General features: G+C 42.3%; 1 protein-coding gene across 1 annotated transcript; it reads left to right on the forward strand.

Annotated features, from left to right (window-relative positions):
* Positions 1-20,447: 20,447 nt before the first annotated feature.
* On the forward strand, positions 20,448-121,304 carry LOC148501081 (leukocyte antigen CD37-like). Its single transcript, XM_088451000.1, has 9 exons — positions 20,448-20,572; positions 80,309-80,387; positions 85,305-85,380; positions 88,859-88,983; positions 97,210-97,284; positions 106,343-106,447; positions 108,191-108,394; positions 109,034-109,117; positions 118,700-121,304. The coding sequence occupies exons 2-9, from the start codon at positions 80,322-80,324 to the stop codon at positions 118,775-118,777; spliced, it is 813 nt and encodes a 270-aa protein (XP_088307126.1). The 5' UTR covers positions 20,448-20,572; positions 80,309-80,321; the 3' UTR covers positions 118,778-121,304.
* Positions 121,305-121,896: the final 592 nt, after the last annotated feature.

Genomic DNA, 121,896 nt, shown 5'->3' on the forward strand with positions numbered 1-121,896 from the left:
TGTTCCTTAAAGACTTTGGCCCTCATTCAGAGCCACTCGCTAGCGGCAGTACGCTCGTTCCGAGTGATGTTCACACATCTGCGCATGCGTACGGATCGTTATACGCATGCGCGAACCAGTCAGTGCGGCCGAAATTCATGTGCTCGCAATATAGCGAATGCCTGCTATTTTGAGTGACAGAATGAGGCGTATGTGGGTGGTAACAGGGGAAGGTGCTTGAAAATGGGGAGTGGAGATCCGAACGCAGGCGTGCTTAAAGGTCAAAACGGGCGTTTTATGGGTGTGCATAATTAATACAGCAGCGTCATTGACCACGTCACTGGGTTATTTTATAGCCAGAACTGCTCGCAACATTGTGGTAGCAAAAACCAACCACAAGAATAGCGAGCAGTTCATACGCTGGTCGATGTACTCGATTAATCTAATAAATAGCGGACATGACGTATGGTGCGAGCGGCCAGGGGGCGTTTTTAACAAATAAACGAGCGTATGTTTTGCTCGCTCGTTCAGACTTAGAGGTGTGAACAGACTGCAATTTGCGAACGGATCATTTGAATAGCCACCCCTTGTTTTTGAACGAACGACCGCAAATAGCGAACGGCTCTGAATCAGGCCCTTTATTCTCTGTACAATTTCTTCTGAGTCTCTGCAGTTGGCTGTTTGGAATATAATCTAGCCAAGTAGCATGATGGCAGCTATTAGCGTCTAAAAAGGTTCCTGAATCTGTGGGTTTTGTATAATTGCGCGTCATTATTTGACCTCCTTGCACATAAATTGTTAAATCTAAAAAATGAATCATAGAATTACTGAAGTTGAAAGTTAATTTAATATTAAAACTATTGTCATTCAGATATTCACAAAATTCTTCCAGTGCTTGACGGCCTCCCTCCAAATAAAAACAATATAATTTATATATCTAGCCCATGTCACCAGATTCACCCTATATTTGATGTTATTCCACACATGACGCGTTTCCCACATGCCCATGAAAATATTTGCATAACTTGGGGCGAATCTGGTGCCTATGGCTGTCCCATCTTTTTGGAGGTAAAAACAGTCCTTAAAATGAAAATAATTATTTTCTAAAATGAAAGCAATCCCCTTCAATAAAAATTATTTTAAAACTGTCATATACTCACTGTCCTCTAAAAACATAGAAACTACTTCTAAACCCAATTCATGTTGGATGATAGTATAAAGTGAACAAACATCGGCAGTAATTAATAGTCTTCCTCCCATTTAGTTGTTTTTAATAACTTTAAAACATCACTGATACGTAAAAAAATTAAGTATCAATTGATTTTATATTTTGAGCGGGTGCTAAGGTAGGATACCTTATTATATTTCTCTATGTATTTATATTGGAGAAGATATATACCTTCTCCTTAGGATATCCAACCCAAGCTGCTAGTTTGGCACATATATTTAACCATTCCTTTTGTTTGCATTGTTATTAGTATCTTAGTGTTAATCTTTTGTGGCCAGAATGTTCTCTATAAGAGAAAATAGCAAAATAGCATTTGATAATGCATTCAATGACAATCAAGAGAAAATTGTATTGGAAGATGATGATTTAGAGGGATCAATGAAGAAATTAGAACATAAATTAATGAAAGAAAGCCTCATCTGGTGGATGGTGAGCACCCTGGAAAGATATGTAACTCACCATTTAATCCCCAGAGGACTCAAACTTAATAAAATATCCTCATTCCATATGGCATCGTAGAATTTTAAAAATAAATGGGAATTATTGAAGGGTGCTTATTCCAGTTAATGAATTTAATAATTAAGAAACGACGACTAGAATTATCAGAATTAGAGGAAGAAATCTCCATACTTAAAACTCTAGTTGCACCATTCTCTAAGTCAGAAGATTTTCAAGAGATGGAAAAGGCTATTGAATTTAGATTAATAAAAAAATAAAGAGAATTGATGAATAAAAAGATTAAAAAATGTAATAGACATAAATATGAAGTTTTAAGGGTTAATGTCCCCAGAGAAATTGATGGAGCATTGAGAGATACTAGATTAACTCACAATACATCAGAGAGTCAATTAGAAGAGATAAAAGATTATGGAGATTGGATTGAAAAAAGATGGGGGAAGAATCCCAGAAACAGAAGTCCCAGAAAAAAAATTCTAGAAATAAATCTAACCAATATAATAATAAATCAAAAATAAAACATTGGGATTATAATGATAGTAGATTAATGTATGAGAATTCAACACCCTATAGAGAAGATGACAATTATAAAGTTAAAAGAAGATGGGAAAATGAGAGACCAGAAGAAAGATTCTCCTTCATTACATCAAATAGGTTCCAACCCCTAGAAATGGAAAGAAGTGGTCATTTTTTAGGAAGAGACAGAAGAGGTTTCAGAAAGAAATAATTAACAAAAAAAACACATAGGGGTAAGAGGGCAGGGAACAATCAAAATAAAAAACGTAATTTAAAGAAGAAACAAAAGTTACACCATAGGAATCCGGACAATGATGTTCAGGTAGAGGGAAATGAAAGAAGTAGAGTTAAGATTTTTAATCTTGGCAAACATGTATTAAACCTCTATAAAATTTCAGTTTTGGAGAAAGGCCTGAAATTTGCACCCACTAGCCTTATTAATAAATTTAAGGAGCATTAGGATTTAAAAAAATATGTATGCAAACTTTCATTAAAAAGGTTCTTCGCCCTCAAAACAGATATGGACCCCACTATAATTGATGAATCTAGCACTTCCGCTTCGCTTCGACCAAGATCGGTCTTTTGTCCCACGTATATGAGAGGCAATTTTGTCGAAACCTTTAGTGAATTAGTACAAAAGGATTTGGAAGAATTACCTAGAAGTAAAGTCAAATATAATTTAACCAAGAAAGAAAATGAAGCACTTAAACAATTGAAGGAGAATACAAATGTGATAGTGAAACCAGAAGATAAGGGGGGAGGGGTGTTGTTCTAATGGACCGGGAGAATTATGAAAATGAGGTACTTAGACAATTGATGGATACAACTACCTATAAAAAACTAAGGAGAAATCCCACAAAAAGAATCTCAACCAACTTGATAGAGCTTGTTAAATAATATGTGGAAAAATCAGCTATAACAGAAACAGAATCCAAGTTCATTATTAATGATGAACCAGTGATACCAGTATTGTACATTTTACCGAAAGTCCATAAGGATGTAAATAATCCTCCCGGTAGACCTATTGTTTCAGGCATAAATTCGGTTACAGCCAACCTTTTGGAATTCATAGATTATTTTTTACAACCCCTTGTTTTTAAGAACAGATCTCACCTTAAAGATACCCTTGATGTTTTTAAGATATTAAAAACAACTAAATGGGAGGAAGACTATTTATTCATTACTGCCGATGTTTGTTCACTTTATACTATCATCCAACATGAATTGGGTTTAGAAGCAGTTTCTATGTTTTTAGAGGACAGTGAGTATACAATAGTTTTAAAATAATTTTTATTGAAGGGGATTGCTTTCATTTTAGAAAATAATTATTTTCATCTTAAGGACTGTTTTTACCTCCAAAAAGACAGGACAGCCATGGGCACCAGATTCGCCCCAAGTTATGCAAATATTTTCATGGGCATGTGGGAAACGTGACATGTGTGGAATAACATCAAATATGGGGTGAATCTGGTGACATGGGCTAGATATATAGATGAAATTGTTTTTATTTGGAGGGGAGGCCGTCAAACACTGGAAGAATTTTGTGAATATCTGAATGACAATAGTTTCAATATTAAATTAACTTTTGACATCAGTAATTCTATGAATAATTTTTTAGAATTAACAATCTATGTGCAAGAAGGTCAAATAATGATGCGCAATTATACAAAACCCACAAATTCAGGATCCTTTTTAGATGCTAATAGCTGCCATCATGCTAATTGGCTAGATTATATTCCAAACAGCCAACTGCAGAGACTCAGAAGAAATTGTACAGAAAATAAAGTCTTTAAGGAACAAGCAAGCAGTATGATCAAAAAATTTGAGAATAGCAGATATAAGAAAGATATAGCCATGGAAAAATGTATAAAGCTTGATAGGGATACATTTTTAATCCAGGAGAAGAAAATTCAAAATCCTGAAGAAGGCTTTAAATTGGCGTTCATTACAAATTATAATTCACAATATAAGCAGATAGAACGCATTGTAAAAACCCATTGGTCCATTTTAAGAGCAGATCAGATTATAAAACCACTTCTCCCAGAAAGACCTACATTTATTTACAGGAGAGCTAAAAGCATCAAGGGTAAAATTACTAAAAGTGCTCTTTCACTTCCCAATATCAATGGAAGAATTATGACTAAAGGCTTCCAGAGATGTGGGATGTTTATGATATGTAAATCAATTAAGGGGGAGAGGAGATGTGTGGGCGTAAAAATAAATGGTATTGAGAAAAAAATAGAGGATTTTGCCACATGTAATTCTAAAAATGTTGTTTATTATATAGGATGTAATTGCAATAAACATTATATTGGGAGAACTTCTAGACCATTGAAAATTAGACTCGCGGAGCACCTCCGTAATATTAAAAAAGGCTTAGAAAACCACGCCTTGTCATCCCATTTTAAAGATGTACATAATAAGAACATTGGGGAGATTAAAGAATTTGGGGTGTTGAAACAAGTCAAAGTCAATTGGAGAAACAATAACCTCATTCAAGAATTAGCTAAAGCAGAGATGAATCTTATATATTCTTTAAAAACTTTGCAACCAATGGGCATTAACAAGGATTTTGAGATCAAATGGTTTTTAGACTAATTTTTTTTTTTAAATATATTCAAAAATATTTTATTTACATAATTTATTAATTCCTTCCTATGTCATATGTTTAAATTTTTTATATTTCCTAACAGTACTTATGTAAATTTAAAAACATTATCCTTGGATCTTTTAGTGGCCTTTAAGAAGGATAAGATATGCAGACATTGTATTAAGAACTATATCCGAACGTTAAAACTACAAGTTCCAGGCTCCTTTGGACTGAATGATGTGAATTTCCGTTTTTTGGATCACAGCAGCCGATATGTCATTTCCGGCTATAATGGGACATTCTAACTACAAGGTCCAGACACCCTTGCGCTGTGTGTTGCGAATTTCCAGTTTTCTGAGTTTCAGGAGCGTTACATCACGTCCGGCATCACGGCATGGTGTCCGATTGTTTACTCCATGGGTCTCTACGTCCGGGGAGTAAGTTCCCTATCCGGAGAGCCTCCTATTGGATGTAATGACCAGGAAGAAGCGTTCTAGGCAGAACATGTGGACTTGTTTACATATATGACCGGAAGTCAGACGCGCGGCGACTTCCGGTTTTAAAATATGTGATTTATTTTGTTTGAGATTAAAAAGACCAATTTTACATATTTATGATTGACTATTTTAGTGATCGATGTTATTTTTTATGGATGGATTTATTTTTGGACATTTTATAATATAAATTGTAATGAAGATGGCTCCTCCCAGTAATCCAGGTCTTGACTGCTAGGGGTGTTTAGGTAGCCCAGAGTTAGCACACCCTCATTGCCTTGACAAAGACCATAATGGTAGAAATGCATTGGCAGCAAAGGGACAACACAGAACCTATCCAGAACCATTGCGGGACAGATGAGGACTGATAGCTGAGGATCAACCCGGGTCAGAAACATCTCTCCAGTTATTACATGGATCTGTTTCTCTGGATTCTGGTAGGAGGCCAACTTCACCTGTGACAACGTTATATTTGTTCTACGTTTAAAGAAAGCTCATTATACTCTGAGCATTTTTCCTTGTTGTATTGGATTTGTGTTTATGTTGTTCTTAATTTTGCTTTAATAAATGTGCCTTATTAATTAAGTGCTTTCTATGAAAGCAGTCCATATTTTCTGGTATGAACAACTTGCCTTTGGAATAAGGCCCACTATATCTTGTTGTAAAGAAATAATTACAAGACTATCTGCACTAGATTTTCCTCCCTTTCTTCTTTTACATGTTACGGTACATACTTGTTATACTTCATCATTTTTTGGAGATGAGAAATCCAAGATAAAGACATCACTAATACGTAAAAGTTAAGTATCGATTGATTTTATATTTTGAGCGGGCGCTAAGGTGGGATACCTTATTATATTACTCTATGTATTGATATTGGAGAAGATAGATACCTTCTCCTTAGGATATCCAGCCCAAGCTGCCAGTTTGGCGCATATATTTAACACCATTCCTTTTGTTTGCATTTTTCCTTTATTGTGTAATATGTACCAGACAGGTAAAAGCTAATAGCTGTGGTTTCAGAGTCTGATTCAGAGATGGATGCAATTGTGATTTTTACGCAGATGGAGTGATTGTTTGCCATTGTGTATAAGCCGCGCTGTGCATGTTCTGTGATTGTCTTGCGATTCTGCGCGCACAGAGAACCCATTCGCAAATTGAGTGAGTGACAGGAAGTCACCGTTTGGGGGAGGTAACGGGGGTGGTTAGAAAAACGCAGGTGTGTCACCGTTTAAATGCCGTTACATGGGCGTGCATAAATTAGCCATTGCGATTACATACGCAGCATGAGAGCCCTGTGCGTGTCAGGAGAGCTGCAGTGGTGGAGGCTGGTCAGACTTGCCACAAGGGCAAGATGGCTGCCCGATGTGCATCGATGTTACCAATATCTACGCAGGTAAGCTCCATCGTACACATATGAGAAGGCAGCGGTGGGCATCCTTGTGCTCTGGTAAGCCTGGGAACTATTACCATATTTTCACCGCTGCGTTCTTATGCAATCGCAGTAGCATCCAGCGCTCAGTGTAGATTTTCACCTCTAAATAATGTAAGTGAAAGTGAGTGAGAGGGGTCATCTGTCTGAGCCGTCACCCATATGATAGAAACTTATAAAGCTGAGAAGATAGAAGCAGAAGCAGTGGGTGGCATGTCTGCTTCAGGGTTTTCTTGGGGAAATTGGCTGCTCCTTTGTAGATATTGTGTAACCTAAATCTCTGACTGTGCAGCTTCTCTATCATCCACCACTCAGCCAATATGAGTAGTGCAGAAATTGCACACAACATATAGGTCACATGTTGCACACCTATACCAGCTTTATCTTTGGTGCAAAAGATCTTTTGGCAATGGTAATTTTCCATGCGCACAACTCTGCATAGCACACAGTGCCATTGACATGCCTCCAATAACCCTAACCAATAGATCTAGCCTTCAGGTGAACCCCTTTACCACCCCTTTACCACCCAGTTACTCCCCTTCAGCCACAAGTAGTGCAATTGAGTTTCATACGACCCAGCACCCCCTGTTATTGTACAAATTCAGCGCGCGCAGTGCAAAAACAAGCAAAATATATCCACATAACTGACTTGTCTTTAGTCTCTACTGGATCACCATGGGGGGGGTATTCAATTAGCCACGGGGTTTACCCCGTGACTAATTGCCGGGCAAAATCCCTGTGGCAGGGGGAATGGCTATTCAATTAAATCGATATCGACCATGTTAGCCTGTTTACTATAGGGACCAGTGATCGTTATAGTAGTAGATGGGGGTTGCTGCTTGTGCTGGATGTTCGATCCTGCACATGCAGGACGATCAGACAACGATCGTCTGATCGTTGTCTGATCGTTAAGTCGCTCCGTGTGTACGGAGCTTTACAGTTTGAAAAGTGAGTGCCGAAATTGTATGATTGTTTTATGTAAATGGTGAGGTCACATACTAAAGGCACCGCAGAGGGCTGAGTGCCGTGGACAGAGCCGGATTAAGGGGGGGCGACACGGGTGGCCGCCCCTGGGCCCCCACACATGGAGGGGCCCCCACTAGCAGCGGTGTATTATCTGCACCCGCCGCTAGTGTCCCCTCCTCTAGTGTAGTGTAGACCGCGCAGTGAGCGGCCACACTACACAGTGACATACACACAGCCGCTGGCGGCAGCTGTGTGTATGTTACTGCAGCCGATGAGAGTCACACAGACTCTCATTGGCTGCTGCACAACGGAGGGAGCCAGCTGGAGCTCACTCATGAGCTCCGCCTTCCGGCTCCCCCCCGCAGCGTCTGATGGGAGAGACGTCATGATGCTGACGTCTCTCCCATACTGAAGGAGAAGAGCCGGGACCCGGAGCTGACTGCGGCGGGCGCGCCAGGAGCGGCGATTCAGGTAAGTTGTGATTTTTTTTTGTGTGTGTAAGGGGGCCGCTACAGAGGGCACTGTATAGGGGGGGCTGCTACAGAGGGCACTGTATAGGGGGGGCCACTACAGAGGGCACTGCATAGGGGGGCCACTACAGAGGGCACTGCATAGAGGGTGGCTGCTACAGAGGGCACTGCATGGGGGCACTGCGGGGGCGCTACTAGGGTTAGTGCATAGGGGGACTACTACTGGGGGCAATGCATAGGGGGGAGTACTACTGGGGGTACTATATAAGGGGCACTGCATTGGGGGGGGACCACTATTGGGTCTGGGGCACTATATAAGGACCACTACTGGGGGCTCTATAGGGGGACCACTACTGGGGGCATTATATAAGGGGCACTGCATTGGGGGGACCACAACTGGGTCTGGGGGCACTATATAAGGGACACTACTGGGGGACTCTATAGGGGGACCACTACTGGGGACATTATATAAGGGGCAATTCATAGGGGGGGACAGCTACTAGGGGTCCCCCTATGCAGGTCTGGGGCACTATATAAGGACCACTACTGGGGGCATTATATAAGGGGCACTGCATAGGGGGACCACTACTGGCTGCACTGCATAAGGGGCATTACTACAGGTGGCACTGCATATGGGGGACTACTACAGTAGGCACTGCATATGGGGACCATTACTGGGGGCACTGCTACTGGGGACATTGCATAAGGGGCACTACTACAGTGGGCATTGCAAGAGGGGCATTACTACGGTAGGTGAATAAAAAGATAAAAAAATTTTCCTAGGGTGACGAGAAACTGTGGTATATAGGGGCCCCCACAAGTTTGTTGCCCAGGGGCCCCCACAGACCTTAATCCGGCCCTGACCGTGGATTAAGCATTTTAAAGAGGACCTCTTTTGGATGTTAGGTTAGTGGTTATGCCCTGCCCCCCCCACCTTTACAAGTTATCTGCTCTACGGACTCGAGTCAAGGGAGGAGTACAGTCAGGGACGGACTGGGGACGCTGAGGCAGTTCCCCTTAATGCATGCCCACAAGTGGGATGTGGCCTCACCTCAAAAGGGGCGTAGGTATGTCTCAGGGGCATGCCGCGAGTCACGGGGGCTTGGCCTTGCGGCACGCCCGTCTTTCAGTATCCTGGCTGAGCAGAGTGCCGGGAGATGGAGCTGCTCGGTCATGGTTTAAAGCCAGGCCGGCCCATCTGGCCATCTGCCTTTTTGGCATTTGCCAGAAGTGCCAGATGGGCAGTACGGCCCTCAGTGCAGTGAGTGACGTGAAGGACACTCAACGGCGCCACAGCAGCTCCCCTGGACCCAGTGGCATCGCTATGGGGGTTTCGGGCCGCACTGAGTATCACCCTCAGAAGGGGTGACACCAAAATGCCGGCTCCTCCTCAATGACAGGAGCCGGGTGCTGAAATGTGACATACTCCTGCAGCACTCGGCTCCTGTCACAAAGGAGGAGCCGACAGTGCAGGAACAACTAGCCTCCGTGGGCAGCCCAGCATCTTCGGGGATTCTGGGCACGCCTATCGGAGGGATTTCCCACAAGACCACATCCCTTAGGGTGACAATTACAAACACACCGCCACCGGCGATGTGTTTGTTTTAGCAACCAATGAGAGTCAGCCAGACTATCATTGGCTGCTGCATCCACGGAGGGAGCCGGGCTGGAGCTCACTCATATGCTCCACCTTCCAGCTCCCAAAGTGGTGATGGGAGAGATGTCATGACGTTTCTCCCATAGTGCCAAGCATGAGGACAGAGGAGCGGACGGTGGGGGATTCTGGTAGTTAAGTAATCTGTGTGTGTGTCTGTCTTGTGTTATATATGCAAGGGGCACTGCATAGGGGGACCACTACTGGGGACACTGTATAGGGGGACCACTACTGGGGGCACTGGACAGGGGGGATCTACTACTGGGGGCACGCCATAGGGGGCAGAGCCAGCCCTAGGCATAGGCAAATTAGGCAAATGCCTAGGGCATTTGGAATGCCTAGGGGCATGCATTCCAAGCCTAGGGCCGATCAGGCAGCAGATCATGCAGCCGGCAGCAGCGGAACCAGGAAGCAGAGACGGTTGGGGCAGCAGGCAGTAACAAAAATGGCCACTGGAGGAGGGGGTGTGCATTGTCCCTATTTAAAATATGGGGAAGGGGGCGCCAATGCTTTTGGTATAGGGCACCAAAATGTCTAGATACAGCTCTGTGGATGAGGATTGCTGTGGGTGAGGAGTGATGGGTGCTGCTGGGTGCTGTGCTGACAGAGGGGTGCTGGGTCGGAGGCAGAACTAGCAGCAGTGCTAGGGGGCACCAGCCAAAATCTTGCCTAAGGTATCAAATTGGTTAGGGCTGGCTCTGATAGGTGAGACCCACTACTGGGGGCACTGTATATGGGGTACTACTGGGGGCACTGCATAGGCGGACCACTATTGGGGAGACTACATAGGGGGGCACTGTATATGGGGCACTACTGGGGGCACTGTATAAGGGGCACTACTGGGGGCACTGTATAAAAGAAACTGCATAGGGGCGGCTGGGGCTGGTGGTAAATTTTAATTTGTTGAGGGGGGAGACACCACCATTTATCTTGCATCCGTTCAACTGGGATGAAGTTACGCCACTGCTTCCCACAATCACAGCCACTTTACATCCGGCTCTGAATCAGGCCCTATGTGTCTTTTTTCACCCAGTGGTCTTCCTGATTTCATTCTCCTGAAAATAAATTATATGATTGTTTTTTTTTAAACCCAATATTTAGTTTTGAAATTGAAATTGCTAAACATTAGGATCACTTTCAATTTCTGTACGGTATGTAGTTTAAAGAATCAAAACCTGGGTAATTAAATTGTTGGTTATTTTGTCATGGTGGATGTTTTACATACACTGATTCAGAGGTGGGCGCTAATGCAAATAACATATAGGTGTAAAATTATATAACAGAGGTTCCCAAACTCCACCTTTATAGTAGGGGTGAGCGGGTTCGGATTTCTGAAATCCGAACCCCCACGAGCCCCCCCGATCCGAGGCCGATCCGAGTCAGGCTCGACTTTTCCCGCCTGACTCGGATCTGAAATCGAGGCAAAACGTCATCATCCCGCCTTCCGGGTCTCGCGGGTTTTGGATCCTATATAAGGAACCCGCGTCGGCGCCATTTTCTCACTCGGCTGTGGATAGTGAAGAGGGAGGGTGGGAGTTAGGGCTGGCTGGGCTGTGTAGTGTAGTGTAGTGCAGAGTAGTGTTGTGCTGTGCTGTGCTGCGCTGTGCTGCTGTTGTCCACTACTTCAAAGTCCATAGGGGCTGGCTGTGTTGTGCTGTGCTGCTGTTGTTAATAGGGGCTGTGTCCACTACTTCAAAGTCCATAGGGGCTGGCTGGACTGTGTTGTGCAGTCAGTTCTCCATAGGGGCTGTGTCCACTCCAAAGTCCTGTGCAGTGTCCCAGTCCTAAAGGGGTGCTGTAGTGTTGTTCAGGGGGTGCTCTGTCCATCAGCGGTGCTCCCCCCAAGTGCTAAAAAAATAATATTTTTTCTGTGTTTGTGAATTGTGTGCGCAGTAGCCGCACGTGCATCAACAAAGTAGTGCCAAGCGTGCGCCTGTGTCATAAGTAAAGGGCCGGCTGGCTTCACCGTTAAAGGGTGCTGTAACCCCCAAAGTACACTCCAGTCCAAACCAAATAAAAAAATATTTTCTGTGTTTGTGAATTGTGTGCGCAGTAGCCGCACGTGCATCAACAAAGTAGTGCCAAGCGTGCGCCTGTGTCATAAGTAAAGGGCCGGCTGGCTTGACCGTTAAAGGGTGCTGTAACCCCCAAAGTACACTCCAGTCCAAACCAAATAAAAAAATATTTTCTGTGTTTGTGAATTGTGTGCGCAGTAGCCGCACGTGCACCAACAAAGGAGCAGCGCCAAGCGTGCGCCTGTGTCCCATAAGTAAAGAGCCGGCTGGCTCATTTCTTAAAGGGTGGTGTAACCCACAAAGTACACTACTCTCCAGCAAAAATAAAAAAATATTTTCTGTGTTTGTGTGCACTTTAGCCGCACGTATATATCAATATAACATAAATGGAGGACCAAACTTTCTCTGATAAAAATAAAATAGGGAAAGATCAAGAACCACTTCCTCCTAGTGCTGTTGCTGCTGCTGGGAGTTGTTCATCATCCCAGAGAGGAAGTAGGAACACCACCACTTTTACTAAACAATTGACCCTCCAACAGTCCCTAGCGATGAGGATGAAGTACGACAGCAGTCATCCTGAAGCAAAACGTATAACTGAGGCCTTGACTGCTATGTTGGTGTTAGACGTGGGTCCGGTATCCGCCATTAGTGCAGTGGGATTTAGACAATTGATGGAGGTAGTGTGTCCCCGGTTCCAAATCCCGTCTATATTCCACCTGCATCCTCAAAGCAGCAGCGACAAGCGTGCGTCTGTCTGTTAAAGGGTGGTGTAACCCTCAAAGTGCGCTCCACAAACAATTAAAAAAATTCTTATTTTTTTTTCTGTCTTTGTGAAATGTGTGGGCTGTAGCCGCACCTGCATCCTCAAAGCAGCAGCGACAAGCGTGCGTCTGTCTGTTAAAGGGTGGTGTAACCCTCAAAGTGCGCTCCACAAACAATAAAAAAATTCTTATTTTTTTTTCTGTCTTTGTGAAATGTGTGGGCTGTAGCCGCACCTGCATCCTCAAAGCAGCAGCGACAAGCGTGCGTCTGTCTGTTAAAGGGTGGTGTAACCCTCAAAGTGTGCTCCACAAACAATTAAAAAATTCTTATTTTTTTTTCTGTCTTTGTGAAATGTGTGGGCTGTAGCCGCACTTGCATCCTCAAAGCAGCAGCGACAAGCGTGCGTCTGTCTGTTAAAGGGTGGTGTAACCCTCAAAGTGCTCCAAAAAATAAAAAATATTTTTTTATGTGTTTGTGACTTGTTGCGATGTAGCCGCACGTGCAGCAACACAGCGTGCGCCTGTGTCATAAGTCAAGGGCCGGTTTGGACATCTGGTCCGGACTGAAGGACGTGCCAACAATTTCTGACAAGTCTACTGTCACTGCATATGATACTGTCCTCAAAGCAGCAGCGACAAGCGTGCATCTGTCTGTTAAAGGGTGGTGTAACCCTCAAAGTGCGGTCCACAAACAATTAAAAAATTCTTATTTTTTTTTCTGTCTTTGTGAAATGTGTGGGCTGTAGCCGCACCTGCATCCTTAAAGCAGCAGCGACAAGCGTGCGTCTGTCTGTTAAAGGGTGGTGTAACCCTCAAAGTGCGCTCCACAAACAATTAAAAAATTCTTATTTTTTTTTCTGTCTTTGTGAAATGTGTGGGCTGTAGCCGCACCTGCATCCTTAAAGCAGCAGCGACAAGCGTGCGTCTGTCTGTTAAAAGGTGGTGTAACCCTCAAAGTGCGCTCCACAAACAATTAAAAAATTCTTATTTTTTTTTCTGTCTTTGTGAAATGTGTGGGCTGTAGCCGCACCTGCATCCTTAAAGCAGCAGCGACAAGCGTGCATCTGTCTGTTAAAGGATTACATCGGTGACAGCATCCAAGTAGGCATGTCAGACAGTCCGTACCTGTACTGGCAGGATAAAGAAGCAATTTGGAGGTCCCTGTACAAACTGGCTCTATTTTACCTGAGTTGCCCCCCCTCCAGTGTGTACTCCGAAAGAGTGTTTAGTGCAGCCGGGAACCTTGTCAGCAAAAGGTGTAGGAGGTTGCTTCCACAAAATGTGGAGAAGATGATGTTCATAAAATGAATTATCAACTCTTCCAGGGAGACCAGCCTCCAGAACGTACAGAGGGACCTGTGGTTGTGGATTCCAGCAGGGACGAATTAATACTCTGTGAGGATGAGGATGTACACAACACTGAAGAGGGTGAGGAATCGGAGGATGAGGACGACATCTTGCCTCCGTAGAGCCAGTTTGTGCAGGGACAGATTAATTGCCAGCTTGTTTTGTGGGGGCCCAAACGAACCAATCATTTCAGCCACAGTCATGTGACAGACCCTGGCGCTGAAATGTTTGGTTTGTTAAAGTGTGCATGTCCTGTTTATACAACATAAGGGTGGGTGGGAGGACAATTCCATCTTGCACCTCTTTTTTTTCTTTGAATTATGTACTGTTTGGGACCTAGTTTTTCAAACTGCCATCCTGTCTGCCACTGCAGTGTCACTCCTAGATGGACCACGTGTTTGTGCCGCCCACTCGTATCTCTTAGCATAGTCATCCAGCTATCTCGGTGCAACCTTTTGGATATAAAAACACTATTGTGAGGTGTGAGGTGTTCAGAATAGACTGGAAATGAGTGAAAATTAAGGTTATTGAGGTTAATAATAGCATAGGAGCAGAAAAACACACAAATTCTGTGATTTTAGCTGTTTTTATGCTTTTTTAAAAAAAAATACAGATCCAAAACACAAAACCCAGAACCCAAAACACGGAAGGGTGGTTTTGGCAAAACCAATCCAGATCCAAAACACGAAGAAAGATCCAGATCCAAAACCAAAACACAAAACACGAAAAGTGGCCGGTGCACACCCCTACTTTATAGTCCAGGTTTTAAGGATATCCATGCTTTAACACAGTCAATTTAATTTAACCATCTGGGGGTATATTTACTAGTGCTGGTTTTTAGAAGTGGAGATAATGCACATAGCAACCAGGTTGGCTCTCTACAAACAGCAGGTGGGCGTCATTGTGGCTCCCCTCGCGATGTACAGAGCCGATAATACAGGCACTGTAAAGTGGGGGGCGGGGCTACAATCACCCCCCCCCCCCAGACTGACCATTTTACACAGTAAGTGGGTGGTCATGGGGGAAGAGCGGGCGGCAACGTAGGGTGCGGCCCAGCGGCGGCCGGTTCCAGGAGACTTGCCTAGTCTTTTGGGTGGTCGCACTAGCGCACACAGGGGGGGTTTCTTGGTACCCAGAAACCCCCCCTGACCAACTAATTTTTTTTTTTTTTCAAAGACAGAGACAGCCTTGTCTCTGTCTCTGCACAATCAGTGGGCCACACTCAGAACTGCCCAGCCGCTGCCTGTTCAGCTGTCAGCGCTTCTGCGTCAGGTGGCTTTCATACCACCAGATGCGGAAGCGCTGACAGCTGCACTGACAGTGGCCAGGCAGCGTGCAGCAATCACCAGGGCCGTCACCAGAGACTAGACTGGCGGCCCGGATAGAGAGGGGGCCCCGCTCGCCCGGCATTGCCGACCCCCGCACCCGCTATTTTTTTTATTTGGAAGGAAAGAGAGACCTGGCTGCCGGCGCGCATGATGTCACGCCACGCCATAGAGCAGAGGACTCGGACCCGCGGCTTTTGACTGAGGAGCTACAAGCATCAGGTAAGTGTGGGGTTGGCTGTCTGGGGCTGGCAGGCTGGCAGGCTGGCTATCGGGTTGGGGCTGGCTGTCTGGATAGAGGCTGGCAGTGTGGGGCAGGGGCTGGCTGGCTGGCTGGGGTGACTATCTGGTGCAGGGGCTGTCTGGCAGGGGCTGTCTGGGACTGGTTGTTTGGGGCTGGGGCTGATATATATGTATGTGGAAACCCCCCCCTTAAAAATCCTGCATTTGCCCCTGGGTCGGGAGTGCCAACTGATTTTCAGGAGGCTCCTGACCATTTCGGGAGAGTAGGTACAGTAAGTATGGGTTATCCCTATGTTATAAACATCTGATTATTAATTCTGAGGTTACTAGTTCTACTTTATTAATATGTGACATCCTTGTGGCAGGGCCCGTGCACTTTAATTTGTGTGTGTGGAACTTGTGTTTTGATCATTTAAATTAATGGATTATGACTAAACAGCACTGTAATATAAAATCATACCTGCAAACTGAGGGCCTGATTCAGAGCTGCTCGTAAGCGGCCGCTCGTTCGCTCCGAGCGATGTTCGCACAACTGCGCATGCGTATGGGTTGTAATACGCATGCGCGAACCAGTCTGTGCGGTCGGAAATCGTGTGCTCGCAAAATAGCGAGTGCCTGCTAATTTGAGTGACAGGATGAGGCGTTTGTGGGTGGTAACAGGGGAAGGTGCTTGAAAACGAGGAGTGGAGATCTGAACGCAGGCGTGCCAAACGGTCAAAACGGGCGTTTTAAGGGTGTGCATAATTAACAAAGCAGCGTCATCGACCACGTCACTTGGTTGTCTTTTAGCCTGAACTGCTCGCATGATTGCGGTAGGAAAATCCAACCACAAGCACTGCGAGCAGTTCATACGCCTTTCGATGTACTCTATTAATCAAATAAATAGCGGAGATGACGTATGATGCGAGCGGCCAGGGGGCGTTTTTTCCAAAATAGTGAGCGCATGTTTCGTTCGCTCTTTCAGACATAGAGGCATCAACAGACCGCAAAGAGTGAGCGCTTAATTTAAATAGCCAGCCCCTTTTTCTGAACGAGCGTCCGCAAATAGTGTCCGGCTCTGAATCAGGCCCTGAATTCACTGTTTAACAATCATTAATCTAATACTAACTTTTTTTTGCCAGGCCTAGTGAACTTGTGCCTCTTCATCAGCTGTTCTGCAAGTCTCAGCATGTTCAAACCTATAGATCCACAACATCTGGAGAAGCACATGTTGCCTTTCTCGGGTCTCTGTGTACTGGGCTGTGTAGATAAGGCATACGGACAGAGGTTGCAAGTGGGAATGGTTTTATCCGATCACCCTTTCCATGAAATGGGCATTTTTTGGGCAGTAACAGGGCAGAGACTATGCAGATGCACAAAATTGTTCCATCTTGTTGGCATCCCATTAGAGTCTCGTGGGCATGTAAGCTGACTTCCATAGCGTGCTGACGGAGGTGGGACATTTGTTTCAGATGGATTGTCTGCACCTAGTATGGAGTGGGTGCATGTCCAAATATTAATGGTGACAATTTTATGAAACACCCCTGTATATGTATGACACCTAGGGCCTAATACTGAGATCTTCTGCCTATAACAATCACCCATTGTGCATAGAGTTGAATATACTCACCGGTACTTAGGTGGTCGCTAGGATTTAAGCTCAGGCAGTAGGGGCTTATACAATACAAGGATGAGCACAGGATATGTGCTGGAGTAAATACAGATACTTTACAGGGTCAGGATAATTGAACCAGCATCCACAGGGTTAATTGCAGAACAGTTAGTCTGGATTGCAAACAGGTGAATTAGCAGACAGCCACAATAATCCACACAGTAAAACTGGCCACACATCTAAAGATTATCTGTCCAACTAGCCAACTAGTTGATTGGTTGGAATGAAAATCTGGTAACGTATGGGAGTAAATGATGATCAGCAATTTTCTCCTAAATGCCCCTTATAACACATTATACCACACCGTAATGCCCTTATAACAAATTATACCACCCCTTCATACCCCTATAACATATTATGACACACCGTAATACCCATTATGACACACATTATGCCACACAATAATGCCACATATAACACAAAATAATGCCCTTATAACACATTATGCCACACCGTAATGCCCCTTACAGCACATTATGTCACACAGTGTCACACAGTGATGTCCCTTACACTTAATGCCCCTTATAACACATATGAATACCTAATAATCACATCAGCATGGGACACAAGGCCTACAATTTCTAACGATAGCTAAACGTCTGACAATTGTTTCTAAATCCACTCTCTCTGAGCATATCAGTGTCTGTGTTATACTTCAATTGTCACAGACATACTGCATCTATATGCTGAGCAAACACTCACAGTATCTTTGTGTATTCTTAATTATTTGTCACAGACATGTCTACAAGACTTTGGCCCTGATTCAGAGCCGGACGCTCTGACCAGAGCGCTCGCTCTGAATCAGGGCCCACCTCCATAAATATGGAGCGTCCTCCTGGACGCTCCTATAGCTTTGGGTCACCACCCACAGCCTATACGAGCGTGCAGGATGATGGTCGCGATGGTCTTGACCATCGCGACCATCGCCAGTGCGAGCAGAAGCCTGCGGTTGAGTTTCTCAACCGCAAGGCCAGGAGTGATTTTGGCTCTATCAGAGCCAAAATCACTCCCACTGACATCACTAGTGATGTCAGTGGGGCCTGCTTCTGACGGTAGGCGTTCCCTTGGGAACGCCTCCGTCTGGCAGGCACGCCCCCGGCACGCCCACCAAAGGGGGCGTGCTGTCAGTCAACATCGACAGCGCGCCCCCTTTGATCAGATACAAAGTCCTTCGCTCGTCGCTCCCTCCGTGGTGCGCATGCGCAGTGCACACCATCGACCCACTTGCGAGCGGACAGCCGCTCGCGAGTGGGTCTGAATCAGGCCCTTTGTCTGTCATCACTGATATATGTGTATTAATAAATGTACGTGTTGTTTTTGTAAGGACTTTTAACAGTGTTCTATTGCGTAGGAAACACACGACGCTAAATAATAACATAGCACCGTATACTGTGTAGGATTCGCAAAATGGCGCTGAGTAGCCATTTGCAAAATGGCATTGTGCAGATTTTGATTTTAACAGATTCTGTCTTAGAAAACCATCCGGCTTCGACACACACAATGCCCCATCCTGGAGTCCAGTCTCTAGGGACAGATCTCCTGCATGGAAACTGCACCAATGTACATAAAATGGACAGGGCAGAGGCTGGATTTCTGGGTCCCTCCCTTTTTGGCTCTTTCCCCACACACACGTGGGACCTGCTGACTCTGCTTTTGCTGTGGGAGCAGCAAATAGCAAGAATGGAAAACCTTGATCAGCAACAGGTAGTGCTTGTGTGATGGGATGTTGGTAGTTAATTGGGAGTGTGTGTGTCTGTGTGCTGATGCTGGTGTGTTGATAGTGAATGTAGGGGGAGAAAGAGTGTGTATCTAAGTGCTGCTAGTGTGTTAGTAGTGAATGCAGGGGGGACAGTGTGTGTCTGGGTGCTGCTGGGTGTTGGCAGTGAATGTTGTGGTGGGGTGTCTGGGTGCTGCTGGGTTGCCCACAGTGAATGCAGTGGTGAGAGTGTGTGTCTGGGTACTGCTGGGGTGTTGGCAGTGAAAGCACGGGAGGAGAGTGTGTGTCTGGGTGCTGCTGTAGTGTTGACAGTGAATGCAAGGGGGGAGAGTGTGTGTCTCGGTGCTGCTTGGGTGTTAGTAGTGAATTCAGGGGGAGAATGTGTCTGTCTGGGTGCTGCTGTGTTGACAGTGAATGCAGGGGGGCGAGTGTGTGTCTGGGTACTGCCGTAACATTGATAGTGAATGCAAGGGGGAAGAGTGTGTTTCTCGCTGCTCCTACGTTGTTAGTAGTGAATGCAGGAAGAGGGGTGACTGGGTTCTGTTGGGGTGTAGGCAGTGTGTGCAGGGGAGGCAAGTGTGTGGCTGGGTGTGTTGCTGCAACTGGGATGTTGGCAGTAAATGCAAGCATAGGGGGCACCCACGACTATCTTGCCTCTGGGCTCATGGTATGAACTTACGCCCCTGGTTGCATAGATTTCCTGCATACTCTGGCAGATTCTTGCATTAGCATAAGTAGGATTCTGTAGGGATGGGCATCATCCATCGATGATTACCAACGAAGGTTAACCACCTATGGCCAATGGTTTTGCCATCGATGGTGGAGATCCATTGGTTCTCAGCCATCGATGGCTCACTGCCCCGCAATGTTTTTTTCTTTCGTGGTGCCGGGACAATGAGCATAGCTCCACCCTCAGTGTGCCATGTGAAGCCCCGCCCTTAAATGTGATTAACTTGCTGCCCAGGGACTGCTACAGCAGGGCTGCCTATCGGTGGCCGAAACCATTGATAATTTCTTGCCGATGGTTACACACCTTCACGGTTAACTACTGATGGTACTATTGGTGACCATCGATGGTTAACCCACCTATGGCCATCCCTAGGATGCTGCCGGGCAGATGGAAAATCTTCTGACTCAGAATCAGGCCCGTAACGCATAATACTGTATATAGCCTACATGAAAAGGTCAAACCTTCAAAACTAATGCAAGTCCTCTCTCTTTAAACGGCAGAATTGTAAATCCGACATTTTCCAAGCTTGGGCACCTTTTGGGGATAACTTGTCCCTCTCCATCTACTGTAGAACACAATCTATAAGTATCAGGCAGCTAGAGCTGTAGTCACACAACGACTTCCTTTGATTAGACTTCCTCATTGTGTGCTGTGTTCCAGTGTAGGAGACGAGTCACACTGCAGAATAAGTGATGATCATACAGCAATACTGAATTGTACAACCAAACCACCTTAAAGGATAGTGATGGAAATTAAGAAGCAGACACCCAGGTTTTGCATATCCCCTCCCTGATGGGGAGGTAGCCGGAGGCAGCCAGTGACATTTGGAAGGGGCTGGTCTTTTCTGTGAATGAGTGAACAGAGGGTGAAGTCTGAAAGTTTGCACTATACTGTATTATAGACAGAGAGAGACCAGAGACAGAGGCAGCTGCTTCATTGTGGAAATTCATCCCTTCTCAATTACCTGTGGTTACTACTAGGACGGTTTCTGTACTGTGGTGAGTAATAATAGTTTACAATGTGTAATACTGTGCATTAAATTCTGCAGTAGCTTTATCCAAGTCAGAGGCTTTACCACAACTGTCCGTGTATGTGTAATATCTGACCCCACTGATGAAGTAAATACACGAAATCCATTATTTTCTGAGCAGCTTGTGAGTTTAATTCATTTATACATAAAAGTTTTTAAAGTCATAGTAAAAACATGTCAGGGAAACAAAGTCACTGAGAAACTTCTGAGTACGTTTCAATTATCTGTTACAGCTATGTTTAGTTTGATATTGTTTGTGCTGCCTTTATCAGTGTGTCCGGTGCTTTGTAGTTATCATGCTCATATTTGGATAATAATGCATAGAGGTGAGCACTAGCCATAGGAGTTGTATCATCTCTGTCACACTGGAGGCACAGACCAAGGCTTGTGACACAACCAGTAACTGAGAATGTGAGTGTGTGCAGACGTGTAAGTGTATGCAGATGTATTCATTATTTAAATGGTTTCATGAGTTATAGAATGTACATGTGCCTGGCAGATAGTCCCAATTTCTGTGGGTTCCTGCGGAGACGATGGTAAATCGGTCCAGAGCGTCATCATGAAATAGTGATGTGTTAGAACTGGGATCCTGACCTGTTTTATAGCACCATTATAAAGTCTGCATTTGGTTTGTGTGAAAACACCTCTTGCTAAATAGCTGCTTGATGTACAGCTTCCTTCCTGAAACATATAGACATGCAAATACTATCAGTGCATCTGCGCTATAGGAAGCTAGGTTTAACAGATGTAAGCGTTTTCACTGACAGATACATGCAATTTTATTTTACATCTACGAGAAAAACAAAGAGAAATAGATAATACAGCTCTTCACCATTTACATAACGCTACTCGCTATTTGTTGTATAAAGAGCTTTATTTATCAAATATTTTACTGATTAATCTACATCTACAAATATTATTATTATTGCCGTTGATATGAAAGTCGCAACGTTGCGTTGTTCGGTGGGGGAAACAGGATACACATAGCATTGACATACAATGTAGAGAAAATAAATGTAGATATGTACAGCATAGACAGGGCCCTTTTCATAAGAGAGCTTACAGAAGGAATGGCCAATTGGCGGACCCGTATTGATATGAATAGATATGGGATAAGCATATACACAGTGATACATTTAAATAACTGAAAACAAATAAAATAATAATCTGGAACATAATATCGATATTCTTAGGTATTGATATGCGATACTGCACATGCACAATTGTAGTTTACACAGGGTCTGTGTAATCAAACCCACGAATTGCCATCTCCACTAGGGAAGTGGGCCAGGATCTGGAAGGAGATCAATTTCCCATTCGCCAAACTTTGTGAGTGGACTGATTTGACAGAACTATACATTTGGCATTGGGATCCAATGGGTAGATCCGATGAAGCCCTGTTAGTGTGGACACTAAAGTGGTTGTCTGATAGCTGTCATCTGCTCACTGAAATTTACAGGCATAGTACATAATTATCTGATTGATTTTATCTGGATCTTTCTTCAACATGGTGCTTAACTTTGGAGCCACACTCACCAATATTAAGTCAATTTGTATATGTCATTGGTGGTATTAATAATGTGGGCAGCACAGTACATTGTAGAGGATGGACAACATCCCGAAACAATAAGTAAAACCTAGCACAATAATGTGTTATCACACATAGCATATTACAGTGTATCAGTGAGGCAGCAGGGCAGCATGGAGTGAGATAGCAGGGCAGCATGGAGTGAGGCAGCAGGGCAGCATGCAGTGAGATAGCAGGGCAGCATGGAGTGATGCAGCAGGGCAGCATGGAGTGAGGCAGCAGGGCCGCATGGAGTGAGGCAGCTGGGCAGCATGGAGTGAGGCAGCAGGGCTGCATGGAGTGAGGCAGCAGGGCAGCGTGGAGTGAGGCAGCAGGGCAGCGTGGAGTGAGGCAGCAGGGCTGCGTGGAGTGAGGCAGCAGGGATGCCTGGAGTGAGGCAGCAGGGCAGCATGGAGTGAGGCAGCAGGGCTGCATGGAGTGAGGCAGCAGGGCAGCATGGAGTGAGGCAGCAGGGCAGCATGGAGTGAGGCAGCAGGGCCGCATGGAAACTTAGGTCTGCAGACCCGCCACGGTTTTTCCACGCACTGTAGAATTAAAAAGCGGAGCAGTATAAAATGTCTGCACACCAACGTTAGAATTGCTAGTGTGATAAATTTGAAATACAAACATTTTATTATGCTATGCATACCTTTACATGACATATAACACATGTCTGTACAAACCTTGCTGAATTACCTCTGTTGGCTGCCAGGGTGCTTCCCTTTACTTAAATAGGTGAAGTAAAAGTGTCCATATACTAAAATAAACCTCCCAGTCTTATGAGATGAAACCCATCAGTGTACACACTTTCTCTGTAGCCATGTGAGTGATATACCTGGAGACGATGTGTAGGAAAGTGAGTGAAGGGGCTGCCTCCTAGGAGACTTATGCAGAATTCCTACCAGACTCGTTCATGTGGTAAATGGTCATTATGTCACAGATGTTCAAGTAGTCAGAGGACTGTGTTGTTTAATATACATAGCCACAAGCCCAAGTTTCCCAGTGATGCACGTATATAACTGTACTTATGATTAATGGTGAACCATTATATTTTTATATATATACTGTGTATTTCCAGACACCAATACCCAAACAATTAGACATTTTAAGTGCACATATTGCATTCATAATAATGCAGGCTTCTAAGACAAGAGAGACTAACACGGGCCATACATCTCTGGCTCAAATTCGCGCTTCTGCTGATCCAACCCGGCAGATCGGGGAAATTCAGCACATAACAAATCCCCCACTTGCCGAGTCCGACCGTTTCCGAGTCAGGATCAGGGAATCGAGATTGTTCACCATATTGAACATTCCCGGTTCCCCGACCCTGTCGTTGCCACAACAGGGATTTATGGCAGTCAGTCGCAGATGTATGGGGCCCTTTAACTGAGGCATGAGGCCTGCGTTCTTACTTTGCTTCTATTCCGATGTGTACAGCTATTGTTCAGATAGCTTAGCAGCATTTTTCTTTTTTCTTGTCTGTCTTTATGAGGGGGAAACTCGTCAAACAACTAACATATGTGATATCCATCACTACCGTTTTTGAAGATCGATGTCACATATGTTAGTAGTTTAAATGTACTGCTGAAGTATCTAAGATCACATATGCTCTTGGGGTGCATCTTTTTCCAACTCACAGCGGAGGCAGCAGTGTCGTTGGCTGAACTAATATTCATGAGAATCCAGTCTGTTGATTTACTAGGAAAAGGTGATATCAGCAAGGTATGAGGCGATCCCTGGCTCATGCATCAGTGATGCCATTCGTTTCTAGTGAATTGATAGAATGAATGGCTGACTCCACTTTGTATTGGTGATAGGGTACAGTTTATGTTTAGGCTTTAGAGACAGCTCCACTGTTTTTGAAATAAAGGTCTCTGTATCCTACTTCGGATCTCCAATGCATTTTTTTCCCTGTTGGGTTACACCCCTATGGGAGGGCAAAGGTAAAAGTAATTAGAGAACAACATAGATTCTTGCCCATACCTCCAAATTTGCAGATCCCAAAAGAGGCGGAGCTTATACTAAGGGGTTTATTTACTAAGGAGTGCTAGGAGACAGAGTGAAAAGTGATAAGAAAGTGATAAGGTGCCAGCCAATCAGCTCCAAACTGTCATTTTTCAAACACAGCCTGTGAGATGACAGTTGGGAGCTGATTGGCTGGCACCTTATCACTTTCTTATCACTTTTCACTCTGTCTCCTAACACTGCTTAGTAAATAGACCCCTTAATCTGGCAGAGTTTCACCTAAAATTGGGTGTTTCTGGGTAGATGGTGGTGGGGCTTTGGCGGAGAGGGGATTATCGTGTCCTGATTTTGCATGTCTATATGTTGGAATGCGTGCATGGATTCTTAAGGGTGTAACTAGATTGTTCACATATTTTGAAAAATGCCTGAGCTTCAATGAAGATAAATATTTTTTTTTACTTCTGATGCATTTTCCATTAATCATCTTGGTTCAAGTGGCAGCTATTTTAATTCAATGACAAGATATCAGCAATGTTACTTTTGGGTTAAGCATCTGCCATGCAAAATACAAGCACCGTCTCATGGCTTGGGGTATTCCGATAGGACAGATGAACAGATTTAAAGAAAAGGATGTTCTTTTGTAAACTCCAAGTTATGTTGCATTTATTCTACAGTTGTGACATTTCTGTAGAGTGACGGTTGCATGGAAAACTGATTCATACCAGATGTTGTGGAAAAGTTTACTTTTAAAACTAACAGCTTTAATTCGTGATTCATGCCCTAATACAAGGAATTCTAGATGATTGTGCATGATGTTAGTCATGTGTTTCTGATTTATGTATGAGCACGCATGGTATTGTAGCAATAGTGGGAGATTTGTCAAGAGGGCGTTTATAAGTCTTGTCTACCTCTCAGACTGATAAGGTGACCCAAACATGTTTGGAGATTTCTAATCATTTATTTTTCTAATATCTATTAAAAGTGTCAGCCACAGTTTGAAAAGTGCAGCCATATAGGCTATTCTTTACGGGTATTACACCAACTTGTGCACATAAGACCCTTTCAAGAGTTTTAAAGTATATTTGTCACCTATATACAGTGGAAGCTACCAGTTTGTCAGCTAGGAGCTAGTAACATCACTGAGGAACAAGCTAGGATGTGCCCTTGATACGCATCACAAAAGTTATTGGTTTTTGAATTGGTGATCTTAGATGTGTGGTATGTCCAGCGTACATCAAGAGGCACATCTACCATCTGCTCTCAGGAGACACCTCTGTAAACTAGAAGTGCTGTTAGGTTTGCTAGAAGGTGAGATAGTTTACATGAGGCCCAGAATGTGGTAACAGGTTGTGTAAAATTTGTAGATTTATTAACAACTACAGTATTGGTTGGTTTCCATAAGAATTAAAGTCCAAAAGGGCCATCATTCTCTACTGTCAGTATGCACCATTTTACAGTACTCGATTTGAAGATACATAGGTAGTATAACAGGTATGTAGTTGGTCAAGACGCCGGCGGTCAAAATCCCGGTGCCAGAATCCGGACAGCAGTCTTATTCCCAGCCCCAGAATCCTCACTGCCGATATCCTGATGGTGAGGATTAGGGTTAGGCACTAGAGGGAGGGTTAGGGTTAGGCTGCAGGAGGGGAGGGTTAGGCTGTGGGAGAGGACGGTTAGGGTTTGGCTGCAGGGAAGGGAAGTGTTAGGGTTAGGCTGCGGGGAAGGAAAGAGTTAGGGTTAGGTTTAGGCTGCGGGAAAGGAGGGTCGGGTTAAGGTAAGGGTTATAACAATTACAAAATTCTGTTGGGATTCTGACTGCCGGGATGTCGCTGTATGTATTCTGACCATTCCTGACCGCCAATTCACATTACCTCGGCAAAACAAACACTTATTGCCATATTAATACTCACATTCGGCTCTCTCACCACAAACTATTGGTTGGTTGTGTTAGCATTAGCTACCTGCAAAAACATCAGTCAGATGCACATATAGCTGTGTGACTAGTCTTGCATATTCCTAGCTAGTGGTCATGATGTGCAACTTGTCTTGTATAATTCTTTTTTTTTTTTTTTGTCTTAAGGGGCCTATCCATTAGACAACTTTTTAAAAGATCCGACCAAAACCAGGAGGTTTTGGACGCATCGTTCAAAAATTCGTCTAATGTATAGCCGGCAAGGACCAGCGATACGCGTGCACGCTGGGTCCTTGCCGACCCCGACTATCTGCCAAACATGCTGGTCAACCTGACGACAGTCGTCAGATTCCACATTTTTGCAGATAGGGAGGTCGGTCTCCTGCACTGAATGACGTTCAGCGAACGCTGTTCAGTGCGGGCACCACACCCGGCGACCTGAAGGACTGAACATTAGACGTTCAGTTTTTCAGGTCACGTAATGGATAGGCCCCAAACAAACACTGGATCCATTTGTTTAAAGAACATTTAACCCGTTTGGGATATTTATTTCTATCTGATCTTAAAAAATATTCTTCAAGTAGCAGAAGTGTTTAGTATGCTGTGTGTCCTCCATGTATGCTAATTTGTGTAAAGCAGAGAATGAGGACTGAGCTTTTCTGTGATAGCCTGGTTACACTGATCCTGTTATCATGAAGCACTGCCGAGCACTGACACTTTCAGAGTCCTCTCTAACAAGAGGTCCAATCAGCTCATATGCCAATTTTATTTATTATTTATTAACATAGCGCAACATATTCTGTTGCGCTTTACAATTGGAAGCATGAATAGAACAAAACTGGGTAATAACAGACAGCTATATAGGTAGGAAGGCCCTGCTCGCAATCTTGCAATCTATAGGGAAATAGGCATTGATACACAACGATAGGTGCTATATATTGCATTTTGGTCCAGCTAGAATGCAGAGTTTCAGGTGGGCTGTATGATCCAATCACACAGGAATGTCGGCCAAATGTCAGGAGGATGTGAAAAAAAGACAATGTGTGAGGTTAAAGGTGGGTACACACCTGACAGATATATCTGCAGATGATGGTCATTCATACACACTGAACGACCATCATCTGCATGCTGCAGCGCGTACCGGCGGCTGGGGGGTCGGGTAGGGAGCATCTCCTAATCGCGGGAAGACGTGGCCATGCCCCCTTTGAGAAAAAAAAAAATTGCGGAGCTGGGGAGGGGGGCGCTGTGTGCTCCTCAGCCTGGCGCACAGCCAATGGGGGGCGCGATCAGCGTGATCGCTCCCCCCTTTGGCATAGGAGACTGCTCGGGCTGCTGCTTTAGCAGCCTCGGACAGTCTCCCAGTGCAGCCCAGAACATAGCAGCGTGTGCTGGGCTGCTGTGGATGGGGAGCTGTGCCGGACCCGGGTAAGTAGTACCCACTCGCGGCTCCCCCCCTCTCTGCACCCCTGTGTACGGGCGATCGGCTGATCACCTGTACACACTGCCGATGGACAGATATATCTGCAGACATATCTGTTCATTGGCTGTGCAGCACAGCCAATGCGATATGTCTGTGAACGACGTTGTTCACAGACATATCGTCTGTACACAGTGTCCGACGGGGGCACGATATATTGGCCGATCAATTGATCGGCCAATATATATCGGCCAGTGTGTACCCAGCTTAAGTGTGGACTGTGAAAGGGGATGTAATTACATATGGAAGCTCAAAAGGTTATGTGGGCGGTTCTAGAATCTGATAAGCTTGTCTGAAGAGGTGAGTTTTCAGGGAATGCTTGAAGGTTTGAAGACTAGAGGAAAGTCTTATCGTGCATGGTAGGGCATTCCACAGAGTAGGTGCAGCCCGAAAAAAGTCCTGTAACTGTGAATGGGAGCAAGTAATGCGTAGAGATGATCCTGCAGTGATTGACATTATGGTCACAGGAAAATACCAACCCCCAAACACTAAGCTCTAAGATATATCAAGATCTTCTAAGGGACCATAGAAGATGTGGCATCAGTAGCAATGATTCCCAATAGTTAGGCACCAGCAGTAATTTCTATGTTTATGAGCTCTATGGCTCCTGAGACTTGTTCCTTTACTCTAGAATGGGAAGGAGTCTGAATGATTTGTGTTTAAGATCAATAACAGTCACCAAATAATCACCTTCAGCTAAACAGTCAAGTGCAATTTGGGATGTAGTCACCATCAAGACGGTCGGGATGCCAGCGCTCAGAATACCGGGCGTTGGAATCCCAACAGCAGTCGGAATCCCGGCTCCAGAATCGGCATCCTGATGGTAAGTATTAGGATTAGTGGTAGGGTTAGGTTTAGCGATTAGGGTTAGGCACCAGGGGGGGGCTAGGGTTAGGCTGTAAGGGGGGGGGGGGTTAGGGTTAGGCTGCGGGAAAGCTGGGTTACAGTTATGGGAAGGGTGAGGGGTTAGGGTTAGGACACTTGCCTACTTGTGTCGGGATTCTGACTGTCGGGACGCCACTGTCAGTATTCTGACCACCGGGATCCCATACCCAAACCGTGCAATACAATTGACTATGAATTATGTTGATTTACAACTCTGACGCTCACCCTCACATTTTCCAACTCATCTGATAATTTCTATCGGACATGTTTTAGGGCCACGCACTTTGTCATATACCATTGCCTGAAATTGCTGCAGAGCATGTATAGGTAACGCCTACATTAAGCTCTCAGGAAACATTTCTACAAACTAGACAAAGTCTCGAGACGTTAGGTGGAAAAATCTGAAAATACGCCTTACGCAAAAGTGTAAACACCACATCCACCTCCTAACACTTCACTATCTATAAATGTTTCTATTTTCTATTGAAATACTGCTTGGTTTACTCTAATTTATGGCTTAAATGAGTCATCAGTGAGAAGACATCTGGATTTTTTTTTCATTACGTGTTACTTATCTATGTATAAAGTTTTTATTACATCACACGAAATGTGCCTATATCTCGGACCATGGAGAGAGCTGCCCATGGGACTAGGTTAGGGAAAAACATTTACAGCAAGTCCAAGCGATCCTCTATTTAAAAGAGTACTGTGTAACACTAATATGCTCATTACAAAATCATGTTTTAACAATACTTATTTTTACAAGATTCCAATTTTCCTATTACTTACATTTTAAAACCATTATTTTAATTGTATAGTAAACCATGCAGGAATTAAAGGAGAGCTGAAAATGTAACAATGGGTTGCCGAAGAGACCATACCATAAAATTATACAGTCTTGAAAAGTTATATTAATAATATAGTCTTGGAAAGTTGCATATGTATTAATGAGATCTAACAATGCATTTTACCGTAAGGCAATATAACATTTTTGAGGGTTTTTGGTATAGACATTAATGCAGAACTAAAAGGGCCTATGCTGCGACTTTGCTCTGGAACAAACCAGTCAACTAAAGACTTAACAATAATGTATTAGTAACATATACAGCATTAATATGGGGAAGAACAATGCAGACACATACTGGGCAGGATGCATTAATGCAGATTTTGCGGTCAAACTTGCGAAAATGAAAAGCTCTGGAAAGCGATACATTCCGGGGCTTGGATGCAGTGGGTAACTCCATCTTTAGATGGCGTTGCCCAATAAAGCCTATGGGCTTATATTCACAATTAACCATAAGAGGGATCCAATCAGATCCTTCCCAGCACCCCCCGTGGCAGAAGGACTTCTAGGTCTTAAACTCAGAAGTCCTTCTATCGCAAAGTATAGCTCTTACCAGGAAAGCTGTCTTTTGACATTTTATTCAAGCATTACGGCATCATGCATCCGACCCACTGATATCAAACAAAATCATAGTCATGGAAGTAGCTTCTATTTTTATATGGACACTAGCTGAAGCTTTTAAGTTATATTATGTGATGTCATCCAAATCCATCCAGTGGAAGGCTCAGAACAGGCTCCCTAGGTCAAAGTTCTGCTCAGGGCACTCCGCCGTGAGGCCCGACCTGGACCCCAACCACTCCATTAGGCATCCCAGACCAATTGTCACCCCTCAGTAAAGTTTTCATCCAAATCCATCCAGTGGAAGGCCCAGAACAGACAGCCAGGGTCAAAGTTCTGCCTAGCATCCCTGGGTCAAAGTTCTGCCCAGTGCACACCCGACAGGAGGTCCGACCGGAACCTCAACACTCTAACATGTCATCTGGGATCCAATGTTACCACTCTATGAAGTTTTCATCCAAATCCATCCAGTGGAAGGCTCAGAACAGGCTACGCGGGTCAAAGTTCTGCTCAGCATACACCAACGGGAGGTCCGACCGGGATCCTAACCCCCCTAAAACCTGGCCAGGATCCGACTGGACCACCTCGCGTTGGTTTCATCGCAATCGATGTGTCCTAATGCATAACCGGACTAACAAATAAACAAACAAACAGACCAATGAATTTTGTATATAACATATGATGCTTTGCAGTTACAATCGTGAATCAGTTTTCATTCAGCTAATATATCTCATCTCTTTTTTTGTTGAATCTTACGAAAAACTTGTGCAATTTCCTTGTCCTGCTTGGTAGATACCATAAACTGTTCCAGACTTGTATTGATGAACTTGGAATTGTCTCGTAGACAGCAAAGTAGCATCTGCAGACAGTGTAGACTCAATGGGCGGTATTCAATTTTATCGCCCTCCCTATGCACCAGACAGGAGCTATTCAATTGTTGCTCCTGTTGGGCGCGATCAGCTGCGGGCGCACCATTTCAGCTCGCAGTCCCAGGGGGGTTGCAAACTGAAATGGGCGAAAAGTGACCTGTTTGGGCGCCCAAACAGCACTTTTCGTGATCGCGTCCAGCACTTTGATCGGGGGTAGCCATTTTACGCGTCTAAACCCGACCTCTATGGGCACGATCAGCGCAAAAATCTGCAACAATTGAATAGCGCCACGCGATCTCCCGTCAGGATCTGGCGCGCTATAACAATTGAATACCGCCCAGTCAGTGTTTGCTGTGTTTTATTGAGTCATACAGTGACCAAAAATTTGGATCATACTATAACTTCCAGGAATCCTTCCTGTGCATTTTGGCATTCTTATTAGCATCATAGTTTGATATCTCTTACACTATCTATACTAGAAATCCACCGGTTCTAGATATATAGTGGTCCAATCGGGGGAAGCAAGAAGCGATTTGTGTATCTCTAGCCAGAATTCCTAGGATGAGGCTTACACATTCACTTAAAAAAATGTTTCTTTTGTTTTTCAACTAGTAACAAGGGGGTACATAGAAAAGGGAGGGGAGGTGGGCAAACAGGATAGAGGGGAGGGGTATACAGATTCCAAGAAGGTCAACCAATACATGAATATAGTCCACAGTCTAGATTAATATCACAAATATACAGGCAAGTAATTTGCAGCGTACATCGTGTCACATAGTTATGGCAAAATGGTGTTTTCCTGCTCCATTGGTAAGACACTCATAACATGGGAACCGTTTCATAATTGGGGATACTGTGTAAGTTGAGGACGGACAGTCAGTCGTCTCCATCTGAAAGCTTCTATGGATTTTGACTAAAACCATAGCTATAGCGGGTGTGAGGGTTACTTACTCCCACAGCTGGGCTATAGTTGCCTTTGCTGCAATAAGAATGTGCCCAAGTAGTTGTTATATTTCGGAACTGATGTCAGATAGAGGTGCAGTAATAAAACTTTCGGGGATCAGGGCCAAGATAAACCCTGAAACTTGGAAGACTATGTTCTCAATCTCTGTCAAGAAGAATCCCAAGGAAGACCAAGAGGATTGTAGAATTTCACCAGCCTGACTACAGTTGGCCAGAATTTTGTCTGGGTAAGTCATATTTTATGCTTTTTCCCTGAAATAAGGTACATCCTGTTGATAAGTTTAATGAACATCTCCCTCTGGTTGGTTCACCTGGACATTTAGAATTCCACTAGTAAAATCCTATTCCATTTGCCATCCTCCAAGGTCAGCTGGAGATTATTCACATTTAATATGAATAGTGAGTCACTCAAGTACTTAACTCAGGAGTATATTTTACCACCTACTCCTGGTGAGTAAACATTCACTTTCTACTTCTCTCCAAATACCTTGTTATAGGAGACCTCTTCCTGAATTATTTATAGAAGAAACTTCTTAGGCTTCTACTCGCACAACTCTCTCTAATACACGTTTCAGACATAAACCTCGGCTCGGGCACTGAACACAGGTTGAAGCCAAGGTTTCAATATTTACCTGATTTCACACCTGGGTGATGGACCTGGGTTATTCCCAGTTCGTCACCCTTCACACTGCACCAGGGTCTTCCTGTGACCTGGGTCTGTCTCACAGTGGACACTTGGAAATGATGTAATTACCAAGCACTACAGGGCCCAGCAATCATGTAATTACCAAGCGCTACAGGGCCCAGCAATCAAGTCCCTTAAGGCAAAACCCGGGTCATCAAGACCCAGGTCATGCCTTTCAGACATAAGCCGGGTCACTGACACAGGTTGCAAATCGTGGGAATAACCCTGGTTGATTGCATGGTCGTGGACACGGGTCTGTCAATCTGGGTCAGACCCTTTCACACATAAGCAGGACCTGGGTTGACATTATCTCCAACCGTACACTGTTATACCCCTTTTCCACTACTGCAATAACCCGGGCTATTGCCAGGTCTACCTGGGTCGCGGCTCAGTGCAAAAGGGTCCCTGAAAAATAAGCCGGGTCAAGTGACTTGGTAATTCAACCTAGGTAGCTACCAGGGTCGGACTCAGGATGGACCCGGGTAATTGTGCTGTGTTAACGGCACAACATGGGTTATCTGACCTGGGTCATGCCTAAAATGAGCTGATTGGTGGTTGTGGAGCAGCCACCTCCCACTTTTTATGACCTCACAAGTTTAGCAAGGCAGACCCGGGTTCAGTGTGAATGGGGCTAACCTGGGAATAACCCAGATCGAAGGTGCAGTCAGGGGCGTATGTATAATGGGTGCAGGGTGCAGGGTGTGCTGTGTACACGGGCCCTCGGGTCCAGGGGGGCCCGCACCGCACACCCTGCACCCATATTATCTAAAACTTACCTCTCCAAGGTGTAGAATCGGGTGTCCTAGCGCCATTTAAAATGCTGTAAAATGCCTGCTGCTGGCATTTTTTCGGCATTTTGCACATGCGCAGTGAGGAAATTACCAGAAAAAATGGTGGCAGCGCCATTTCCCCGTTGACCTGCACATGCGCAGTAGACTCAGGACACACTGTAATGCCCAGAGTCTACTGATGCTGCAGTGGCCGGCCAGCCGCGTCAGTCGACTGCCGACCGCCGGGGAGAGAGGAGGGGCCCCGGAAGGGGAATGCACACGGGCCCCCTCCTCTCTTAAGATTCCCCAGGGTGCAGTGTAAATGGGGTATGACCTGGGTTGGAACCATGTCTGAAAACCCAGTCGGACCCAGGTTTTTAGTGGAAAAGGGGTATTAGTTGGAAGTTCCGAGTCACTGGAAGACCCGGATCTGGTGTGAACGATGACAACTCAGGAATAACCCGGGTCCATCACCCAGGTGTGAAAGGGGGTAAGTACTGAAACCCCGGCATCAACCCGTGTTCAGTGTACAGGGTCCGAGCCAGGTTGAAGCTGGGGTTTATGTGTGAAAGAGGTGTAAAAGGGGTATGACTACAATGTGTACTCTGTCAAATCTTGCATTGTAATTTGGCTGTAGGAAGAGATTGTGGTAGATATTCTCCAATAGGCATGTGAATAGACATGCTGGTAAACTGGTGATAAAATAGCAGTAAAAATATTACAGCGGTCAGTATTGCTGCCCCACCCAGTGCTGGAACCATGTTTTCCTGGTGTTTCATCCTCAAGTCCAAAAACATATTGGTAGGTTATTTGTATACTTACTGACTAAATGAAACCTATTGTGTGTGTATGTGTGGTATAGAATTCAGATTGTAAATTCCACTACGTCACAGACTGGTTTGCATTATTAAACGTTCTCTGCACAGATGTGTGTATGTATATTGTCGATATGTAAATAAAGGTTAATATGATTTAATAACATTCTGTAAACATGAGTATTTATTTTAGCATTTTATGAAATAAACCATTTATATAAATGTATATTACTCCAACAAATAGTTTATAAGTCTAAAAAAATCAAATCTGCGTTTATTAGAGCGCACATATTCAAATGTGACTTTTTTTCTTTGAATGATCAATTATTTTTCATTAGTTGTCCTGTTTGATTTCAAAAGTTGGTGACATCTCCTTTGCCCTCTTACCACCTAGTCTTTCTGTTATTACCCATTCTTGTTTTAATACAAGTTTGTTCCCAATTGTAAAGGACAACGGAATATGTTGGAATTATATACAGTAAGTAATTGTTAATAATGGTTAATAATAAATCACTGCAGTGGCATCACTAGGATCGGTAACACCCAGGCCCTGATTCAGAACCGCTCGCTGTTGGAGGCAGCTCGCAGGTGTGAAGGACAGTTTTTTTTGTGTGTCCGGCATTCTGGCCGCTCGCTAAGCTGTGGGTGACCACCCACAGCTTTAGCGAGCGGCCAGGTGATGGTCACGATGGTCGCGACCATTGTGCTTGCGACGAGACCCTTGTGGTAGGGCTTTGTCTGCCGCACGCCCCAGTGAGCTTCCGGCTCTAATAGAGCCGGAAGCTCACTACTGACATCACTCGTGATGTCAGTAGGTCCGCCCACAAACGGCAGGCGTTCGTGTGCGCAATGCATTGCGCTTGCAAGCGGGTCTGCATCAGGCCCCCAGTGCGGCAATTAGCTCCCTTCTCGTGCCAAAGGCACATGCGTCCGAATTTTGGTGTCAGCCTCTCGGAGGCACCCTCTGCTGCCCCCTTGGGCCTCCACTAATTCACTATATTTTTATGAAACTGCTTTAAAATAAGTTACTATCCAAAGTAAAATGATTGTAGTTTTATTGCATGCAGCAGACATCTGAAGTGTTAATATGTCTGTCATGAATTATAGAAAAGCTTTTAGGGTAGAAAATGTAAATGGAAGCCGTATTGTCTGTCTTTGTTTTATTAATCATCATACTTTCCCCTTATTTAAAAGATAATTAGACTATGCATGTTCTTCTTTTGATATTCCCTAATTAAGAATGTTAATCTGAGCATGCATGGGGAATAGAAGATGGTGCAGCCATAATCATGGTCCCATTGAGGGCCGTATTCAATTAGGTGCGAAAAGCCATTTTCGGCGATAAAGTTTCACGAGTGACGTCATTTCACCATGCGAAAAGTTTCCTCTGTATTCAATTCCGGAGATTTTTCACCGGTGTGGAAACTCAATGCAATGGAATCGGCGAAAAAGTTTTGCCTATGAATAGATGTCGAAAAAAAGTGCAGAATTGGGGTTTTGGGGTGCAAACTTCGGAAAACCCCCTGCACCCTTGAGACAGTCCCCAAAGGTAAACTGCGTCAAAAAAGTTTAAAAAATATTTTAGATCACCACAAAAAAGTACTTTCATTTTGGGGGTGAAAAATACCAAAGTTGGGGGACAAATTTAAAAACTAGCAAAATAGACTCCAAGGGGGTCCCCAAGTATGCCCCAGGTGTTTTTAAGTTTGCAGGTGGTTGCGGCAGGTGGATTTTTTTACGTTTTTTAAAACTTCACTTTAGCAACTTCAAAATATGCTAGCGCCCATTTTCATGTACCCCAAATTTGCTGGGACTACTTATTTTCTGCAAAAAAACTGCTAAATGCTATTCTTCACCACTTATTTAATATGCTAATTAGCAGCTATTGAGAGCATTTAAGTACCCCAAATACCTTCAGCAGGTCAGTGCATCTTTTGGGGGGTGTCAGGCTGATTTCCCCAAATCTGACAGCACTTTTTGCCTCTTTGCGTTTCGCCAGGTCCCGTTTTTAGCCGATGTCTAATTGAATAAGAGGATAAGCGGGGACGAGCGCGATACTTTTTCGCATGGAAAACCAGCGATGTCGACGAAAAGTCCGGCATGCAAAAAGTACGGGACTTTTCGCACCTAATTGACTATGCCCAGAGGACTGGCAGCATGAGATCATTTTGCTGTGATAAACTATTGCAAAACTTAAAGACAAAAGGATATACTGACCAGTGGACAGAAGTATAGACAAATGTTGATTAACAATCTCTATAACTGGATATTAATTAAGGCTTGTTTTGCGTATAATCATCATGAGGTAGAAAAATTAAACTACCCTTTTCAAACATTTTCCACAGATATGGTGCAATGTTTGTAAATCATATTTAAAGCTAGCCGAATGTGTGATGCCCTGGCCAGTATTTATTTCATCACATTGAAAATGAAAGCAGCAATGCCACACAGAAGTTTGTTTTTAAACTTCACATTTTAAGCATGCAGATTATGCATGTATGGATGGCTATTGGCCATCGATGGTTAGAAACCATCATTGGTTTGCCACTGCTCAACGGGTTCTGATGTTTCCCTACCATTGATAGCAAATGTCCGATGGTGATGTGGTGATGTTTTTTTATTCCTGTCGCATTGCGCTTACCCTGCCCCTGTCGTGCCCCACTTAGAACGGCTCACCTTCTCTGATTGACCCGCCACATTTACGTGTCCCAGCTAGTGATGCCAGTCGATGGTGAACTTTTTGATGGCCATCCCTAATCTCATGTAAAGGCAGTGGGTTTAAGAGGAAGGCCAGGATCTTACAGTACACAGAGCAGAAAGAGCATACGGGGGTGTTTAAGAGGGGTATTCATGAAAGTTGGATAGAGATAAAATTGTAAAAAATAAGGTGCTAACTATCATTTTTCAAACACGGTCTGTACAATGACAGTTAGGTGCAGATTGGTTGGTACTTTATGAACACCCCCCCCAAAAAAAAAACCTTTATGCCGACTACAACATGTGTCATGTGACTGTGGTTGTCATGGTAGTCCATGACACTGTGCAGAAATATAAATCACTAAAGCTGGGTATACACTGAAGCGATGTCATTCCTATTTGGCCAAATCAGAAAGACAAATTGCGCATATCGTGCAATGTGTATGCACAATATACACGCTCCCGTGGTCACATGCAGTGTCGTCAGGTTTGATATGCTACACATTAAATGTGACAATATCGCATGTGGCGCCATGCAGTGTACTGAAGGACGGAACGAGTGATCGTTCCATAGTTCATTGCATCGTTCTGATGTGTACCCAGGATCCGATATGTGGGTACACATCGCCCAGTGTGTACCCAGCTTAACAGCAAGCTAAAGAAGCAAACCAAGAAGTCTCCATGATTTATGCTAAAAGAAAAAAATCCAGAAAACAAAATAAAACATTTTCATGGCATTGCTGCTTTAAAGGAAGGAAGTGTAAGAGGTACAGTACTCCTTGGGAACCTGTGAGACTCACAACTTGGGTTTTACGTTTATTCACAGCTGAGGATTTATAGCCCACGAGTGAGTCTTTAATTTAAACATTTGTCTGGAACATTTGTCTGAGTTTGAAAATATCTGTTTAAAGAACAATGGTTACAGGATGAGTTTGTGCAGAGCTTGCTTTGCAGTTCCAAGGTAAATGTGCTACAAAAGCGACTTGGGAGATGGTGAGCAGAGAAAATCCAGAAATATATAGAAAAACTGGCTAGATAAATGTATAGACTACATATGTTTTTTCCCGTGTTATAGCCTTCTGAAAGTGGTGTTGATTTCTGAAAACTCATTTTTAAATGTTTTATAACAATATTTATGGGGGAATTCAATAGCGATGACCATAAACTACCACGGAAACTGTTGGGAGAAGGAACTTCGTGAGCAGCGCCGTAGATAATTTTTCCTTGCTCTCCATAGAGATGTGAGACAGAATTATAGGTTAGAGATTGTCTACTGGAATGGGAGCAGCTGACATCAAGGTATTGTCTGAAGGCTCATCGCTACCAATCATATTGCCCCTTAGAATGCATTTGCCATTTCTCTACTCAAAGGTACAGTAGCAGACAGAGCTGGATTAAGACCCCAGAGAGTCTCAGGCAAGATACTGGGTGACAATCATTATGTAGACATTGCTTATGTAGAAGCCAAGTTGACGGCACCAGTATGCTGACAATGTTAAAATGTGACTATTACAATTTTAATGGTGTCGCTACTGTGAGCCCTTTTTATCACTATTTATCACAATCACATTTTTAAAGTGGATAATTTTCACCTAAATTCGCAACTTGAAAATTAATATTTTCACGAGAACTTAGCAAGAAGCTCTTGTCGGGAGACGGACACTGATAAGTCCACCATGGCTGATGTGCATGTGCGGCCGATTCCCGGCGCCATTGCCCCTATGGAGGGGGATCCAGTGGATCCATCTCCGGTAAATTTGCATTACAGTAACCCATAGGCTAACTCCATCTTCTCCCTGCACACACAGATCTCCCCTTTTATCTGCTCTTCCCTACCCCAGTTATTTCAGTCCCTTGAGCTCAGTGTTTGCTCCCATTCTGTTGTACCATCCTGGCTGCCCCACCTGCTCTTCTAGTCGGAGTGCACAAATGCCGTCATTCGTTTCCAACTCTGGCTTCCTGTAGCAAGGGTTACCGGGAGTTGTTGTAGGAAAATAATGCATTTAAAATAGGACGCGGCTGGCAGCAAGCAGGCCTCCTGTGTCCCATCAGACCCTAGGTGGGCACCTATATCGCCTTGTCGTTACTCCGCCCCTGGTAGCAGGGTTTACTGCTTGCTTTAGCTGCTAACATGCCTGTTGAATCTGTCTACTCACTTGCTGTTGCATTATCTGCCAGTAGTAAAAGTGATATAATAGTTAGATAACAGGCCTCTAGCTATAAAATGAAGCCTTATCTTACAAATAGTTATCTTGAAGCACCTGACTCAATTATTTATAATATGTTAATTCAAAGTGACAATAAATTTGCTGCAGTAGATTTACCTACAGCATAGTAACCCAGGTATAGTTGCAAAAGTAATTGATTCCTGTTGCAGCTTTCACATAAGTGTTTGTTGTTCATGTCACTTGCAGTCATTTTAACTAAGATACAAATAATGACCCAAAAAATAGCTTCCAAGTGCACTTAGACAGAATCCACCTGGGGCTTGGGAAAGATGATTGGAAATGTGATATATTGAGACAAAACACTGCTCCGATGTTCCACTGCTGTTCTCCTTACTGCTACTACAGGTACCTAGAAGAGTGTGTGTATGTATATGAGCCCATGAAGATTTGCTTGCATATGGATTGGCGGAATGGGGCAGGACAGGGGTGTTCTAACGTAGGTCAGGTACAGTAAGGGCTCAGGAAAAAAACAAATCGACTCCTTGGAAAACCTTATTTGCAGGTGGTCAGGGGCAGGTGCAGATAGCGAATGAAGATAATGGTGACAGTTACTGACACTAGAGAGCTGCTGGCTCTTGTTGGTGCTTTCTTCTGTGCTTATAGATAGATTAGGCTTCTGTGAAAGTGTTTAAACAAATGTATTTGTTTCATTTATTTGTGTGTACGTGAGACGGGCAGATGTTTCTGCTGTATTGTGGAGGTTTTTGTAGTGTATTTAATGGTTAATAACGAATGCATTTGCTACACATAAAAGAAATGGTTTACAACTTGGGCCCAACTGGGACTTAAATGTCTATGAGGTATGTCTGGCACTGAAGTCAATGAAGAAGCGCTGATTGGCTGAGAGAGCCGTTCACACGTCTCTCAGCCAATCAGCACTGCTCCATTGACATCAATGACAGTGACCAGGAGTGACCCTGTCATAGGAAAAACATTGACTGTTTGTGTACAGCATATCCACTGCGTCTACATCTCAATCAGGCCCTATATGTGATGTTTATACAATATAGATTAATATCCTGTAGATAGCAAGATAATAGTGACATCATTCTTTTTGTTCATTTACTATCCGTGTCATATTTAAGCGTTAAACGGTCTACTGTGCTGTTGTTAGGGAAAGGGGCTTATTTAATAGTATTCTGCAATATGTACAAATGCAATGTTGTTATTAAATAAGCACGGTCATTTCTGTACATTATTTTCCATAGTGCCCAAGAGCTCATGGTGTAATATTAATAGCTCTAAGACACATAATACTCCCTTAAATTTCATGTTACTCATTCTTTCATTAATGAGCAATATCTTCACTTCTCTGCTACAGAGTTATAGACAATGTGGAGCTTGAATTAGAGATAAAGAACTTTCTGTCACACTGAGCAGTGTTTTGTGAGTAAGCGTTAGTGCTAAGAGCGCTCTTTGTTACCCAAAGAGGCCTCTTCCAGGCCTGGAGGCGTAATGTGGGGAGACACATTGTGCCTTAAAATAGCCAAAATTGTTTTAATGCTGTGTTCAACACTTTGTTGTTCTCGTTGACCATTTTATTACTGCAGTGCTAGTATTACACTTAGGTTATGGAATCGACACAACATTCTAAACATTATACTGTAAACTGCTCTTATAAAATAATAAAGTTATACTGTAGACATATTTGAGACAGCGAGTGCCACAGTGCACCCCTCAAAAGAGGCTTTGGTCTCATCACGTGGAGTGGCGTGGCTGGGTCACGTTTTGACATGCCATGTTTTACATGGCCCTATTGCAAAGGTTTTATTTAAGCATTTCTTAATTCCAAGCATAATAAATAGTTTAGAGTAGCATTGTGACAGTATCCCACAATTTTGACATTATTCCTGGATTGAAACATAACCTATGCACTAACCTTCCTTACTGTCAGGATGACGATGTTTTTCATTATTTAGAAAAAAAGTCTTGTATAACAGTTTATCATTTAAGCACATAAATAATAGATTGCAGATGGATGCTTTTAAATAATTTAGAAGCCAAACACAATGGAATGTGTTAGCGAGATACTTATGTAGTTGTGCAAAGCACCACACTCTGTCAAAATTATGTCTATGCTGTAGAGAGTTCTCTTAATTTTAATCTTGCTCACCCGTGTGTTTTGAAAATGTGTATATTGATTTTGCATATACCGGAATTGTGTTTTGCTTTGGTTTCAATAAATCAGCTTTTTTAGTTTTTTTTTTTTTTTTAATTTTGGTTACATTTTTTTTCCTTTCAGCAAGCTGAAGTGTTTTAGATCCTTCGGACTTTAGTTTTTAGTTTCAACCCAATTCTACAAGGGCCATGATGCTACAGTTTCCATACACTCTCAATGGCCTTGCGCCAAATCATACATCATTGGCAAGTGCAGTGTGTTGTCCCATATTCAAGACCAGCCTATTGTGCCTACTTAATCTACCTGTCCAAATGCACTAGATAATTATTATTATTTGGAATGTATTTTGTTAGAAAAGGCACAACATGCAAATTGTAAATTATTGTTGGTTATAGCCAAAATCTATGTAGAGGTTTTAGAGTTATTATTTAATAGCTTGATTCTGGACTTGGCTCTGTGCATCAGTTGTTGTTAACATGTCAAGTCAGGCCAGTATAAGCGAGGTTACTAAAAGGACTTCAAAATTAATACTGGCTTCTAATTTGTGGGAGTCCTCTTCATTGATGTCAATGGATGCGCATCAGCTTTGGCTCCTTAACAGATCCTACTCGATCCTGGGTTTCACTGACTGTCTTGTGAATTCAACATTATTTTGTCCATCCCTGTGTCAAGTGGTTGCGATATTAAGACTGGAAAAGTTTTATCAGTCATAGAAACACTTCAGTGCAATGAATAATACCTTTATAGACGAATGGGTATCTTTGTCTTAGATCTCTATTAGCTCCCTGGCATGGATCTGATGGAATGGCATGTTTACAATCTTCTGGCTGCAGACAGGTTCCAGAGCCCAGACACACTTTCTAATAAGCTTACAGTACTAGGTGATTTATCAGATGCTATGTATTTCATGTCTGAGAGTGTGGAACCTTAGGAATTACAGTGTAAAAATGTGATTTTGTTGGACTCTCACACCTACACAGTGGCCACCTGGCTCTTATTTGCAGAGGCAGCGCCAGTTATATAAAATAATTCATTTTTTTTTTTTATTTTATTGCCCTAGCAGCTTCTACTAACAGACAGTTGGAGCCCTACATTTACCCAAACTGATCTCACTGAATTGATATGTCTCCAATAATGACTTATGAAGGTTTGCTAAACTAGTGTAGTTAAAAGACGACAGGCACATGTTATTGTACAACCAACACTATACATGTATTGTTTTATGCTTATCAGCACGTATGGAATGAGCTGCATTTGGAGATCAGAAATTAGTAGGGGCCTAAAACATTTTAAAGATTCACCCACAGTTTTTAATGCCTCCATGGCATCCGTTCATGTTGCGCTGGTCACTGACGTGCAGGAGAAGCAGCCTGTTGCCTATTACGTGTGAAGCTGTTGGCTGCTCCGTCATGTCCATGTTACACTGGTAGTCTGGTTCTTGGCTGTTATGTCACAACCAAGCGCTACACTGACAGTCTGAGGAGCCAAAGATGGCATCCTAACCTCCTGCCTACCAATGTAAAAAGCAGCACAAAGGTTACAATTAAATACATAGAAATAGAATTCCACTGGTAGGCATAGGTTTTGCTATTCTTTAGGTTTTGAGCAAAGTGATGACAAAGAGAAAGTTGTGGCTCATAGTTTGGAATGCTATAGCGCTAACTTAGTGCACAGAGGGCCTGATTCAGAGCCGGACGCTCTGACCAGAGCGCTCGCTCTGAATCAGGCCCTCCTACCTATTCTTGGAGCGGCCTCTTGGACGCTCGCATAGCTGTGGGTTACCACCCACAGCTTATGCGAGCGTCCATGATGATGGTCACGATGGTCAAGACGGTAGAGTCTCGCTGCCGCAAGCCCTGGAGTGATTTTGGCTCTATCAGAGCCAAAATCACTCCCACTGACATCACTAGTGATGTCAGTGGGGCGGGACCCAGACGGTAGGCGTTCCCATGGGAATGCCTCCGTCTGGCAGCCACACCCCCGGCACGCCCACCAAAGGGAGCGTGCTGTCACTCATCATCGACAGCACGCCCCCTTTGGGGAGAGACCCCGAACGACGGATTCCCCATCGCTCGCCGGTTCCCGCGCATGCGCACGACGGAGCTCCCTCCGTCGTGCGCATGCGCACTTAGGCAGCATCGACCCGCTTGCGAGCGTACAGCGCTCGCGAGCGGGTTAGAATCAGGCCCAGAGTTATAAAGACTTTTCCCATTTAGGGATCTATTTATAAAAAATTGAAAAACCAGTTTTCTGTCAAAACCACCAGGCAATAGGCTTTTTATTGGTTTGGGCCATTTATCAAAGGTTTAATGCCTGAGAAATTAGTGCAGCTTTATCCCACTTACTGTTGTCCCCATAGATCTTATGGGGTCAGCAGCTTACCATATTTATCAAGCTGTGGCTTTACCAATAAGGCCCCCATTGCTGGCTTGGCTGGATTCCCGCCATGTTGAAGAGCTGCCGTGCGTGTACATTTCACATGAACACTTCACCAGCAGCGTTAGGATGCCGGCAACACAGAAGAGGACGGTGAACACCGCCAAGGAGGGAGAGACCGTTGGCCCTCGCCAGACAGGTGAAATCTTGGCAATATTATAGTATGTATCAATGCAAGATGCAGCAGTACTAAACCAGATATACCATCGGCAATGATTTCTAATGATAAATAGAGCTCTTAAACTCAGACCTGCAGAAAATATAAAATAAGTGTCATGTATAGTTTTATAAATGTCTTGAGTATAACTGTTAAGTGCCAAAAAAGTTTGCTCCATGCATTATATACAGCACTTTGGTGTGACAGACTTTAAAATTGTTTCACAGGAGCACAAGAATTAGAACTATTTCACTGGGTAATTAAGCATGAAATATACATGGAGCTTGAGGCTCTCGGCTACTATTCACTGTCCATCCTAGTTTTAATTCACAGCTGAAAAAGAAAAGTAGGTCAAACACAAAGACATAAAGTAGTTGCTGGTTTTCTATGCATACCACCCATATGCCATACAGTATCTGTTTCTGGGGGGGTGTAAAAACGAGAATTCTCCAAATGTACAATTTATTTCAACTGTAATTTAATTTAATTTAGCAGATGAGCCTCTGCTGTGCAATATGCTTCTGCCTCTCAGCTTGCAGCAACTATAAATATATTTTATTAGGAAAATAAAAACACTTCAGATAAATTTCAAATCTTAATCTGCGGTGTATCATGCAATATCCCTGGACAGTGTTAAGAGTTGAAGATCCTGGAACGCTTTGTTTGGAGACCTCATAACTTATGTGAGTTCATCTTAGGTGAATAGTACACTGGATGGGAAACAGTTGAAATTAAGAATTATCAATAGGGGAAAGACTGTTTAGGGAAGGGAAGGAAAGAAAAGAAAAGCATCAACTTAGAAGAGCATTTCTCTGTGGCCGGAGCAAGGGAATGTTAAACCCATCTGTTGCCAGTGAATCTGGGAGACGTTACACAGCAAATTGCCGCTGACTATGCAAAGTTGTGCGACAGACTAGTTCACTGCAGAAATATAAAACAAACCGCCAAGTAATGCCCTAAAGGTCAGTACAGTACAAGAAAAGTAGTATTAGTTTTTGTATTATTATTTTTATGCAATTTGATTTAATACTATACATATGCATGATACAATATTCTTTTTCTAAAAGAGAGTTTTCAGGAAGTTAAGACTGGAAAGTTTCTGTTGGGAACGTTGCTTGCCAAGTACAAATAAAAACCAGAGGGTTCACACGTGTCCCCCTCTCTGAGTGTTCCCCTCCCAACTTTTAACTTATATTATTTTCCATTCTTCTGTACAAAGCAAAGAGGTGGAAGGAGGGTGCGGGTGTTTGCAAATGTTATTGGCCAAGATCATTTAAGGTTCGTTCACACCAGTCCACTAATGTCTGAAAAGTGTATTAAAATAGAGGCTATTTCCCACCAATGCCTAATAAAATTGAAACTCCCTATTTCAAACTTTAGAATGCATCACAACCTTTTTGTCTTGTGTTAATGCAAGCAGAACAATAAAATGTGTTTAAAAATGTATCCCTGCTCACTCCATTTGTTACAGCAGAAGCAGCCCCTATAGCTGCAATGTATGCTGTCAGATGTATTTCCGAGCTTGGCCCCAGCAGATAACACCTTCAGAAGAAATTAGAGGCTGGAGCCTATGGGCTACTCTCCACACAAATCTCCGTTGAAACCCATACTTGCCTACTTTTTTTTTTTCCTCCCGGGGTGGAGAAGCAGGTGGGCGCTGATGGGGGTGGGGCCTGACGTGCCATGTCATTAAACCCCGTCCCCTCGCTGTAAATTGCAACGATTAGCGTGTATTTAAATAGGGGGCGGGGTCAAATGACACAATTCTTGCGGAATCGCGTCATTACGCCCCGCCCCCTACTCGGAGAGCCCCCGATCGCCGTGGAAAACCGATAATTGATAAATATGTCTGGTGCCCAGTGATAATTGGTGCCCAAGGCAAACGTTGATATTCAGGAGTGTGGCTTCCACTCTTGACCAGAAATACTACCGCAGCCTGGCCAAAGGGACAACCATTGCGATTGTTCTGATGGTGATCTCAGTCGCAGCACTGGGTTCGCAGATGCAACAAGGAGGTGACTGTTACCTAAAGATACCTACTACTGCATTTGCATTTCAGATGGATGGAATTGCACAGTCGCTTGTGTGTGACTCTGCAATTCCATCCATCTCTGAATCAGGCTCTAAGTCACCAATGCATGATTAAATAAGTCCAGAAAACATGAGCTGCATGAGGACCAAATTTGGAAAACAATGATTTATATGTACACAGATTTCTGATTTTTTTTTTACTGTGCTCATTAGGAGCTGCAATAGGAAAACCTCAAGACGGATGCAATGGCGATTTTTACGCAGATTGAGCGATTGTTTGCCATTGTGCATGCGTCTAAGCCGCACTATGTATGAGTTGCGATCACTTTGCTATTACGGACACACAGAGGAATCCATCACAAAGTGAGTGACAGTTTGTGAGCGTTTGGGGGTGGTCAGAAAAACGCAGGCGTGTCTGTACATTTGAAAGTCATTTCATGGGCGTGCATAAATTAGCCACTGCGATTGCATACACAACATGAGAGCCCTCTGCTTGTTAGGAGAGCTGCAGTGTTTGAGGCTGGTCAAACCTAACGCAAGAGCAAGATGGCTGCTCAATGTGCGTCGATGTTACCGATATTTAAGCAAGTAAGCGACTTGTATACAAATGAGGCAGCAGTGGGCGTCCCTGTGCTCGGGTGATCTTTGGAACCATTAGCATATGTTTGCAGCTGCAATCCGTACAAAATCGCAACTGCGATTGCATTAATGTCCGTCTCTGATCGAACCCTAACTCAACAACAGATCAAGGGCCTGATTCAGACCACAGCGCTTGCAAGCAGGTTGATGTTTACCCCCTGCTCATGCGCCACCTCTGGCGTGCGCATGCGCGAGCCCCAGCGAGTGACTGAAGTTCAGTCGCTCCGGGGCTCACTACAAGATGGGGCGGCTGTCGATGGTGAGTGACAGGTGGCCCAATTTGTAGGTGGGGAGGGGGGTGGTTAGGCAAACGCAGGCATTCCCTTAGGAACGCCTGGCGTTTGTGGGCGGCTCTACTGACATCACTAGTGATGTCAGTAGTAGACTTCCTGCTCTATTAGAGCAGGAAGTCCACTTGGGCTTGCAGGAGCCGAGACCCTACCACAGGGTCTCATTGCAAGCCCGAAGGTCGCGATAATCGTGACCATCTCCAGGCCGCTCGCACAAGCTGTGGGTGGTCACCCACAGCTTTGCGAGCGGGCTGGAGGAAAAAAAAAAACACGCCCATCAGACCTGCGAGTGGGTCTGAATCAGGCCATAAATTTTTTTAAAGTTTTTAATTATGTTACTTATCCTACTGTTGTTGACAAACTGCTTTTTCCTTCACCTTGCTTAGATTAAAGCTACAATCCTCTAAAATGTGATTCTTTTGTATCAATCACTTTTTTAAAATTAATTTTCCTTTCTGTAAGGATTTATAGTTTTCTCAGTGATGCAATTGTCATGGCAACCACAGTCACATGACCTAGAGTGTACAGCACAGAGGGATTTGGAAATAGAAATTAAAACATTTTCTGGAAAAGATTAGTTGATACTTTGCATATAAAGTTTAGAATAATAAACTGAACAGAACATAGAATTTTGGGTACTTTTTTTTTCGTTAGAATTCAGCAAGCAGATAAGAAAGATTGTTTCGATTGAAAGTTGCCTTCTGTTTCCTGGACAAAGATGAAAGTCCTCTTTCAGTGTGTTTTCCGATTTTTTTTTGTTTAACTTTATTTTATTTGAAGTCTGTTCTGCATGTGTGGAAATTGACGTGGCTTCCTGTTGTATATTAAAAATCATGATTTTAGAGGTTAACCTAGACGCTGCAATAACGCTTGTGACACTGGCCAGTTGCTCTGATATTGCAGCATTTGTGGCCCTAAAAGAAATAATGATGCAACTGAGTGGGTCATTAACATGTACAGGCTTGCCATAACTTGTGGTCAAACGATAAACGCTGTTGGCCTGTGTAGGCAACATCTTCCAACTGCTGTAAGAAACCCCAAAATGTCCCAAAAGTGAGCCATGTGTATGGCCAACCTAAATAGGCAGTGCTATAAGAGGGCTTTATGCCGCCCTGTGCTGAGCCCGCCCCCTAAACCCGTGACTTCATGATGTCACCCATAGGGGACGCGGACGACAGCTCCGGTAAGTGGAGCACTGCCTGGAGCATCCTAAAGACGCTATGGCACTCCACAGGTTGTGTGGTGACTGCCCAGGGCTTCACTTGGACAGTTTGTGGCAGTTCCCTCATTCAAAAAAAATTAAGCCTGAACAGTTCACAGTGACCAAATTTTTTCTCTGTCAGGGGCCAACGATAGCACAGCTATCCCCAGCGGTGACCATTTCACAGTCGATAGTATGACAAAATTATAAGAGATCACTGCGCTTCCCAGGGAGCTGCCAAACTGAGCGTAGAACCACAAGTTGTGTCACCTATCACTACTAAACAAATACATATAAATATAAAATATGGTGCTCCGCATCGAGACGTTCACAGAGCTGTATAGTCATAAATGGGAAAAGAAGAAACAAGAACAATAAATTAATATCATAAGTGATAAATCATAGATCTCCGTGTTTGTCAACACTGTGTCAAGCCATGTAAGGCACACCCACATACACATACACCTGGAAAGATCTGATGATCGACTGGAAGCAGAATTTCGGGGAAGTGATTGTTAAACTGATTACTGGGCCGGTAGCTTTAAAAGTGGACGAGCTGAAGGCAGAATTTACAGATACGCTAAAAGGTAATCTAAAAAAGACACAAATAAGACGGTTCGTGAAATTTCATCCCTGCTAGATAATCCACAGTCAACTGTAAGTGATATTATTAGAAAGTGGAAGCGTTTAGGGCAACAGCGACTCTGCCTTGAAGCGGAAGACCACGTAAAATCACAGAGAGGGGTCAACGACCGCTAAGCAGCATGGTGCGTAAAAATCGCCAACACTCTGCTGATTCCATAGCTGAAGAATGCCTAGCTTCCACTGGCGTTAATGTAAGCACAAAAACTGTGTGGCGGGAGCTTAATGGAATGGGTTTCTATGGCCCAGCAGCTGCATGCATGCCTCACATCACCAAGTCCAATGCTGACCGTCGGATGGAGTGGTGTAAAGCACACAGACACTGGACTGTGGAACAGTGGAAACGTGCTCTGTGGAGTGACGAATCACACTTTAATGTTTGGCATTCAGTTGGGCGAGTTTGTTAAATATTCTTATTTATACAGAGGTTAGGGTAAATCAGCTTGTCAACTCCTCAGTTAACCCTACATGTACTGTCTGTATGTGGATCATCAATCCCTTCAAATAAAATCATAAAAATAGTTTCTCATAATTTTTTTTTTAAATTAATTTAAATATCACATAAAACCACCACAAGTCAAGGTTACTGCGTACCACAATTAGATGAGGCCCATTTTTGAGCACGAAGAGAGGTTGTAGGTCCCAGGTAAATCACCTTCCTCTCAGGTCCTTAATGACAGCAGTGTCCCTCTTATTACATCGTCGCATTTCGACTTTCAAGTGTTTTTTCCAGGTGTATTAGGTAATTTACCTAATAGGTAGGTTTTACCACCTAGAGAAAAATGTAACCACCTAAATAAAACAGGTTACATACATTGTATAATTCTCAGATATGCATGAAAGAGAAAACAAAATATAGTGTAACACAGTAAAACAGAGGTCATTTATATCCAGAAAACCTATTGTATTGTACTCATCCTTTACAGGGTAAAACTAGGCACTGAGAAATACACTGATGTATTCATTTACTGTAATGGTACAGTTCCAGCAAATATCATATGTAGGGGGAAAGGAATGATCCAGTATATTTTTCTTTGTGTAGGTAATAACTTTTTATTTATAAATCATGTTTAAAAAAAATCATATAAAGTCCCACTGTAGGGGGAATTTCTGCCAACCAAACACAGGTGCACTATGTGCGAGACAGCATAGCAGTCCCTGGGGTTTACGGAAAGTCACAAAAGAAGTGTCAGCCGTCCTCCCAGATGTTCTTAAAGCTGTGTAAGGCAAGGGGGTATTCCTTACTCCATCACCAATGCTTTGTTTCAACCAGAGGCCTTTTTCAAGGTGTTTCACTATGGGCAAAAGCAGAGCCGTAACTAGACATTTTGGTGCCCTGTGCCAGAAAGAGCATTGGCACCCCCCTAATTTTTCAAAGGGACATAATGCACCCAAAAAAGGGCCAATGCATCATGGGAAAGAGCCAGGGAAAAGATATGGGAGGCCAGGAGATGCTGGGGATGAAATAAGAGGAAGTTACAAGTGAGAATGATAATAAACAGAAATTTGACAGGCCCAAACAGCGCCCCCTGCCCTGCGGTGCCCTGTGCCACGGCACCGGCCGCACTACCCTAGCTACGGCCCTGGGCAAAAGTTCCAGTATATATACACTAACCCCTGCTACTAAATTTTCAATACAGGCAGGGAGATCAATCAGAATAAAATACACCATTAAGAATGCATACGTATATATCAATAGTGTTACTTACATTTAGTTCAATAGCCAAGCACCAACACTATATGAAACCTAAAGGCATCCAAAGCATCTTAATAAAATAAAACATAAAATTTCAGAATTGTGTTCCATCTTGGAACGCATCTTGTTTCTGCTGGAAGTAGATTATAATTTCCTGTTTCCTACTACAAACAATTCACAATGGAAGGAGATGGGCCGATCTAACCACCTGATCTTCAGACATGGCCGTGTGGGATGCAGTCAGACCACCGGCTTCCTGACTGTTGAAATCCCGACGCCTGTCATTAGACCTACGCCGGGAGCCTGACATCCGGCACACCAATCGAAGGTAAGCCGGGCACCGGGCGCGGACAGCCACGGGGGAGAGGGTTAGGTTATGGACTCCCGTGGGAGACTTAGGGTTAGGCACCACCCCCCCCGGGAGGGTTAAGGTTAGGCTAGGGGAAGGGGGGTTAGGGTTAGGCACCCCCGGGGGGTGGTTAGGGTTAGGCACCCCCTGGGAGACTTAGGCTGCGGGGAAGGGGAGGTTAGGTTTAGGCACTTGGGGGCGAGGGGCTAGGGTTAGGCACTTGGGGGGGAGGTTAGGGTTAGGCACCCCTAAAAGAGGGTTAGGGGGTAGAATAGGGTTAATTGTACTTACATTTTTTAGCTTTGTGACCTTCTCCCCTGCCGGGCTTCCGCTGTCGGGATTTGAACCATGCGGCCGGCGGTATATCATACTGATTCCGGCCGTGTGTTCACCTTGTGGATGATCTCAACAGGCTATGTGTTCCACCGCTAATAGTTATGGTGGGGCTATATGGTCCACCTGAATGGCTGTGCGTTCCACCACTTGTAGTTAAGGCGGGATTCCGCGTTTCACCTTCTATACATCGAGGACAATTCCAATCTTAGTTCATAATAAAGGAAATATAAGAAAAAATATTTTATTACCAGCAGCGCATATAGATGAATATATTATATTCACCAGTGGAATATATATAAATATGTATATAAAAATGTTTTATCACACATTTCCTTTATAATGAATCCCTAAATAAAAGGAGGTAAAGGAGAATATTTAGTAACAGAGTATTGCACTCCAATCCCTAAATGCCTTTATGTTGCATATCGACTTTTAGTAAATTTAACCGTCAGAGACCAGAGACACTAGAGGCTGAAGTGCTATCTCTTAGATGAAGTTTTCTGACATTCATCAAGGGACTGATTGAACACAGCGAAAGGTTTGGACAAGGCCTGCTGGCAGATTTCTGCCCATTACGGTATTATTATTATAATTAAACATGCTTGTTTTTTGATTGCTCCTCTAAGTGGTGCGAGCTTAAACATGATTTCCCTACCCTGATATCCCACAATGTATTAGCCTTTGTGGCTAATTGAAAAATGACATAATGGAGTGCTCAATAAAGTTGGTTTGGCCCACAAAATGGCTGCCTCCACCATGTGTGAGAGTGACAGGTCAACTTCAAAGTTGCTCACTTTTCATCTTTTAGGCCGGCTATGTGACTTCTGTCACCAACTAAAGTATCAACTAGGAATAAAGTACAGTAATATGATAAATAAATGTGACTTTTGTAAAGAGAAAATATGTACACATTGTAATGATGGTTATGTGACACTAGAAGGCCCTTAGTAAATGAAAGTATTTTAATCCTTCTACAAATTTGATTTAGTTTATCATACCTTGCATATGTTGTCACTAATGCCGAAATAAAAAAGAAGAATATATCCAACAATAATAAACGATAAGGAAACTTAAATAGCTGCCAAGCTAAATAGAATAGATAACAGGAAAGTCCTACTCAGTGCAAGCTAATCTTATGTACATATTATTGCAAAAGCACATTCAATAAAGTTATTGTTAGCTGCTCCTTTACATCTATACTAAGATAGATGCTCATCCTACTAGAAACATTGGAGTAAATGTACTAAAGGTCGGTTTTCCATCGGTTTGAAAACGACTTCTAACGACAGCGTGTTGCTCCGTCGGGTTTCAGCTTCAATTGAAACCCGACGTCGATGTCTGTAATTTTTTTGCAGCTTTGAATGCCGCCAGGTTTTTTTGGATATAGCAATTTTGCCGTCCAAACTTACCTTCAATTATTCAGTCAAGGAATTGTGGCGTGAATCCTACAGGCAGTGGGCGCGCTTGGCTATGGTGGCTGACGCAATTAATGAAGCGCTGTCATAAAACACGGGCATTGGATAACATTTGGAGAGGTAATTCTTAAAATCACTTGGTCATGTTGTACATGCAGCTTGAATATTGTTACAAGGTTAGCTTAAGTTGTCCTAAATCATTCTGAAATATATACTGTATTATGCCTATTCCCCAGGGTTATAAAATGTGCAAAGTAAGCTAGCATGGTCTTATTATGAGAGATTACAGAGGGAATCACAGAGAATGGAGAATTACTGATATGTTGTGAAAGTTTAATGACCTCTAGGTTCAGAGCACTACATGGACTGATGTTATCAGTTAGTCTGATGTTGTTTGTGACTAGACTGTGTATTCACATAGTAACAAAAAGAATTTTCTTTATAACGCCTCTATGACATATGTAATTGTGATGTATCATGGATACAGTGATGAGATGCATATAATAATGTTGTTTATTGTAGCAATCTTAGTGCCATGATATAATATTTTATGACATAATAGTTAAAACACTAGCAACACACCTGTAACCCAGGATCTGACTCTGAGACGGAGTGTGTTTAGGTATTTCCGGATCTTACGGCTTGTAGCAACAGTGTGATGATCACATGTCTGCACCTTCTGGGAGTCCCACAGGGTAACTTGTGACACAATTGGCCAAACACCATACAATACAGGCTATGGCCTAGGGCAGCATTTCGCTATCCTGACACATTTATTATGCTTGTGGGCAGACATTCAATGACATGAGCACTTAATTGTGTTCAAGTAATCATCTTCTGTCCACAGTTCTTAAATGGGTGAGGGTAGAGGAACGTGGCGTGGGCGTCATGTTTCTAGAGACTTGTGCATGCACAGTAGACTGTGACACAGTACCAAAGTCCACTCACTTGCGCCGACGGCTTGAGAGGAGGGGGCCCGGTTGGAGACTGCACATGGGTAGAGCATAGCACCCTGTAGCCAATAAGGAGTGGTCACTGTGTAGGAGAGTGCTGATCTTGTGGGAGGCGTGTGACAGGAGCAGTGCCAGGATTAGGGTCCAAAACCAGACTTCAGGGCTAGATTTACAATCCAACGGTTTTTCGAAGCTATGATGTATTTAAAGCGGCAACAGAAATACAGGCTAAACCAGGCTGGTTTAGTATTTATTTCCCTTTCTGCTTTAATTCCATTCACTTTGAACAACTGACTGATAGTAAATCTAGCCCTGAGACTTATATAATGAAGGTAGCAGAGTCCCCAATGCCACTAAGTAGTTATGTGATGTGAGGATCCTATCATACTATGGCAGGAAGGCAGTGGCATCAACACATCTTTATAAAATGAAGTTCATACATTTAACTAGCTGATATATTTTATACAGAAATTACATTTATGAGGTTTTGGCCCCAGGAGATATAGGGCAGTGGTTAATAGCATAGGAGGCCTGGGTGTAGATTTTCTATCCGGCGGTTTGTTACAGCCTCCGATCGTAGGCAGCTTTGACCGATAGTTTTAATTTGACAATAGAAATTCATTCTAAACAAGCCTGATTTAGTATTTATTTTTCTCATTGCCATTTTAAAAGAATTGGTCAAAGGTGCCGATGATCAGTGGCTTTGATAAACCGCGGCATAGTGAATCTGCCACCTAGTGTAGCAAAACGGCTAAATCTGAGTCTTCTTGCACTCAACCTGCCCTGGATCTGGCCAAATGACATTTTTCATGGTTTTCAAGAATAAACTGTCACAATTCTTTTGCTGTTGGACGCTTGTGTTTCACGACTACGTTATAACCATAATGGAACATAGTGGTGGATTTCATACTTATACAAACACAATATATCTGTCTGACTTTAATGAGTGTTACAATCTTTCCATTAAATTAGGCTCACTTAATATTCTGATTTTAAGGTCACAGATTGTATTCAAGTCTTTCTGTAAAAATCCATCCAGATGCTAATAACAGATGCTAGTAACAAATACAGTACATGGCAAATATGTTTGGCATGCATTTCGACTCGGATTTGGAACACATTTTGAAGAAGCTTATTATAGGGAGGCATTTATGGGGTGGTTTCTGTATTTGGTGGTTGTAGTATTACAGCTTTACCCGCATAGCTGTCAGTACGTTGAGCTGTTTTGGGTGAAGAAATAACTAATTTGTCATCTATTTTTCTGTTCTACATAACTACTAACATTCTGTATCAGAAATGACAAACATGACCTTTTACTGACTTTTCTGGTTTGTAGAAACTGACACAGATACTATTTACAGTGTAACTAAAGCAATAATTCCATGAGGCACTGAGTGTGTGTTTCCATGACAAACAAAATGGTTGTGAGCTCACTCATGTTTTTTTCGTTGATTTGAAAGTTTCAGTAGTAAGATATATGTAAATAATAACATTTTATTCCTAAGGTGGCAACATTTTCCACAGCGCTGAACAGTCAGGGTATAAAACCACATTGGTTTCACTCTACGGAATCATACAGCTTATTTCCCAACTGCCATGATCTTGTCAAGACTGTCCCGTTATGAAGGGATTGTCCCACTGTCCAGCAGTCGGGATGTCCATCCCTATTAGTTTTCCACTGGAGCACACAGTGGAGGTATGTGCCTCCACTCTGTAGGCCATATAATAGCATTGGAATCTCCAAATGTTGGTAAGTATTTGGTAGGTATGTATGCAGTACATACAGTCACTAGAGCCATGGTGTCAGCAGAGAATGCTGATACTGGTTACAAGTGAATTCCTCGGGGCATATCCAATTGGAAGCGAATTTTCCAAAAATCTTGTGCACAGGTTTTTCCGGCAGATGCAAGATTTTTATGAAAACATTTCAGGACTTGGTTCTGGACCCCTAATAATTGGAAGTTTCCGGTTAGCAATTGGAAGTTTCCAATTAGCTTAATTAGTCCAAAACTTACATGTCATTATTGGTTGTTAATCAACTTTTCCATTAATGCACCCCAAAATTTAATTAAAGCAAATATTCACACAAAATAATTGCTTTTGGTTTTCTTTTAAGGTTTTATTTTATTGTTTAAATTGGCCTAAAACTACTCCAAAAAATACCGTTTTTTTTTTAGAGTTTTTTTTCAATATCAATTTTTTTTTCATTTGAAACGATAAAAAAATTATTTTTATTAAAAAAAAAAATATTTTATCTTTTATTAACCTATAATTGCCCCAAAATTACCGGGTTTTTTTATTTGTACAAAATTAAAAAGGTTTTTTTTATTTTACATTTCTTTTATTTTTTTGGGGGGGAGGGGACAGGCTGATTTCCCCATTTTATTATATTTTTCGCTCTGTTTTTTTTTTTTTTTTTAAATTGGGAGCGTGCGTATCCATGGTAATCCAAAATTGGTTGAGAGGTCAGCATAATTTTTTGCAAGCAAAACCTTGCTCCCAATTGGATATGCCCCCCTAAACTGCATTCTTAAGTATATTGATTCAGTCCACAGAATAAATTCCTTTATTTTATGCCAGGACTGAACAAAACCTAATAGCCAGGCCTTAAGACTTTATTATTGATGTCAATGGATACACATATACATAGTCTCCCTTAAAGATTATCCTGACTACTAGATTTGACTAAATAAATGTAATCAAGCACTTCAACACTTTCTGTATAAGCAGCTTTCATAAACACAAAATGTTACACTGTAAAAATAATAACAAAGAAAGTGCTATAATTACTGGAGCGCAGGAGAAAGTCAACATCTATTCTCGAAGGGGCTATAAACATCATAAGTGAATTGCATTTTATGTGTGTCTGTTTGTACTGATTATACATATGCGGGTCCGTTTGCATTAGATCATCAGATTATAGCGCTTTCTTTGTTTTTATTATTATTCCTAGATTTGACTGACTTCTAAAGTCTATTTTGATTGTAAACCCCTGAAGTGTGCAAAATGTCCAAACCTTCCAACATTCTAGCGCCAAACCTTGGTGCAAACTGGGCCACACACTTTCCATGTATTTACTGTAGAAACGTCACCACACATCAAGATGCCGCCTACATGCATCTTGGTGGCTGATGGGTTGTATATCTAATTTCTTGTAAAATTGGTGTGGTATACCATAGCAAGCAAGGGACCCACTGTTCAGTGCCAAAACTGTTTACAGATGTAGAGCAGACTAAATCATTGGTCTATTCAAACAGGTTTTTTCTTCCAGTGAAGTAAGGAAGTTGGATGAACTCCATTAACACCCCATAACGGCTATGTGCTGGTGTGAGAGTGGGACTGTGCTCCTTCCTTAAGTCTCAAGGTGCATATGCACGTAACAATTTTTTTAACGATTTGTCGTTAACGACGTCGTTATCGTTCAAAAAAATCGTTCAGTTTCTGAGTTATAACGATGAACGATAATCGTTCAAGCGCGCTCCCGTTTTTAGTTTGTAGTTATCGTTCATCATCCATTTCAGACTGTCCAACATAACGATTTTCATTAAGGGAAGGAACATTTTTCGTCCGTCGTTGTAAAAATTGTTCATTACACTTCAAAAATCGTTCACTTTTTCAAGGGAACATCTGACAGATAATCTGACAGAAAATCGTTGGTTACAAAATCGTAACGTGTGTATGCACCTTCAGTCTGTGGCTTTGTTTTTCTTCTATTATTATTATCATCCTTTATATATATGGCACCACAAGGAGCCCGCAGCACATTACAAAGTACATAAGCATAGATAATAAAAATATGTACAAATGAGTAACTATAGTACAAAATATTGCAGAACATGGAATACAAGCTTCATAAACATTGCTGCATATGCTGTCATACTCATAACATCCACAAAAGTATTGGCAGAGTACTGGCATCCTGAGCTCTGACCCAAGCCCACAGCCTAATAGCAGAGTTTAGCCAAATGTGCAATGGGCTGGATGTGCAGTGGGTGTGCACATGTTGGTTAGTCCACACGCCAGGCAACTTAACCAGATTGTTGGTTTATTGACCAGGCTGATACAGGAGGAAGTGTAACAGAGGGTGACAGCAGGTACAGGATATTGGTATAACTCCTGTAGCAGCCTGGAATGTACAGGGTTTGCTGGGTGTTGTAGTGCACCAGGTGTGGTAAGCACCAACAAACTGTGATAACAGCAGTAGCGGCTCCAGGCACGGGCAAGCTGGTCTGTCGCCCGGAGCGCTACTGTTTCCGGAGGGCGCAGGAAACGTCCACCTCCCTCCCAGCGCTATAGGAGATATTTAAGCTCAGGGGGAGGGAGCGGAGGGGGGAAGGGGCGACAACACAGGACGGCGCTGGGCGCAGCACAGCCTAGCGCCGGCCCTGGGTATCAGCGTAGTGATTGTAAAGCTAAGCGGTGGTGACACAGTGGAGTTTGGTAGTCTTGTGACTTTAACAGAGTCTGGAGAACTCGGGGGCCTGTAGGGGTATGGAATACGCCACTGGAGAAAGATTCACAGCAAAGCCGCACATGCGCAGTAGTGCATGTCGAGGGTCAGACCTCCGGAGAGAGCCATAGTGGGTAGTGCCCGCTGGCTCTGAGCAATGGTACAGAGGCACTGCAGAGTGCTCCTCTTCCAGCAAAAAGCAGGGCTGGCTGAAGCCTATTACCACCCGGTACCTTTGTTGGCAGTTGTAAGCAGATGATGGTTAAAATGAAGGAGGGAAAAGCATTTGAGGGAGGAGGGCCCTGCTCATGATAGAGCTGGGGGTATATTTATTAATGGGCGGCTTGTTATAGCCGCCGATCATCAGTGGCTTTGACCGATAGTTTTAAAAGGGCAGCGGGAATCAATGCTAAACTTGCCTGATTTCGCATGTACAGTCATAAATATTGGGACATTGACAGAATTTTCATATTTTGGCCTCTATTCACCACCACAATGGCTTTGAAATGAAACAAACAAGATGTGCTTTAACTGCAGACTTTCAGATTTAATTTGAGGGTATTACATCCAAATCAGGTGAACGGTGTAGGAGTTACAACGGTTTCTATATGTGCCTCCCACTTTTTAAGGGGCCAAAAGTAATGGGACAAACTAAACAATCCTAAATCTAACTTTCGATTTTTAATACTTTGTTGCAAATCCTTTTGCCTTACGGCCTGAAGTCTGGAACGCATAGACATCACCAGACGCTGGGTTTCATCCCTGGTGATGCTCTGCCAGGCCTCTACTGCAAATGTCTTCAGTTCCTGCTTGTTCTTGGGGCATTTTCCCTTCAGTTTTGTCTTCATCAAGTGAAATGCATGCTCAATTGGATTCAGGTCAGGGGATTGACTTGGCCATTGCATAACATTCCACTTTTTAGCATGAAAAAACTCTTTGGTTGCTTTTGCAGTATGCTTCGGGTCATTGTCCATCTGCACTGTGAAACGCCGTCCAATGAGTTCTGAAGCATTTGACTGAATATGAGCATATAATATTGCCCAAAACACTTCAGAATTCATTCTGCTGCTTTTGTCAGCAGTCACATCATCAATAAATACAAGGGAACCAGTTCCATTGGCAGCCATACATGCCCACGCCATGACACTACCACCACCATGCTTCACTGATGAGGTGGTATGTTTTGGATCATGAGCAGTTCTTTTCCTTCTCCATACTCTTCTCTTCCCATCACTCTGGTACAAGTTGATCTTTGTCTCATCTGTCCATAGGATGTTGTTCCAGAACTGTAATGGCTTTTTTAGATGTTGTTTGGCAAACTCTAATCAGGTCTTCCTGTTTTTGTGGCTCACCAATGGTTTACATCTTGTGGTGAACCCTCTGTATTCACTCTTGTGAAGTCTTCTCTTGATTGTTGACTTTGACACATATACACCTACCTCCTGGAGAGTGTTCTTGATTTGGCCAACTGTTGTGAAGGGGTTTTTCTTCACCAGGGAAATAATTTTTCTGTCATCCACCACAGTTGTTTTCCGTGGTCTTCCGGGTCTTTTGGTGTTGCTGAGCTCTCCGGTGCGTTCTTCTTTTTAAGAATGTTCCAAACAGTTGATTTGGCCACACCTAATGTTGTTGCTATCTCTCTGATGGGTTTGTTTTGAATTTTCAGCCTAATGATGGCTTGCTTCACTGATAGTGACAGCTCTTTGGATCTCGACAGCAACTGATTCCAAATGCAAATGTCACACCTAGAATCAACTCCAGACCTTTTATCTGCTTAATTGATAATGAAATAACAAGAGAATAGCCCACACCTGTCAATGAAATAGCTTTTGATTTGATAGTCCCATTACTTTTGGCCCCTTAAGAAGTGGGAGGCACATATAGAAACCGTTGTAATTCCTACACCGTTCACCTGATTTGGATGTAATTACCCTCAAATTAAATCTAAAAGTCTGCAGTTAAAGCACATCTTGTTTGTTTCATTTCAAAGCCATTGTGGTGGTGAATAGAGGCCAAAATATGAAAATTCTGTCAATGTCCCAATATTTATGCACCTGGCTGTATATCTGTTTCCATTTTAAGACTACCAGTCAAAGCCACCGATCATCGTGACTTTGACAAACCATTCATTAGTCAATCTAGCCCCTCTCCATTTCCATCCTTACCCCATGACACTGCCCCTGTCACATTCAGTTTTGTCTTTGCTAACATGATCATGTGAGTGGAGGGGTCACAGCTTTCTACAAGGTCAGTACATAAATCTCCTCAAGGCCTCTGTACTGCTTTGGACATTTACATGGAAACAGGTTGTGATATACTTTTGCACTTCAAAACTGGAGACAAAACAAATCAGCAAGAAAGAGGGCATACATAAAGGTGTTCTCACCCTGCTCAAAGGCACATTAAAGACTGATTTGGGCAAGTTACGTAATCATTCTCTGCAGTGCATTTAAATTATAATTGTATTGTTTAAACTGCGGTTTAACCATTCAATTATTCACAAACCTAGACATAGAAAGAAATCTGTTATTCAGAACAGAAAAACGTATATCACTGAGCAATGTCATGTAATACTGTGACTGATCCTGAATGATCTGCTCAGGTCATTACAGCTCTTACAGCCATGAACAGAACACAGTGATTCGGAGGATAATAAATGTGGCCGGCACACTGCCAATACCAAGCAATAACTTTTGAAAACAGTATCTCGGAGACTTGGGAAAGAGCCATAAGTACACGGTATTGCCTTCAGGACACTACTTTCTCTCCTGTTAGATGTCCCTTTAAGGAATTTTCTGTTTGCAAAAAAAAATATATAATCCATGTAAACTACCTATCATTATAAACAGAATTTTACAGAAGTACCTGCAAAACTTACATCAAAGCTACTCACTTCCTTTATTTAAGAAGTTACAGTTCCTCGCACACAATTTCTACCATCTAGTTGCATTGTTACATAGTTATTTATTTGCGTGATGATGTGATCCCTGGTTAGTCTTAATTGCTATAAAAGGGGGAAGAATTCCTTCCTAAATCCATATTGGCAATCTATCTACTCCTTGGATCAACACAATATCATGTCCTGTGGGATTGTTAATGTCATGATCCCTTTAGTTTCTGTTTTCTTAGTAAAGTGCTTAATCTGTTCCTGAAACTACAGAGTCTGCCAATACCTGTAACTGAGTTCCGTATTTTAACTGCTCTGTTCTGATATATAGTGGGTACTATGCAATGCCAGAAAGACATGGCCTTTCGTAGCTTGGTTAGTGATGTAAAGGGCCAAATGTAATAGCCAGCGCTATTCCAGAAAGATAGTCATTAGATTTAAAGCGGCGATTAGTTTAAAGGAAAAAAACATGTTGGTCTTGCCTTTGAACTAATTGCCGCATTAAATCTAGTGACTATCTTGCTGGAATTGCGCCTGCTCCCGCAAATTGCGGGCTGTTACATTTGGACCTATATATCAGGTAATGTGGGAGCAATTATGGCCGACTTGCATGCAATGCTGCATCAAGCCCTATGTCACTCCTTTCTTAATATATATATTACAACAACCTATTTATTCATTATACCTTAGAATTTTGCTATATATGCTTGTGATTTTATGTGAAACAGATGTTATATAGAAGCAACACTTATAAAGAATCACATGTGCATGGTAAAGGAATGGGTATGAAGTCCCGGCTGTGGGTTCATATCCCAACTCCGGCAGCCCGGAGGGAGAAGATCCCAACAGGGTAGGTAAGTACCCTATCTTCACCCCTCTCCCCCCCTAACCCTCCCTTAGTGGTGCCTAACCCTAACCTCCCCCCCTAGTGCCTAACCTCCCCCGTGGTGTGCCTAACCCTAACCACAACATAAACCTAACCCTACTGGGGGGTGCCTAGCCCTAACCTCCCACCCAGAGGTGCCTAACCCTAACCTCCCCCCCAAAATCTAACCCTAATCCTGCCATGCTCCCTAAACCTAACTCCCCCACCCCGCGAGGCTGACGCTAAGGGTGCCTCGGACTTATCTCGTAGGGCCGAAACTAGGATATCTGTCACCCGGCGCAAGGCAGCAATTTTGCGCCCCCTCCCTTCTCGTACATGGATTTGTCCTTGCTCCTCCAGTAAGGACCTCTAGCATCTGTCTCCTCCTTGGCGGCGGCCATTTTTGGATGGCCGTATTCTGAATCTGCTGCCCCCAAGCGACCGTGAGTCAGCCCTTTTTCACCCCCTGCATTCCGGCACCCGGTGCACGTGCACCTCTAGCCCCCCCCTAGTTGCGGCCCTGCGTTTGGGCTGGCTTCCTACGGCATTTCGGTGTTGGGATTAAGATAGGCATCTGTTAGACGCCTACCTTAAATCCCTTGTCGGGATTTCGATGTAGGTATTGAGACCGGTGGCATTGTGGACGTCGGTCTCATAACTACATCACATGGTGATGTAGACTTGTTAACTATTAAACAAGTTATATTTTGCATCTGAGAGGTGCTCTCTTCAACAATGGAAGTGAAGCTGAGGAATGCAACATTTTTCATTAGAGTTTGGGAGCTACTGATGCATTGGAAATTTCATTACACATTTTCCACCTTCCCAATTTTCCAAGTCCCTTATTGAAGTGTGTAAGATGCTGGGTCTCCCAGCAATCTGTGAGTAAGGGGGAGGAGGTACAGTAATAGACACACTCTGTAGAAAATGAAGACGTAAAAACAAGCCTGACTGAGTAATCTTTTGCTTTGCAAATTGCTTTTACCACTTGGTCATTTAAACATGACTCTGACTCTGCAAGCTGCATGCTGACCCGTGGCTGAGAAAATCCCTCCTGCTGTTCACCTGCTGCACAAATATCTTTCCATTTTCCCGTTTTATACTTCTCTGTTTCCTACTCTCATGACTCAAACAGTTCAATAACCACACAGAGAACCAAAAGGTAATTTTCTGGGTTAACATTAGTTCATGTTTTGAATTCTGCATAAATACCACATTATTATCTATCTGTGTTTATTGCTATTGAATGTGTGAACAAACTGTATTAATTTAATCAAAGATACAGCTCCATTCATCATCACTTATTTTCTACAAAAGCAGGTGAAAATTAAAATTTTTACCTACTTTTGTAGAAATTTAGGATCAGGGCTATTCATTATAAAGGTAATGCAGGAGATGACACTGTTGTCCCCTGCTTACCTTTCAGCCCCGATCTCTCCCGCTGTCCCCATACGCTATTATCGAGTCCTAAATTCATCACACTCCAAATATATAATATTTTCAGGGGGCTTGACTGCGGGAACATTCATCACCTTCAAATGGCGTTTTCTCCTGCACCTTCGTTGCTTCCCTAATGAACAGGGCCGTTGAGAGCGCCGCCGGGCCCCGGTAATGAGGGGGCGTGGCCTAATCGCGGGATGTGTGGCCACGCCACCTCGAAGAAAACAACAACAAAAACATACATTTGCGACGCTGCGCACCAGGGAAGGGGGCACTGTGAGCCCCTCAGCCTGGCACAAAGCCAGGGGGGGCGCGAACAGTGTGATCACTCCCCCCCTCAGGCATAGGAGATTGCTCGCGGCTGCTATGCAGCAGCCACAGCAATCTCCCACTGCATCGTGCTGGGCTGCTGGGAGATAGTGAGGATGGAGGGGGGGTGTGCCGGACTCGGGCCCCCGCTGGGCCCCTCTGAAAGCCCGGGCCCAGGTAAATTGTACCCGCTCCCCCCCCTCATTGGGCGCCCCTGCTAATGAAAGCTGTCCCGGGATGCGAAGATGGATCCTTTCTGATCCCTCCACCCCTGTCCAGCTCCTTCCGCTGGACGCCAGGCTTTTCTGCACTTGTATGATGCCCAGTTCACACATGGGGACTAGCACTGCAAAGTCAGACTCGGCAGTGCTATGTTTCACTGCTCCGGAAGGCGCAGTGAAGTGGATCGGGGAGACAGCTGATTTTGGGATATATATCTGTATCCTCTGCTGCTATCTGCAGCGAGTTAGATACTTAATTATCAGGGGCCACCCGGTGACTGATACTTTCCAATGCTCTATACAGCTTACTTTGTTGTTAGTGGGGTACACACCTGTAATTTTGGTGGATTTATTTATGCTGAGAGGGCACAGAGAAATCCCATAAAGGTGCCTTTATAAGGGTGACACACTACATTAAGGCATACTTACCGACTTTGAAGAATTCATCTCCGAAAGAGCTGCTGGTGCTGGCTGATTCGGGGCGCGGGGTCGGGCTGTGGACCTAATTAGACCCCTCCCCTTTCTACGGAAAAGTTCACGATTCGCGCATTCGCCAGGAAGGGGTGGGGCTAAACAACACAATTTGCGATTAAAATAATATAAGCCTAAATTCTTAAGATCACAGTGGTGTTTCGGGGGATCGTTACTGGAAATAAAAATGCTTTATTATTTAAATAAAGCATTATGTCCATTTTGAATTACATTGATTTTTTTCCCCTTTTTTTTGTAATTTTTATTTACATTTTTTTCCCTTCTATTTTAAAATTTTTGATGAAAGTGGCACTGGACACCTGAGCCTGGGTTTCCCGTCCATATGCCTGAATTGGCAAGGCTGGTCATGCATGCGCCTATGCCTCCAACAGTTATCCCTTATCTCTGCCAGCCAGAATCACAGTGGACCTGGGCATCGCTCAGCTGCACTGACGAAGATTATTGGTAAATTGTGGAGACAGAAGATTTTCTATCACTGCATATCTATAAACAGACTACTAAATGAGTTTTAGAAGTGAAGTATAGAGTAAGAGTATGATGTTCTTCATTCCATTGTGCAGTTAATTATTGTGTGTGCTCACAAACATCTATTTTATCGTTACTAGTAGATGGCATGAAGACATGCAGTGGCATCAAGGTTGCTGTATCTCTGAATATGCTTATTCACGTATAAAATATACAAAAATTCGGCCACACTGCACGTTTCACGCAATCGCTAAGTGATAAGAGGTTAACATAATCCATGTTTGGTGACCTTTTACCTGTAGAGATGTGTATGACTAGCGCCAAATTCCCTGTAAGATCCAATAGATCCAGACGTGCAGCTGGGAACAACAGGGGCCTTTCAACAGTGCCCCCAGAGAGTATTTGTGAAGAAATGGAATGGTTCCAGCGCTATCTTGAGATCTGTGTTGTAGATAGATTTGATCTTGTTCCCGGTGTATTCCGAAATATGTAAAAAATGTAAAACTAATATTGTGTGATACTGTTAAATGTAATATGTTATATTCAATTAAATTGAAAATGCACCCACCAGTTGTAGGTGGTATATGAGCGTTGGACCAATTTTCACCGTGGTCCTATGGTGGTTGCGAGATACAACGTTGATCCGATGTGTTCTTGAATCACTCACGAAAGGTGTCAGTCATTAGGAAGAAACAAACGTAACATGCCTCCATAATGCAGATCAGTAAACCCAAAAGAAGTCCTACAAAATTCTGTAGTGTACTCACCTTCTGTGGGGTATGACATAAGCTTTGGACATTTATTTTTTTATATTTTTTTACATATTTCGGAATACACCGGGAACAAAATCAAATCTATCTACAACACAGATCTCACGATAGCACTGGAACCATTCCATTTCTTGACCTTTTACTTGGCCTGCCCAGGAGATGTTGCAGCTCGGAAGGCCCAAGTGGGTGGGGTGATGGTGTCGTGCCGTGAATGGCGTCATCACTACCCAACCCTCGCTGTACACAGTCGCTATTCACTAGGAGGCTCATCTACTATCTACTGTTTACTAGGTGTTTTCTGCCTAGTACAGAAAGGCCATATTCAATTAGGCTGTGAAAAGATTATGTCATTTTCAACATTTTCACATATCCCCATATTCGATTACAAAGACTTTTCGCAGGTGCGAATAGTCTTTGGGGTCTATTTACTAAGCAGTGTTAGGAGACAGAGGGCCTGATTTAGACCCGCTCGCGAGCGCTAAGCGCTCGCAAGCGGGTCGATGGTGCCCTAGTGCGCATGCGCACGACGGAGGGAGCTCCGTCGTGCGCATGCGCGAGACCCGCATAGCGACGGACAAGCCGTTGTTATGGGTCTCGCACCAAAGGGGGCGTGCTGTCGATGGTGAGCCCCCTTTGGTGGGCGTGCCAGGGGCGTTGCTGCCCAGACGGAGGCGTTCCCATGGGAACACCTACCGTCTGGGTCCGGCCCCACTGACATCACTAGTGATATCAGTGGGAGTGCTTTTGGCTCTGATAGAGCCAAAAGCACTCCTGGGCTTGCGGCAGCAAGACTCTACCGCAGGGTCTCGTCGCAGGGTCACCCACAGCTATGCAAGCGGCCAGGAGGCCGCTCCAATTTTAGGTAGGAGGGCCCTGATTCAGAGCGAGCGCTCTGGTCAGAGAGTCCGGCTCTGAATCAGGCCCAGAGTGAAAAGTGATGATAGTGATAAGGTGCCAGCCAATCAGCTCCCAACTGTCATTTTTCAAACACAGCCTGTGAGATGGCAATTGGGAGCTGATTGGCTGGCACCTTATCACTTTTCACTCTGTCTCCTAACACTGCTGAGTAAATAGACCCCTTTGTCAAAAAACGGGGATAAGTTTTCACCTATGAATAGGTGGCGTAAAAAAATGGCAGAATTGGGGTTTTGGGGTGCAGACTTAAAAAAAAAGCACCCTGCAGCCCTTGGAGTGTCCCCTTAAAGTTATCTGCGTCCAATTTTTTTTTCAAATTGGCATAGGACACCCCAAAAAAAGTGGTTTCGTTTTGGAGGCAAAAAAAAAAAAAGTTGGGGGACAAACTTAAAAACGAGTGAAATTGACTATGGGGGGTTCCCCAAGTATGTTGCAGGTGTTTTCTAGAATGCGGGTGGTAGCGGCAGGTGGATTTTTGAAGAATAGGGACTTCAAAATATGCTTGCACACATTTTCATATACCCTAAATTCGATGGGACTAGCTGTTTTGTAAAAAAAAAAAAGTACCCATAGTGATCCCCCATGTCAGACCATCTTTTGGGGGGGTGACAGGCTGATATCCACAAAAAGTGACAGGACTTTTCGCTACTTACCTTTCCGCCGGGTCCCGTTTTCACTGAATCCTAATTGTATACGGGGATACGCGAGCACGCACCCAATACTTTATCCCCAGGAAAATCGGCGATGATGGCGAAAAGTCCGACCTCTGACTTTTCGCCGCTAATTGAATATGGCCCTAAATCTAGAAACAGTGACTTAGCAGCTCCTTGTAGTGGAGTGCTTAGTGGTGTACTTTAATGTCCTGGAGATAGATGTCTGGGTAGGTGTTGCAGTGTAGGCGAGTCGGTAAGGTTGTTGGCACGGAAGGGATGTAGTATTGTGCAGGTGGATGATGTAAGCTGTTAGCAGACGTGAGAAAATAGATGCAAAGAGAAGTGGACAATAATTGGGTGTCATTAAATTAGGTCTGTGTATGGAATTGGTATGAAATACCGCCGGCCGCATGGTCGGCGGTTCGATTCCCGGCAGCGGCAGCCCGACATCAGCAGAGATCCCGGCAGCGGAAGCCTGACAGCGCTGGAAATCCCGTTCATGGATAGGTAAGTATTGTCTAACCTAACCTAACCCCCCTAACCCTCCTTAGGGGTGCCTAACCCTAACCTCCCCCCCAAGTGCCTAACCCTAATCCCCCCTCTAAGTGCCTAACCCTAACCACCCCCTTCCCCGCTGCCTTAACCTAAGTCCCCCCCCGGGGTGCCTAACCCTAAGTCCCCCCCGGGGTGCCTAACCGTAACCCTCCCTCCCCCTAGCCTAACCCTCCCGGGGGGGTGCCTAACCCTAAGTCCCCCCCGGGAGCCCTAAACCTAACCCTCCCCCCCGGCGGCTGTCCGCTCGTGACGCCCGGCATCACTACGATCGGGATGCCGGGCGCCGGTCTCCCGGCGTCGGGGAAATGCCGGGCGTCTACATCTAGACGCCCGGCATTTCACCCTTGCCGGGATATGACAGTCGGGAAGCCGGCTGCCGGTATTTAGGCAGTCGGCTTCCCGATTGCATACCCTGTCTATTTGACTCTATTGAAAAAGATACATAGAGGCCTATGTAGTAATAATTACGGAACTACCACTAGTATTAAGGATCCGTTTCGTGGCAGATATTTTCATTTTGAATGTGTACTAAGTGAAACTAGCAGGGACAGCTGCAGTACCTACGACATTGAACAAGGGAAGTAAACATTTATTTATGTTTTGCGTGTTTTAGTGGTAGGAATTGTCACCAATTTTCACTTGAAAGCAGCAGTGTTTATTTTAGTGTGCTAAAATTCTTTATATATTTGTTACAAAGCCATTTAGGATTGGTATTGGGTTCTCAGTACTTTGATCCAAGGACATATAATGTTGTGTATCAACTGCATAAAAGTTGTAGACCAAGCTATGACGTCTGATTATGTCACCCAAAGTTATCATGTACAATAATGCAAATAGCTTGATACACGCCTCTGATCCCTGCTGGTGATGTTACCGTTCCTGCAGACTCCTAGAAATATAAAGAAGCATTTACAGGTTTACAGGTACAGTCAAAGGCTTCAATTATTCTGCTCCCCCCTGATAGTTTTGGACTATGCTCCGGCCCCACTGTTACAGACGATTATTTTGTATGTCCAGCATAAAAATCTGTGCTAAAACTTCCTTCCTCCTGCGCCGCTCCCCTACTCTACTATTTGTTGAAGAAGAGATAGAAAATAAAAAAGAAGGGGTTACCTGTGTAAGACAGAAATGGTCTATATTCTCTTTTTTTTTTTAAATTCTTTTTATTGAGACATCGTGAAAGAAAAACACACATTGACTGGTATTTTCACATTAAATATTTTCTTAGTTACATATTCCAATCATAGTAAGAAATAACATTTCCATAGTTTACAGCAATATCTTGAATTTGTATTCGCAAATTGATTTACACAAATAAACGATTAGAGAAGTGTATAAATAGTCTGTCGTCCTGAGAGCTCGGGAAAAGAGACTCATCCACATTTCCCTTCATATCAGGTTTATTGGTGGATCTTGTGATGCTAATCTGGTGAGGTACCAGGTAGTATTTTTAAAACGGCTGTGTGTATTTGCTTTCTGGTTGGTAACGGAACATTATCAATATATACCTCCCACAGGCTAAAAAAAAGTGCTCCACCTTTTTTTCCTTATATAAGAGTGTCTCCACCCAATCCATCTTAAAAATAAAATAAAACTTAGTTTGAAATATCGGAAACTGAGGAGGTGAACTGTCCAGCCAGCTTTGTAATATTGTTTTTCTACCAGCTGCGCTCACAGCCAATAGAATTTTTTTACTCTCTGAAGTCATCCTCATTTCTGAGTCAAAAAGTCCCAAAATTGCCCATTCGGGAGCGAAAGGGACATGGTTAACCAATTTTTCTTGTGTATACTTTCAATTTAAGTGCCAAAAGTATTTGATAATAGGACAAGCCCAAAGACAGTGATAGTTATCTGCATTTCCCTGATGACATCTTGGATTTGTAGTTGCTCCCATCTTAAACCGTTGGAGCGGGGAGCGCTAAGTGTTGTGATATATGTTTAGGAATAGTTCTATAAATATATACTAGCTGAAAGGGTTTTCCTGGAATATTCTAATGCATTTTCCATCAGAGGTATCATTAGGGATGGAAAATTGGTCAATCATTTGGACATACCACCAGATACAACCGAATGATCCATCGTATCCCTTGTATAATGTATTGATATTGCTCTCTTTTGAGGTACCTTATATGATAAGAAAGTATCTGTATTTTCCCAATCTTTATTTGAAAAGCAGTGTATTATGTGGGTTAGATAAAAGCGTACTTGTATAAACGCTAACAGATAGGCCCCAATTGTTGGAAATTGTTGCAAAAGTTCTGCGTATGTGAGAAGGCGTTTCTCCTCTGTTGAAACCAGAGATTTGATATTTAAGATACCCGCTAATCGCCATATCTTAAAGGGGTGAGCAGCCATGCCATCAAGAAAGTTTGGATTCTGGATTAGTGGTAGGTGAAGTGAGTAATGCGGGTTAAGGCCAGCTTTATGATGCAAAATATGCCATAGCCTTCTAGTTGTCCACAGTAGTGGATTTTCTTTTATGGATTAATCTATCTCCTGATCATGTTGATGCAAGAGACAGACTAAGTCGCAATTCTGTAGAAAACCTTGTTCCAGAGAAATATTGGTATAAGTTGAGGATCGCTGGAGCCAGTCCCGCAAATGTCTCAAGATCGCAGCCTGATTGTAGACAATAATATCTGGGAAGTTTATACCTCCATTGGCTTGTTATTGTAATTTCCTTAGAGCTATTCTGGGTCGTCCTTACTTCCAAATAATCGACAAATCAATGTGTTAATTTGAAGATGATCTGTTTTGGTTAATATTACCGGAAGTGATTGTATAGGGTATAATAGTCTGGGTAGCGGCACCATTTTCAAAAGATTTGCTCTCCCCAAGAAGGACAAAGGAAGACGTTCCCATCCCTTAATGTCTGTTGCTAAAGTTGTAATAGCTTTTTTAATATTGAATTTATAAAAGTTAGAAATGTTGCGTGTTAAAGTTAATCTCAAATAAGAGATTTGGGGCCATATTCAATTAGAGGCGAAAAGTCCGTTATCGCAGATAATTTATCGCCGATGACGACACTTTCGCCTATTGCAATTATACCCGTATTGTATTTCAAAGACTTTTTGCTGGCGCGAAAGTTTCTGTTAAAAAACGGGGATAAGTTTTCACCATGTAATACATGGCGAAAAAAAGTGCAGAATTGGGGTTTAGGGGTGCAGGCTTAAAGAAATTAGCCTGCAGCCCTGGGAGGGTCCCCTAAAAGTAATCTGTGTAAAAAAAAATAGAAAAAATCATCTGGACACCCCAAAAAAATTAACTTTAATTTTGGGGTACAAAATATATATATATTTGGGAACAAAGTTTGAAACTAGTGAAATTTATTCACGGGGGGTTCCCAAGTATGCGGCAGGTGTTTTCTAGAATGTGGGTGGTAGCGGCAGGTGCATTTAAGAAGAATTTTTAAAAATGACTTTAGGGACTTAAAAATATGCTTGCACCCATTTTCATGTACCCCAAATTTGATGGGACAAGTTATTTTTTTTTTTTTTAAATAAAGCCGCATTTATGCACCTGCCGTGGCTATTAAAAACCCTGACTACCTTCAGCAGCCCAAATCGGGGGTACCCATAGTGATCCCCCATGTCAGGACCTCTTTAGGGGGGTGACAGGAAAATTTCCTGAAAATTGAATGGACTTTTCGATACTTACCTTTCCGCCAGGTCCCGTTTTCACCGGATCCTAATTGAATACTGGGAAAAGGCGGGCACGCGCCCGATACTTTATCCCAGAAAAAACGGCGATGAGGGCAAAAAATCCAACCTCAGACTTTTCGCCCCATATTGAATACGGGCCTTGGTGTTTCGCCCATTGGAGGGAGAATTGAGAGGTCCGTCCATTACAACGAGTTGAACCTGTAAATGGTCTATATTCTAACATAAAACAGACAGTATTTTCACAATCACTTTCCTGCACACAACACAAATAATAAAAAAAAAAGTTTGAGATTAGAGTCCCTTTAAATTAAAATCTGAGGAATTCTTGCATATAAGATTCATATATGTATATTTCAGGACCTTTAAAGTCATTTGTCAACAAACACTCCCAGTTTCTAATCATCAGTCTTCTGCTCTTTTTATTTATATATTGTTTTAAATGACATATCCATTTTACATTATACCTCCTGGAGCCTGTACTTTCTCTGACCTTTCAACCCTATTTTCACCTTCTCAAGAAAGCAGGAGTTTCAAAAACGATCTAATTGTATAATGCATTCCATGTGTTTTTTCCTTTACAATGTGAATTTCTGTATTGCCAGTAGAATCTGACTTTTACTCAATTTAGCAATCTAATTGCAAGTTCCTAATTTTTAACATATACTCCATCAATGTTTAATTGTATGTTTACATTACATACTTACTGAATTATTCATCTATGTAATCATGCATGAACATGATTGGTGCATGCCAAAATGTGTATATTATTTAGTGCATTGGGGCTTGGGATACTGTCCAGAGTGCTTTCAGCTGAAGATGAGGCTGATTAAAAGTTAACTAGTTTGAGTAGCTATTAAGTCCATTATGTCTCAGCATAGGAAAATTGCGTGTGTGTTTTTCCCTAGAATAATGACGCATAATAACCTAGTGATCTTTAGGTAATTTCACTTCTCGGAGCCATGTAATCAAATTTCAAGATGTGTTTTGTGTACTCTTTGTTTAACATTCACAGTAACATCACTAATAATGCAATCATCTTTTAACTGTATTAAATACTTGCTTTTAGGTACATCATATTACAAAATAATAAGTTATAAAATATGGTTTTCAGTAACATAGAAAATCATATTTGATGACAATTTGGCCTCTTAATTCTGAATTGTAGTGATCTATGATAGAGATAAGCTTCCTGTGGATTTATAACTCGAGGTGGGGGTCACACAATATGATTTTGGGGTCCCGTGGATGTCAGTAATGCAAAACATTTTATAGGGAACTGCCTCTCTTATGGTTTCAGTACAATCACATAGTGACATCTACAATACCAGCTACAATGTAGTACTACGGTCAGGGGCGCCGAGAGGAGGGGGAGCAGGAATTAATTACCCGGGCGTGGGCTTGCTGGAGGGGCCCGGGTTCGACGCCGCTCCCCCATTCCTCCTCCCTGCTAGCAGCCCAGCAAACGCTGCTGACACTACGGTAAAGCAATATTTCAGGACATGCAGAAAATAGATTAACATACAACTGTTAGTGGTGTTTTTAATAGGACCCTCTGAAATGAAGATTTTCTAACACTGCTCATTGAACAGCAATAGAAAATTTTCTTTCAAGCCGTTTATTTAATAAAAATAATAATAATAAGTCACTGGGGTAGTTGAAGCACTGAATCTAGAAATAAAATTTTCCATTTTAGCAGGTATCCTCAGAGTCCATCTATGTGGTTTTCCACCATCTCAGAGGTAAGGCTAATTAGTCCTCGGCCACTTCTGTCCAGAGGATTTTACGTTATCTCAATGCATGTCAGAGCATACCCAGAATATGCACTTATAATGAATACGGCTTTATTTTGGGTGAATAAAATCAGTTGCTGTGATTAATGACAGGGTTGGTAATAATGATTTAGGAGGCAGTACTATACCGTAATGTTTTTATTTTTTGCTGATATCAACATTTCTAATATTTACAACAAGATTACAAAAGTCTGCACACAAAGCATTTGTGCAGACAAACATCTGAAAGCAGGATGAGTGCATCTACTAGATCCCGGTCCTATATCCCATTGCACTCTTACCTGCACCTCCTTTGCCTGCCTTACCGATAGTTAAAACTTTAAACTTCAGTTTTTTAATGTAGAGTTCTATGGCCATTCTATACTAAATACCATCTTGACTGTTTTCAAAGCAAATAAAAGCCTACCCCAAAATATTGTTTACCTGGGGGTCCAACAACACATGAACTGGCAAATCCATGCTCTTGTCACTGGCCACTTGCCTTTGCCAAAGATCAACTGCAGGATAATGTGCCGAGTCTGCCCACCAAATTTTGTTTCCTGTTGGGCAGCATGTTGGTGAAGTGGTAGCAAACAGAAAGTGTACAAGGTATCTAGGGGTCATGTGACTACCAGACCCAGGTAGGTCATTTTTAGGGCAAGTTTTTACTTTTTAGTTAGTGAATGGAATTATGTTTTAAAGATAATATTTATTTTATTTTATTATGGGGCAGCACAGACGGTGTAATGGTTGGCGTTACTGCCTCACAGCAATGAGGTCATGGGTTCAATTCCCACCATGGCCCTAACTGTGTGGAGTTTGTATACTCTCCCTGTGCTTGCGTGGGTTTCCTCCAGGTACTCTAGTTTCCTCCCACACTCCAAAAATATACTGGTAGGTCAATTGGTTCCCCACAAAAATGAACCTGTGTGTGCGCATGTGAGGGAATATAGAATGTAAGCTCCACTGGGGCAGGGATTGATGTGAATGGCCAAATATTCTCTCTGTAAAGCGCTGCGGAATATGTGTGCGCTATATAAATAACTGGTAATAAATAATAAAATACTATTTTATACAGTTTACTCTGACGTGCAGACGCTGAAACTAGATATAATAGTGTTTCCACTTTGTGGTGAACATAAAAATACATGCACTATAGCAGCACATCCTCCTGCTTCTCTTTTCAAACTGTCTACAACCTTGTTATCTTCCATAACCAGTAGAATAGCAGAATAGTGGAGGTTTCTTCAGCAGGAAGCTCTGTAACCATCTTATGGTAAATACAGTAGTTTTCTAAAGAGCAAGCAAACCCACTTTTACTAAAGGCCGATGCGGTATCGTGAGCAATTCTCCCCGGCACTCCAGGACACGATGTGCAGCAAAAGCTGCACAATGTGACACAAGATCTATCGTGCACGATCCAATGATTTGCATATCACTAGATCGTGCACCATAGTAGACAGATGCTTGCACGGATCAGGGAGATCCTCGATGCAAGCATCTTTGTAAAAGAAAATCAATAAGACACAGATGCAGTAACGGATGCATTTTATCTCGTTGCCCACCCACATGCCAAAACAAACTTTTTTTTACTTCAGCAATACAGAAACAAAACACAGGGGTGGCAAAGGTGACGGGGTATGGGAGCGGCAACAAAGTTGGAGTGGAACCAAGTAGATATATAGCATAAAAAGTAACTCGTACCAAGAAAGTATACTTGCCCATAGGTATCCATTGTATTGCTAATTAATGAGAAGAAGGTTCAGTAACACTAAAGAAGTATGTTCAAGGGCTCTAGTTGGCCAGCTATTTTCAAGAACGCAATGTGGCCACAGATGAAGGTCGCTTTGTGCTTGCCTCTAATTTTGTGTGTCTCAAAATACTCAAAATAATTGTTTATAATAAAATAGAAACTTAAGCTGCTGTTGGGTGGAGGATTGTCATCTAACATAAAAATAAACGGTACTTCCTCATCTTTGCGGCCCCCTGCTGGAGCCGGTGGTTATGCTACTTACATATCTTCACTAGAGTCCAACGTCATTCCCTACCATCCAAGTGGGCATGGAGGGGGAATATATCCATGTGGAGAGCGAAGCGAGCCCGCAAGGGACCGAATGGTATTTCCTCATCTTTACGCTTTATACGTATCTTCACTGACGGCTCCAGCAGGGGTCCGCAAAGATGAGGAAGTACCAAATAAACTAGTACCAGAAGTGATTAATACAGACCAGAAACATTTAATAAAACATAAATGTGTCACCAAATAACATAATAAATGTGTATAATTAATTTAAAGGGAGACCAAACTAAAATGAGATTCAAACTAAAATGATAGAAATCAATATACTAAATATAATAATAGCACAGGAAATACTGTGTATGATCTAGTTGAATGTTTGCATGTAATTAAATATGTCCGCTATACCTTAAGCTTGGTACACACTTGGACGACCAGGCGACCCAGCCGCGATGTAACGATATATTGCATCGTCGAACACACTGCATGATCTGCTGTACGACAGTGCGATATATCCTTACATGTTTAATGTACACTGTACCCACACCACTGGAAGATGCGACAACCCAATTCATCATATGAGAAATTGGGTGTTTTTTTTAGGAAACACACACTACACGATGATCTTCCCGATCCATTACAGACGATATATCGTATAGTGGTACCCAGCTTTATTCCTCTGCTGCAGGTTGAGATGTCAGGTTTGGATGATTGATGGGATCATACATAAGGGCAGGGCCAGTGGTGTTGCAGTAACTGAAATAACTGCCCCAGCAGTTTTTGACTTGTATGAGATCCAGATCCCAAGTAAATGAGGGAGGAGCTTTATCAAACTGTAATCGCAAAGGGAGGTAATACTTTCATTTTGAACACAGCTACTTATTTTACTTCCATGGTTCATTTGATTGGTTTAGTGGTGCCTTAAATATTGTAAGAAAACAATATCAATGTATTAAAACATAAAACCAATATCTTTATAGTTGTAACATCGTTATTCAATGCTAAGAAAGGATGTGAAGTAAGAGCTATACCCACCAGTTTATAAGAAGGGCCAGATTAACAATGTAGTGGATGGGACTACAACTCCAGACCTCCACATAAACATAGGCCCATCATCATGACAGCAGGATGATGACCAGTCACCCAGCTGACCAAATGGTTGGCCATAAATCCATAAGTATTACTATTGTATTTCTATTTTTGTCACAAAATGATGCAATTATTCTACTTTTATGTACTTAGGAAGACATTGGGGCTGATAGTGTAGGGGTTGTACACACCCACATGGCACTGACCACACCCACACAGCACAGACCACACCAACACAGCACTGGTCACACCCACACAGCACTGACCACACCCACACAGCACTGGTCACAGCTCCTCTGCTTATAATAGGCCCTTCATCATTTTCAGTCCCATGCCCATTTGGTTCTTATTCCAACTCTGTGTATAAGGATGAGCAGGGATGGTCACCTGACGTGTATTAAGTGATATGTTACATCGGAAAGTTCTGCAGTACTAACGGGCCCACGTGACATTAATTTTCTATGTCACATTGATAATACTCCACCACCCGTCTATGCAGATGTCACATCCCAACATCACCCCTTCCTGCAATGGATAGTTAACATAAAGTATGCAAATAAATTAACCTATTGCAGTCATAGATAGTCATATTGGTTTTTAATAACATTTAATTAGACCTTAATGGCCTATCATCAAGAATTCAAGAGTATCCTCAACCATATAAAAAATTATTGCAACTTATAATGAGAGAATAAAAATAGTGCAAATACATTATTTCCTGTGACTGACACAGAAGTCTGTACAATTTGGGGTACATTTATAAAAACCTAGGTGGTATCAAAGCTAATGCAAATATTATAAAAGTGTTTCATCATTTTCATAGTTGTGTCATTTTCACTACTTTTCTGCACCTTTCTTACAGCTGATCCCAACAGTTATGCGTGCGCCTGCTTTACATCTTAAAATTAATGATAAACTCTTAATTTCTGTATATATTTGTTGTGAGTTGTGACAATGATAAATTGCACCCGCTCTCCTATCCATTCTGCCAACCTATGATAACACTAACCTAACTATCACTAACATTTCCCCATACTCCCCTACAAACACACGTTCATTGAATATCGTGCGCAGTACCCATTCAGAATAACGGGAGATGCTTTATAATGTATCCCTCGCTGTACAGAGCTGTCCCATTCAGAACTAAGGGAGATGCTTTATAATGTATCCCTCACTGTACAGAGCTGTCCCATTCAGAATAACAGGAGATGCTTTATGACGTATCCCTCGCTGTACAGAGCTGTCCCATTCAGAACTAAGGGAGATGCTTTATAACGTATCCCTCGCTGTACAGAGCTGTCCCATTCAGAATAACGGGAGATGCTGTATAACGTATCCCTCGCTGTACAGAGCTGTCCCATTCAGAATAACGGGAGTTGCTTTATAACTTATCCCTCGCTGTACAGAGCTGTCCCATTCAGAATAACAGGAGATGCTTTATAACGTATCCCTTGCTGTACAGAGCTGTCCCATTCAGAATAACGGGAGATGCTGTATAACGTATCCCTCGCTGTACAGAGCTGTCCCATTCAGAACTAAGGGAGATGCTTTATAACGTATCCCTCGCTGTACAGAGCTGTCCTATTCAGAATAACAGGAGATGCTTTATAACTTATCCCTCGCTGTACAGAGCTGTCCTATTCAGAATAACAGGAGATGCTTTATAACGTATCCCTCGCTGTACAGAGCTGTCCCATTCAGAATAACAGGAGATGCTTTATGACGTATCCCCAGCTGTACAGAGCTGTCCCATTCAGAACTAAGGGAGATGCTTTATAACGTATCCCTCGCTGTACAGAGCTGTCCCATTCAGAATAACGGGAGTTGCTTTATAACTTATCCCTCGCTGTACAGAGCTGTCCAATTCAGAATAACGGGAGATGCTTTATAACGTATCCCTCACTGTACAGAGCTGTCCCATTCAGAATAACGGGAGATGCTGTATAACATATCCCCAGGTGTACAGAGCTGTCCCATTCAGAATAACGGGAGATGCTATATAACGTATCCCTAGCTGTACAGAGCTGTCCCATTCAGAAATATGGGACATAGCCCTCAAATCCAGTTCTCCTTCCCAGTTCACCCTCCAACTGATCAACCGTCCCCCGCCAACCCACCCCCCAGTATTGCAGTTGTTGGGTAACGTTGTCTTCCCCTTGTTCTTCCCTTGTACTATCTCTGCCACCAGTGCTCCTTGTCTTTTGTCTTCTTTACCCCTTCAGCCACTCTAACACTGTCTGCTTGCCCATGTGATTGGTAAATCTAATGTTATTTAACGGTATGGTCTCTCAACACACGGGCAATCATAGATTTACTCACATATCTTAGCTGTACACTCTTATAATCAACTAAAAAATAATGGGGTCCTCCCCAATTCACATAAAAATAGGGTAAGCTTCATCAGTGAGGTCTTAGAGAATTCGTAGATTACTGCTTACAAAAACATGTACATGCAGAAATACAGTATGACCTGGGTTGCTTTTTTTTATTATAACTTTTACTGTGCATAGTTGCACTGCTGATCATTATCATGAAATTTAATTTCAACTGGCCAACCCTGGAGGAATTGTTAGAATACAGTGCCTTGCAAAAGTATTCACCCCCCTTTGCATTTTTCATATTTTGTTGCCTCACAACCTGGACTTAAAATGGATTGTGTGTAGATGTGCTTCATTTCATTCACAGAACATGCCTACAACTGTGAAGTTGTGCTTATTTTTATATTGTGAATCAAACAACATTTAGGACAAAATAATGGTGCCCATACACGGTACGATTTTTCACCCGATATGGACAGTTTCGACAGGTTGTACAGGTTGTTTTTGTGTGTTCTGCAACCTTGATGCGCGTCCCCACCGTCCTCTAGTTGAATTGCAGATCAGATGGTTTTGCAGAGAGATCTACGATCTTTTGAGTACAATGTGATACACTTGTATGCATCTTATCCTATGATCATAACGATCAATCGTACACCATTTGACCACATCTTATGAAGAATTTCAAGGGAAATCGTACAACACATCTTACCAACTTTGAATTGCACTGTGTATGGGGGCCTTTAACAGAAAACTTCAGCGTGCATAACTATTCACCCCCCTAAAGTCAGTACTTTGTCTAGCCACCTTTTGTGGCAATTACAGCTGCAAATCGCTTTGGATAAGTCTCTATGAGCTTGCCACATCTTGCCCCTGGGATTTTTGCCCATCCCTCAAGGCAAAACTGCTCCAGCTCCTTCATGTTGGATGGTTTCTGTGAACAGCAATCTTCAAGTCTGACCACAGATTCTCAATTGGATTGAGATCTGGGCTTTGACTAGGCCATTCCAACACTTTTAAATGTTTCCCCTTAAACCACTCAAGTGTTGCTTTAGCAGTATGCTTCGGTCCATTGTCCTACTGGAAGGTGAACCTCCGTCCCAGTCTCAAATCACAGGCAGACTGAAACAGGTTTTATATCCCTGTATTTAGCACCATCCATCTTTCCATCGACACAAATCAGTTTCCCAGTCCCTGCTGCTGAATAACATCCCCACAGCATGATGCTGCCACCACCATGTTTCACTGTGGGGATGGTGTTCTTGAGGTGATGAGATGTGTTGGGTTTACGCCAGACATAGCGTTTTCCTTGGTGGCCGAAAAGTAAAATTTTAGTCTCATCTGACCAGAGCACCTTCCTCCATACATTTGGGGAGTCGCCATGTCTTTTGGCAAACTCAAATCGTGTCTTCTTATTTTTATCACTAAGTAATGGCTTTTTCTGGCCACTCTTCCATAAAGCCCAGCTCTATGGAGTGTACGGCTTATTGTGGTCACATGCACAGATACACCAGTCTCTGCTGTGGACCTCTGAAGCTCCTTCAGGGTTACCTTTTGGTCTCTGTGCTGCCTCTCTGATTAATGCCCTCCTTGCCCGGTCTGACTTTTGGTGGGTGGCCCTCTCGTGGCAGGTTTGTTGTGGTACCATGTTCTTTCCATTTGATGATGATGGATTTGATGGTGCTTTGGGCTACCATCAAAGATTTGGATATTTTTTTATAACCCAACCCAGAATTGTACTTCTCAACAACTTTGTCCCTGACTTGTTTGGAGAGCTCCTTGGTCCTCATGGTGTGATGCCTCTTGCTTAGAGGTGTTGTAGCCTCTGGGGCCTTTCAGAAAAGGTGTGTTTATACGGACATATCATGTGACACTTAGATTTCACACAGGTGGACTTCATTTCACTAATTATGTGACTTCTGAAGGTAATTGGTTGCACCAAAACTTTTGAGGGGCTTCATAGCAAAGAAGGTGATTACATATGCACATGCCAATTTTCTGAAATTTATTTATAAAAACATTCTTTTTTATATATTTTTTTCTCATTTCACTTCACCAAATTAGACTATTTTCTGCAGATCCATCGCATAAAATTCAGGTTATAATGTAACAAAAAAGGTAAAAAGCCAAGGGGGTGAATACTTTTTCAAGGCACTGTATATATCCGGTAAACAGTGGAGCTGTAGCTGTTATGGACCTATAGCTGTTTATCTGTGAGATACAAGTGCATAGGACATGGTTATCCTCAACAGACAAGTAACTGACATGTTGGAATAGTGTACACATAACTAACGGTATACATCTTTTGTTCTTGTCTCCGCTGTGCAGGAAGAGCGAGAAGATGGCTATGAAAGGCTGCTTGAGCATAACAAAATATTTCCTGTTTGTCTTCAACCTGTTTTTCTTTGTAAGTACAGTGCGCATTCTGTTTTTTTTATTTTCTTAATAACATTTGCAGTGTTGCTGCTCATAGTGACCGCTGCTGTAGCACATTTTGTTGTGTGTTGTGCCTTCCGTTATAATGTTACCCATACTTCTACCAAAAGACAATAATTAAGAGGTTTCTTACTAGTTCATTGACAATCATATGGAAGGAGTCCAGTAATTATACAGCAACTTGTTGATCTGGGATCAGATGTCACTGGAGTCCTAGGGCCCTATTGCCACTGTGTTACTTAGCTGCTATTACATTTATCTGTATTGGGTTATGTGGACAGGTTTAGGAAATGTTTATATGTTCTGTCCTCATTGCTTATGGGTAAGGGTAAGGCTCCCACGCACCGTATGATGATCTTCTTATCAGGACACTTTTTCCTAAGGACAGGCTGCTGTAAAAACATTATAAGTCGAGAACAAAGTATAATCACATAAAACATACTTCCTACGGTATCAGGCATTGCTACAGGATAATTTGCCAACATGTTCATGTTTTATAGATGAGAGGCATTAAACATTTATCATAAACTATATTAACAGCTTTAATAACCCTAGATATATTTCGGAATATGGTCTCCCAAAATTCAACCTGTGTATCTGGGTAACTGGGTGGTTTTACTATGCATGACCTCTTTGAATAAAATGCAACCAATATTAAGCTTAATTTAAAATTTTTAAGATTTATTTTTTCTTACTTCCAAGAACGATATTTGCAGTTGTATTCATTCATTTTTTTACAACATCGATAGCAACATGTGCTGTAATTGTTGATGGAGTACATTTTATTTCAATGTTACAGCGTTGTTTTTTTTTTTATTTAATTTATTTCAAATAATTGTGTTTGTTTATTCTTTTATTTAAGCTGTATATAGATGATGGCTTTAAACCCAATGCACTGAGATATTTTCTATTTAACTCTAAACTTAACTCAAACCTAGAAATAACCACATGGACAATTGTATTTGATGAAGCTGAGGTTGAAGTATTTATTAATAAGTAAATTCCTATTAGATCAATTCAGAGTGGCAAGAAGGAACTGAACACTGGCAGCAGCCAATCTGCAACTACTTTATAAAATGTAAAGGCTGGTATTAAACTAGCCCTTGGTGCAACCTGTGTTACATAGGAAAACCCCTCCCCTTACTTGATCAGTACTGGTCCTACCCATGATACAGAGGCCAGGCCCACACCTAAGGTATGGGCTCAATGAAATAACAGTCCTGGAACATCACCCCCATTCTGGAGCACAAACTTGGAAACCATTCTCCTAACCTTCTGTTGAATGTGGTCCATGGTAGGGCCGTCAGCACCTGGAAGTGCAGCAGGTGAAGTTGAAAACTCTCCGAGCAGCTGTACACACAGCAGGGTGCCTGTCTGTAGCGTTTAATGGATGCTATGGGTGGCACTGCCACAGCGATCCTGGGTGCAGGGTGCCATTTCAAACTCCCTGCTAGTCAGAAACAAGGGCCGGTGACGGTGCCACCCACAGGGCCCTGCACTCTCCTTGGCAGCACCGGTGGCACACCCCTAGTAACAGCCCTCTCCAAACCTGATGTGGCACAATATCAGACCAGATGATGGAGACATGAGGCCAATGAGAAGCAACTTCACCCAAATCTACCTTAATGGCCACAATCAATTCCCCGCCCTTCATTGTGCCCAAATCATTGCAGCCAAGGTGTAATAACAAAATGACTGGTACCCCACTTCCTGACACTGTACAATACCAAGGCAAGGAAACCTGATGGCCTTATACCGCACACTCCTAACCACCGAACTGACTGGAAACAACCATGGTTAAGAACTTTAACATGATTGTGTTGTTCCACCCAAAACACAAAGGAGTATCCCAGGATCCAGACAGACTTGTTATGCAGGGTCATGTCTGTAAAAACAGAAACCCCACACATGCACAAATAATCAAACAACACAAGTAACCAAAGCACAGACAACAGAACGTACAAGGCAAGACTAATAATAAAGGGAAAGAACGGGTGAGCTTCAAAACCTCCTTTCTTTTTTTTTGTAGGAAAATAAATGAAACACAGACCGTATGTAAGATTTATAAGCAGCAGACTTCCATCACCCTAAAACACAAATAGAATCCACAGAGCATCCAGCAGCAGGTGCACAAGTCGCTACACCCATTCTAATGGAATAGGTCCCAGAGTCCCCAGGGGACAGAGCCAAAGCATTTAAACAGCATTTTTAAACACCACGCAAAATTGAAACAAGGCCGAGTATCTGCATGCAGCAGCAATTGGACGAACACCCAAATATAAAGAACACAAACGAACTGGTCAAATTAACTGAAACCTACTAGTTACTGCTCTCGGATCTAGGCCTGCTGCCATGCCAGCTATCTCATTGGGTCCTGCAGCCACTAACGTCTGCACCTCCGCCGTGTCCCCGCTACCCATCCAGTGATGACAGCGTATCCATCACTGACCACCCACAGCTATAGCGAGCGGCCAAAAAGATGGTCGCGATGGTCAAGACCATCACGACCATCGGGCTTGCGATGAGACCCTTGTGGTAGGGTCTCGTTGCCGCAAGCCCTGGAGTGCTTTCGGCTCTTAAGAGCTGAGAGCACTCCCACTGACATCACTTGTGATGTCAGTGGTGCCGGCCCCAGACGGTAGGCGTTTCCATGGGAACGCCTCCGTCTGGGCAGCCACGTCCCCGGCACGCCCACCAAAGGGGGTCTGCTGTCACTCACCATCGACAGCACGCCCCCTTTGTAGCGAGACCCATCTTGCGCATGCGCATGACGGAGCCGGCTCCCTCATGCGCATGCGCACTTGGCCAACATCGACCTGCTTGCGAGCCCTCAGCGCTCGCGAGCGGGTCTGAATTAGGCCCAGAATCTGTGTTAGAAATATTTTCTTTGTTTTATTTTAATCATTATGACGGGAGGCTCCGCCTCCCCTGACTGCCTGTCTCTGCTGAGTAGGTTTTCAGAAATGATAAGGCAATACCTCTCCTAGCAAGCCCTCCCATGCCAGTCTGATAATCTGCCAGACATGAGAAGGACAAGGTGGATTATGAATCGTGCACAGCTGTACCAGGAACAAGTGCACAGAACCGCACATTGTCACAGCATAACAATGCATCTGCAACACCATTATCAACATGCTTAGCCCGGAATTAAATGTTCAACTGTCAGCAGCCGTAATCTAACCGTGCAGGTCTTGATTTCTGTGGACAGTCTACCCATGTGGTGGGGCTTAGATACAGTACTCCCTCTGTTGCCCTCTCAAACTTATGGCAGAAGACCTGACCCATGGGCAATACCCAATACCCAATGCACAAAATAAAATAACCCCAGCAAGGACTGAACAGTGCCCAAAAGGATCTTATCCACTGCTAAATATTTAGCGATCAGCCGGTGACATTTTTGAACTTTTTCCAGCAGCAAATGGCAATATCCTGAACTGGTATCAATTTCATAGCCGGAATATGACAAAATATGACAAGCAAGCCGTTGGGCCTTCAGTCTTATTATTGGCCACTGGAACAAATGAATTGTAATACAATGCACAAAGCGAATAAAAGACAAATTAAACGATCCTTTGGATCAACAACAATAAGAAAGTTGTCAAGGTAGTGCACTATACTATGAGGCCCAGTGCCTGCTGACATACACTAATGCGAGAATGTTCTAATGAGCTGACACCATGCACAAGGTCCATTGACAAACATTTGTTCACAAGAGTATCACCCACCATGCAAAACTCTATAGATTTAAAGAAGTCAGGGTGAAGTGGTAGAAGGCGAAAAGCTGACTCAGTGTCAACTCTAGACATCAATGCCCCCTCACCATACCCCTTCACTAAAGCCAAAGTTTTGGCAAACACCTTATGCTCAACCTTGCACATAGCCGGTTCAAGCAAATTGTTAACCGAACCCCCCTCTCCCGCATGGTAGCACAGGTGCTTATCAATCTAAATTTCCCAGGAAGAAGACCAAGCAAAGAGTTACAAAGGCAGGTAGGGAAAAGGACCCCAAATCCACTTTTGCTTGTACGTAAGGGAAATCAGGGAAATTTCGAGCCAATTTGAGATTCCGTTTGGAATTCATGGATACAGCGGCCTGATTCAGCATGCACTGCTGATCTCAGATTCCCGATTATCAGGAATCAGCGCATGCACAGGACCCATTCTGCGAGTGTGCACAATGGGTCCTTCATTGTCGCATGTAGATCCGTCAGTGCCTCTGCCTTATTGACAGGCAGAGGCATTTAAGTGGCGGGGTTAGCAGGCTTCCCAAAACGTTTTCCGGGAGTGGCAAGCCCAGGATCTGCAGTGTCCTGCAAGCCGGCTAGCCTGAGTAAGCTGATGGTGTCTATGGTGATCCCAGCCTGCGACCTCCGTCACCAGATGTTAGACAGTCAATAGGTCAACAGAGACAAAAGGTCGACAAGGACAAAAGGTCAACACTCTAAAGGTCGACATTTAAGAAAGTCGACATATACAAATGATCAACAGTGTCAAAAGGTCGACACAAAAAATATTCAGTACACAAATGGTCGACATTTAGGTTTTTTTTGGTTAGGGTTAGGCACTTACCAGAGGGTTAGGCACTTACCTTACCTTTTTACTGTAGATCTTTCAATCCACACCCAAGCACCGTAATCCTTAACTCAGAAGATTTAGGGGCTGTGGATAGAGACTATTTAGAGACAAACGTATTTAGTGCGTTGATTACTGAAATTTCTAACACTTTATCACATTACCGGTCAGAAGACCTACTGCAGAAGTACAGTATGTGGTTATAATGCTTCCATAGTTGTCTGCTCTGTAATATTTAATCATACTCAATTTTGTTACATTCCAATACATACTGTATATTGCAGTAACATATTGTACCTGACCTCTGTTCCTGGCAGATACTGGGAGGCTTGATGCTGTGTTTCGGGCTCTGGATCCTATTTGACAGAAGCAGTTTTGCCTCTATCATAATAGGTGAGTGAGATCATTTCTGGAGAGGTGCTGTTGCTTACATACCATGTCTTATTATTTACATGTACCAACAGTAAGAGAGATTTTGGCAGCACAGTGCTGTTATTATAAGTTAGGTCTTCTTTATACTATTACTAACCCTTGTACTTCTACAGTCTCTTGAAAAATTCTGTGGATGTCATGTCCAACTCTGATGTGAGCAGCTAGTAAAGCATGCTGGGAGTTGCAGTTCAGCAACTTGAAATATAGTTTCTGTCTCAGCAAAACAAGCTTATTAATATTCTTAATACAGAATATTAGGCCTTAAAAAGTACTGTTATTTTATGTTAAATTATCTTATCAACTAAGAGATTGATCCTGAGTTCTCAGCTATGCACCAGATTCATTTAGTATATTTAAATATGGTCAAAATGTAAACTATATACCATAGGCATTGATGATCTCAGTAACAATACCTAATTATATTGCATATATGCATAATAGTAAGACAGCCATGTCAAACTCACGTCCTCACTGGAGCCACTTTACTGACCATAAATGTTCACAGTACATTACCAATACAGTTGTAATTCAATAAAAATGGTTCAGAACTGTTACCATCGAGACACTTACCCATTAATGATTTGGGGATTTTAATCAATATATTATTTGCCCAGTTACAAGGTGGCATGCTGCTTCCACAATGTGACTAATGGGCAGTGCTTTTTTTGTACGAAAAGTTGTTACAGGTAGTAAAGGCAGGAAATGAGCAGGCTGAAACTTGTAGTACCTCAACAATTGCTGGCACCTATTGAATGGTCATGAGGGCCAAGCTGCTGCCCCGTGTCATGTCTATTTTTAAAGGTCAACATGCCAACATTATGCATGTTTACGGTGAGAATGTTGACAATACTATATAACCGTAACCCTAACAGCAGCCTAACCCTAACCCTAACTGCAGCCTAACCCTAACTGCACTCTAACTCTAATGGTGCATACACACGGTCAGATAAAAAGGACGATATAAACAATATTGTTTGATCGTTTATATCGTCCTTTTTTTTTTTTAACCCCTCCAACGACCAAACAGTGGTCAATGCGCAGGCACGGATGGTCGATATCGCTATCGACACCGCCCGTGCATACAGGCCAACCTGATCGTTGATCGCAGGTCGTTACGTCGTTTGGGGGTTGGTGCATGTTGCTGGCTGTTCGGTATCGAACATCCAGCACATGCAGGACGATCAGACAACGATATCTGATCATTGTCTGATCGTCCCGTATGTACGGACCATAACAACAGCCAAACCTTAACCGTAACTGCAGCCTAATCCTAACCAGAACTGCAGCCTAATCCTATCCATAACTGCAGCCTAACCTTAAAAGCAGCCTAACCCTAACTGCAGCCTAACCCTAACCCTAAAAGCAGCCTAATCCTAATTATAACTTCAGCCTAACCCTAACTGGAGCCTAATCCTAACCAGAACTACAGCCTAAAACTAACTGCAGCCTAATCCTAACCATAACTGCAGCCTAACCTTAAAAGCAGCCTAAGCCTAATAGCAGCCTAACCCTAACTGCAGCCTAACCCTAAAAGCGGCCTAACCCTAACTGCAACCTAGTCCTAACCATGACCCTAACGCTATGTTCATAATGTCGACAAGCATGTCGACATTTGAACATTTCAACATTTTGTCTTTGCCAAAAATGTCAAAATATTGCATGTCGACATTATGAACATGCTGACATTATTAAATAATTTGTTATAATTCTGAATGCCGACAATATGTCTACATACCCCGGTCTTTGGGTAATTTCTCTGGCCTGCAGTTGCTGTCGGTGCTATGTAACTAACAAAAATGGGGGTCTCAGAGACCACAGGAGGGACGCAGTGCCATCTGGCCAGTGATTATCTTCACACCGCTGCTTCTGTTTCCTGCCTCTGACGCACAACCTGTGGAGGTGCTCGGTGACTGCTGGGGGCGGGTGGATGAAGAAATGGGTCCTCCATGCCACCCTGCCAAGCCTATCTTACCTCTGATATGCTTCCGGATGGCCAAGTCAGAGGAGGATGGCCGCGGGGCTGTGCTGCTCCTCTAATGCTGCAGCAGAGAGGGCTGTGCATACTGACACCACCCGCCCAGGATCTCCATCCTTCTGACTCCCAACAGATCTCATGATTTCCAGATTGTCTGCAGGAAACCCAGACAATTGGCATCTCTACGATGGATACCCCACATGTGCCGCACTAAAAGGGTGTCTCGGGCGACATGTGTCCCTCTGGCACCAAGTTTGACATAGCTGGTTTAAGAAGTACATTTTTTTACATTTTGACTAATAGTTTTAAATATATTACATGAATCAGGAGGCTTTAAATTGGTGCAGCACAGACTCCTTTTTTTGGCATTTTGCAAACAAATTTATAGAACTTTTATGCTATACTATTATGTGAATATGTTGTTCGCTCTCTTCATTTATATGTTTTATTTTTAGTTGGTTATATAGCCATGCTTGCCATATGAAATGACTATATCTATATGTTCAGCTTTCACTCTTTATATATCCTGCTCTTTTCTAAAAATCGCAGCAAGACGTTATTTTGTATCATTACTTTAAAAAGAAACAAAAAAAACCATATAATAACATAATGACGGTGCAGTCATAATGACATTAAAATCATTTAATTTTTAATCTGGTTTATTGATTTATTTAAAAAAAAAACAACAACAACAACAATAAGAAAACAAAACATAAAAATGAAATGAAACTAAAACATTTTGCACACGTAAAAGCAAATACACAAGCAAAACCACCAGAGAGAGAGATCGATACAGATAGGAGATCCATTTTAAGTGTAATTACCACTTCTTTTATTTTTCTATTTGATTTTTCATTCCAGTACAACATGACACAGGCCCAGCATTCGATGATATGTGATGCTTGTCCAACTAGGGTGTGTCTGTCTACTGAGACAGATTCAAAATGCGTTGGGTCACATTTGGAGAACAGTGGAGATACATACACAAGAAGACATTTGCTGTTATACTAGACTCTGGGAGGGGAGTAAAACATAAAAAAATACATGATAGATTATCTTTAAAGTGACTACTTGGCTGTAGTAAAATAATCTTAGGATATTAATTAATTGTATTAATATCATTTCAATCTAGCAAGCAGCTTCCCTACTATAGCATATGGCGTCTACAATATTTCCAGAAAGTAATGTACTTAAAAACACACCATTGAAACATTAGGTCATGTAAGGAAAGCGACTCAGCTGCAATAGAACAACTCAATTAAAGAAACCCAGTCTGTCCCAAAGAGAGCTGGGGAGAATGAAGGAAGGGAACTACAGGCTGTGCTCAAACTTGCAGGAATCTTTGTAGTGTGATCCCTCCAGGCTAGGGCTGACATTTTCGGAAAGAAAGCAGAATGATTCAGCATTTGATATTTATATAACCTGTTCCTAATCCCTCACACCCCTTTCTTTTTCTTCCCTCAGGGTCTTCATCGCCCACCTTGAAGCTTTGGTCCTATGTGTTCTCAGGAACTGGGATCCTTACAATGTTGCTGGGGTTTCTGGGCTGCCTCGGTTCGCTCAAAGAGATCAAATGTCTCCTGGGATTTGTAAGCAAACTTCTGTCTTCTCCCCTCCGCAGTGATAACAGACAATTCCTATGTTATACATTATTGCTCAATGTCATTCTTGAGTTGGATAAATATTATTGAGAAGACAGTGACTAAAAACCTACTGTGACTAGTGATAGCAGGCCTGATTCTGAGTCGGACGCAGCGGCATCTGTGTCTGTGTCTATTGTCGGTCTGTGACTTCATGCAAATACCGCATCTAGCCCTTTCCTAGTGTACATCCGTGTGACTGAATGTGCAAGGACTGAGACATCCACTTAGAGCATCTGCAGACGTTGCAATCATGCTTGGTTTATCTTTAGACAACCACCATCGGCTGCACAGTCAAAACTTACACCAGCCCTATGGTAGAGGCAGATTTTACGGCTGAGTATGGCATTCAATGTGAGCGATTAAGCATCTCTGTAGGCAACCAATTCAGTAGCACGCCCAGCAGTGGCGTCACTAGGGGGTGCGTGCCTCACCGAGTGGCACCATCTGAGGGGGTGACACCAAAATTACAGAGCTGCTCTGCTATTGTGAAGTCACCGCCTCGGATGGGATGAAGTCATGAGCAGCGGTGATGTATGACGTACGCATGTGAACGTCATCCACACTGTGCTAGGGAGAGGCTGGGGGCTACTGAGCAGCTCCAGGAGCTCTAGGCAAGCCCCCAGCATGACAAGGTTGGGACACCTCCAAAACGGCACACGTCAGGGAGCGTGGTCTCGTGTGCACGCGCAAAGGGTAAGTAGGTGACGCACTGGGTGTTATCACCCATTGTGACGACTCTGACTCCCACGACACACCCATAAAAAGGACCATCTCTGTACGTCTGAATGGCCACTTTCCTGTCACCCATGTCCCTGTCACCCATGTGCGTACATCTGAAATCGCTACTGCGACTCTGTATGAACACAATCAGGATACATGCCTGATGCAAATTAGATGCTTGCGCAGTAAAATAAAAAATTGCTTGAGATCGACAAAGCGTGTAATTAAAGAATCAGGCCTAGAATGAGAAGAATGTCCCATTTTTAAAACATAAAAAATAAGATTTGTTACAGAATTGAATTTGGTGTTAAAGCCATGTTGTATGTATGACACAACCACCCGTCAGGGTTGTCAGATGTCAGTAAATGTAATGACTACTGGGCAAAGTAACATTTTCATGTTCTAAGAACCATGCAGGGGATCAACCATGCACCTCCAGTTTTCAAAAACGGTGGTTTTATTGGACATGACAAAAGCGTTAATTGAAATACTGGTTGTCAGCCAGGCTCACACACACGACAGCTCCCTCCGAATTTACTGGGTGGGAATAATAATTGTATTTGATGGCTACATGGAAAGAATAGGCATTTTTGTTGCCAGGACATTTTCTGCATGTTTTTGGTTTCTTCTCCAGTACACCTGTCTTGTCACTGGCACGTTCCCCTGATGTACTGTAACTGATGCAGGAGGAAGCACATGTTAATCTTCCAAAGCATTGTGCACCTTCCACTGGATTAGTTTCCTGGACAAAGAGTAGCCACAAAATCCACACTGAAAGCAAAATATACAGTAAAACACGTATGACAACAAAGCATGTGCAATTTATACCTTAATCCTATTGGGGAAATGTGCACTTGATCTACTGGAGTTTCATCCTTCTTTCCAACATTCTCCATACTACGCAAAAGAATATCATGTATCATGGAGCAGTGTTCCTTGTAGCTTCCTGTAGCTGAAACCACAGATTATACTGCTCCATGGATGTACCCAGACATTTGTGTTGGACTTACACTCTGGCAGTTAATAAGCCGATTTCATACAGTATTTGGCTTCCTAAGCAACAAACCTAGAGTTTCTGATCTCCATATTACTGAGTATATTGCTGTGGTTTTTCAGACCACATTAATATGCTCTGACAATAAGGTCTCCATTAGACCCTCCCAAGTGTACACACATGGATTACTACTGTATGAAAGCTCTATGTCTGCTGGCAACTGATGACCCTAGCTCAGGAGAGTTCATGTTCAGTCTCCCGAAGAACCAAACCATATTTGTAGGCAACTGAGATCCAGTTTCCTGCATATGTTTATTCAATATCTATTCTTCATAGCAAGAGTTGTGCTGTGTCTTGTATCTGCCGTTTATACTGTATGCGTCAATGACTGAGAGAAGCAATATATTATTATTATTCATGTATCTCATTGTGGTAAGTTGGTTATATACTATATACAACATAGACCGAAAACACTTCTAAAAGGCATCCTGTTGAGAACAATTATTTTTAAAGCTGATCTATAGGAATACTTAGCACTTATAAAACAAGTAAAAGTACTTACATGAAAACTGGCCTCAGAACTGGAGCAAAGTCTTCTAAGTCACCATATAGAATGTACTAAAGTACAGCTGTGCAGTGGGTCGAAATTAAAAAATTTAGGGACTAAAGTTTCAGGGAACTTCCAGGGGCAGATAGAACTTGTAATAAGGAAATCATGGATAGTTGGCAACAGTACCAAATATACATTTTGTGAAGGTCTTCAACATCTGCTGCCAATCCAGTACCACATATGTCACAGAGTTGATGACTGCAGAAAAATATGGAGGCCATCTGGGACGGTCACTTTATAAGTCATCCTGGATGTAAGCTCTGCGACTCTGCAGTTTTTTTTTTTTTTTTAGAAGGAAAAGTAAGCCAGAGAACATGTGTTAGGTCATCTGGAATTGGTTAAGAATTGTAACTGAGATCTATTGTGTCCTGGGATTTGCTTAAATCAAGCCTGAACCATGTCAGATTAAATCTGTGGACCTATAATTTTTAAACAGTTGGAGAATTTCAAGTGGTTTAAGGCACAAATCATGGGAAATATTTCTCTGAAAAACTGAATAAATGTTCCTTACCTTTTCCCAATACTGAAAATCCTAGGAAAAGACTTTCCTTTAGTGAGAATGTATGTCCCTCTCTTGCCTTCTCTCATTGGCGATAAAAATTGTACTCATATCCTTCTATACAACAAAGATTTCCTGCCGGCGATAACACTGGTATCACAGGCAGTAAGATTCACTTTTACCATTAGAAGAAGGCTTGCCCGTGTGTGTGTATGGGGAACGTTATTAAACATGTAACTCAGGATTTCTTTTTCAGCTTATTAAATATTTTCTATTTTACTATTTTTTTTTAAGTGAAACTGAATGCCCAAACCTGGGTTTTTAGGTGCACCATGCTTGCGCAAGCTGGTGTGTGGTAAGTTAACCCTTACTGATCTGATCCTGAACTTTTAAGGCAGTTATTATCGCTCAATTACCACAGTGATATTTTGTTTGATAAAATTGCGACAATACTTTTTTTATTGCTGCAATAAATGGCGTTAAGAAAGCCTATTTGTAGCAAAGGAGAAACAGGCCTTTTTATCAACAGTCCTTGATCATATATTCCATGAAGAAGCATGTTAAGTTTCCAACTTATATGGAAAAGTATAGAACACTTTTGCAAATCCAAATATTTTGATTGCACTCTCAAGATCCTGTTTAAAACATACATTAATTATATTTGTTACATTATTTATTTATTTATTTATTTATTAACAGTTTCTTATGTATTCCGTTGCGCTTTACAATTGGAAACATTTATAGAACAAAACTGGGTAATAACAGATAAATAGGTAGGAAGGCCCTGCTCACAAGCTTACAATCTATAGATATGATCAGCCCTTCACAAACCCATACTGTATCAATTTTTTTTGCTGGAATCTATATCAGAATTGTATCCTTCATAATCCTTTTAAATAATTTAGCCATGTTAGGAGTCAGGCTCGCAGATTTATTTTAGATTGGTTCAATCTCTTTTTTCCAGCCTTGAAGCACCAACCTATTTATGAAGGATCAACAATATAGGTGCCTCCAAGCCTGTTCAGACAAGTGACAGTATAATCTATGTGTAACCTCTAACCATCTTGCATGCATGATCAGTGCCGAAAAAGGGCGTCAATGTGCCCTGAACTGGAAGCCCTGCCCCCAGCGCACGTGATACCATTACACTACAGGACAAGCACCAGGAGCAGAAAGACTGGTGCTGCACGTGTCCAAAAGGGCATGCCCAGTAGCTTTCTATGTGTAGCGTAGTGCCTCTTCAGGCATCCCGTAAAATGCCATTAGAGCAGCAGCCTTGCCACTCCCTTGGCCTTGCTCTCTTGGTGGTGATACCAGGTGTACACCCCTGCTGACGGACATGTGCATTTCCAGCACAGACAGCTGCTCATCTGAACAGCAAATGCGTGCAGACATGGGAATTATTGATCAAGATATCTGTGTGATTTTTATTTTAGAGCACTTTGCCCAAGTCATGCTCATGTAATGTCGCAATGTAATAGATTGTGAAAGTACACCCATCTGATCACCCCTTTAGGGGAGAACTTTAAAAATAGAAACACAGAAATGCATCTCAGCTTTGCAGAAGCAGAAACTATGTTAGATCCGGGATTTGGGTTTTCTCTTGGCAGAGTTGCAAACCATCAATACATTTATTAACAGACATTTATTATTAACTAAATATTTAATCTGTCAGTAAGAAAAATAAACTGGTGTTTAGAAAGTACCATCCTTTTTTTATCCTACATAATAATTATATATTGAATTAGAGATAGGGGACTTGGGAAACACCTCTGCACTAGGTTTTGGTCAGGAAAAATATTTGTATGTTAGCCCCAATTAGATAATTTATATCAATATAGAATCACTCTGTGGGGGTGCTACCAAAAGACAATAAATAGAAATATGCAAAAAAGAGAGAAGAAAGAAAAGTATTGTCTCTTTGCTGGTGCACATATGAAAAATAAACAAAATGTAACTTTTATTAAATAAATATAAAAAATTCACTTCGCCTTATTAGTGAAATATTACATAAAAAGTAGATTAAATATGAAACAAACGTGTATCATGAAATTTATTTATTTATTATTTATTTATTACTGGTATTAAATTGTTGATAAGACACTTGTCTCCGTGTCCGTTTTGAGTTGTGCTTTTAATCAGTCAATAATATTCATTGGATATAATGTCTCTACTGTCTATAATGCACTCATAATTATATCACATTGATAAGTATCCATCTAGTAGCTGGTTCCCTCCGAAGTTTCCCTCAGGATAGCGGGCTCTCCATGCAGGCACGAACCCCATACTGTATACTTATCAATGTGATATAATTATGAATGCATTATGGACAGTGAAGACAAGTGTATTATCAACAATTTAATACCAATAATAATTTCATGATACACGTTTGTTTCATATTTAATCTACTTTATATGTAATATTTCACTAATAAGGCGAAGTGAATTTTTAATATGTATTTATTAAAAGTTAAATTTTATTTATTTTTCTTATGTGCGCCAGCAAAGAGACAATACTTTTCTTTCTTCTCTCTTTTTTGCATAATTATTATATAGTAGGCAGCACATAACTGGTTTTGTGACATTGTTGTGTTGTGAACAAGATCCCTGTGAATAGAGATGGTAGAAAAATTTTAACCAGTTTAAAATTCAATTGAAATCTCTGCAAACTTTAGAAGTTTAGACCCTATTGGTCAAACCAGTTTGAGAATCGATATGTGGTCGGTTTGGGTATCACTACATTTGATACCTAACCTCCTCCTTAGGTAGTGTTACTACTTATGTTTTGATATAGCCACATTATTATTCGTCTTACTTACAAATGCTATTATTCAACATCTTTTTTTAAATCTGTCTGCAAACATATTTGAGAACACGCAGCATGCACATGCCTGCTTGTATACCCGTCGTAGCTGACTGATCAACAGATGCCTCAGTAATGAAATGGAGAAGTGAAAACCCTAGTGGTTTATTAGGAAACTCCACAAGCTGGGGGAGTCTTTACTACATCGCCTGCTTACCTACAGTAATTGACCACAATGATCTGTTTGGCTAAGCCATAGCTATCTTTAATGGAACATGGCTCTTTTTCTTTTGGATAACTCCTAGCACTTAAGGGGAGATGTATCACCCGCGATATGGGGGGTTGGTGGTATCAGCGCATGTTATGTGCTCTGATACCGCTTCTTCCCCATGTATTAATGTGGGGTTGGGTGGTAACGACAGGGGTGCTTTGTGCCCCTTTCATTATTAGCGCTGCTATCTACAAGAGAGCGTGCCGATGTGCCACCCAACGTATGTACGGTCAGTGGCACTGACCGTTCTGACAGCTGCAGCTATCAATTTCAACAGCTGCAGCTGTCGTTGCCCTATCACCACAGCAGGAACAGCTGTGTCCCTGGCTGCAGCAGCTGTCGGGTTCCGGGCTGCACATGAGATCTCATGATGCTTGTAAAATCTAGCGCTTGCCCAGTGAAGCCAGCCTGAGGTAAGACACAGGCTGATGCGCTGTGGGCTCTGGCGGGGAATACCGGAGGGGGGTGTTTTCACTCTCCCACCCTGGCAGACGATGAGATGTTATTACATCTCCTCAGTACTGCTTCCTGCTTCGGTAAAGAGGTGAAGCAGGAAGAGTTATAGCGGAACGATGCGTGTTACTATAATATATCCCCCCTTAGTTTATGAGATATAGTGGGCCTAATTCGGAATCACACGCAGGTCCATATGTGGCCGCATTCGGAATGCTGATATTTTGCTAACGGCATGGTAATGCGACTATACGTTTGTCTTAAAGCATATGCATCGCGCCACCCCATTGTCTCCTATCTCACATCGCAGATGTAACCATTAGTATTGGTATTTACACTTACCCTGTACTGGGTGCTGGAGAGCCACCTGAAGTAGGCATACCCTTGGCATACACACAACTCTGTGTGACTCTACTCTAACTCTAGGCACATACCTATTATTCTAAGGGCGTAACTCATATTTTCACGAATCTCCCACGAAATCATTTTCATCTCTGTGCACACCCATTGCTGCCCTGTTGACACATTTAACATAGAGGGAAAACCGTCAGAGACCCATCTGACTTAGACTGGCCTGGAGATACTCGATGATGCGCATGTTTTCTACTGGTCAAGCGCAGTTTCATAAAATTGTCTTGATGCGGCCACATACAGACTTGCATGCGACTCCCCTGTGTACACAGACATTGGGGTAGAGATTTAGGGTCAGATGCATCAAACCTTCTAAAGAGGAGAAGTTACCCATAACAACCATATCGGATTCTATCATTTATCATGTACATTGTATAAAATGGTAGCTAGAAGCCTAACGATGCACTGAGATGGAAGTGCAGAGCTGCAAGTGGGTGTCTCAGTATTAATGAAATCAGCCGTGCCATTAGCATAAGATACTGGCGCGTCTGCGGCAAAAGACGCAGCCATGTGACAGAATCAGCCGCATGGTTATCCATTTGGAGTGCCTGTGTTTTGTGTTTTTTTTTTTACCTATTTAGGAGCAGTGTCCCTAACATCCCCCTCCTCATTAGGTTGTATAGCAGCCCAGTGACTGCTGGAGAAAGTGGATGATGATCATATCTGTGTGTATGACATCATCACCTGTAAGAAACTCACCACTATTATTGATTTGCTTTTTATTTTTGTAGTTATCAAAGCTTTCACGGTAACAGGTCTCCATATTAAATATCCCATATATCTTTTACATACAGTTTATGAACAGAAAGAAATCGTACCTACAGTATCATTGTTAGTTACTAGATGTATGGGGGAGAGATTTATTAATTTATATTTAGTATATATCTTATTGTTTAAACTTTATACTGATGTCCAGTATCCAAAGTAACTTGTGTTTTTTTATTTTTTATTCTGTAATACTTCAGTGTTTCTGAATTAACAAATAGTAAAGACTTTCCGCATCAGTGTAGTGAACTTGATTTTAAGTTTTTTCCTTACAGAAACAATCAATAATTCAAATAAAATAAATCTTTATTGTATTTTTATTGTACAGTCAAGTTATGCTAAGTGTCCTTTGGATAATATTTAGTACATGAGACAAAAAAAAGAGAAAAAAAATTATCCTTTTTAGCATCACTTCCGTGAACTTAGGTATCATCTGTGGGAACCTGAAATGTTCAAACCAATATAGAGATACACACACAGGTGTGGCTGTCTATATGTTCCCATCTCACAGATGATACCTTATTAGGACAAGAGTTCCTGGAAGTGATGCTGAGATATTGAGAGTACACACACATTTTTTAGCATTAGTATTAGTATTGTGGCAGTTGTAATATTAATCCCTACTTTTTTTCTATCTATCCTTGTAGTATTTTGCATTCCTTCTCCTGCTGTTTGCGACTCAGATTACTGTGGGAGTGCTGGCATACACACAGAGAAATACTGTAAGTGATGACATATATATGATACGCTATTTGAGATGTCTGCTAAACATTTTGCATTGTTGGAATGGGATTTATGCTCTGGTATATACAGAATCATAACTAGGGTTGATGGAGTCCAGGGCAAGTAAAAAAATGTTGCTCTTTGAAAACTGTTTATTGTATCAAAGCTTGTGTGAGATAAAATTGTGAGATATATCACCAACCAATCAGCTTCTAACTTACATTTTGCAGGCTGTGTTTAAGAAATGATAGTTTGGAGCTGATTGGTTGGTGATATGTATTTCACAATTTTATTTCACATCAAGCTTTGATACATATGCCCCTAAAATAGATAACACTGCGCTAAGTTGTTCAGTATAAATTCTATGCAATCATGTATATATACACCACAATGGTCTGCTTCCTATTAAGGCACACAAGATGTTTGTTTATCAATTATTATTTTAATAGTATAAGAAAAATCATTATTTAGAAATAAAGAAAATCTATTGTACAGTCAAATGAATAGGCCTGTTCACGTACCTATAATACAGTATTTCAATGAAATAAACACAACGTTGCATCTGCATACAGTATATAACATTACAATGTTGCTAAATGTTCATAATAAGCGTTCAAAATCAATCAAGTTATTCAAGCAAAATGTCCAAAGTTAATGGGTAAAACAGGGAAGCTTAGCTGATGATAGAAAATGTCCAATGTTTATATCACTTTACACTGGCGTCCCAGTGAAGTATAAAGTAAAGTTAAGTGGTGCGGGAAAATTAAAATATTTACCCTTCCAGATCAGTAGGTGTATAATCCCAGACAGATGGTGAGGCTATATTCGGTGATGAAGGCTAACGCTGCTTCGTTACCGTCTTGAATAGCCGGTCACTGTGTGTTAGCAGGTTCCCAGTAAACCGGTCCGTGCTTGCGGACGGGGACACACCTTCCGGGTAAATAGGTGTATAATCCCGGACAGGCGGTGAGGTTGTACTCAGTGATGAGGGCTATCGCTGCTAAATTGCGCTCTTGAATAGCCGGCCACTGTGTGTCAGCGGGCTGCTATGTGTCAGCGGGCTCCCAGCAACTCGGTCCGCGCCTGTGGATGGGAAACAGCCCTGTATGCATGCTGTATCAGAAGTGCTGGAGTCAGCCATCACGCTAAGTAAAAGCAGTCCTCCTTACGGGATCGATTCCAATGATTTGAAGCACTCAAGGTCTGTCTCCTTCAGGTGTAACGTAGAACCATCACATTACACCTGAAGGAGACTAAAGTGTTCTCACTGGGTACCGAAGCAACTCACAGAAGTTCACAAAACCAACAGGATGGAATTGTCTCTTGTGCACTTGAGGCAGTACCATGAGGAGGGAGTGCATTCCCTGTAGCGTATTTTTACAGGCAATAAAATGTGGGTGCATCATGTGACACCGAAGACGAAGCAAGCATCCATGACATGGTAACACGCATCATCCCCACCTTCAAAGTAATTCAAAACAACTCAATCAGCAAAGGTCATGGTGACTGTGTTTTTGAACCACAAGGGCATGCTTCTTGTTGATTTCCTGTGAATGCTATCCGCTATTGTGACACATTGAGCTGGTTGCAGAGGGCAATTGGTCAAAAACAACCTGGGTTGTTTCATCGTAATGCTGCACGATAAATCCAGGCCACAGTCAGCCAACCGCACATGTGAGTTTAGGGCGCTACTATTGGGAGGTACTGGACCATCCTCCCTACAGCTCTGATCTGGCACTGAGTGAACCATTGAAGAAGCACCTGGGTGGAAGGCGATTCACAACCAATGGTGAGTTCAGCAAGCTGTCATGTCCTGGCTTCAGGTGCCTGACACTGATTTCTTCTTTGCTAGGATAGATGCCTTGGTGTACCATTGGAACAAATGCTTAGACAAGTATGGGAAAAATAATCTGTACTAAGGCCATACTATTGATTATACATACTGTATATGTACGAGTTGAATACATGCATAACGGTGGGTTTCGTTCTGATCGGAATGAAATAGTACACACATGTGACCAATATGAGTGAGTACAAATGAACACACTTTATTTACAAGTAACAAACAAACAATAAACAAACAACATACAAAGTATACAGTATACTCAACTTTTGTCTATGTATTCAGATGACACCGGTAAATCATCATCTTCAGCATAAGATGTACTTCATCTTATCTTCTCTCTGGGGAGCCCATCGTTTCACAACGCCCAGGTTATTCAATTTACATTGGCAGCATCCTACTGCAGTCTCAGATCTACCATGAGCTAATGGGTCCTTTGTGTACCTCTGGTTTATATACCCTAGTCTGGGGTGTTGGTTTTCCGGATATTAAGCCCATATTAATTACATACAGTGCTAGGTATCAAGCACTGATTGGTCCAGCATAGCATTGACCAAACTTATCTCTCTTGCACATGCTCCGTAAGCACTAAGATATACTACCAGACAAAGACATACAGTAATGACGTATCCTAATGTCTGGAGATGAACTCTATTTCAAGGCTCTTTTGTGTGTAGAGTCTGGACATCACTAACAGATACCCATAATGCTCAGCATCTCTACACAGCTTACGATGGAATGTAGCTAACTGATAAGAACATGTAGGCTATGAATGGCTCATTATAGTTGCAATAGAAATGACAGGTAGAGAAGGCCCCTCAAATTATGGCTTATTTGACCCCAAAAGGTCATTTGACCATTCTATGGAAAAACAGCAACTGTATTAAGACAATCTAATTTCAAACCTCAACAGGCCTAGCAAGGGGTATATATGTGTGTTACAACTTACAACTTATATGCCTATGTAGAAATTAACTATTTCACCACTGGTAACATTCCACCCTTTGATTTCTACATATCAAATATAAGGAACATGATCCCCATTGCATAATCTAAACCTCCATTGTACTTATCCTAACAAACAATGTAACAACATATAATAAACAAGGTTAATACTATGATTACATATAACAAATAATATAATATCACACTAAGCAACATTTCCATTCAGGACTTGACCACTCTGGCTGTATTGCAGAATCCTGGCAATAAGCATCACTGAACTCTTGTTTCATTTCTAACTCTCTACATATATATTGCTTTATATCATGTGAATATTCTAATAAAATAGTGAAGAATACATATGATTATATCAAATATATCAGTTACTTATAAGATAATTAATATCAGTAAAGTAAAATAAAGTTCAGTTCAATGAAATCTTGAAAAAGTCTTGAGTGTGGATCCATCCAATATAAGGCACAAGTTCAGTTATGCACAATACACATAGATGTATGTAATGGCTGTGCTATCAGATCCTATAACTCTGTCATCCTCCTGGACTCTCTCTCCTGTATAAGAAATCACTCTCAGGCCATCACCATCTAAGGCACGCCAGCGCCGTTCTCTCACCTCCAGCGACGATCCAACCAGCAACCTGTTGACTTAAACAAATAAACAGTGTGAGATAAACCATAACAACAAAATAAAATAAGCATTTACTTATCCTGCTGCAATTATCTCTTACACCTGTCTCTATTCTCTTCCTACTAAACATTTCTTCACAACAACCTTATAAGTGTTTGTGTCTGTGCACCAGATATCTTACTTAAAAAGTTCCACCTTTTACCACGCTCCGGTTAACAAAATATATGTACTGTATACAGCCTGCTCTAAAACCCAACATTGTATATATGAACATTCCTGTTTCCTAAACAACACATTCACTCATTCAATCATACTGATGTCAGTTTTGTGAATGGTATGAAGCATAGAAAAACCCAATATACTCCATGTTGTATCTGTAAAATGGGTGTCTTTGTCTGCTTGAATCTTCTCAGACATCCCATAATATCAACAAATCAGTCTGTGTCACATCTTCAGGAAAGTCTCTTATCTTGTATCACTCTGCTTAAGACAACTTCACTCCTGAATACCAGTGTTCTATAGCTGTTCAGTACAGCACTTGTTCTCCATCTTCTTGGTGGCAAACGATGAATTCAAATTGCCAGACTTGTGCAGTCATTTCACAGTATATGAGGCCTTTATCAGTAGTAAGCAAGGTAGGCCACATTTCCAGCTGTTGGCAAATGTAACAGGTTTTTGCAAAGTCTCTAACCATGGCTTGGATATAAGGAATCCCTTTGATTTGAGCTTGCTTGAATGCAGCGTCAGCTCCGTCATGGCTTAACAGTTCTAGCACCATCAGTGCTGTCTTTGCGGTGAATTGCACACCATGTTCTGTGCTCAGTTCACTTGTGTACACACCATTGAAGCTGTAGGTGTGTGTATCAGCATGTCCCACGTCGATCTTCCAGCTTTGGACAGCAGCAGTCCATATAGACTTTGTGTCAAATGTCCATTTCTCAGTGTGAAGACTTACAGGGCATCCAGTCTTGTCAGTGACTTGGAAAACAGTCATAAATGCAACAAGTTCACCAGCCCCTTCTTCTGGCTGTCGGCTGTCAGCTTGTAAAGATAGCTGCTTTGCTTCAGCACAAATCCACAACAATCGTGTGTGGGTGCAGGTAGCACCATAGTCCATGAACCAATAATGCTCTCTGTCTTGGAAATCTTCCCACCACCGTGGAGCTGTGATCATAAAGAAATCCAGTACGGACAGTACAAACATTGGTTTAAATTTTACTCGGCCAGCAAGTAGTGCTTTGATCTCCTCAATAAGCATCAGAGTTTCTGCCGTTGTCGTTAGCAACTGTGTATCTTTCAGCTGCTTCAAAACCTTTGGCTGGTAAGGCTTTGTAAGGAAATACACTGGGATGCGAATTTCATTACCAAACACAAAATCAACAACTTTGTCACTACACAAACCCACAGTCAGTGTGTCTGCACTGCATGTATGCCCCTTGTCGTTAGTCAGTGTGTACCCACCAACCCCTCCTTCACAATGAGCAAGCAAACCATGAACATCATTTGCAATGGATGTTTCATTAGAAAACACATCTTGTTCACTTTTTGCAATTTTAAACTCAACAATGACACGTTGATCATGCCATGTAAATTTAATGTTGTCATGGGGGAAGTCTTCAGTCTCAGGGGCATGGTCATTTACTGCAAACCCTTCTATCTTCCACCCCTTGCATTTTGTCTCATTGGGCAAGGCAAAAGGCATCATCACCACCCCTTCACTCAGCAACACCCCTTCGAGTGGCCATGCAGACATATCCTCTTTTTCAATCATTTCAAAATGCATTGCAAACGGGACAGTCAAGGGCAAGTCAGACATACCATCATTCAGCTCAACTGTATCACTAACCAATGGCATGTTATCAGAAACCTCATCTGCATTCAATTTTGAATCTGATTTCTGGACATATTCCTTGCATTCATGGATTTCAACATTTTGTTCACATTTTGTGAAATCAGAAATTTTCATTACACTGCTCTGAGCAAACAAATTTTCTGTAGTGTGAATACATTGTTTAATTTCTGTCTTAAGTTCTTTCTGCGTAACTTCACACACTTCTCTTTGTATTTCAAGCTCACTAATTTCTACACTTTTTGTGTGTAATAAATCAGCACTTATATCTGCGCTAGCTGACATCTCATCTCTTGCTTGTGAGGATTCCCTCCTCCTCCCTAAGGAATTTTTTAAAGGCAGACTGGCAGAATATTCAGAAACACGTAATGGCATTTCATCTGATTCAAAATCATTAGCTTTTAAAAATCTCACATCACTACATTGTAAAGGCGTCCTTAAACATGTTGGATTAATCCGAGATTTTTTAACACATTTCTGAAATTTCACCAATTTATTCTGTAATCTATCCTTGGCATTTTTCACATGTTTCAAAAGTTTGTAAAACATTTTTCTCAATTTTCTTTTTTTAAAAGAAAAAAAAAAAGACAAAACAACATACAATGTGATTTAAGCTAAATCACAATGTTTTTCCTCATAGGAATGAGACAGAGAAAACACAATGCAATATACAGGTCAGCAGAGAAAAAGCAAAATATAATTTTGCACCTTTTTTTTACAGAATCAGTCAATTGGTCACAAACTAATTAACCCTTCCGATCCCACTTCTCGACACCAAGTGTATAACGGTGGGTTTCGTTCTGATCGGAATGAAATAGTACACACATGTGACCAATATGAGTGAGTACAAATGAACACACTTTATTTACAAGTAACAAACAAACAATAAACAAACAACATACAAAGTATACAGTATGCTCAACTTTTTTCTATGTATTCAGATGACACCGGTAAATCATCATCTTCAGCATAAGATGTACTTCATCTTATCTTCTCTCTGGGGAGCCCATCGTTTCACAACGCCCAGGTTATTCAATTTACATTGGCAGCATCCTACTGCAGTCTCAGATCTACCATGAGCTAATGGGTCCTTTGTGTACCTCTGGTTTATATACCCTAGTCTGGGGTGTTGGTTTTCCGGATATTAAGCCCATATTAATTACATACAGTGCTAGGTATCAAGCACTGATTGGTCCAGCATAGCACTGACCAAACTTATCTCTCTTGCACATGCTCCGTAAGCACTAAGATATACTACCAGACAAAGACATACAGTAATGACGTATCCTAATGTCTGGAGATGAACTCTATTTCAAGGCTCTTTTGTGTGTAGAGTCTGGACATCACTAACAGATACCCATAATGCTCAGCATCTCTACACAGCTTACGATGGAATGTAGCTAACTGATAAGAACATGTAGGCTATGAATGGCTCATTATACTTATAGTTGCAATAGAAATGACAGGTAGAGAAGGCCCCTCAAATTATGGCTTATTTGACCCCAAAAGGTCATTTGACCATTCTATGGAAAAACAGCAACTGTATTAAGACAATCTAATTTCAAACCTCAACAGGCCTAGCAAGGGGTATATATGTGTGTTACAACTTACAACTTATATGCCTATGTAGAAATTAACTATTTCACCACTGGTAACAATACATATACGCAATGAGAGGTATTGTTACCTTATTTATTGAACCACCCTTGTATATAATGCTGTATTAACATGCTGCAAGAACATTATAACCAATAGATGACCTTGTGGATAATTATTATTATCATTATGATATTTTATTTATCAGAGCACCTACATAACCTGCTGCACCCTACAGTGGAGAGATAAAATAAACAGACATTGGTTACATTATAGGATTATACATGAGACAAGTAAGTCAGTTTTATTAGTAACAAGGAGATTGATATAAAAGGAAGAGGAGCCGGTATAAAGCAATAGACCATTCATTTTATTATTACCAAGAGCTCAGAAGTGCTGAGCGGACTGCCGACAGTGTTAAAGTGCTTTATTGCTTGCACCTGAAGATTTAGTACAGCAAGGAACAGTGGGTCTGATTCAGCAAGGAACGCAAGTGAGAGAACGCACGCACTCAGCCGATGTTTTCGCACTGCGCATGCATATGCATCGCACTGCGAGTGCACGAACTAGCCGGTGCAATCAGGTAGGGGTACGCAGACTACACGCAGTGTGTACGCAGACCCTTCCGATATTGATTGACAGGAAGTGCCGTTTGTGGGGGGTGGTCGGACGAAAGCAGGCGGTGCCTGTGTGTTGGGACGCTGTTATAGGGGCGTGCATAATTAAGGCACTGCGGCGACATATGCAGCCAGACGGCTCGATGCACGCAGGAAGTGGCCAAAATCCTGCACGAGATCAGGTCAACCTCTATTGTGCGTATGGTTCTGATGGTTCTCGATGTTACCGTTGTTTCCGCTGTCTTGCGGACTACTCAGGCTTTGAGTAAAGGGAAGTGGGCGGCATTGTGTAGTGCAGGGTGTCTGCATCTTATGCAGCGGTTCCTGTTGGTATGCATTGATTAGCATATATTTGCAGCGGCCGAGTGCGTGCGTGCGCGCACTTGTGTTCCTAGCTGAATCAGGCCCTATGTCAGTACATAAGTGAGGTAGGCAGAGAACAGGGTAACTAGGGAATATAATAATCTGATGATGCACATTTTGGGGAAAATATAGTAGTATTATAATATTGTAATGCTTACTGTTACTGCTATACCTCATTCTCTGTAATGCCGAAGGTGGGTTCCAATCACCCCCATCCCCTCTGAAATTCTGTCTTGTTATATTGGCCTGCAGACTACCAGTTAGATCTTGTAGGTCTTATATTAGAACATGCATCATGTTTAGCTGGATAGCTGTTTAGGGGTCAATCCTATTCCGTGCGATGATCTTGCCAATGCGAGTCATCGTGGCAGTGGCCGCACTTTACTTCAGCCCAGATTCGCCAAATTTTGCTCGCAGCCCCATAGGGCAGCGAGCAAAGTTTAGCGAATTCAGGGTCGAGTCGTGCTGCTCCTGCTGCGATGTGCTGGTCCGATGCCTGCATTTTAACGCTATTGCAACGGCACATCGCACCCTTCATATGGTAGGTAGTTGGTGTGGCTCCCCTATTTGAATTTTGTACTGCGCTGCAGCCCCACCTCTGGAGCCACCAGTGGTAATAACTAATTCTATGGGATCTATTTACTGAGCATTGGGTGGAGATAAAGTGAATGGAGATAAAGTACCAGCCAATCAGCTCCTAACTGTCATGTCACAGGCTGTGTTTGAAAAATGACAGTTAGGAGCTGGTTGGCTGGTACCTTATCACCGCTGACTTTATCTCCATCCAAGGCAATAGACCCCTATATCACAGATTCCACTGGCATGCTGAGCTTTACAGTTTCAGATGGTTGTCCTTTATGAGATCTATTTAAAAGCTAAGCCCTGGTTGTAATCTTTTTCTTTTAATACATTAGTGCCCATAACCTATTTAGCAGTTGGTATGATAGAACCCCTCCTTCCCACACACAGCTAACTCCTCAAGTTTCAGGTTCCGATACCTACATGCAATAATTCATGGTAAGTTTGAGGTTCTTGCTGCTTCTCATAACCAATACTGTAATAACAAAATATACTGTATTTCAATTATTTAATATATATTTGTCAGTTCAGTAATACATACCCTTTATTTTATATCCCTGTCATATTGTAGCCTAACTTGCTATTTAATGGTCCCAATTGATTTGTTTCTGTTTTCTCTCTAGTTGAAAAACACAGTGGGGGAATATGTGAGAGAGATTATAAAGAACTATGGCAATTATACAAAACAAACAGATATGGAAGAGAATTTAGACTTCACACAAGAACAGGTATTACATGCAATCAGGGGACTGCTTGATCCATACATCCATTGTTCTGTCGCTTCCGTTGGCGTGACATCAACGCCATTCACAGTATTCCATGTTTGATGGCATAATTCCATCGGTGATGAAAAAAAAAAACATAGGAATAAATGTGCATTTGATACATTAATATATGACCAAAACCTGCTTATGGAAATGTTGTATTGGGGATTAACACTGTTTAACTACTAAAAATATGGGCCCTCATTCAGAGCCGCTCGTTAGCGGCAGTACGCTCGTTCCGAGCGATGTTTGCACATCTGCGCATGCGTACGCTTTTTAGTACGCATGCGCGAACCAGTCAGTGCGGCCGAAAATCGTTTGTACGCTATATAGCAAGTGCCTGCTATTTTGAGTGACAGAATGAGGCGTATGTGGGTGGTAACAGGGGAAGGTGCTTGAAAATGGGGAGTGGAGATCCAAACGCAGGCGTGCTTAAAGGTCAAAACGGGCGTTTTATGGGTGTGTATATTTAAAACAGCAGCGTCAATGACCACGTCACTGGGTTATTTTAGAGCCAGAACTGCTCGCAAATTTGTGGTAGCAAACACCAACCACAAGAATAGCGAGCAGTTCATACGCTGGTCGATGTACTCGATTAATCTAATAAATAGCGGACATGACGTATGGTGCGAGCGGCCAGGGGGCGTTTTTAACAAATAAACGAGCGTATGTTTTGCTCGTTCGTTCAGACTTAGAGGTGTGAACAGACTGCAATGTGCGTACGGATCATTTGAATAGCCACCCCTTGTTTTTAAACGAACGACCGCAAATAGTGAACGGCTCTGAATGAGGGCCATAGTGACTACGTACTTTGGGCCTGATTCAGATCTGTATGCAATGCTAATATTCACGCAGTTTGAGTGATTGTTAGCCATTGCGCATACGTGAAAGATGCACTGTGCACGCACAGCAATTGTTTTATGATCACGCACACACAGAGGATTCACTCGAAAGTGAGTGACAGGTAGTCAGTGTTTGGGGGGGTTAGAAAAACGCAGGCGCATTGGATCGTTTAAACACTGTTTTCAAGACGTGCATAAATTAGCCAGTGCGTCCTTGCTCGCAGCAGGAGAGCCCTCTGCGTGTCTGGAAACCCGCTGCGTCTGAGACAGCTTAGACGTAATCAGAAGGCTGATGGCCGCCTGATCTGCATTCGATGTTTCCGGTTTTCTTGCGTGAGTGGCGGATGTGAGATGCTTTCAGTGGGCATCTCTAAGCACTGGACTGGACAGTGGGTGAATCATTACCATATTTTCGCAATTGTGACCCGTGAGACATCGCAGCTGCTATGGCATTTCTATGCGGGTCTGAAGCAGGCATCTTAATGTTACAAGTTTTGAGTACTCCCCAGAAGCAATGACTAGGGTTAAGCTGACATAAAGAGCAGCTGTTGCCTACAGCGGACAAAACCATTTTGTGTGCTAAAATATATATATGAGAATGCAGTATCACTTCACTTGCAGTCAGTGTCATTTATGCCGGTCACTTAGTGCCTCTGCCACGTCATCTTACCTAATGGAATGATTGGCAGCATTCTCATAAATGTTGGTCAAGCCCAAAAAATGGCTGCCTCCTTTGTGAGTACTCTGTAACGAACCTTGTGCCTTGCTGTCATAAATAAAAAAGTGAAAACACTTAAAATTGTCTCTTTTCAAAGCATCCTCGGATTCCTGTGTCGATACTTATGTTACATGCTGTACCTTACAGGTGGGCTGCTGTGGCTGGTATGCTCCTGAAGATTGGCACAACAATCATAAGATCTATGAAAACTCATCGGTCAGCTTGTACCCCTGTTCCTGCAGAAATGTGTCCGCCACCAGAAATGACATCACTAATGTTACAGACATTTCCGAGACCAGGAGTGGATTCTGCACAACTAAAGCCGGGGAGAAGTGGCCAGTGTATCAGACAGTAAGTCATCCTCACGTGGGAGGACAGCATGAACGTAACATTAGGTTATACAACATGGGAAACCCAAATAAAGCTTTAGATCTCCAGTTGTCTTTAGCAGGAGAGAAGGTAACCCCACTATAGTAACTGAGGTCTCCTATTACAATCAATATAACCATAAATAGGTGGGAGCCAATGGTAGTTTTCACAAATCCTTCTGTTCGACCCCCCACCCCCCTATTTTCTTCTCTTTTCTATTCTGCCCTCCTCACCCTTAATCTGGTGCAGGCACACACCCAGCAGAACCGGTGCGCATGCCATTGTTGGTCCTCTCTCATACTCTGCAGAAACAGAGGGGGCTCCAGGGAAACCGTTACACCATGCAGTTCTCATGTCCCCACTAAGGGGAAGCAGCAGGTCAGTGAAAATGAACAGATTAACTGTGAAGGCTGCTTTAAAAGTATTGTGCTGGCGTGCCATAATTGTGTGGGATGTAGTTTGCGTAACAGTCCAAGCCTATTATATTATACAGTCCAAGTATATTTATAGTGACTTCCCTTCATACATGCAGTTACATTTGGGGTATGTCTTATATGTTGTGTTACCTTCTTTGAGCACTATTCTTCTTTAACTATGTTTTGCCTTTATTATCTCTTTTAGGGCTGCATGAACAGCATTCAGAACTTTATTTTAAATAATAGCATCTGTATTGTTGGAGTCTGCATAGGTATAGCCTTGCTGGAGGTAAGTGTTGATGACTTTTTACATCATTTTCAACCAATAAGATATATATATGGGTTGGGTGTATTACATAGACAGCAACATGTTGCTGTATCATAACACTTTCAGAAAGGCAGCTGCCGGTCCCCATAGCTGGCAATGGGGATCGTATCACTCTCTCAATCTATAGATGGCATAAGCGATACAGTGCCAAGCAGCGGTTATCTTAGATTACTGCTGTTTGGTAAATATTGAAATGATGACATAACCCTTTTCACAACTGCTAAAGGGGTTATGTTTTACTGATAAATGGGGCCCAAAGACACCATCATGTCAACAGATACAATATTGAGACAACCAAAATTTAGACATGGACTAATTTGTACACAATCAATATGTAAACAGTCAAAATGTCGACAGGAAGATAATTTTAGACATGGACATAATGTAGACAATTAATATTTAGGCAGGTTGAAATGTCGACAGGGTCAAAATGTCGAGAGTTTAAATGTAGAGACAGTCAGAATGTCGGCAGTAATATAATAAATCTACGCAGCCAGCACTAAATCCCATCTGTGTCTCACAGGCAGTTAAAAGCCGGTGTCTGAGATGCCTGGGAGAGCCGCTAGCTTAAACGCTGCTAGGAGCAGAGAAATAGTAAATTTTTTTAAAAACAAAATGCGTGCTCCTCTTCCCCCCCAAGTCCATAACCAACCCCGGACCTCTCAGCCTGGACTGGTATGGGAAAATCAGGGAATAAAGGCATGGGGATCCCCCAATTTTTGTATAACCAGCACCAGGCTGAATTGGACGGGATGCAGTCAAGAAGCCGACAGTCGGGGGGCTAGGTTTAGGCACTTGGGGGGGGGCAGGGTTAGAAGTACTTACCAAAAACCCCTGTCGGGATCTTCACCCCTGCCGGGCCATGCGGCCGTAGGTAATACATACAGATTCTGAATCGGACGGAATGGGTAAAGCTATAGGGAGGAGATACACAGTGTGGGGCAACCATCCCCAAACTGGTCAGCCCAGGGTTGGCGTTCCTCGAAAAGTGGTAACTTTAAAAATAAAATGGGTTTCCTTCTCCCAAGGAACTACCAGCCATGGGCGGTGGGTGAGGGATTAATGTATAAAGAATACATAACATTGTTCTTAACAGGTGGACTACAGGTCCTAGCAAGTCTGCCCAAACAAAGGGCTTGTAATTCTATAATAGCTGGAGAGCCAATGGTTGCAGAAGACATATCTGGTGACAGTACTCATTGTTGGCCTATAATGTCATTACTGTAAAAATGTAAAGCTTTTTAAAAAATAAAAAGAATATATGTACTAATTATTTATGATGCCATGCACAGTGCATTATGTGGCATGACTGAGAACACAGGAATGTGACTGTATAATTTTCTCTAATTTTCACCCAAGCTGCAGTTGCTGTTTATAGCCTCCTACAATATTTACTGTACAGTGAGGAAAATGTAGAGCTAAATGACCAGCTGGCATTTGTAGTTGTACACATCATTTTTACGCATTGTACAGGAAATTAAGTGACATCTGCTGCTGTGGGTACTCACTAATTTCCTAGCCAGGCTAAATGCAGACATTTGTTACGTAGCATATTTACATTTCATTATTCTGTGAGGCTATGCCCACCTGCCTCCTTCTGGAACAGGAACCGACAAAGACTAACGCTACTAACCGGCTTTGTAACTCACCTTTTAGCTTCTGCAGTTCTTGGGCCACATGCTGGCTTTGGCTCTGGAGAAAAGATTAATGAGAAGTTCTTCAGATGATATTCTCTTCTTCCCCGTCAGGTTACGTCTTGTGTGATGTTTTTGCTATGTGTGTTCTGTGTGTGAAGAACTTGTTATAACTGTCGTAGTTCAGCAGGAAACCTCTGCATGTGCAATAACCTGCGAGTTGCAGGAACCGGTGCGATGCCAGTGATTCAATTTGTAGCTTTAATGCGGCGACAACTTGAAAGGCAAAGCCAACCGTTTTTATACTTTTAACTTTTATTGCCACTTTAAGTCTGTAGGCTAAATCTCCAGAATTGTACCAGTTCATGCAACTAGCAGGCTATTAGTGCCATAGGGGGAGACGTATCAAACCTTTGAGAGATATAAAATGGACAAGTTGCCCATAGCAACCAATCAGCTTATTACTGTCATTGTATAGACTGTGCTAGATAAATGATAGCTAGAAGCTGATTGGTTGTTATGGGCAACTTCTTAACTTTATATCTCAGTGGTTTGATACATCTCCCCCATAATCTTCTACCTGAGTGTTGTGTTTTGGTGGTCTCTAGAATTTGACCTTAGATAGAAAATGAGCATGCTGAATTAGGCATATCATGATATGACTAGTTGTTCCTCTGCTGCTCCTAGTGTATCAGACATGTCAAACAAATTCCACTGAGGGCCATTACCTATAGTACATGACCATTATACCCGGAGCTCTCCCCTTTAAAGGCCCATTAAACCTAAAATACAAGTTGGTCCAATAGGTGCAGCATTTGTTTTTGGCCATGCTGAATATATACTGTAAATGTTTCCGGTATGTACCGTACAAGGTTGCTTTACAAATAATGCCATATAGAACCTAAGTGGATGGGGTTTTTAGATCATCTTGCAAAGCAGGGCAGGTTGTCAGTCCTCCCTGGCCTCTGGAAAATCTCCTCTGATGCTTCGTAACCAGTCTCCAGCTTGTTTCATCTTCATGTATTTACAGTAAGAGGATTAGAGCTCTGGTATGGTACCAATGTTTTGCACCAATCATCAGTAGATTTGTGGTACCTAACCTGAGCCATTTATTCCCCACACACAAAATCAATGGAATGCGGCCAATATCCCAGCACATGGGATGTCGGCACTTAGAATACTGGCACCGGAATCCTGACACCGGCATCCCAAAGGTAAGTAGCGGGGTTAGGGGGAGAGTTAGGGTTAGGCACTAAGGGGGAAGGGTTAGGTTTAGGGTGCTGGGAGGGGGAGGTTAAGTTTAGGCACTAGGGGGGAGGTTAGGATTAGGCACCAGGGAGGGAGGCATACGGAGAGGGGGAGGGTCAGGATACCTACCGACAGGTGTCTGTATCCTAACCTTGTCCAGATGCCCGCGTCTGGATTTTGACCGCCGGGATCCACAGCGTCGGAATCCCGTACCCAACCCATATCAATGTACAAAGACATATATATGGTGCTAATGGTGCAAAACTGATGATAACCTACTGTATGTTTCTGTACAAGTCCTAGAGACCATCCATACATAAGGGCTCAATTGAACTACCTCAAATGAGCATTATATTGTTCACCATTTCCAGAACAGCATGATCATATTTTAGCAAACTAAATCCATCAGCATGAAGTTACAGATTAATTCCATGGTTATTTTGTTCTCCAACACAATGCCCCGCTCCTCTTGTGTAAACACACCTGTGCTCCTATATCGTCTCTCTTCCATCATTACGCAGCCTATTTCATGTTCCTCTTTCTAGTTTCCTAGTGGTGCTGACCCCTTATCTGCACAATACATGTTGTGAACCTCAGCGGCTCATGACGGCGGGTGGGACAGACATTCTGAACTTCTCTCTTCTCTGACCTATGCACACATTTCTGGGTAAATCCTAGAACACAGATGGTAGCAAATGTACAAAACATCTCCAGGGTTTACAGTAATTGGCACCAAATAAATCCTTAGATCGACCCTTCAAATCTAAAATCTATTGGCTGCAATCCAATATAGAACTAAATGAAGGAAGAAATCCTTCAATGAAAATCTGTGAATCATAAATCCTTGTACCAATTTAAACTCCTTGTGACCTCCCAAAGGGAGACTACGGACAACTGTATTCCCTTAGCTGTGACTGTGTTATAGCAACCGTATAAACAGTACACTTGAAAAAATAAAATAAAGCACTGTAATGATAATTGGATTCAAAAGAAAAAAAAAGAACTGGAAAATGTTTCACACTATAAAAGCCTAATAATGGAGTTACTTGCTTTATGTTGATATCACTGAGTCACAGACTAGATGATGTCTTTAGGGGAGATGTATCAACCCTTCCGCCGGGAGATGTATCAAGCCTTGGAGAGAGATCGAAGTAGAGAGAGATAAAGTACCAACCAATCAGCTCCTGTCATTTTTAAAACACAGTCTGTAACATGACATTTAGATGTTGATTGGTTATTACTTTCTCTCTCCTAGGTTTGATGCTTCTACCCCTTGAAGAGGGATAAAGTGGAGAAGTTACCCAAAGCAATTAATCAGCTTCTAACTTTTCATTTCAAAGAGCTGATTGGTTATCCAGGGGCGTAATTATAATGGGTGCAGGGTGTGCGGGGCACATGGGCCCCTGGGTCCAGGGGGCACCGCACACCCTGCACCCATAGTTTTACTTACCTCTCCGGAGTCCCACGTCAGCCCAGCGTCCAGCGCTGTAAAACCGACTGGAAAATGGCCGCCGTGGCCATTTTCCCTTCGTTTGCACATGCGTAGTACAGGGAAAATGGCCGCCGTGGCCATTTTCCAGGTGACCTGCGCATACTTTATAGACTCTGGGTGTTCTCTAGTGCCCAGAGTCTCTAACTCCAGTGCTGGCGGCCAACAGACAGAGAGGAGGGGGCCCGTGTCGGAGACTGCACACAGGGTCCCTCCTCTCTAGAAACGCCCCTGAGGGGCTGTATTTATGAAGCAGCAGCTTGCTTCTCAGCTGGTTGCAGCTTACAAAAGTACCCGCTTCACAAATATAGTCCCAACGATTGATACTTCTCCACCCCATGGAGAGAGACACTTTTGCCCTAATGTAATACCCTGCAAGAAGCGAGCAGTGGTAAGATTTCTGCAATGTTACTGCGAGATCTCTAGCAGCAAATTGTCACTTTAAATCTAGTGTCTGCATCACCAAAATCTTGCTTCAGGCCGCATCTTGCAGGCTATTACATATGGGTCTTTGAGATATTTACTACCTGTATGTTTAAACTTGAACAGGATCTTCTTGTTGGGATGGGTATGTTTGGGCAACAGTTATGCTGCTGACAGTCAAAATATCCACAGCATAATGATGACCGCAGAATGTTACTTACAGCATTTTTACCGTGTTGGCATCATAACTGTATTCATGATGCTTTACCCTCATGTTTTAGTTATGATGCCAACACTGTAAAAATTATTACATTTACATTAATACAGTGTCAGCATTCTGCAATCAACATTATGCTGTTGACCATTTAACTACATTCCTTCTAGTTTGGTCCCCAATCATATAAGACAATAAGACCTGGTATAGTTATGTGAATAGGCATAATCCTGCAAAGTGGCTCATAATAACATTGTTTTCTGTATCATTATATGGCTCGTATGTGCCAGTGTAGTTTTTTTTTTTTGCATTTTAGATTTTCCTTCCACTGTCACATGAAATCTAGGGGCTGATTCTAAGCTGCGAGCAAAGCAAAAAAATAAACATTGCACCTTTGCAAAACCTTGTCACACTGCAGGTGGGGCAGGTTATATATGTGCAGAGAGATTGAGATTTGGGAGGGGGGTGTACAAACTGAAATGTAATTTGTAGTGTAAAAATAAAGCTGTCCAGCATTTGTGGGCTACATGCAAAAGCAGCCAGTATTTACCCTGCATGCAGAAAATGAAACGTATTTGCGCCCCTGGGCTGCTGCCAAGGTTATGCAAGCGGTGCAGTCGCAAGAGTGCAGGGATTCGTGGGTGGTACCATTGCAGCCCCACGGCACGTTCTTCTGGCTAGCAGGGTGCCTGTAACTGCAGCCAGGATCGTTGCAGCAGTGCAACCCAGAGCGTCCTTTGGATGCTCCAGGCATGCACCCTTCAATGTGTACAGCCACCCGAAGGGTCCTCAGGAAGCTCCGGGCAGTGCTGTACTTCATAGCGCAGATGACCCTGCCTCCTCGGTGTGACGTCATGACTTCACCCAGTCAGGGGGCATGGCTGGCACAGGGCGCAGTGCTGGATAGTTACGGCACTGGCCCGGGCAGTACAACATGATTTGTTCTAGATACAAAGTCCCTTGCTTTGTTTGATCTGCTCACGTCTAAGAATCAGCCCCTAATGTTTTTTTTGCCTCACTTCTGAGTTACTGGGATTATGTACAATAACATGTACAACAAATAATATCCAAGCTAACATCTTGTGTTGCTTTTTCTTGATTATAACAAAAACATTAAATCAAAACAGCTAAACAATCACTTTGAAATGTTTGAGCCTTTGTAAGCCTTCACATACACAAAGTAGATGGGAACTGTCGCAATTGTGTTGTTTAATCCTTTGAGTTGTTTGTGGTGATCTTTATTTTTGCTTTCCGTGTTTCCATGTGTAAGTGAAAATATTTGGACTTGACATTCGGAAAATTTACAACAATTGTTGTTCTGCTTTGTGTGTGTGTGTAGATAAGCTAGATTAACAAAATATTTTGACAAATATTTCCAATAATATTTTGGAATTAATATAGTAACAATTCAATGAAGTTAAAACTCAGAATTGAAGAATATAACTCGCTATTAGGTATTGTTTATTGTTTCCGGTAATATTTATCTGTATTATGTTCTTGTCCTACAGAGACTTTTATACGGAATATTGGCAAGGTAACTGCAATAATGTAAAAATCCTATACAGTTCCTTAGTTCTTTCAGACATGGGATACCGGAGCAGTGTTATTGGGTTATGGGATAGGCCTAGCTGATCATAACTTAGAACCAGCGCTGTAGCCAGCAACATAAAGTGCAAAGACTGACGGAGTAGCCACCATGCTGGACTACAATATTGTTGCATGTAGACTCTCCAGTGACGATAGGGGTAAATTTACTAAAGTGAGAGGTTTTAGAAGTGGAGATGTTGCCCATAGCAACCAATCAGATTCTACTTAACATTTAAATAGTGTCTTCTAGAAGGTAATCTGATTGGTTGCTATGGGCAACATCTCCACTTCTAAAAACTCTCACGTTAGTAAATATACCCCTAGGTGTGTACAGTACTATCACAGAGAGCACTTCTGCTGCAGTTAGTATTTACCGTTAATTTTGCTTGTAAAATTTTAGTACAGTGACACTTTTATATAATATATTTACAGTACTGATCGAACACACAAACTGGCAGCATAAACTACATGACAGTACATTAAGGTTTGAGATTACACATTGCATGATAACCTCTGATTGTTACGATAATTGTGTAACTCCAGACAGAATTTATATCCACTAACTAAGCAATGGATCAAAGGATACCTCATACCAACTGCACACACATAAAACATACTTTACATTTTAGTTGGACCCCTAGCTCAGTGTAGGAACCTGGTAGTTATCTCCAGGTTCTGTATTCTTCTTCCCGGCCAGACAATATCATTTACAGGAGAGAGTACACGGTTTTCCTGCTTCATCAACGTCATAAATGAGGATTTCTGCCAAATGATTGTAATAGTTAACTGATGTTTACAGAACACGGGATGAGATTAACATAGTTCTGGGCCAGAATGGAAAAATAAAATCACATTTTAAGCACATTTAAATTGTGCTTGGAGGAGCGAGTTGCTAAACAACAGGGGGCCCCATAAGGGTACATGCTGTCATACAAGCTGCCTGCCACGTCTGATAAAGCAAACTGATAAACCAACTGCAAACATTATATATTTATCACCAGTTATTTATATAGCACACAAATATATTCCGCAGCACTTTACAGATCTTTGACCATTCACATCAGTCCCTGTCCCAGTGGAGCTTACAATCTACAGTATATTCCCTGCCACTTCAACACGCTCCTACACACACTAAGAAATGCAAATGGACGTCTCAGTTCTTTACAAATTGGAAAAGGCATTATCATGAAGACACAGATGCGTCTGCGGAAAAATATGCTGCGTCTGCGTCTACCTGAGAATCGCACTAATAAGTGTAATTCTTAACACAACAGTATTCTGCTGTGGTGGAGTGATGGTCTCATTTAATATCTTACTTGTGTATATTATTATATTCTGTATGGGATGTAGTCAGGAACCCGGCGGTCGAAATGCCGACCGCCGGCTTCCCGACAGTGAAAGCCCAGCATGGGACTAATGATAGGCGTCTAACTACCGATGCCTATCATTAGCCCCACACCAAAATCCCGATGCCCAGCATACTGAACATAGGTAAGCCGGGCTTCAGGAGCTGTTAGCCACGGGGCGGGAGGGTTAGGTTTAGGGACTCCCGGGGGGACTTAGGGTTAGGCACCCCCCCTGGAGGGTTATTATTAGGCTAGGGGAAGGGGGGTTAGCATTAGGCATCCCCAGGGGGGGGTTTAAGGTGCGGGGAGGTTAGGTTTAGGCACCCCTGGTGGGAGGTTAGGCTTAGGCACTTGGGGGGGGTTAGGGTCAGGCACCACTAAGGGAGGGTTAGGATTAGGGGGAGGGAGAGAGGTAGGGATAGGGTTAATACTTACCCTGTCGAGGTCTCCATCTGCCGGCCTTCCGGCGTCGGTATTTCTCCCGCCGGGCTTAGGTCCGGCAGTATAACATACCGATTCCTTCTGTATAGGTATTGAAAGTGATAGTATATATCTGGTGAGACTATGATATGGACAGCGCATTCATCTGTATGTAATGAGCTAAAGAGCAAGTATTTGTGACATACAGTACAAAACTAGTCTTTGTCTAACTGAGGGTATAATTATTCCTGCCGATTTAAAGTTTTCTTGTATGGTTTCAGTACTTTGACCTTTGTTATTAATAAGCCAAAAAGTTATTTGTCCAAAGTGATAGTGGGATTGGTCTACAGCCATAGCATCACAGTATCATTCAATTTTTTTTTATTTGGTCAGTGCATTCTAATCAATGGATGATTATTTCTCCCTGTCGATTAATCACAGCTATAATTGCAGCCAAAAGCACCCTAGAAAAGCTGAACATTGTTTAAAGCTGCACAGTCTTACCGCTTGTACAGCATGTCTTTGCCTTTACAGATACACCCGTCAACTTTAAGCTATCCGTAAACATCACTAATGGTGCATACACACGGTCAGATTTTTCTTCAGATCTGAACAATAACGATTTAAAAAATCATTCACATCTGAAGTAAAATCTGACATATCTGACATGTTTGAACGATGAACGATGCGCGTTCCCGATGGTCAGATAACGATATCTGTCATCTGATGTTTTTGCAGTCAGTTTTGGACGATTTCAGTCATTTTAATGCAGCCAAAAATCGTTCGTAGTTCAAATCGTTCAAATCGTTGGTCGAATCGTTCAAATAGTTCAGTTGTTCATCTGACACATCTGACCGTGTGTATGCTCCATAACTGCAACAGTTGATGCTCTGAAATGAGGGCCCTCCCTTGTTTCTTTTTTGCGATGCCTTCCTTAGGAATATCTAAAACAGACTGGGGCAATCCATGACTTTACAGCTGGCCATGGGTCTTGTAGTCCCACAACAGCAGGAGAACCACGTGCTGCCTACCTCTTGTTTACAGAATACAGTATTACAGTATGTTTGCTCTGTAAAAGTAGACACGAGCTCTGTTTGTTACAAAATGACTGTGACAATGCGTTAGCAGATATATACATTTGCCAATCTCTAACATGTTGACACCTTTTTGTCTGTTTCCCAGCTCTTTGTCATGACGTTGTCGATGTGTCTGTGTAGAAATCTGGATCAAAACTACAATAAACTTGCACGCTATTCCTAGAGGACTGTTGAGTCGCCTGGCGCACTATGAGAAAGGAGAAGGACAGTAAATGAGCGTCAAACCATAGCCAAGAAACTGCATGTTCCTTTTCTACTTGTTATCAGTATGTCTCCTATTCAGGGGGACCCCACCCACCATACCCACTGCAGCTTTACCGGTTCTCCATACCAACAATAGCCAACTTTTCAAATATTTGGAGTTTATGGATTTGAGACAAACCACCATAGATCTAAACATGGTTAGCAAAAGCGTATCTCCATTTAATAAGGACTTCACCATTCAGACTCATTTTTACAAAAACCTTACCATTTGCAGTATTTACATCCCTAATGGTGAACTGTCATACATTGTATTTTTCGTGTACTTCAAGAGCCGTCATTCTCAAGGAACAACTACAGGAATGTACTTTATACCTCTGGTACTATGGTCAGCTCTCCAAATCAATGGGGACATCTAGTGGTCATTGTGTATGTTACAGAGTATTTAGGTTTCTCATTTGTTTACTTTTAAAGTTTTAAGTTACTGATGTTACCAATGACTACAGGTTTGAAGAAGTGAAAAAAAAACATTACAAGACAGAAGAAAAAAATATGTTACTTCATGGAGTGTATTAATACTCTTGTAAATAGATTTCCACAAGTCCCCTTTGCTTAACATCATTTTTCCCTGTGATTGGCTCTGTGAGTACTGCTATATTGTTTTTCTGTGCATTTGTTGTTTTTGTCTTTTGTTGTTTTTTTATGCCTGAGTTAAACAAATATTCAATTAATTGGTAAAATCCAAATACAGACTCCCACCTTTACTTTTAAGAATATATATTGGTGAGTTACATTGCATTACACAAATTATATACCATTTAGGAAATATTCTAGTTCTACTTGTTAGATTAATGGCTTAAAACTCATGATAAATTCCTGCGTCTCTCAAGAACCAGAGACCGTCCTCTTTACCACTTTAAAACCAACAAATACTGTTCAGTTTAACCTCACTTATTACTTAAATGAAGCATGAATGTGAGGGAACATATAGACCAGCACCGGATAAAGACCTCATCGGGTCCCAGGCAAGGGACCTACTCCTGTCTGATATGTCCCTGCAGAAATATATTGCTTTTCTAGACAGACTGAGAAGCTAAAACAATGTGCCCTATTCATACCTTTATTTCATTTCAGTAATTTCTCTCTGCAATACAAAATGTCACTTTTGCTGTACTTTGCAAGAGGCATCCCTATTATGGCTTCTCCTATTGGCAGAGCAAACTTCTCTGTAGACACGATCATCTTGCTCTCTACATTTATACGCTTTGGATTTAAAAATAAAATAAAAATAAATAAAATTCACATTTATAGAGTGCCCAGACATTAGACATTAATATAGGAGAAATACTTTTTTTTTTAATAGAAGTTTGACAATAGATTTTCAGCCATTCCAGGTAAGTTTGTGTTTGAGAGTCAAATTGCACATATTCTCCTCAAAAAGGTATATGGGTTTAATCTGTGATAATTTGCTAAATACGAGATTGGTCTGTTTGATGGTTGGAAGCCTGGATTATATGATAACAAAGTTTTCATTGATCATACATAAATGTGGTTAAAGGAAAGCTATGTAGACCATGTTATGTGCTTTGGTTGTACTGTGTATGCAATTTTTAATATGTATATAAATGTAAAAGCTCAGTTTTTGACCAGATTTATTTACCCCACCCTTGTGAAAGCACAAGAGTAATGGGTTTCTTGATTATATATTCTCAAACTCATTGATGATAATAAATGTGGTGCAGAATACTGACTTGCACAAACCCATAGACAGTCAGACATTTGCTTCAGTCTTCATCCTGCACTGAACCATTGTTTGTCCTCTGCCTTAAAAACTATCATATGTAACCCAAATCCATATCAGCTAACCTGAGCTTGGTAAAATAGGGATCTTACAGTTTAAGCGCAGAACCTGAATAAGGTGGTATTCAAAATGTTTTACGTTTTTTCTTTGTTTAAGTTTTCCTCCTGGAAGGTGCTGGATGATGAGATAACCTGTCCATATGTAAGGCCATTCCTTTGGACAATCTAGACCAAGTAGCCAGTAATCGCTACTGATGTTGAGGATTATTCAGCCAGGGAAGATTAGATAATTTCATAGATGGTCACCATAATAGTTAAGTGTGCAATAATAGCCCCACCACAATAATAGGAAGCCATGGGATCTGGGGGTTTAGTGAACTTTAAACATCCAATAGATGTTAATGAACCTCAACTCACAGATTGACTTTTAATACAGTGAGTCAGTAGCAGGTGTGTGGTGCACGTGGGCTCATGGTTGAACACGGACCACCTATTTGAACCTCTCCAGTGATTTGTAGTCCAGCAGTTGCCATATCTGCCAGCCTTGGAAAACCTGAAACGTAATACAAATGTGTCATCCCAGTACAAAGAAGTCCAGTTCATTGTGTATTGATGTCTAATCCTTGGTGTCGGATCACAACAATGTTACACCACTCTCCTCTTGTGCAAATAAAATGATCAGAACAGTTTTTCAGCTTATACATTGCAATAAAATGTACATATCACCAACAACATACATCAAAATTGCACAGTTCATAAAGTTTATCTGTTTTACGTTTTGATATGTAATTTTTGTATGTTTTCATTTAAATCAGTATTAGCATGGGATTGAATAAATCATTTTCCAATTAAATGACATTATAAAATGTATAGATTATATTTATCCAGTACTAATATTGTCACGATTCACTTTTGAACAAATGATTTTATACCTTTACATTATTTTACTACTGCCTAGAAGTAAAGTTTTTTTTTTATTATTATTATTATTATTATTATAATGTAAGTCACACAAAATGATCAAACTAATTAGCATTAAAACACAATTAATAATCAATTGTTAGTGCACAATAGTGTTGAAACAATACAAAATTGAATAAATATTGTCATGAAGGATTGATTTTTAACCCGTAAATGTAGAAAGCTATCTTGGACAAGCATTGATTCTGAAGCTCAGGAGTTCCATCACAGAGGCCATCATTCAACATTTAATGTAGGCACTAAAAAAGTTAAAAGATTTAAGCCTGATACCATAGGAAAAATAACATAGATATGTAGTTA

The sequence above is a fragment of the Taudactylus pleione genome, unplaced genomic scaffold (genome assembly GCF_031769625.1).
Source record: "Taudactylus pleione unplaced genomic scaffold, aTauple2 ptg000535l, whole genome shotgun sequence".
Lineage (NCBI taxonomy): Eukaryota > Metazoa > Chordata > Amphibia > Anura > Myobatrachidae > Taudactylus > Taudactylus pleione.

What these genes read in the sequence shown, in the direction of transcription:
- LOC148501081 (XM_088451000.1), top strand. Translation starts at nt 80,322, where the DNA reads ATGGCTATGAAAGGCTGCTTGAGCATAACAAAATATTTCCTGTTTGTC. An exon ending in TCAAATGTCTCCTGGGATTT is followed by an intron (nt 88,984 to 97,209) that starts GTAAGCAAACTT and finishes CTATCCTTGTAG; the next exon opens with TATTTTGCATTCCTTCTCCT. An exon ending in AGTGGCCAGTGTATCAGACA is followed by an intron (nt 108,395 to 109,033) that starts GTAAGTCATCCT and finishes TATCTCTTTTAG; the next exon opens with GGCTGCATGAACAGCATTCA.